Source organism: Lethenteron reissneri, chromosome 64 (genome assembly GCF_015708825.2).
Source record: "Lethenteron reissneri isolate LAM-NWPU_2019-01 chromosome 64, ASM1570882v1, whole genome shotgun sequence".
Classification (NCBI taxonomy): domain Eukaryota; kingdom Metazoa; phylum Chordata; class Hyperoartia; order Petromyzontiformes; family Petromyzontidae; genus Lethenteron; species Lethenteron reissneri.
This window is the reverse complement of record NC_083842.1, coordinates 703,739-835,601: the sequence shown is the minus strand read 5'-3', so window position 1 is coordinate 835,601 and position 131,863 is coordinate 703,739. Positions and strand designations below refer to the sequence as shown.

Sequence of the window (131,863 nt, the reverse complement as noted above, 5' to 3'; positions counted from 1 at the left end):
TAATTTGATTCTGAATTTAAAAAATAAAACGAATGCATTTCAATATGCATTGAGCACATCCTTAAAAGACAATGAAAATAATTTGACTAAGTACAAGTACAAATTGATGGAATAAATTAATGCTTAAATAAAAATATGTATATACACATCATAAACATTAAAAAAAAACGTATGTGTACCTGGGACAGCCATTGAAGGCACAATGAAATCAATCAGATGAAATAAAGAGGGAGACGAGAGCATATTGGAGTGCTAATGGAAATAATGAAACTTAATCATGAAAAGTCACACACTAATATGCCTAACAAAATAGCATGTTTAATTGGTGTGTATTAACTGCTATGCCATATGGGTCAAAATGGAGGTCATTGACAAAACAGATAGAACAATAACTGAAAAGTGCACAGGGAAGCACGGATAGACGCATGCTTGGAATTGCACTGAGACTTAGGCAAAATAGGAAAATTTGGATTGAGAACATATGCATCTCAATGACATCATTCATACTGTTAACAATAGTCGGCTTGAGCAGGACACGTAACTATAAGGGTAATGACCGATGGTCACTAATAATGAAGGAGTGGCAGCAAAATAATGAAACAATTCCAGTGGGCACCGTGCACATGGAGAAATAAAATCAACTCCAGTGTAGGTGCTAGGTGGATGATTACATCACAGGGTTGGGAAAGATGGTGGCAACTTCATTCAGCAGCCGATTATCATGACATGATGATCAGGAGATCATTTTTACTACTTTATGAGGCCCCACCCTAACAATTTACAAAAGTAAAATTTGCAAATGTGAATTTTCAAAAATCCTTAATTTCAGCATTTGTTTTGCACCTATTTACATTCTAGATTTGAAGTTTTCGTGACTGCGAGGATCAATACTCTTTGTTTTTTTCGGTAAAGTCACGTAGGTAAATAATAAAATAAATTAAAAATGAAAACCACTAAATTAAATCACGACGTTTCGGGCGCAACACAAGCGTCCGTCTTCAGGTGGGGACAACGCAGCGAAAGTACAACCGCTTAAGTGTGTCTAAGAGATGGCTGTGACGAGGAATTATATAGTTGTGGGGGAAGGAGTGGGGGAGGAGGCATGGTGAGTGTGGGGGCGGGGTGTGGGCTGGGAGGTAATGCATGGAGTTCATGGAGTTCAAACTGAAGCTTTGTGATGCACGGGCATAAATAGATAAGAAAGCTAAGTTAAGCCATCCTTTGTTATGCTGCAGGGGTGGGTAAATTAGAGTTAAAACTTGCATGCTCGAAACAACATGTGGAAAAAAAATTTCAAGTGATGGGAATAAGCCGGGCTTGGAGTCAAATTTCATAGAGATGGTAGTGTGTAAAGCTGGAAGTAAAAGACTGAGAATATGGATATGAATATGAAAATAAATATAAACTGTCTACCTTGCAAGTAAACTGCACGGCAGCTAAAGTTTAACTTGGTACATTTTTCAAGTGATGGGAATAAGCCGGGCTTGGAGTCAAATTTCATAGAGATGGTAGTGTGTAAAGCTGGGATTAAAAGACTGGGAATATGGATATGAAAATAAATATAAATTGGCTGCCTTGCAGTAAACTGCATGGCAGCTAAAGTTTAACTTGGTTAATTACATCCTTGCATTTATATCTCAATTTGAATCCATCCTCTCGGTTGAAGTTATGTCTATGTTTGTGTATCTGGATGGTTTCATGGACAAATCTTTGGTAGTATCCAGGAGGCTTGCACAGTACTTTGGTATCGGAGAACACAATATTATGAGAGCCCGCAGTATTATAACAGTGGTCAGCTACAGTGAGAGACAGAATAACAACAAAATTCTGAAATACGCATGTCAAAAATTTTATAAATTGATTTGCATTTTAATGAGGGAAATAAGTATTTGACCCCCTCTCAATCAGAAAGATTTCTGGCTCCCAGGTGTCTTTTATACAGGTAACGAGCTGAGATTAGGAGTACACTCTTAAAGGGAGTGCTCCTAATCTCAGCTTGTTACCTGTATAAAAGACACCTGTTCACAGAAGCAATCAATCAGAATCCAAACTCTCCACCATGGCCAAGACCAAAGAGCCCTCCAAGGATGTCAGGGACAAGATTGTAGACCTACACAAGGCTGGAATGGGCTACAAGACCATCGCCAAGCAGCTTAGTGAGAAGGTGACAACAGTTGGTGCGATTATTCGCAAATGGAAGAAACAAAAAAGAACTGTCAATCTCCCTCGGCCTGGGGCTCCATGCAAGATCTCACCTCGTGGAGTTGCAATGATCATGAGAACGGTGAGGAATCAGCCCAGAACTACACGGGAGGATCTTGTCAATGATCTCAAGGCAGCTGGGACCATAGTCACCAAGAAAACAGTTGGTAACACACTACGCCGTGAAGGACTGAAATCCTGCAGTGCCCGCAAGGTCCCCCTGCTCAAGAAAGCACATATTCATGCCCGTCTGAAGTTTGCCAATGAACATCTGAATGATTCAGAGGACAACTGGGTGAAAGTGTTGTGGTCAGATGAGACCAAAATGGAGCTCTTTGGCATCAACTCAACTCGCCGTGTTTGGAGGAGGAATGCTGCCTATGACCCCAAGAACACCATCCCCACCGTCAAACATGGAGGTGGAAACATTATGCTTTGGGGGTGTTTTTTCTGCTAAGGGGACAGGACAACTTCACCGCATCAAAGGGACGATGGACGGGGCCATGTACCATCAAATCTTGGGTGAGAACCTCCTTCCCTCAGCCAGGGCATTGAAAATGGGTCGTGGATGGGTATTCCAGCATGACAATGACCCAAAACACACGGCCAAGGCAACAAAGGAGTGGCTCAAGAAGAAGCACATTAAGGTCCTGGAGTGACCTAGCCAGTCTCCAGACCTTAATCCCATAGAAAATCTGTGGAGGGAGCTGAAGGTTCGAGTTGCCAAACGTCAGCCTCGAAACCTTAATGACTTGGAGAAGATCTGCAAAGAGGAGTGGGACAAAATCCCTCCTGAGATGTGTGCAAACCTGGTGGCCAACTACAAGAAACGTCTGACCTCTGTGATTGCCAACAAGGGTTTTGCCACAAAGTACTAAGTCATGTTTTACAGAGGGGTCAAATACTTATTTCCCTCATTAAAATGCAAATCAATTTATAACATTTTTAACATGCGTTTTTCTGGATTTTGTTGTTGTTATTCTGTCTCTCACTGTTCAAATAACCCTACCATTAAAATTATAGACTGATAATTTCTTTGTCAGTGGGCAAACGTACAACATCAGCAGGGGATCAAATACTTTTTTCCCTCACTATACGGCCGAAGAATTCGTTCTACCATGTTTAAAATCTGACTTGTCCTCGCGAATGTGGTCAGAAATATGTCGTTTCGTTTCCCCGATATAACAATCACCACAGGTGCAACTCAGTTTGTAGACACCAGGGTACTGTAAGTCAGGAACGTAATGATTTTGATCATTACGTTGCCATACATAGCAGGCATTACCAAAAGGTTTCCAAAATTCTAAACAAACACAAGATCCAGGTCCGATTCAGTACAGTACACAAAATCCGTGATCTAATCCCATCCGTAAAGGATGTCATTCCTGACTTATTATTATTTTCACGTAGATGAAAATAAAATAAAAATGAAAACACAAGCGTCTGTCATCAGGTGGGGACAACCACAGGGAAAATAGTTGCTGAGGTATGCCAACGAGATGGCTCTGACAAGGGTTTATATAGCTGAGGAGGGTGGGGGGGGGGGAAACTCCTCCCCCCCACCCTCCTCAGCTATATACGCTCGTGTTGCGCCCTTAACGTCGTGATTCAATTTAGTTGTTTTCATTTTTATTTTAAGTTATTATTATTTCACCTACGTGACCTATTTACATATTCATTTATAAGCACAAGTATGTTCCCATAATACAGGGTCTATTTTGGGTGAGATCGAGTAAGTATAAATGTGTCGTTAAACCCGCCACCACCTGACACAGCCAATTAGTAAGGTTTGTCATGTAAACATAACATGCCAATTCGTTACTAGTACAGATTTGAGTACTAAGATCGTAAATGTTGTGGGTTTACCAAAAAAACATAATGGATGATATTGATCACGAAAGCCTACATGTTTCAGTATATGTTTCTCAGCACAATTCAGAATTTAGGGAGGGATTGGACATGGCTCTGGTCAAATACCAGCTATGTTGTTTTCCTTTACATATGTGTGTCGACACATAACAATGTTTAACATGACTATAAACAAAACAATACAAAAATACGACGGGTGCCATGATCTCATTCTGGAATTGAAAGTGTCTTCTTCCGTCACTCAGACCTTTATACATCTCTAAAATAGCATTTATATCCTTAGATTTAAAGCTTTCGTGACTGCAGGGATTCATCTTCTTGGTTCTTTCGGTAAAGTCACGTAAAAGGGAAATAATAAAATAATAAAAATAAAACATAATAAAATATAATTCTCACGACGTTTCGGCCACAACGCAAGCAGCCGTCCTCAGGTGAAGAACAGGGCTGTCGGAAAGACAGCGTCCGAATAAACACCACCAAGCTTGGCAGCGTATATTTAAGCTGGGTTAGAGGAGAGCGCCTTGACATAGGAATTTACATATCAATAGAGAAATTTAGCATATTTATGGAAAATGCAGATATGGAATTAGTCACTACTTGTGGAATGTGTTGGTGGTGGGGGGGTCTCAAAGTCATATTATGCTCGTGTATTATGTAGAATTAGCAGTAATAAAGGGAGGAAGTAGGATTAGCAGTAATAAAGGGAGGGAAATTTTAATAGTAAGGAGCTGCAGCAGCCAAACTACCACGTAAAAAACTAAAATATAAACTATATCAATATCATCAATATACTCAATAAGCTGAGCTACTAACAGTAAGTCATACATTACACTTCTATGTCGCAAAAAATATAATATGCCTCCAGCTAAACTTTTTTCTTACATCACACGGATATACCCCATACTATACACTGCCATAGACAAGCCCAACATTAAACTATACATATGTAATGTGAGGTTACACCTGGATGATAAATGGGTTACACCTGGATGATTAATTGGTTACACCTGGATGATAATGATTGACTCTGCCGGCCTCAGCCCACAACCAATGGGGAGTCGAGCCAGGGGCGCGGCCCTGATGTAATGCGAAGGTTACACCTGGAATAGGATGATTGGCTCTGCTGGCTTCAGCCGCAACCAATGGGGAGGCAAGTTAGGGGCGTGGCCCTGGGGCCAGAGGATGGGCTCTGGAAGGTTCCACGGAGGTGGCCGAGGATTGGCTGCGAGGCACCAGGTGGGCCAGAGATTAAAAGGGGTGGAAACGGACAGCACGTGGTCAGAGCTTGGAGGAACGAAGGCGAAGCCACGCTGGTGCCGTGGTCCGAAGCCTGCCACGTGGCGGGCCACGGCAGTCTCTCTCTCCCTCTCTCTCTCTCCCTCTCACGCTGTCTACCAACAACGTGAAGAAGCCAAAGAGCAAGAGGAACGAGTATAGGGAGAGCTGTGACAGAACTTAATAAAGAATACTGAATTCAAGACGTTGTCTCAACGACCTTTATGACATTGGAGTCAGAAGTAAATTTTGAGACCGTTTGGACCATCATCCAAGATGTCCAAGCACCTCAAAAAAAGGAACCCACCGGACCCGCCATCAGAAGAGGACGACGATGCGGACGAGGACGAGCTGTTGGGCGCAATGGGACCGCTGCCGCTGACTGCCGCTCTCGCCGACGCCACGCAAAAACGACAGGCCGGCGCGGAGGCGTCTCCAGCTGCGGACGAAGGGTGGCGACGAGTGGCGGAACAGATAGAGTCTCTCCGTGCGGTGATGCTCAATCTCGTGACGGTGGTCGCGTCGTCTGCCGCCCTGGGTCTGCCTCGTGGGACGCATCCGAGTCCGGACGACCTTGATCTCCAACGGGGGGCTGCGTCTGCCATTACACCTGCTGCGGAGGAGGAGGCCGCCATCTTGGGCGGGGCCGCTGCCACGCTGCCGGCGGCCTCCATCTTGGCGGAGCCGCGTGCTGCGCGCGTGGTGGGAACAGGCACGCCCAAGGACTCCGACAGTGGCCGCAGCCATCGCCTTCCTCACATTAAAGAATTCGTCGCTGGAGGCGACTGGAGCGCATTTACGTGGAGATTCGAATCTGCCTTCCGATCGGTGCGGTGGACAGAGTCCGAGGTACTGGAGGCTCTACCTACGCTGTTGGACGACGTGTCCTTGGCCGTTTTCCGCTCCATCCTGGCGAGTAGGAAGAAGACGCTAAAGGACGCCTTCGCTGAAATGGCAGAATTTTACGAGCTACCATCGGCTGCTCATAGAAAATGTATGCAGCGACGTCGAGGACCAGAAGAAACACCTTTGGCGTACCGTGGTGCGCTATTAGCGCTTGTTATGGCCGCCTACCCCGAGTCCTCCGCCGATCTCCTGGACCCTCTCATTCTTGCAAGGATGATTGAACTATCGCAGGAGTTAAACATCTCGCTGCCGGTGTGCGGCCATGAGCCGCTGATGTCTCGTTGGGTGGCGTGAGGTTTAGATGCCAAGTACAACTTGCGACATTGGGACCAGATGGCGGCTTGGACGGGGGACCCCAAAAAGGATGGTGAACCGCTGGAATGGGCTCCACGTCGCGTCGTGCACATCCCGGACGAGTCCAGCGACGACGAGTTGGTGGCTGCTGCTCCTCGCTGGACCCCATAACGCCAGCGGGACATGCAGCGGGACAGGGACGGGCGGTCACGAGCGGGGGCCGAGGCGACCGACCGTCGGGCGGCTGCCACATGTTTCAAGTGTGGCCGAATGGGCCACGTCGCCCGCGATTGTCGGCGCCGGTTCCGACCTCCGCGGCTCTCGTCGGGCCTTCCTCCATCTCCTCCACCGGACGCGGATCGACATCATTCTCGGGCAAGTCGGCACGCATCGGGCACCCGGCAGGTCCAAACACTTCACGCATCCACTTGCACCCCTTGTAGGGTTATCTGATGTTAAATGTCGGCATGCTGATTCGGTACCGCACACTGTTACGCAGTGGAAAAAATTGGCTCGAAGGGTGGTTGCAGCCGCATCGGGGTCCTGCACGGTGCTGGGCACGATTCAAGGGGTAGACGTGCGTGTTTTGGTGGATATCGGTGCGTCGGCAACCATCATTTCCGATGTGATTTTTCATCTATTATCCATCCCTGCGTCGCGGGTCCAACCGGCTAACGATGCATGCATTGCTGCTAATGGGGGTGGCATGGGTATCATAGGATGGGTGGATGTCCACATTGCCATTGGGAATGTTGCCGCGTCAGGTTCGGTTCTTATTTCGCGATCGCTGGCGGTTCCATGTTTGTTGGGTACTGATTTTCTTCGTCGGATGCCTGTCAAAATCCTTGTGGATCAGGGTTGTTTAGAGATGCCTGGGGGCGTTAGGATGTCCTTCTTGTCGTCCCTGTGGGGCCGGCTGCCTCCAGGGAACGCCGTTCATGCGCTGGCCGATGTCACTGTGGAGATACCCCCGGGTACACAAATGCTCATCCCGCTGCACTACCGGAAGCGGTTGGAGGCCGCGGATGGGGCAGCGGGTGTGTTACTGTCCCCGTCGAACTCTGTGGCTAAGGCCTTCTCCCTTGTCGCGGCTCAGACTATTGTTCGGGCTGGGCAGGCCCCGTTCTTACAAGTGTAATGCGAGCGTAAACGGCCTCGCGGATGTGACGTAACAGGTGGGAGGAGTTAGGGTCACGTGGGGAGAGGGAGAGCTTTTAAGGGCAGGAACCGGAAGGGCTGGAGGAGAGTGTGGGAATAAAGATAGGAGGAGGCCACGCAGGGCAGGAGGTGGGAAGTGGCGTGATCGCCACAGGTCGGGACTCGGCACCGTTGGCCAGTGGTGTCCGGGCACGGAGGAGACGAAGAGCCAGCAGCGGGGCTGCATAGAGAGCAGCCGTGTTGCTGCAGGTCGGAGGCAGAGAGGCTGAGTGAAAAGCCAGCAGCGGGGCTGCATAGTGAGCCAGCAGCAAATCTGCAGGGGCGACGGCAGCAGTGGGGCTGCCGAGCGGGAGATGGAGGAGACTCTGAGCGAGACGCCGTGCGGGCAAGGTTGTACGAACCACAATAAAGGACAACGGAGACAGAACCAGTGCAAGAGTCCTTTATTACACAAGTGTTGAATGGGGGCCCGGAACGAGTGGTCGTATTGGCCCATGCCACTACCGACTTTACTAGCCTGGATGGGGACCAACCTAGAGTAATGGCTGCCGGCGTATCTCGGGCCACTCATTCGGACAATCGATGGATCGCCGAATTGTGTCGCGAGAATACGTCTTTGTCATCCACGCAGCGGAACGCATTGCGTTCACTATTTTCAAAATACGCCGACGTCTTCAGTAGAGATGCTTTTGATTTGGGCCACACCTCGCTCTTTTCACACCATATTGACACCGGTGCGGCAGGACCGATATGTATGCACCCGCACCGCATGAGCCCAGCGGAAAGGGAGCACATGCGTGGCGCGGTGGACGACATGTTGGCGGCCGACATTATTTCGCCGTCCAACAGTGTTGACTTTCGCCGGTTGAATAAAATATCCGTGGCAGAGGCGTACCCCCTGCCACGGATGGACGATTCGTTGGACGCCTTGTCGGGGGCCATTTTCTTTTCTACTCTCGACCTCTCGTCGGGATTTTGGCAACTCCCCCTCGATGATGCGTCGAAGCCGAAAACGGCGTTTCGCACGCCGCAGGGCTTGTTTGAATTTAACCGCCTACCCATGGGCTTGAATGCCGCGCCGGCAACATTCCAGCACCTGATAGATTTGGTGCTGGCGGGGCTAGAGTAGGAGACGTGCCTCATATATTTGGACGACGTTATTGTATTCAGTCGCACCTTCGAAAAACACCTTCAACGGCTGGAGGCTGTCTTTCAAAGAATGCGATCGGCCGACGTCAAATTTAAACCAAAAAAATGCCGTTTGTTGCAACATTCTGTCCGCTACCTCGGACACATCGTCAGCTCTAGTGGTGTGTCCACTGACCCTCAAAAGACGTCGTGTGTTCGTGAGTGGCTGACGCCCACTTCTGTGGGTGACGTGCAACGGTTCATAGGCTTTGCATCCTATTATCGCCGGTTTGTTAAGAATTTCGCGACGTTGGCAAAAACCTCTGCATGTCCTGACGGGAAAGAATCAGAGATTCAAATGGGGTCCGGAAGAGGAACTGGCTTTCCAGTCTCTCCGGGATCGCTTGGCCACTGCGCCGACACTCGACTACCCCGATTTTTCCCAACCGTTCATCATGGACACGGATGCTAGCGACACCGGCATCGGTGCTGTTTTGTCACAGCGGAAGGATGGTGTTGAACGAGTGGTGGCATATGGCAGCAGGGTTTTGTCTCCCGCCGAAACGCGCTATTGCGTTACTCGTCGGGAGTTGCTGGCGATCGTCCATTTTGTTCGCCAGTACCGGCCGTACCTGTATGGTAGAAAATTCCTTGTGCGCACTGACCACGCTGCCTTGCAATACTCGCTAAAATTGGAACCGTCCGGACAATTGGCTCGATGGTTGAAATTGTTGCAGGAATTTTCTTTTGATATCACATACCGTAAAGGTACCCGCCACGGCAATGCAGACGCTCTTTCCAGATTGTCCTTGAACCCTCCCTGCGCCTGTTTGACGGGTACACATCGCTGCGCAGAGCCGCCCACCCCTCCCTGTCCGGTTATGGGTGCGATGCCAAACGATGACGGCCGGTGTACACCCGTTGGGGCCGATGGCACGCTGCATTTGCCGCACTCTTTGGCTGCGTGATGAAAGGGCGGATGCCTCGTTGGCTCCACTGTGGGATCTGGTCGGAAAGCCAAGATCTCACTTGTCGGCCGGGAAATCGCAGTTATTTACTGACCGGGAAGGGTTGCTAATGTGCACAGACAGTTTGTCGGACCGTTCACACCTTGTTGTGCCATCATCTCTTCGCCATGATCTTATTCACGCGCTGCACGCCGTGATAATGAGCTGGTTGCTCTAGATATCCTCGGCCCGTTTCCCCCATCAGCAAGGGGTAATAAGTATCTCTTGGTCGGGGTCGAATATTTTTCTTGTTGGCCTATGGCCTGGCCTCTACCCGACCAATCGGCTTCGTCTATCACCGAGGCTTTCTTGAATGGATACGTGATGGATAAGCGGACTCCTGAGAAATTACTCACGGATCAAGGACGTAACTTCTCCTCTAAATTGCTCCGGGACGTATGCGCTGCTTTGGGTACGAAGAAAATCTGCACTTCCCCTTACCACCCGCAGACGGATGGAATGGTGGCACGATTTAACCGTACCCTTTTGGCCATGCTCTGTCACACAGTGAGCGAAAAGCAGACCGAATGGGACTTGCACATACCTGGCGTTCTGTCGGCGTACCGCATGGTCCCGCACGCGTCCACGGGGTATTCGCTATTTTTTATTATGTATGGGCGGGAAAACGTGCCTCCGATTGATGTGCAACTCAGTGCAGCGGGAAAGGAACCCTCCCCTTCCTTGCCTGACCACGTCCGTGACTCGCTTCGGCGTGTTACGGAGGCACGGGAAGCCGCCAGGAGTGCAACGGCCCGTACACAGGCACGGAACGAGAGATACGCGCTTCGATCGCGACGTGACATGCCTTCGACGGTGGGCGACGCGGCATGGCTCCATTGCCCTCAGGTGCCTGTGGGCACGTCCCCTAAACTGCACAGGCCTTGGCGTGGGCCTGTGAGACTAATAGAAGTCCGGAATCCCCAAAGTATTCGCATCCAGTACGGACTGCGTCGTTGGTATGTCCACTCATCACGTCTCAAACCTTATTTCGAACCACGCACTGGCCCTTCATCCCCACTTGCTGACCTGCCGGGGTCTGATGTGCCTGATGTGCCACTTGCCTCGCCAATTGATCCCCAGTGGGGACGTGTTCTACCCCCCGCAGACACACAGGCCTTGAAGAGCGTCGAGGCCCCTGACGAGTAACCTCTGACGAGGCCCGTTCCATCCACGGAGGACGCCGAACCCGCTCCTCCTCCACTGCCCCCTCCTACTGACCAGTCGGCGAGACGACCACGCTCTATGGGGGGAGAGGGACCGGCGTCGCGCACGCGATCAAAGTCGCTCCCATTTCGTTAACACCGTTGCCATGTTTTATCTGTAACCCCTTCTGTTATACGCGCTACAGTTGGCGCCCTAATGTCGTATTGCTCCAACATCGCACATTGTTTCGTACCCTAAAATGTTCATTTTCAACTGCGCGTTGTTCGGCGCCCTACTAACCTTACCTCATTACGCGTCATTGGCGCCCTAAATATTAGTCGCAGGGGTTGGCCCATCGCCCTTTTCCCAGCCGAGACGGCTGACTTTTTACACTGGGGGGGGGGGGGGGGGGGGGTGATGTAATGTGAGGTTACACCTGGATGATAAATGGGTTACACCTGGATGATTAATTGGTTACACCTGGATGATAATGATTGACTCTGCCGGCCTCAGCCCACAACCAATGGGGAGTCGAGCCAGGGGCGCGACCCTGATGTAATGCGAAGGTTACACCTGGAAGAGGATGATTGGCTCTGCTGGCTTCAGCCGCAACCAATGGGGAGGCGAGTTAGGGGCATGGCCCTGGGGCCGGAGGATGGGCTCTGGAAGGTTCCAGGGAGGTGGCCGAGGATTGGCTGCGAGGCACCACGTGTGCCAGGGATTAAAAGGGGTGGAGACGAACAGCACGTGGTCAGAGCTTGGAGGAACGAAGGCGAAGCCACGCTGGTGCCGTGGTCCGGAGTCTGCCACGTGGCAGGCCGTGGCAGTCTCTCTCTCTCTCCCTCTCTCTCTCTCCCTCTCACGCTGTCTGCCAACAGAACTTAATAAAGAATACTGAATTCAAGACGTTGTCTCAACGACCTTTATTACACATAGTGTAATATTACAATGTATAGTCTAAGGTGGTGTATAGTAATGCAGTGTATAATTTAATGCTGGGTTTGTCTATGGCAGTGTATAGTACAGGGTATATCCGTGTGATGTAAGAAAAAAGTTTAGCTGGAGGCATATTATATTTTTTGCGACATAGAAGTGTAATGTATGACTTACTGTTAGTAGCTCAGATTATTGGGTATATTGATGATATTGATGTAGTTTATATTTTAGTTTTTTACGTGGTAGTTTGGCTGCTGCAGCCCCTTACTATTAAAATTTCCCTCCCTTTATTACTGCTAATCCTACTTCCTCCCTTTATACTGCTAATCCTACATAATACACGAGCATATGACTTTGAGACCCCCCCACCACCAACACATTCCACAAGTAGTGACTAATCCCACATCTGCATTTTCCATAAATATGCTAAATTCATCTGTCAAGGCACTCTCCTCCTCTAACCCAGCTTAAATATACGCTGCCAAGCTTGGTGGTGGTCATTCGGACGCTGTCTTTCCGACAGCCCTGTTCTTCACCTGATGACGGCTGCTTGCATTGTGGCCGAAACGTCGTGAGAATTTTATTTAATAATGTTTTATTTTAAATTATTTTATTATTTCCCTTTTACGTGACTTTACCGAAAGAACCAAGAAGAACATTTATATCTCTTTTACAATATATATTCCTCTTTCTCTCTTTCAACATGTAATCTTTTCCTTTTTTTTTAAATGCCTCTCTTCCCATCTGGTATAAAATCTGCATCTCCCCTACGCTATTATAATAAAGGTCGTGGAAGCGACTTCTGGAATCCGGTCTTTATTTGTCTTTCGTTCACAACACTCCTATCTTACTCCTTCACGCTGCTGACAGACAGCGTGGGAGGGAGAGAGAGACACGCGCGGCCACGTGGCAGCCTGGACCCCGCTCCAGCGTGGCCTCACCCTCCGTTCATTCCAGATCTGACCATGTGTTGTCCGTCTCCACCCCTTTTAATACCCGGGTCACGTGGTACCTTTCCACCAATCCTGGTTAACCTCTATGGAATCTTCTAGACTCCATCGTACATTCCCAGGACCGCGCCCCTGACTCGTCCCCCCATTGGCTGTGGCTAAAGCCAGCAGATCCAATCCTCTACTTACAGATGTCACCTTCCCATTACGTCAGGACCACGCCCCTAGACTTCCCCCATTGGCTATGGGCCAGGACCGGTAGAGCCAATCATCGTAACGAGGTGTGATCCATCAGCAACCCGGATATATCCTCACATTACACTATCATTAATTCTCTCGTTTAAATTTTGTTTCCTTTCTTCTCATTGTTTGCTGATCTCTCCTTGTATTTCCCCCCACATTTTCTCCAAGTTTCTGTCCAAATTTACCAAAAGTCGTACAACAGTGCTGCTGTTTTCAGTGTCATGCACTGAGGCAAATTCTGCACAAGCCTTTCCACAGCTGCCAGTCGGCTGAGCTTCAACTCATGCGGGGAACGGCCCAACAGCTCCAGATCCACCTAGAGGCACTTCCCTCGGCCCATTCCACAAAGCACTGCACAGTGCTCCTGCACGCTCTGTACAGTCTTGATGCCTTGCCTACCGGGCCTTCAATATACAGTAGTTGTAATTCTGAGACCACAAAGCTGGAATAGGCTAAATTAAGTAAATATAACATGACAGATTGCTGTTTTGTGACATAACTAAGACCACCACATTCACTACACAACAACCTTGTTCCATCACAGATGTCCCAATTTCAGTTTTAAACCTCTACAAGATTTATATTCAATCTCAATTCCAGACTGCATATTATTTTTTTAGCTATTTAACCAGGGAAGCCACACCGAGTCATACGACTCTTTTTCAAGGGGGGTCCTGCATTGCGTTTTTATTTTTAGATGTGTTCAAAAAATGTATAATGAGTGTTTATACAAGTGGGAGGAAAACCCCCCTTCATATGAATTATGAGAACATTTCTTCACTTTTGTTCATCCGCATTCTGCCAATCCCTTTCCGATCCCCAGTTGTACATCACTGTGACATATTCCTGTTCTGGATTTCAACAAATAATTGGGTGATACTGTGTTGGCAGTGGGGCACAAGCACAAACAACAAAAAACTCAACACACGTGACAATAACACTGCCTTAAAATGTAAAGTGAATGATAGGCGATGCTAAGCTCAATGCTCTCTTTTCATAGCACTTGATAGGATCGACAAAGGGCCACTGCCCGAAACGTCACCTTTTATACACGTGTCCTTTGAAGGCAGTGCTATTTCTGAATGTGAGTTTTTGCCCTGTATTTATATTAGTTCAAAGCCCAAGTTGAATTGCTGTCCAGAAAAAATAAAAACATACCTGGACCCCCCTCTTGCATTAATACTTTAAACAGCATCTCCTTCTCTTTCTCAGGGCGGTCTTGAGACAGCATGTCCAGCAGGCTCTGCAGGCGGGGCACTGAGGAGGCGTCATACCTGCCAAGCACACACAGGCGGCACGTCACACAACAGCCATTGACATTCACAGCTGAGCTGCACAGACATCATTACAATCAAGCTCTCTACATTTGACACTAACAAGCCATTTCAAGTTAATAAAACTCACCTTGTGATGTGATGGAGGATGATGGGTAAATAACGAGAACACAATAAGTCGCGTAAAGAAAATTCGTTTATGATCAACAGCCTATGAGTCTTCTGGAGTAATGCTCTCCAGCAGGATCTATTTAAGCAGGCAGACTGATTAATAACTGGGGCCTTTTTTGCCAGAATAAAAAAAATAAGAATAGGTTCTACCCTTTCTGGCAATAAACAGGAGTTGTTAAGATGTTCAACCACCAAATAGAAACCTTTTGCAAGGAATCAAGTTCACATTAACCACACGTACTTTTGGGGAACATGCAAACCAAAAAAAAACATTCTGATTCCTTGCAAAAGGTTTCTATTTGGTGTTTAAACATCTTAAAACCTCCTGTTTTATTGCCAGAAAGGGTAAAACTTATTCTAATTTTTTCATACTTTGATACTGGCAAAAAAGGTCCCATTTTGTAGCTGCTCACCCCAAGCTATACATGCTCTGATAGTGCATTGTCTTTGTACTGTTCACCTGTTGGCATTCTCTGGTCTGACACTGGTGAGACTAGGCCCTAAAGAATACGTCTCTGGTGTAGTCCAATCAGTTTCAAAGACAATCTATTATCAGAGCATGTTTGTTTGCATATTCACCACAAGTATGCGTGGTTAATGCAAACTTGATTCCTTGCAAAAGGTTTCTATTTGGTGTTTCAACATCTTAAAACCTTGATTTGAAGCTTTCGTGACTGCAGAAATTCATACTCTTTGGTTCTTTCGGTAAAGTCACGTAGGTAGAAAAATAAAACAAAACAAAAATAAAATATCACGACGTTTTGATCGCAACACAAGCGGTCATCCTCGGGCGGAAAAAATAATCCAGCAGTGGAACTGCCACTTAACATTCTGGGAGTGCATAATTTTCAGTACAATTGGTTCAACACAAACAAACTCGGGACTGGTTCATTTGCGCAACACAGCCAAATCCCTGCAGACTCCTCGAGAGCGTTGAACTAGAAAACTCGTGTGTGGGAGTGAGTCGGTGCAAACAGCCCAAGAGAGAGAAGCTCCTCACCAGCGGATCTCCATCAGCTCCTTGATGAGGTTCCTAAGTGGGTCCGTTTTCTCCTTCCAATCCAGCCCTGTCAAGGCGAGACGCGGACTCCAGTCACGAGTTGACACAACGAAGGTTCGTCCACTTTACGATGCGTTACGTTCGGTTTGCATGTCACCCTGGTCCAAGCTTAACGGCAGCTACAGGGGGTAATTACTGTACATTTGACCTCAAACACAAAATACACTGCAATGTGGTGCTGGAGTAGCGTCGAGTGCTTTGCTTAGAGTGAGGAGGCGCGAGCGTTCATCACAACGGGGGTCTCCCTGGAGGGGAGCGCAGCCACCAATGCAGCCGGCACTGCGTTGCGCGAGCGTCACGGCAGCCATTACCTCTCTTCTCGGTTTCCTCGTCCACTTCTTCTTTTGTCTTGACAGAGGAAACACAAACACAGCGGTCACATTATTCTGTCAACAGCAGAACTTGTAACCAGCAGTGTACACCAGTTAACGGGAATACATATGTAACGTTATTACTGCAGTCATAATGGTAATTTACTGGACACAAACATAGACCAGTGATTAAAGTGACTTAACAATAGCTACATTCATATTGGACACGTTCTTAACAGCACGACTATAGCCGGTCAACTTTACAACCTGGCATACGAATGGGGTCTTGGGGAAGGTATTGCTCCACTTTATATCCGCTCCTCCAGTGAAAATGTCTTGAATGTTTATAGTGTAATGTGGAATTTTAAATATTTACTGTAATTAAAATACTGAAAATTAGAAAATACGGAAACAAACATGCATCACTCCAATATAATGAGTAAATATAATATCCAGTAGATTTTTTAATTACCTAAAATTTAGCATGTCACTATCTTCCAAATAAAAAAAAACACTAAAGTATATAACACATGACTAAGCATATAGCGAGTGTGTGTTTTACGAAAGCATGTGCCTATTTTATATGTTTTTGTTATTTATGATTGTTTATATTTATTTAAGCCTAGATTGGTAAAAGCTCCATTGTCTGCATTAAATCCCACCGAATCAAATGCCTTTTCATTGTCCCACACCTACAATTCGCACGGTTGGCTATGTACAGTGTGAAAGGAGTTCAACATATAAATATACAGGTATGAAGGTAGAGGGAATTCTTGAGCATTTTCCAGAATATGACCTATGGCATGTATCACAGCAACATAATACATTTTTCAAAAATTTTATTTGAGAAAAAAAATATTGTTATTATCTATGGGACGTTTTTGCCAGTATCAAAAATGATGAAAAATAATAATAGGTTTTACCCTTTTTGTTAATAAAACAGGTGTTGAGATGATCAAATACCAAATAACTTTTGCAAGGCATCAAGTTTGCATTAACCACACATACTTGTGGCAAAACATGCAAACACACATGCATTGTCTTTGAAACTGATTGGCCTTCACCAGAGACAGCCTTCTGTATGGCCTTGCCTTTCATCATTGCTTTGGACATAACCAGTTTGTATGGGGTTTTTAAGCTATTGGAGGAAACTGGAGAACCCAGAGGAACGTATATAAACTCCACGTGGAAAGTTGGGAATCAAGCCCAGGGCCTTCTTGCTGTGAGGTATAATTGTAACTACTGCACCACACTGTAGAAAATATTTTCAATCCCAGATTTGCTGATGACATTGTGATGATGACAACCATTGGAAGTGATGTACAGGGAATGATATAATAATCTGATGAGGAAGGCTGTGAGTGGTCAAGAAAAATGTGAGCAAACCAAATGTAACGTGCAACAAGTTCCCTAAACAACTGGAAACAGCTGTTGGAAGAAAACAGGTCAAAGTAGGAATACCTAGCGCAGTTACTGAAGGTGAATCTGGATCAACACGATCTAACAAAGTGGCAGACAACAGAAGGTTGCAGTGTTTCTAAAAGCATTAATTGGATAACGAAAAGGACCATGCAACTCCAATGTGCCCAAAGAAGAATGGTGTTAATCAGTGGGTATTATCTGCTATGACTTGTGAACAAGAAAAGTGGACATTGACAGACAAAATGTAACAACATGGAGAGGTGCATGCTTGCAACTCTATTCCGATACAGGAAGAGGAACAGGGATTGCAAAATACACGTGGACTGTTAGGAAGAGTGGGTGCGTTGAGGTGATGGCTGGTGGTCGAGACGAACGGTGGAGTGGCATCCGGTGGAGCGAGTGCGCCCAAAAGAACGTCAAACAGAGAGATGGAGCGGTAGAGTCAGCTGGTGTGCAGCTGTGAGATGGATTGTAGCATCGCGAAACCGAGAGAGACTGCGGCAGCTTGGCAAGGCCTTCACACAGCAGTGGATAGATGATGGCTGCTGATGGTGACTGAGTATCACACAACGCTTTGCCTCCAGTTGGCATGAGACTGACAAGCGCTTATCATCACATGTTTTTAAGTTGTTAAAACCTTGCATTACATTACAAAATGTTTACTGTTCACGATGTTGTCTTTACTGCACTGTAAAAGTACAGAGCTGCATAGGGAGCCACAGAGTTGAATGTGGGAGCAACATCTGTGTTTGGGAGCAGAGCGTGGGGACCTCTGCTGCACCGCGTGGCTGCGACGCTGTCTCGACGATGCCATAACCAAATAGGAAACGTTCAGATTCTCTCTGTTTATTTATTCCTCTGTTTTTTTCCAATTCAGGTTTTTGGAATAAAACATCTTTAATGTTTAACACGTGCGCTTTCATGACCAATGTCATCCAGAATACTGTAGAGGTTTTTTGGGTTAGATAGCGTAAATATATAAATGTGTCGTTAAACCCGCCATCACCTGACACAGCCAATTAGTAAGGCTTGTCACGTAAACGTAACATGCCAATTCGTTGCTAGTGTAGAGGTGATCGCCACTCACCATTCGGTAACCTGCAGTACCATTGAGTGTCAATGGGTTGCAGCAGCGTTACCGCCCTGGGGAAATGCCCGGGGTCAAGCAGAGGTGAGAGCAGATCAGAACGCAAATTCCCCCATTTGGGAAGGACCAATCAGAAGGTGCCAAGCCGATTGGGAAGGACCAATCAGAGGGTTCCACGAGAGAGCGTGGCTTGGACGGAGCCAGCCACGAACCTGTGTAAATGGGAGAGCGCTGAGAACTCGAGGCAGTTCTCTCCACACGAAGACCAAAGCCCGGGCTGAAGATAGCTAGGACCCTGGACCAAGCCTTGTAGCCCTTCTAATGACTGGGGCTTAGTGTACCCAGTGGTCAGGGGAGAATAGATCCTGGATAGACAGGACCCTGGAACCAAGCCTTGCAGCCCTTCTAAGGGCTGAAGCTCCGTGTGACCAGTGGTCGGGGACCCACCGAGCCAGCGGTCGGGTCAGTTAGCCTCCCCTAGGTCCCAGCCAGAGGACGCTAGGTTAGCGGGTAACTCGTGACTAGGTCCCACCAAGTCCGGAGGCCATGCCTCCCTAGGTATCGGGTAAGGGGACCGTATACCCCTTGTGTGTTAGGGACCGTGTCGAAGAAAGACAATAAACAGTGTATGCCTCATAAAGAAGTTTATTCGTCCGTAATTACAACACTATACTAGTGTAATGTGAGGATATATCCGGGTCGCTGACGGATCACAACTCGTCACGATGATTGGCTCTGCTGGTCCTGGTCCATAGCCAATGGGGGGGGGGGGAAGCCTAGGGGCGTGGCCCTGACGTAATGGGAAGGTGACAGCTGTAAGTAGAGGATTGGTTCTGCTGGCTTTAGCCACAGCCAATGGGGAGACGAGTCAGGGGCGTGGTCCCGGGAGCCTACGATGGAGTCTGGAAGATTCCAGAGGCTAACCAGGATTGGTGGAAAGGTACCACGTGACCCGGGTATTAAATAGGGGTGGAGACGAACCACACGTGGTCAGAACTGGAACGAACGGAGGGAGAGGCCACGCGGGAGCGGGGGTCCAGGCTGCCACGTGGCCGCGCGTGTCTCGCTCTCTCTATCCCTCTCACGCTGTCTGTCAGCAGCGTGAAGGAGTGTTGTAAAGAAAGACAAATAAAGACCGGATTCCAGAAGTCGCTTCCACGACCTTTATTACACTAGTACAGCATGCCGGTGTATTGGAGAGCAAAGTCACAACATTTATAATCTGAGTACGACGTTTTATTAGTAATTACAACTAGCATCATCAGGCGATAGCTAGATTTGAGGAGAAATCCTCCTGTTTCGTTTCTTAAATAAACATCTTCAATGTTGCTGCAAAGAACTGTGTTGAAAGCCTCTCGTCTGACTTCCCTTCTCGTGTGTGTTTGAGTAAAACCTCTCTAATCTGGACTCAAGTCAGCCACTATTCAGGTCGAGCTACAGGGGCTCTATGAACATAAATAAATAACCCCCCCAAAGCTGTGACTGCAGCACTGTCCATGCGCTTGTGAACCTGCACGCAGCAAGATGCGGCATTTTGCAGCAAGATGCGGCATTTTGAAGCAAGATGCGGCATTTTGCAGTGACCTGCAACTTGAAATCACCCAACGAGTAGGAGTTAGTGACGTGAGGAATCACCCGGTAAGACCAGGGTGCAGTCTTGATTTCATAGTTAATGTAACTCACAAAGGGAACATCCATGTGATACATTTGGTAGAGTAAAACCCCGGCTAGTCGGACTCATAAGGGACCCCTGGTCTGGCTGGCTGACAAGTCTGGTTAGCTGCACATACAACCATGTTTAGCAATTAAATCTATGAAACATGTGTTTTCAATGCTAGATATAAATCCATAAAAAATCTGTACTGTATTGATGGTGCATTGTGCTGCACTGACCGCACCATTGAGTTGTTGTGAAGCCCTCTGAGAATGATACAGAGGACACACCAGAGAGACAACGAAGAAGAAGAAGGGAGCCGGAGGCAGGGCTTTAAAGAGCTAAACTCAGCGCCACGCAGAGAGCGGGCGTGCGAGAGCGTGCACTGTGGCCATGTGCTGAGGTGGCGCAGGATGCAGCGCAGGTTTATTCTATTTCCTGCACTGGTCTGGCTAAGTGCAATTTACATTATTTTCATTGTGTTTACATATGTATCGTGTTTATCCATGGTGCAGCAATGGATTAAACATATTTAATTCCATCCCCATGCTTCGCTACAATAGACAAAGTGAGCTTCCGTGTTACCTTCGCCTTCCAAACGCCGACACGGCTGTCCAGTGGCGCCTCCTCATCAGCTGAGGTTCTGCTCCTCTGGACCACCGCTGCCGACACAGAGACAGGGCCAGGTGAGTGCCGATACAGACAGGGCCAGGTGAGCGCACACAGTGGGGGGGGGGGGGGGGGAAACAACTCCATGGCACCACGCACGGCCACGGAGCGACGTCTGAAGTTCACACAGCTTGAATTCCTCACGCCACTGAGAAGCTTCCATAGCAATATCCAACACACGCCCAATAATGGATTCCCTTCTCAGCAGAGCTCTTACAAACAGCCTGGAGAAGTCGAGGTATATAACGTGTCTGTAATCAGAATCGCCACAGTAAACTCACAACATAATTTACATGGAGAGTGTTGCTAAATACTTCGAGCTTTTTTGGGTTTTAGTCACTTATGTCAATCCTATTATGGTGGGTGTGCCACAATATCCAAGACAGGATCATATTTAAAAAACATTCATATTTGGTTTAAACCAATGGCAAAAGTGAAAAACGTAACTTCTTCTCAAAGTTTGGGTATGGCTGTGGAAGAGACTGTTGCATTGATTCAGGGTTGGAGTCACCATGGAACCAGAGAGAATGCTACAGAGGGATGGACGCACAGCTCATCACGAGACCAACCGGTCCTCACTAAAATCCAACACAGAGGCCAACAGTTCTCACTAAAACCCAACACGGCCCAACCTGCAGGAGCAGCATGCACCTCCGCCTCGTAGCCGTACAGCTTCTGCACCTTGACCACGTCGCAGGAACTCAGCGTGTTGCTCTCTCCCATGTGCAGCATGGACAGAACGTCCCTGGGGATGATCGTTGGATTGCGCTCATCCACAGAGCCTGCCAACCTGCAAGATACACGTGCTCAGCCTGCATTCATAGTGCAGAGGTGTAGTGGGTGACATCACGTCACGCGCGCCTCGGAGAGAGTGGCGTCGTGGGACGTGACGTCAGGCGGGCCGTGGGGGACGGTGACGTCATGCCCCCAGGGGGATATTTAAAGGGGGACCCGGGATGTAACCGGGGTTGGTTGGGGGTAGGAGTGGGGACTCGGGGAGTTGGTCCTCACACGAGGCTAGGGGAGGCTACTCCGCCCGACCGGCCGAGGTTGGGGGTAGTCCCGGGCCGGGGCAGGGTGGAGAGCCGGGTTAGCCGGGGTGTAGGGATCCCAGTACCCTGTCCCCTGGGGAGTTATTGGCTAGGGGGGTGTTGGTTCGGCGTGTGCCCTTAACAACCTGGCGTAAGCCCTTAATAAACGTGGCGTGATCCCCTAACAGCAACTTGCCTCGGAGTCATAGATTGCGTTACAACAATAGCAACAACCACAGCTAAATACCCACTCATACACACAGCCTACATAAACACAGCCTAAAATACCCACTAATACACACAGCCTACATAGCACACTCATATGTTTGTCCACTTCACAAAGGGGGCCCTAAAGATGATCCAAATAACTACCGACCTATCTCAATTTTGTCCCCGTTGATGAAAATTTTGGAAAAATTATTGAACTACCAAATTATCAGTTTCCTGTCCGACAACAATCTATTAAATCGAAAACAATCTGGGTTCCGAAAAAAATACAGCACCACATCTGCTGCATTAGACTCTGAATCACATTTACAGTAGCCTTGATAATAAGCAATACTGCGCCAGTCTTTTTCTTGACTTGTCCAAAGCCTTTGATACAGTCGACCACAACACCCTGCTTAGTAAACTAAGTTGCCTCCGTTTCTCCAAACACGCAGTAGAATGGTTAAAAATTTACCTCTTCTCGCACCCAAACTGTATTCACAGATGGTTGGAGGTCAAACAGTGTTAAGATAAAAAAGGGGTTCCACAGGGTTCCATCCTCGGCCCCCTCTTGTTCTCTCTTTATGTCAATGACTTGGGCACTGACCTGGATCATTCCAGGGTAAATCTTTTTGCAGATGACACGATACTGATTACTGCTGGCCGCTCTCCAGATGACGTGATTGCTAAGCTCCAGGTTGATTTCAACAAACTACAACATCAGCTAGTTGCTATTAAACTAGTCCTGAATACCTCTAAAACTAAGGTGCTATGCTTCTCACCAGGACTAAAGCAGGAAGTTATTTTTCCCCAATTACATTGCTCAAATAATTATCAAATAGAGCAAGTCAAAGATCTATAAGTATATTGAGGTCATCCTTGATTGAAAACTTAATTTTGAAGATCACATTGATTATATTGGTAAAAAGACAAAAATAAAAATTGGTTTTCTGTATCGACACAAGCACTACTTGATTACTGTGACATCGTATATAAATCAGCCCCCAGTACTGTACTGAATAAGCTTGACGCAATGTATCACTCGGCCTTAAGATTTGCATTGAACTGCCCATATAGGACCCACACTGTGATCTCTACATTGGGTCAAACTTAACATCTCTTAATGGTCGACGGTTTGTGCATCAGATCTTATTTATTCGCGATGTACTCCGCAGACTACCTGCTGGATCTCCGCACTGTTTCGAAGAACAAATGTGACCTAATGTCTTCGCTCATTTACCAGCTTCAACTTTCCTTATTGCCGTACAAATACTGGAGGAAGAGCCTTTGCTATTGATGCCCCAGGGTCTGGAATGCTGCAACTTGGATCACTAACTGTGAGATCTTCCCTCAAAACTGCTCTAGAGGAGTTGTACACCCCTAGCTGCCACTGCTATTCGGTGGCCTGAAATCAAATGTTTCACTTCGGATGACTGCTGCAAAGTATGATCTTGTGTATTGATTATAGTGAGCTGATCTTTGATGGAGTGACTCATGCAGCCAGTTATAGCTTGCAAAGTTTGGTAGTACATGTTATGTATATCGTTTATTGTAAAATTTCAATCACAGTTCCTATGATCACTGTTACATTGCTTTTATAGCTTTATTTTGGTGATTTCGAAAAGGGATTTGGTTTAGCCATTTTTGTTTGTTGTAGTACAGAGTTAAACTGATTATCTTTAAATCTAAATTTTATTATGGTTGTTATTGTTTGACTTGCATCCCACTGAAATTTTTGCACACAGCATTGATATCCGGTGCCTTTTCTGGAAGATTTTGGCAGGTTTTTCCTGGATATTTCTGTTTGCACGTAGTCACTTCCAAATGTTTCTCATTCCTGTTTTTTGTATGTTGTGGTTGCACCCGATTCAAGAGCCGAATGGCTCACAGGGCTAAACCAAATAAATGAAACTGAAATATACAGCCTACATACACACAGCCTACATAAACACAGCTTAATAAACCCACTAATACACACAGCCTACATAGAACACTCATATACAGCCTACATACACACAGCCTACATAAACATAGCCTAATAAACCCACTGATACACACAGCATACATAGCACACTCATATACAGCCTACATAAACACAGCCTAATAAACCCACTGATACACACAGCATACATAGCACACTCATATACAGCCTACATACACAGACCACATAAACCCAATCATACACACAGATGACATAGAACACTCATGCACATAGCCTATATAAACACAACACCCGCCATTCATCACGAAGTGGTGATGACGTCACAATGGCGCTTGTGCCAGGCCAGGTGCACTTTGAGGCCATGTAAAGTGTCAAAGGCTCGCTGACAGGAGGTCACGGGACAGACCCATGTGCCATGGGTTGGCTGACTGAGATGACTGGCAGATGCACCACCTGTGCCCCCTACTGTGCCAACTTGCTGCATTTTAGCTGCTCGTTGTTGTGAGCGACGCTCCTCTGCCCTCCGTTGTTGTTGGAGGGCCACTGCCTCAAACTGACCAATAAAGTTATTCACAAACCTCCTCCATAGAGGCCGATCTTGACACTGCTGGTGAACTTGACAGTCTTCGGCAAGTTCAATCAGCTTCACATCCTTCTGTGATGCATCAGTCCATCTTTTTTCCAACCTGTGTCGCACCCGTTTAGCCCCCTCTATCCAGCCAAACAGCAGCGACATGCGGTGGCTGGTCATGCGGGCTACATGACCCAGCCAACGCAGCCTCGCCTGCCGGAGGAGCTCACTGATGGGACTGTGTCCAGATGTGGAGTAATGTTACAACAACCGCCATTCGCCACTAAGTGGTGGTGACGTCACCACAACGCTTGTGCCAGGCCATGTGCACCTTGAGGTCATGTGAAGTGTCGAACGCCCGCTGGCAGGAGGTCACGGGGCAGACCCAGGTGCCACGGGTCGACTAACTGAGATGGCTGGCTGATGCACCACCTGTGCCCCCTACTGTGCCAACTTGCTGTGCTTTAGCCACCCGGCGCTCCGCTCGTTGTTGTGAGCATCGCTCCTCCGCCCTCCGTTGTTGTTGGAGGGCAACTGCCTCAAACTGCCCAGTAGCGTCCTTCACGAGCCTCCTCCACTGAGGCCGATCTTGACACCGCTGGTACCAGTCATTGGCAAGTCCACTCAGCTCCACATCCTCCTGTACCACATCAATCCATCTCTTCTCTAGCCTGTGCTGCGCCCGTTTATCCCTCTCGATCCGGCCGAACAAAATCTGTTTAGGCATGCGGTGGCTGGGCATGCGGGCTACATGACCCAGCCAACGCAGCCTTGCCTGCCGAAGGAGCTCACCGATGGGACTTTGCCCAGATCTTTGTGAACTCCTCACACAATCCAGCCTGGTTAAACCCAGGATGGATCGTAGGCAGGCCAGCCTAAATGTTTCTAACCGGTGAATATACTCCATTAGGGGGGGTTCACGTTTCGCAAGCATAAAGAAGGGAGGGAATGACCGTGTCCGAGAAGACCTGAAGCTTCGTACGGAGTGACAGACCAGGCAGCTTCCACACAGCATTATGCAACCGATGAAAAGATATTGTCACTCGACTGATTCGGAGTGAGACCTCCGCTGCCAAACCAGAGACGGTCAGTAATGTTACACACACACACACACGTACATGCTGTAGTGCATGACGGAGCTGCAGTCGTAGGGCGCTGCCAAATCCTGTTCGTTTGATTTGATGTCCACAATCTGATCTCTCCATTCTGTAAACAATAAGACAAGCACGTGGTGTGCAGCATCACCATTGCTAATACTAATACCACAGCACAACATCTGTGAATGGTCCTCTAGCATTACTCAGAATCTTGGTTTCACTACCACAGTACAGCACCTGAATGTTCCTTCAGCATTATTCAGCATTATTGTAATTGAAAAAATATTTCTACATTCAGACTGCAGGGTGTGTTTATTCCAGCTGCGCTTTATTTAACCTGGTTACCAAATCGACACAGTGTGCCCACTCCCATCAGCTCTCAGAAGCTAAGTTAGGGTCAGGCCTGGATAGTGCTTGGGATGTGTGACAACCACGCATCCAAAATGTGCAGTAGGTGCTGTAGGCAGAAGTGGAAAGCACAATCCACTGTAGTTCTGTACTCCATCTCCGTCACTCACCTGCTAGGCCAGCGTCGTGAAGTTTGGTGAAATAACCTTCATGGCCAATAGGACACAGGGAGACCCTCATCTTTATGTGGACTGTCTCATGTATAACATCATAGATCCATTATTTATTTATTAACATACTTTATTTAACCATCAGAGTGTATCAGATGGATTATTTCTGCCTGTCCTATATGTAGCCATGAGAGATCACAGAGACTCGAGACAACATCTGAGTGGTCTCTATGTAAGGCAGCACCACGATTTGTCATCTCTTGCTGTGTTCTCTCTTTAGCCACATAATTGCCCAATGAGATTCATGTAACTATGAAACTAGGATGTATTTAAACTGTAGTGGGTTAAATTCAGGCGCACACTGGAACTTTGGTGGCAACACTATTTATTATCTAAATACAACGGGCAACTCTTAATATTAACAGGTTAACGACATAAGGTGGTAACCACCATTCCTAACTTATCTAACACACGGGGATATTACATTTCTGGACCGGAGACCGAGGATCGTAGATGGTGGCTTCATCCCAGACTTGATAGCAGAACAGCCCAGCTCTCCGTCCACGCCCCGTTTATAACCACCCCGGCGTGGCTGGCTCCGCCCCAGGCCACGCCCCCCTTCCCGATCCTTCAAGAAGGCCCTAGCCCTCAACCACGTGACCCCCCTGGGGCCCCTGGCCCTCCTCTATCCGGTCACGTGTCCAGTCGGGATCGCGCAGAGTGTTACGGCCTGACACGACCCCCGTGACACCTGCTTACAGCCCCAATACCGAGCCAATACAGTAGTGTTGTTCTTCTACACTACATCACCCCCCCCCCTCCCCGTGTAACACCCAGCCGTCCCGCCTGTAACGCAATCGTGAAAATATTGAAAGGTGTGCCTCCGAACAAGCAAAGTCAATAAATAACCGACGACCTATTATAAATACCGCGAGAAACATATGTACACATACCGAGAAGGGGGGAAGGGAAGAACGTATGGAACGAGGGGAACCAACAACAACACATGCACATCAAGAAGAACTGGTCAACCTGCTTACCCCTCAGCACAGCCCACTCGTGTGAAAATTACACACGCACCGACATATGAATGTGACTATTTGAACAACGATGTAGGCAATCAAGGTGTGAGATTCATGTACAGCGGCCAGTCTTCGAGCGCGTTCGCATGGCCGAGCCCCCAGGGGAGGAGAGCACGCTCTCCCCGGAGGTCCTGGGGGAACTTGAAAAAGGCCCAAAATGGGCATGGCCCCTCCCCAGGAGTTGAGCAACAGGAAGAGCAGGAGAGACAGACGGGCGCTCCACACCCCCATTCAAGTCCACATCCAGTCAGCACAACCGGCGACTCCAAGGGTGGCAGGTGCTGGAATCCTGTGACGAGAATAAACCCAAACCTGCTGAGGCACAGCACCACGAACACGCACCTCAGCTCGTCAGACACAACAGCCACCCGGCCCCAGGGTAGTGGAGATGATTGTATTCTGCCCGGCGGGAGAAAAGAAAAAAAAATACACTGGTACCTCGGTATACGTCGTTAATTCGTTCCAGAAGTTTGGATTTATACCGAAAATGACGTATACCAAACAAATTTTTCCCATAAGAAATAAAGGGAAAGGAAACAATCCGTTCCAGAGTATAAGAAATTATATTTTATATGGCATCTTATACATTAATGGGGTTGTATATATAATTTAGATACTACTTATTACTTAAATGCATACATAAATAAAAATAAATGCATAAATAAATTTAAATCAAAATAAAATTTAACATCACTTTACCTTGCTGAGAGGAGTTGATAGCCTACAAGGATGGTGGTGAGGAAGGGGAGGAGGAGATGTTATTTTTTGGAAGATTCCAGGAACACAGGATGAGATGTTACTATCCTTTGTGCAAGCACTTCCAAGAGTTCATGAACAGTGAGCCTGGTGAAATTTGGGGAGCGCATCGTCAGTAGAGTACCTTTGGTTCCTAGGGTGTTTCGGCCTTTCACACTATACACCCTCCCCAAAGGCGGCCAGCGACAGGGTGATCAATCCTACGCTTGCGTCCCATTCCCAATTAGTCATAGGAGTTGCCTTGTTGTTGATAGCCAACATCCCATGGGACTATGCATGGCAGGGGCGTCCTCCTCCCCGAGTCAAGCATTGTTGACCGCATACCTCCTGGCCCTCTCACTTCGGGGCCCAGCTGGGGTCTTTCCTCTTCATCCACAGCCACTGACTGCTGCCTTCTGCCGCCTCCGATACAGCTCTGATTGCCGAATGCTGGCTCTGGCCCTTAATTCCCAGGTCTCTAAGCAGTCTGGTTGTAGATGTTGCCACAAAACCTCTGCAGCCCACCTCCACTGGTCGGACTTCTGTGTTCCTCTTCCATTAAAACTTCAGGAAGCAGAAATTATGTGGTTTTTTCTCTTTCTATTTTCTGTCTTTTTTCTTGACTTGGACCTGGTTGAGGCTCATCAGGTTTGAGTTTTACTAAAAACCTATCCATTGAAGTTTGTTTTTTCCTTCTTCTAAGAATGTTCCTGAAGTGTGATATTGTCTGATCATTCCACACAATACTGTTACGGCTTGTTAGAGCTTTATTGGGGTGGTATTTTTCTGCAAAATGTTGCACTGCCATCCATTTTCCACATATTTCTTTAATAAGTGAAGTAGGGGCTTCCTCTATCTCCTCCTCCTCGCCTGAAGAGAGTGCGCATCCATCTTCACCTGGTGTTCCTTCCTCTTAAGCTGCCGCAGCTCCTCAATGGTCAGCTCTTCTTTGTGCCCCTCCACTAACTCCTCCACATCATTATCATTGACCTTCAGGCCCATGGACCTGCCCAGGGAGACAATATCCTCAACAATAGGCACAGCCTCAAAGCCCTCAAAGTCCCTTGCAGTTACGGCTTCTGGCCACAAATTCCTCCAGGCAGAGAGTATGGTCTTGTAGGAAACTTCCTGCCAGGCTTTGTGTATAAGAGTTATACAGTGCACAATTTAAAAAATACTCTTTCCAGAACTCTCTGAGGGTTAATTCTGTGTCAGAGGTCACTTCAAAGCACCTCTGAAAGAGGGCTTTGGTATACAGTTTATTAAAATTTGAAATGACCTGCTGGTCCATGGGCTGAATCAGAGGAGTCGTATTAGGGGGCAAAAACTTCACAGTGATGAAGTCGAACTCTGGCAGCACATCGTCCTGCAAGCTTGGAGGGTGTGCAGGAGCATTGTCCATTAGAAGGAGGGCCTTTAGAGGCAGTTGTTTCTCCTATAAATATTGTTTTACACTTGGCCCAAACACGACATTGAACCAAATTTCGATTTAAAGCTTTCGTGACTGCAGGGATTCATATTCTTGGTTCTTTCGGTAAAGTTACGTATAAAGAAATTAATAAAATAATAAAAATAAAACATAATAAAATAATTCTCACGACGTTTCGGCCACAACGCAAGTAGCCGTCTTCAGGTGAAGAACAGGTCTGTCAAGGAGACAGAATCTGAATGGAACGCTCCAGGTTTGGAGCGACTATTTATGTTGGGATGGAGGAACGAAGAGCGTCTTGACAAAATAATTTGCATATCAAGAGGAATTTAGCATATTTATGGGAAATGCAGAAATGCGATTAGTGCTACTTGTGAAATGCGTAGGGGGTCTGGCGAGGGGTTTAAAGTCACTATGCCCATGCATTATGCAGGATTAGCAGCATCAAAGGGAGGAAGTGAGGTCAGAATTAATAAAGGGAAGGAATGTTAATAATATGGCGCAATGGGAGACTAGGGGTAGGAGGCTTGCAGTGGAGCAAAGAATCCATTCCTTGCGGAGAATACAAGATATATAGTCAATGTCAGTGAGTGGACTGCGGTCTGAAAGTCACCATAAACGTGAACACGATCAGTTAAGATCCGAAATGGTTTATTACGTCCTTCCAATGATTGCTGAGCCAGAATTCATCTTCTCGGTTGAAATTGTCTCTGTGTTTGTATATGTGGATCGCCTCATGGACGAATCTCTCATGGTAGCCGGATGGCTTGCAGAGAACTTCTGTCTTGGAGAAGTCAATATCATGTGAGCCCACTGAATTGTAACAGTGATCTGCCACGGCTGAGGTGTTTGTCCTAACGTGTTTCAAATCTGCTTTATGTTCACGGATGCGGTCCGAGACATGCCGTTTGGTTTCTCCAATGTAACTGCTACCACAGAGGCAACTTAGTTTGTAAACGCCAGGGTACTGTATGTCTGGAACTACGTCTCTTACAGACGGGACCAGATCACGGATTTTGTGTACCGTGTTGAATCGGACCCGGATCTTGTGTTTTACCAGGATTTTGGAGATCTTTTTTGTGACCCCAGCAATGTAGGGTAAGGTGATGGTTTTGAAAGGCTCCTCAACAGGATCCTTCTTGATGGTTGGAGTGATGGCTTTGCGGATTGTGTAGTCGGAGTATCCATTAGCCTTAAGAGCTTGGCGTACGTGTTTGAGTTCACTGGCAATGTGTTCTTGGTCGGAGATGCATTGGGCTTCAATGATTGCGATGGTGTCAGGTACAGGAAATTTGGTGAATAAAGAAACCACATCAAAACTGACAACAGGTCGTCTGGGGACAGGGAAATTCCCTTGATTGTCGATACCAGATCAGTGGAGTTTAGTACCGCAGAGGTGGTTTTTCCAGTGAACGGCTGCAGGATTTCAGACAAAAAACAAGCCAGTTTGTAAGTGGGGGAGTTGATAGTGGAGACAATGGGACTAAGAGGTGTATCTTCTTTATGTATCTTTGGCAAGCCATATAATCTATACCATACAGCCCAATGCATCTCCGACCAGGAACACATTGCCAGTGAACTCAAACACGTACGCCAAGCTCTTAAGGCTAATGGTTACTCTGACTACACAATCCGCAAAGCCATCACTCCAACCATCAAGAAGGATCCTGTTGAGGAGCCTTTCAAACCATCACCTTACCCTACATTGCTGGGGTCACAAAAAAGATCTCCAAAATCCTGGTAAAACACAAGATCCGGGTCCGATTCAACACAGTACACAAAATCTGTGATCTGGTCCCGTCTGTAAAAGACGTAGTTCCAGACATACAGTACCCTGGCGTTTACAAACTAAGTTTCCTCTGTGGTAGCAGTTACATTGGAGAAACCAAACGGCATGTCTCGGACCGCATCCGTGAACATAAAGCAGATTTGAAACACGGTAGGACAAACACCTCAGCCATGGCAGATCACTCTTACAATTCAGTGGGCTCACATGATATTGCTTCTCCAAGACAGAAAGCCATCCGGCTACCATGAGAGATTCGTCCATGAGGCGATCCACATATACAAACACAGAGACAATTTCAACCGAGAAGATGAATTCTGGTTCAGCAATCATTGGAAGGACGTAATAAACCATTTCGGATATTAACTCATTGTGTTCACGTTTATGGTGACTTTCAGACCGCAGTCCACTCACTGACATTGACTATATATCTTGTATTCTCCGCAAGGAATGGATTCTTTGCTCCACTGCAAGCCTCCTACCACTAGTTCCCATTGCGCCATATTATTAACATTCCTTCCCTTTATTAATTCTGACCTCACTTCCTCCCTTTGATGCTAATCCTGCATAATGCATGGGCAAAGTGACTTTAAACCCCTCGCCAGACCCCCTACGCATTTCACAAGTAGCACTAATCGCATTTCTGCATTTTCCATAAATTTGCTAAATTCCTCTTGATATGCAAATTATATTGTCAAGACGCTCTTCGCTCCTCCATCCCAACATAAATAGTCGCTCCAAACCTGGAGCGTTCCATTCAGATTCTGTCTCCTTGACAGACCTGTTCTTCACCTGAAGACGGCTACTTGCGTTGTGGCCGAAACGTCGTGAGAATTATTTTATTATGTTTTATTTTTATTATTTTATTAATTTCTTTCTACGTGACTTTACCGAAAGAACCAAGAAGACATTGAACCGCTCACTGAAGAATTGTCTCGTCACCCAAGCCTTTGAGTTTGACCTCCACATGACTGGTAACTGGGTTTTTTGTACATTATGTTTTAAAAAAACCCTCGGGTTCTCCGAATGGTAGATTAGTAGAGGCTTGAGTTTAAAATCCCCACCTGCATTGCCACACAACAAGAGACTTAGCCTGTCCTTCATTGGTTTGTGCCCTGTCAATGTCTTCCCCTCCTGTGTGATATAGGTCCTGTTTGGCATTTTCTTCCAAAACAGGCCTGTCTCGTCCCAATTAAAAACTTGTTGGGGAACAAAACCCTCAGCCTCTACAAACTCCCCAAACTCAGTAACAAATTCCTTTGCAGCGTCTTTGTTGGCACTGGCCGCCTTCTCATGCCTCACAACACTATGTATGCAAGTTCTCTTCTTAAAATTATCAAACCAGCCATTGCTGGATTCAAACACTTCACTAATATCTTCACTCGTTCCTGGTATGTCTTTTAAAAGATCAGCATGCAACATTTTTGCCTTCTCGCAAATTATAACCTCTGAAACACTATCGCCGGCTAACTGTTTTTCGTTTATCCATATTAATAACAATTTTTCTTCTTGCTTGTTTTGAAAAAATTTCACCCCCTTTGCAACGTTAGCTGATTTGATGGCTTCTTTTTTTCACAATCGTCGAAATTGTTGTTCTCGGCATACGGTATGTCACCGCAAGATCAGTGACGCGCATGTCGCTTTGGTGACTCATCCCGACCCATACAAGTTCTAGCAAGCGCGGCATATCCCAAGCAAGACGTGGTATCCCAATACATTTTTACTCGTCAAAACACGACGTATACCAAATTCGACGTATTCCAAAGCGGTCCTATACCGAGGTACCACTGTACACAGATTCCGATGCGTTGGATGCACAACCAACACCAGTAATCGAACCGAAATCACACACCAACACCACATAGATGGCAGGGTCCCACACCACCCTGCCACCGTCCCATCCCTTAGGTGGTGAGAAGGCGAAGACCCACATGTCTAGCACCCATCTACACACACCACGTAACATTCTGGACGTCTTTCTACGTCCCGGGTCGACCCATGTACTGGCTCAAGGAAGTCACGCTACAAGGTCGAGCCAGTATGCTGCACCCCAAGGTAATTTTGGACGTTTTACAACATCCCGGGTCAAGGAAGTCATGCTTCAAGGTTGACCCATGTATTGGGCAAAGAAGTCGCACTTCAGGGTTGCCCCAGTATCTACATATAAAAAAAAAATCAACGTGACAAATAAAACCTGCCTGCTCTTGCCCAGAAATGGCGGCCACATGCGCGAACCGTATCTCCGAGGCTACCCGTGCTCGTACAAAATGGCGGCCGCATGCACGAACCGCATCTTCGTGGTTTCCCGTGCTCGCCCAAAATGGCGGCCGCATGCGCGAACCGCATCTTCGCGGTTTCCCGCGCTCGCCCAAAATGGCGGCTGCATGCGCGAACCGCATCTTCACGATTTCCCACGCTCGCCCAAAATGGCGGCCGCATGCGCGAACCGCATCTCCGCGATTTCCCGCGCTGCCCAAAATGGCGGCCGCATGCGTGAACCGCATCACCGCGGTTTTCCCGCGCTTACATCTCAGCAGCCCTCCCTTGGGGACCACAACGGACATCATGTCACATACTTGCCCTGCCTTTCCGACGCGTCGCCACAGTCAGTTGCATGTGTCGGCCATATCGGGGGAAATTTAAACCAGTCTCTCTCCAAGGATCGCATTGCAGCAATCAGCTGTCCCAACCGAGCTGATAGGACACACCAACCCCTCTCTCCAAGACTCACATTGCAGCATTTAACTGTACCAACTGAGCTGAGAAGTCACAACAACACCTCTCCAAAGCTCACACTGTAGCAATCAGCTGTACCAACCGAGCTGAGAGGACGTTCGCTCACTCGACAACATGCACCCTGAACAACTTAGGGTAACTGCCACAACTTAACGGGACCACTACTCCTGAACTCTGGGAGCCTCTGGCCCACTGTTCCAGACGCGCCTCGGAGTGTCTCGATCTCCGGGCTGTCAGATCGAGCCTACAGCTCCAGACGCGCAATGGAGGGTCTCGACCTCCGGGCCGTAAGGTCAAGCCATCAGTCGCAACATGATGGGACCACCACTCCCCAGTAATGTGAGCCCACAGCCCACTAAGCTAGACACGCCTCGGAGTGTCTCGATCTCCGGGCTGTCAGATCGAGCCTACAGCTCTAGACGTGCCACGGAGGGTCTCAACCTCCGCGCCCTCAGGTCAAGACGTCTGCCACAGCAATACAGGACCACTACTCTCTGAACCATGTGAGCACACAGCCCACTAAGCTAGACACGCCACAGAGTGTCTCGCCTCCGGGCTGTCAGGTCAAACTGTCTGCCACAGCACGACGGGACCACAACTCTCGTGTCAGACATGCGACAATCACAGGGGCATCCTGGTCAGGATCTGTGCCCCAGGATAGGCCACAGCCAGCATCCCAATTCGAAATCACTGGCACAATATGTCACACTCACAAGCAATGTTCCATACAGTCCGTACATAATTAACAATCACGAGCAAAGCTCAAAACAGTCGACCCATCGTCAATAATCACGAGCAAAGCTCCATACAGTCCCTACATCCTCTATATCGTAACAGAAATACCGAGCATGGTGGATGTCAAACAACGCTCAGACCTGCCACTAACTCGCTAATTAAGGTTCACAACCCTTGGATCGTTCCATACTGCCCTCTCCTGTGCAAGATCTTCCAGGCCCACTTCAATGTTAAATTCTGCTATTTTAAAAAAAGCCATCAAATATGTTTGCCAATACATCAACAAAGGCTCTTACATGGCTGTCTTTGCCTTACAATACAGAGGGGCAAAGTGTGCATGAGCTCAAACTTTTTTTCCAACGAACATACATCAGCAACAATGAGGCCATTTGCTGAATTATTGGATTCCCCATCCATGACCGTTCCCCCACAGTCGTCCATTTGGCACTTCACCTCCAAAATGGTCAACGCATCTACGTCACCAAAGGAAATGCCCAACAACAGGCCCTGGCTCCACAACATACCACCCTTATGGCGTTCTTTGTTTTGTGCCCAACTGATCCATTTGATGCCAACCTGCTCTACCATTAAGTTCCCTCCTACTATACATGTGTTGAGGAGTTCCCAGGACGCACTCGGAGATGAAGGAAAGTTGAGGGGCTTCCGCCAAAGGTTTATTAAAGATATTACAAATACACAAGGGTAGACAACTCCCAGGAGTTAGGGGTCCTACTCTGAGTCCGCGTCCCTGCCGGCTAGCTCCGTTCTCTCTCTCTTGTGTCGGATCGGGGACTCTGCTAACTCCACCGACCGGAGAGAGAGCACCTCTATCGGCTACCACCGGCTTCTCTTCCAGACTCACAACTTCGTCCCTCTACACCCTAGTTCCCTCTCTACCCTTCTAACTCTACCTGTTCCCACAGTGACCCCACTTTCGTCACGGAGTCTCCCTTAAATACTCTAGAAGACGTGACGTCATCGCACTGGATGGCACACATGATGTCACGTCCCCATATTACTCCTCTACACATGGGCTGCTAAAAATACATTGAAGCAACGTGCTGCTGACTGTGAATCGGATGCCTTAGGGCGAGTCTATACAGTTTATCCCAACAATCACCAGTGCTACTTTCTCCCAATGCTTCTCCATGTTGCCAAAGGGCACAAATCTTTCCAAGACATCTAAACAGTACAAGGAGTTGTCCGTCAAACATACAAGGAAGCTTGCAATCTTCGTGCAATTCTTGCGCATGATCACCATTTTCATTAAGCTATGACAGAAGCTTCTGTTGGTCAGTCCCCTTTCCAACTGACATTGCTCTTCTGCATAAATCTTCAAGTTTCCAGCCCATCTAACCCCATGGGACTGGCAAAAATAAAAAAAGGCCATGAGTGAGGACATCTTCCACGGAGCTCAATGACTAAATACAAACCTCGCCGTCAACTTTTCTGATGTCATCTTCAAACAGGCCCTCATCCTCCTCCAGGACAAACTGCACTTCATTGGTGGAAAATACCTCACGTCAATGGGGCTACCAACGCCCTACAGGGACAACCTGCATGCCCTTGCTCAAGAGATCCTACGTTAAATATGCTATTATGTTCTTGGTTCTTTCGGTAGACAGACCTGTTCTCCACCTGAGGACGGCTACTTGCGTTGTGGCCGAAACGTCGTGAGAATTATTTTATTATGTTTTATTTTTATTATTTTATTATTTCCATTCTACGTGACTTTACCGAAAGAACCAAGAAGATGAATCCCTGCAGTCACGAAAGCTTTAAATCGAAATTTATGCTATTATGCTTTACAGCTTCTTAAATTTATTTAGTAAAATTAACCAAAGCTCATGGATATGTAGTGGTGATACGCGCTGGAAGGGATAGTGTGGCAGCGCGTGGTGATTGGCTGTGTGTCGGTGACGCGCGCTGACGGTGAGGGATCATAGGGCAGCGCGGGGTCATGGGTTATGTGGTGGTGATTGGCTGTATGTTGGTGACGCGCGCTGACAGGGAGTGATCGTGTGGCAGCGCGGCGTGATTGGTTGTGTGGTGGTAACACGCACTGGGGGAAACGGATCGTATGGCAGCGCGTCGTGATTGGTCGACTAAGGTGGGTGCTCACATCGCGGTCCGCATAGTCTCCGTCTCCTCGGGAGCGGAGGGCTATATAAGGCGGTGCGCGCGGGCGCTCAGGGAGTTGGTGACCAGTGAAGACGTAAGACGGAGGAGGAAGAGATAGGGCCCTGAGACCCCTAGTCCCGCCAGTCCTTGTAAGGACCGGGACTCTGTGTGGCTCAGAGGCAGGACCTTGGGATCCGGGGCCGGACATCCGTGTGAGGGCCGGGCCACGGGACCCAGTGGTCGTGACCCATACCCAAGCTGGGGTGGGTCTGTAGGTTCCCCTGGAAGCTACGGGGCTGGAGAGCCCGTGTGTGTGTAGCCGGGTGGAACGGGGGAACAGTGAGCTGTAGTGACTACACGTGTTAGTGTGGCAGGAACAGTGAGCTGTAGTGACCACACGTGTGAGTGTGGCAGGAACAGTGAGCTGTAGTGAGCACACGTGTTATTGTGGCAGGAACAGTGAGCTGTAGTGACCACACGTGTTATTGTGGAAAGAACAAGTTATAATAAAGTGTGCTACCCATCAAGTGGTCTCCCGCCGTAGTTTATTATACTACAGATGCACAAATAGAAGCCTACACGAAAATCTTGGAAGACATTGAGACTACAAATCGAGTCTCTTTTTTCCTTGATGCACCTGCTAGTACTGGGAAGGCCTTTGTTTTCAAACTGCTCCTTGCTAAGGCTCGTCAGAGAGAGAAAATTGCTCTATCTGTGGCAGAATCGGGGATTTCTGTGTAAGTCGATGTGTGTGTGTCAGTCGATGTGTCTGCGTGTTTGAGTCCATATGTGTGTGCGTTTAGGTCCATATGTGTAAGTCGATATGTGTCTGTGCCTTTTTTGCCCGGGAAACGCCAGATGTGTGTGTCTGTGTACGTCAAAGTGTGTGTGTAAGTCCAAGTGTGCATGTCAGTCCATGTGTGTGTGTGTCTATGTGTGTCAGTCGATGTGTGTGTGTACGTCGATGTGTATGTGTGTGTGTCCATATGTATGTGTGTTCATAGTCCGGCAAAAACAACCCCCTACCTCCTCGCGGTGCCGGACAGGCAACTCTGTCGTGGACAGTGCTGAGGGGGGGAGGGCCAATTCCGTTAAGCCTTTCCCCTCATGGCGTCTGTGACCACCACAGTGGCTAAATGGGGGCTCTGGACGGGTGCAAGGGGCTGGTAACCCCTCCACCTTCAATAAATTACCACTAAACCACGACTAAAATATGTACTAATAAGCTTGTGCCGGAGGCCCCGGAAGGACAGGTGTCTATGACGTCTCCTGGCCATACCCCATTTGGCAGAGCCAGGAGATTGAATCTTTACCCTCGGGGCTCCTCCAGAAAGAACGAAAAGCCACTACGGATGGCCACGTGGAATGGTCGAATGCTCACTGTGGAGGAGAGGCTGCCACTTCTCTGTCGGGAGCTGGACCGGTACCGCCTGGATCTCTGTGGCATTCAGGAGGTCCGGTGGACCGGCTCTGGCTCCTGCCACCATGAGGGGTGGACAGTCTTCTACTCGGGGCAGGAGACTGCCAAACAACATGGTGTGGCTCTTCTTCTGAACAAAAGAATGAAGGGCGCATGGGAGCGTGGCGGTGAGGTGTGGGAAGCTGTAAGCCCCAGGCTACTTTGGGCTCGACTTCCCATTAACCGGAGGCGAGGAGTGGTGGTCGTGGTTACGTATGCCCCCACCGAAGACGAACATCCGTGGAGGGATGCAGGAAAAGTCGATGAGTCAGATGCCTTCTATGACCTCCTGTCACAGGTGCTGGCTAAAGTGGGCCCTCGGGATAATAATAATGCAATTTATAACGCGCGCAAATTTGCGGACGTAACGGCTGCAACTCAGAGGTGTGGAGCCAAGCTCAGACTTGCTCGAAAGCATGGTTATAGAGGTGAGTTTTTAAGTGTCGCTTGAAGGAGGCGATTGAGGTGATGCTGCGAATGTGCAAAGGGATAGCGTTCCAGACTGTTGGGGCTGCCATCGAGAAGCGGCGCATAGACATGACCATCCTGGATCTTGGTATCAAGAGGAGGTCGTGAGTCGCGTTGCGCAGGCATCTGCCGTGTGCTGAGCTGCAATTTGTCAATAATGAAGAAAGGTACGGCAGGCAGGCGGATGTGAGGGCATGGTGGCAGAGGCAGGCGATCTTGTATATGACCCTACTGGCGATGGGTAGCCAGTTGAGGGCACGAAGACAGGCAAGTGAGTCGAGACGGGGATGAGTGTGGCCAATGACGACGCGTGCTAGGTTGGTTTGTAGTCTCTGAAGTTTTTTGAGGTTGCCAGTGGAGGTCCGGACTAGGACGGAGTTGCAATAGTCAAAGCGAGACCCAACTATGCAACATGCCAATGTGTTGGCAATTTCAGTGGAGATGAGAGGACGTAGGTGTCTGAGAGCCTTCAGGTGAAAGCTACATGAACTGATTATATGATTGGTTTGACGGTCGAAGGATAAAGTTGAATCTAGGATGACACCGAGGTAGCTGAAGTGATCAGTGAACCTGATGCTGTGACCAAAGATGATGAGTTGAGACGTTGCTTGGTACATAACATGATGGCCACTGACTTTTTCGGATTAAGGGCTAGGTTGTGTGCAGTGAACCACTGTTGCAAGGCGGTGGTACATTCCGAGAGCTTCTCAAATCCAGATGAATTGCTAGAATCGATGCCGGTGAATAGAATAGTGTCATCCGCGTATGAGTGGTGCTTAACACCGAAGCTTGCGATGAGCCGACCGCTCGGGGAAGTGTAGGCTGTGAAGAGCAGGGGACCTAGGACGGAGCCCTGGGGAACCCCGCATAATGCTTTTATTTCAGGCGATGTGGACGTGCCCATCCTGACTGAAAATTGCCGGTCAGAAAGGTATTAAACTATCCACTTGAGTGCTGAGCCACATATACCGAAGTCGGATTTCAGGAGGGAAGTTAAGGAGCGAGTGGTTGATGGTGTCGAAGGCTGATGAAATGTCAAGACTTACAAGTGCAACAATGGAGTCGGAATCAATGATCATTAAAATGTCATCGAGCACTCTACTGAGTGCTGTTTCTGTGGAGTAGTTTTGATGGTAAGCTGACTGGAAGCAGCAGTAGTTTGTGGAGGAGGTGATGTGTGGTTTTAGCTGGACGAGGGCTAGTCATTCAAGGAGTTTAGAGAGGTTCGAGAGATTAGTGATGGGACGATAACTAGATGGGTCATCCGGGTCGAGACTTGGTTTCTTTAACAAGGGAGAAACCAGGCCATATTTGAGGTTAGATGGAAAACACCCCATAGCGAATGAGGCATTTGCGATGTTCCTGATCATGATGGCGAGTTCCGGAGCACATTGCTTGAACAAGGAACCTGGGAGCACGTCGAGTGGAGATTACTTCAATTGAAGTGATTCAATTAAAGAGAAAACGTCTTTTGTAGACACCGGCTTGAGCGTAGTTAGAAAGGTGTCTGGGTGAGTGCTTACAATTTCAGGTAACTTGAGCGGGGTACAATGGTGCGATGTGTGGATAGACGTGCAAGAGTTTGCGATGGTGATCAGCTTGTTGGTGAAGTAAGTATTAAAAGAGGCGTCAAGTTTCAGTGAGGCCAGGGGATCGCTAAGGTGAGGGATCATGGTGCTACCAGGATGTAGAAGATCTTTGAGGGTTTTCCATAGAATGCGCGGTTTTCCGGTTGCTGTTTTGATGCCTTCTTCAATGTAGGAGGAACATGAGACAAGGATAATTTTGTTAGTTTTCCTGCAGGCAACTCTGTAGACAAGTCGATCAGCAGGTAGACCACTGCAGGATGCGATACTTTCAAGGCGCCTCCTGGTTCGCTTAGCAACGATGGCGTCTCTTGAGAGCCAGTGAGTGTCGTGGGAAGACTGCCTAGCGGTTCGTGATTTTAATGAAGCCAGTTTGTTCAGTGCCGCCCTCATGTCAGCTTCTAGTTGGAGAGTGCAGACGGTTGGATCCGATTATGGGGATAACATTAAAGGCAAATTTGCAAGGAGGTGGTGTAAAGCAGAAAACTCGATACCCTTGAAATTACGCGAGTTGCGGGTGAATTTGATGGTGATTGGCTTGGGAATTTGGAGAGAAAAAAGTATGAGGCGGTGGTCGGAGTAACCAGTTTGGAAAACTCCCAGTGCAGTGATGCGTCGATGCTGGTGAGGTTCCAGAACCAGGTCGAGCATGCTCTCAGCATTTGTTGAGGAAGCTCTGGTGGGGCCTGAGTTTGTGATGACCAGGTTATGGCAGGCCAAGGTTGACTCAAGGTGACTATCGATGAAGACTGGGGTATTGCCGGGGCAATTAAAGTCACCTGTAAGCACGAGCCTGTGAGATGGGTTAGGAATGAGGTAAAGGAATTCCGAAAGCTCGTTTAAGAATATATTGATGCTGCCATCTGGAAGGCGATAGATGGAAATTATGGAAAAGCACTCGTTGTTAGTAGTAAGGGATACGGACTGGATCTCGAAGGCGGCGGGAGCCATCGGTAGATAGAGCTCTTTAATTTTCAAGTGTGCATTGTAAACGACCGCTAAGCCACCACCCTGCTGATTAGTTGCGCGAGGTTTATGAAGAACCTTTTATCCCATGGGTGCAACTTCCAGAGATATGGCTGGTGGTGATTATTGCCTGCACCAGGTCTCAGTAATGAGCAAAAGGTCGATGTGGTGGTCCGAGATGGTATCGTGAATCAGGGCTGATTTATTGGTAATGGAGCATGAGTTGAGTAGGCCGAGGCGGATGTGTGAAGGTGGATGTGAAGAGGCATTGAGGGATTAGAGGAGATCGCTGGTTGAAGGTTGACCTGTGAACGGCGGCCCCTACCACCTCTGCAACCACGGTGCCGATGCAGTCTCTGACGTTGACCTCGAAGAAGCCCAAGGCCAGAGAGCGTCCTCAGGAGCGCGGGTTCCAGGTGCAAGTGATGAAGAGTAGGTGCATGTCGAAGCCCTATTATATCAGCCCATGCTGTACCGATGGTGGTGATGAGGGGGCCAAGATTCGGGTGGACTCCAATCAGCGGCTCTGCTGCCCGGAGCAGCAAGTCGAGGTAGCATTGTCCAAGCTCCGCGCCATCAGCAAGCACTTCCCCGTACGTAGCGGATGCGTACACGCCTGTGTAAACACTCGTTGAGCGCATACACGGGCATACAGAACCATGCAGGTGGGGCGTACAATGGAGCAGCCAGAAGAACACGAGGTCCAGTGGATTAGCTGACCACGCGCTGTGCTCCAGCTCGCAGGTGATGCAGCAGGGTGGACGAACCTCGCAGAGCTCCCGTTCACTGGTGGTGCAGGGGCAGCAGCAAGCCAATTTTCTCGTGTTGAGGAGATGACGTTCCCACTCGCTGATGGTGTTGAACAGTGGATGGAGCACGTCGAACTCCCACTTGCTGGCGATGCTGGGGCACGCCAAGCTCCCACTCACCGATAGTGCCGGAAGAGGTGCCTTCTGAGGACGTTGCTGGCAGGAACTGTACCCAGGGCGGCTGTTAAGCCGCACTGCATGAACAATGCAGCCAGCATCCTCCAGCCTCGTGAGTCAGAGCAGCAGGCCTCGTTTACCCGCACTGCCCCTCAGCTGTGCGATGTGGCAGGTAAGCCGGGTTGTGTGACACTGCAGCAGCCGGCATTTTTCAGCTGTTGTAGCGCAGCGGGGCGTGTGCAGTGAACGCGAGGCAGGCAGGGTTGGGTGCAGGGATCTGCCACCATCCAAAACTCGGGTGACGCCAAAGTAATAATGAAAATAATAAAACAAAATAAATTATTAGAAAAATGTAGTGGAAGGTGAAAGTAAGAAGAGCAGTGGTGAGTGAAGAAGGACGTGGGTAAGGTACGAGGTTTGGTTACAGTTGATAAACTGTGAGTGTGACCCGGGACTGCAGCCAGCTACAGCTCTGTCGCCATCTTGTTGGGTGACTTCAATGCCCGAGTTGGTCATGATGCTGGCACCTGGTCTGGAGTGATTGGAAGGCATGGGCCAGATCAGCTCAATAACAATGGTAGGAGGTTGCTAGATTTTTGTGCAGCCCATGGGCTTGTAATTACCGACACGCTGTTCTGGCATTAGCGCATCCACACAACATAATGGATGGATGCCGGGTCCAAGCAAGAGCATCTGCTGGACTACATAGTGACGGACCAGCGAATGCGAGCCCATGTCCTTAACACCAGGACCTACCGTTGAGCTGATCTGCCTTCTGACCATCGACTAGTCATCTGTAAGATGCGCCTGCTATTCTTTCACTCCGGTGGTGGGTGTACACCCAGGACCCCATTCCAACCTAAGGTGGCCTGGTCTCAATTAGCTGATGAGAGTTGCAAGCGAGAATTCCATCATCGCTTGCGGCTGGGATTGGCATCGTCCCCCACTCCTCCTGATGTCGAGGGTAAATGGGCGAGGTTTAGGACTGTGACTCATGCAGCTGCAATGGCTGCTTTGAGGACGCGGTCCAGACCTCCCCAGAGACCCTGGCTGACAGAGGAGGTGTTCAGGATGATTGAGAAAAAGCGACAGGCCCACTCTAATCGTCTACAGCATCCCACGTCAGAGAATGAGGAGGCTAACCGCAACCTTCGCTCGGAGGTTCGGAGAGCCGTGAGGCGCTGCAAGGATGGGTGGTGGTCGCGAGTTGCTGAGGAGATGGAGTCTGCCTCAGTGGCCCGCGATCACAAATCCCTATTTATCTCCATCAAAAAAGTAACCTGCAGTGCCACACCTATTACCATCATTAGGGGAAAAAATGGTGATCCAATCTCGGACCCCCAGGAACAGGTTTGCATATTTACTGAGCATTTATGTGAGGTCCTGGGGGAGGGGAAATCCCTCAGCCAGGAAAACATCGTGGCACAAAGTGGGGATGACCCTGCTGAGGCTGCGGTGCCTCAAATATTGGAAGAAGTCACCCCCTGTGAGCGGCTGGCTGAGGTGCCATCTGTTGAGGAAGTACTGAAGGCGATCCAGAGTCTGAGACCAGGAAAGGCACCAGGCAGATATGATCTCCCAAGCGAAATGCTGAGGGAGGGTGGCGTTTGTGCACAGACTGCCCTACATGACATCATAACAACAGTCTGGACCACTGGACAGGTTCCACAGGACTGGAAGAATTCCCTGGTAGTCCCCCTCTTTAAGAAGGGGGACCGCACAGACTGTAACAACTACAGGGGCATCTCACTCCTCAGTGTGCCGGGAAAGGTCCTGGCAAGGATTATTCAACATCAGCTTGCTAGGCACGCTGAGGAAAGGCTTGCGGAGCTCCAATGTGGTTTCAGGAAAGGGCGGTCCTGCACAGATGCCATATTTTCTGTCCGTCTGCTACAGCAGAGGTGTATGGAATTCCAACAAGACCGACATCTCTGCTTTATTGACCTGGTCAAGGCCTATGATACCATCAGTAGGCCTGGGCTCTGGGCTGTTCTTCGTGCTTTCGGAGTCCCTGACCCTCTGCTCACGATCATTAAGGACCTTCATGATGGTGAGCAGGCCCGGGTAAAACCAGGCTGGATTGTGTGAGGAGCTCACAAAGATCTGGGCAAAGTCCCATCGGTGAGCTCCTCCGGCAGGCAAGGCTGCGTTGGCTGGGCCATGTAGCCCGCATGCCCAATCACCGCATGCCCAAACAGATTTTGTTCGGCCGGATCGAGGGGGCTAAATGGGTGTGGCACTGGCTAGAGAAGAGATGGAGTGACGTGGTACAAAAGGATGTCGAGCTGTGTGGACTTGCCGATGACTGGTACCAGCGGTGTCAAGATCGGCCTCAGTGAATAAGGCTCGTGAACGACGCTACTGGGAAGTTGGAGGCAGTTGCCTTCCAACAACAACAGAGGGCGGAGGAACGACGCTCACAACAACGAGCGGAGCGCTGGGTGGCTAAAGCACAGCAAGTTGGCACAGTAGGGGGCACAGGTGGTGCATCAGCCAGTCATCTCGGTCATCTCAGTCAGTCGACCCCTGGCACCTGGGTCTGCCCCGTGACCTCCTGCCTGCGGGCGTTCAACACTTCACGTGGCCTCAAGGTGCACATGGCCTGGCACAAGCGTCGTGGTGACATCACTGCCACTTAGTGGCGAGTGGCGGTTTTTGTATTCATATCTGTGTGTAAGTCCATATGTGTGTGTGGAAGTCGATGTGTGTGTGTAACTCCATGTGTGTGTATCTAAAGTCTATGTCTGTGTGTGTGAGTCCATATGTGTATGTGTGTTTAGGCCAATGTGTGTGTGAGTCTATGTATGTGTGTTTGTGAGTCGATGTGTGTGTGTAAGTCCATGTGTGTGCGTGGCTCCATATGTGTGTTCCTTAGTCGATATATGCGTATGTAAGTCCATATGTGTGCTTTGGTCGATGTGTGTGTGAGAGTCTACGTACACGTGTGTGTGAGTCGCTGTATATGTGTACGTCGATTTGTGTAACTCCATGTGTGTGTATCTCAACTCGATTAGAGGCCGACCAAAATTCGGTTTCGGTTTCAGCGCCGAAAGTTGGCAAATGGCCTCTTTCGGCACAGTTTCGGTTATGGCCGAAAGTCAATTTGTGACTTTCGGCTTCGGCCGAAAGTAAATTTTTTACTTTCAGTTTCGGCCGAAAGTCAATTTTTTACTTTCGGTTGACTTTCGGTTTCGGCCTAAAGTAATTTTTTACTTTCGGTCTGGTTTCGTTTTTGGCCGAAACCAGAAATTCAGCTTCGGTCGGCCTCTAAACTACACGCGCGCGCATGCGACTCCGGGCAGCAGAGGCGACGGCGGTGGTTGATGGCAGACGCTCCTCACTCTCTCCGGCGATCGCAAGCAGCGCACACACGCACACTCAAGCAAGGATGGGGGTGAGAGGGGTGTGGTGGTGGTGGTGGGGTGGGATAAGACAGACGACGGAGAAGAATAAGAAAAAAATTACTTTCCCCCCAAAACCACCAAACTAGTGAGCAGCAGCAAGCAGCACACGCACAGCCTGCACTCGCAGCAGCAGCAGTCCACCAGGAGCACTTTTGATTGAGCGGCTCACAGGCAGCTCGAGGCACACACAACACAAACACATGCGGGCGCACGCACAGCACACAGACGCGCGCACGCACAGCACACTCAGCAGATTATAGCAGCATGCTGATGACAACAGTGTGCATACACGCGTGCGCACACTCACTCACTCATCCACCCAACAGCCACACACACACCAACCCACCCACCCCCTCCAATGATCCAATTCAACCCTCCCACCACCCCATCCCAACCCACCTCCTCCTCCTCCACATGGGTTCCACACCGCAGGAGGGGGCTTGGGTGTGCGTGCGTGCGAGTCTGTGATGCGTCTAGAGGCCGACCGAAATTCGGTTTCGGTTTCGGCGCCGAAAGTTGGCAAATGGCCTCTTTCGGCATAGTTTCTGTTTCGGCCGAAGCCAAAAAGTTTACTTTCGGTTTACTTTCGATTTCGGCCGAAAGTAATTTTTTAACTTTCGGTTTACTTTCAGTTTCGGCCGAAAGTAAATTTTTAACTTTCGGTTTACTTTCAGTTTCGGCCGAAACCAGAAATTCAGTTTCGATCGGCCTCTAAAGTCGATGTCTATGTGTGTATGAGTACATACGTGTGTGTGTGTGTGTGTAAGTCGATGTCTCTCTGTGTGTGGCTCAATGTCTGTGTGTGTAGGTCGATGTGTGTGTCTGTCTTTTTCGCCCGGGCAACGCCGGTCACTTACCGCTAGTAGTCAATAATCACGAGCAAAGCTCCATACAGTCTACATATCACCAGCAATCGCGAGCAAAGCTCCATACAGTCTACATATTGCCAGCAATCGCGAGCAAAGCTCCATACAGTCAACACATCGTCAACAATCGCGATTAAAGTTTCCTACAGTCCTCACATCGTCAACAATCGCGATCAAAGTTTCCTACAGTCCACACTTCGTTAACAATCGCGAGCGAAGCTGCATACAGTCAACACATCGTCAACAATCGCGAATAAAGTTTCCTACAGCCCACACATTGTTAACAATCGCGAGCGAACACAGTCGCAGTCCATACATTGTCAACAAACGCTACTCCGCAACAACAACAAAAAGATGTCACAACGCGATTCATTAACACGGCAACCCACGGGATATTAACGGAGCTCGGGACCCCCGACATAACCGAATTAATCATTAACTGCCCCCTCAAGATAACGGTCGACGCCGCAACTGCACAAAAAAATGTCACGGCACAACACCAGCACTGACGCCGCGTTCATCCTCCACTCACACAGCCAGAAAAACATGTTCCGCAACCCAGCGAGCAGAAAAAACAACACACAATCGCAACCTGGCGCACGCAAGATGGGTGAAGTGTGTTTTAGGGCCGGGTGCATATCGTGTCACAACTCGCCTTAGAGGCTGTGAAGAACGGAGGATGGCAGGGTGGAAACTTGAGACGCCCTGAAGAATCTTGGATGGTGAGCACGGCATCCTCTTGCGAACAAATCCGGCCTCCCGCACTCGAACAGGAGACAGGGCGCCACCGAGACGGCCGAAGATCTCTTCTCCGCAGGTGTTGAAAATGGCAGGAATTGCATTTTGGCGGGAACCACGTCCTGATGGGCCACCAAAATGGCGGTCGCGCGCGCTTTTTTTCCGCCCGGACACCAGCAGCAGCGGCGGCGTCCTCTCCCCGCGGCTCCGGCGCTCTCTCTTTGGACGGCGGCGAAGCAGCGGCGTGATGTTCGTCCCGCCGCCCCGTCTGCAGGGCCATCTCTCCTTCACTGGGGCTGCAGTCCCCGGGGCTATTTGGGAGGATGATTTTCCCGCTGTCCCCGTCGTATGAAGGCATCCAGGTGAGTCGTTGTCTTCGTGCGCACATTTTACTATACTAGAATAACACCTAACAATTAATTTCCGCAACTTCTGACACCAAATGTAGTGGGTTAAATTCAGGCGCACACTGGAACTTTGGAGGCAACACTATTTAATATCTAAAGACAACGGGTAACTCTTAACATTAACAGGTTAACGACATAGGGTGGTAACCACCATTCCTAACTTAGCTAACACACGGGGATATTACATTTCTGGATCGGAGACCGAGGATCGTAGATGGTGGCTTCATCCCAAACTTGACACATCAGAACAGCCCAGCTCTCCGTCCATGCCCCGCTTGTAACCACTCAGGCATGGCCGGCTCCGCCCCAGGCCACGTCCCCCTTCCCGATCCTTCGGGAAGGCCCGAGCCCCCAACCACGTGACCCCCTGGGGCCCCTGGCACGCCTCTATCCGGTCACGTGTCCCGTCGGGTTCACGCAGAGTGTCACGGCCCGACACGACCCCCGTGACACCTGCCTACAGCCCCCATACCGATCCAATACAGTAGTGTCGTTCTACTACACTACACTTGTATTATATCATTGTGTTTAATCGTCTATAACTCTGTTTCCATTATTTACCATGAGATAAACCAATTCCATTTTTATTTCTTGATTAATGTCATTTATTTGACCACATGAGGGCCTATTCAGGGTGCATATTTCTCATCATTATTGCCCCAGTGAGACGTTCGTTTGCTCGTAACCATTAGGGGAGCTCCACCGAGCCGGGTGGCCACGGTGCCGCATTCACGTGGTCGAGCAAGGCTGGTGAGCCGCTCGTTGAACAACGGCAGGGAGCATGATGCTCATGTTCGCTCGCACGAGCCTCCATCGTCCCCGGTCTAGCAGCGCAGAGGCACAAGCAAGGCAGAGGGTGCATTCCCGACACCTCTCATATGCACCATCTTCAACTGGGCGTTCATTGGAAGTGGACTGAGGTGCATCGCTTGCGTGCTGCTGCCTGTAAGGGTGTGCAGGTTACACAGATGTTTGCTTGTTTGCGATGTTGAGGCGCGTTTCGACTTCCGTTGGTTCATCTGATGTCCAGAGGCTGTGAGATGCTGCAGAGTATTGCCAATATCTGCTGTGAGGTGGGACTGGAAACTTATTTGCACCACCTTCCCTTGGATCATTAATTAGTCTATATGTTGAACGTCTTTCGCATGGTACGTAGTCCACCGTGCTAATCGGAGGTGTGGAAATTGGAGGTGCAGTCTAGTTTAATCTAAAATGAGACATTTTCCACCCTTCATTACCCCAACATTATTCACAGTATGTTTTGTGTTGATTATATATCTCTCTCCATAAAATATCTTTACCAGACAGACCGTGGCTGCTGAGGGTGATGCTACTGCTGATGCCTATTACCTTTCTTGATGTTCTCTGGCACCACCCAGACGTGCTTGTCGCGGTCACTGCGGCAGTGCTCGTGCTGGAAGCCGAGCGCGTGCATCAATTCGTGCAGAACTGTGCCCTTGGTCACCTTGCCAGGCTCCAGGGACAGCGGCTGCTCCCCCCCCTGCTTCCCCAGCAGTGACCAGCTCTTGCTGAGAGGTCTGGAGGAAACGAGGCATGAGATGTTTCATCATAGATAACAAATGCTATCTTATCCAAAGTGAACACATGAATCTCTTTGGCATAACAAGCTCACGTGACCTGTCACGTAATGGCTGCTCTGGCTAAGGATGTGTTGACAAATCTTCGTTTTCTTTTCTCTGCCAAGGTCTTATTTAAACCCTGAGCAATTATTATTGCTGTACAAAGCACACGTGGTGCACAAGTTGGAGAAAACTGTTGTCATATCTGGGGTGCAGCACTCAGTTCCTACCTCGCTGCTCTTGGACACATTCAACGTAAAGCTGTCAGGGTAATTGGTCAGTCACCTCCTTATCACTCTTCTATCACTACGACCATGATGACCAATCTCATGAACTTCATGCGAAGTTCACCCACCGCACTGCGGCTCACCACGCTTCTCTTCCCGATTCTTCCCTCACGCTGCTCCTCCTTGGATTTTGCTCCCACAGTCACTTTCCCCAGCTCTTACAACCAAGCTCAATTCAACAAACGTGTGAACGCTTTCTGTTACCACTTTGAGAGCGCCGTTTGTTGTTGACTGCTTGGCGTTTTGGGCCTGTGCTCAACAACCGTGTTAAACATAAATATGTTGAAGTTCCCATTATCTTCATTACCTCATCGTGCTACCACCCATCAGTCCCAGCATAGGGCAGTGAGTGGCTATAGCAAGCACAGAAAATGCATTGGCTCCAATAAATCCAAACGAGTCAAGTAAGGGGACACGGTGCACCAACAAGATCACAACGATGAAACACAACGCAAGGAGAGTTTGGGAAGGGAATTGTGCCATGAGGAACAAAATGCTGTTTATGAATGGGGAGGGCTTCATTCAGTCCACGCCACTGGGCACAAACACATTCACAAATGATACCCAACACAGCCATTCACAAATGCGACTGCAACATAAACACAGCATGGCACAGAGGAGAGTGTAACTAAGCGCACCCTGCTGAAAGCTCAAAAATCAGTGCAAGCGTTGTCTATTTTACAGGAGTACCACGAGAGAGAGAATGATGGGATTGAATGATGGGATTGAATGATGGGAGTGAATTATGGGAGTGAATGTTGGGAGTGAATGATGGGAGTGAATGATGGGAGTGAATTATGAGTGAATGATGCGAGTGAATGTTGGGAGTTAACGATGGGAGTGAATGATGGGAGTGAATATTTGGAGTGAATGATGGGAGTGAACGCTGGGAGTTAATAATGGTAGTGAATGTTGGAAGTTAATTAATGGTGGGAGTGAACTCTGGGAATGAATGATGGGAGTGAATGATAGGAGTGAATGATGGTAGTTAATGCTGTGAGTAAATGATGGGAGTGAATGATGATAGTTAATGCTGGGAGTTAATGATGGGAGTGAATGACGGGAGTGAATGATAGGAGTTAATGATGGTAGTTAATGCTTGGAGTTGTATATATTGGCCTTTTTCCAAAAATGTATATTAAGAATAATTCTGCTAATATTTTTTAAAATAATAATCAATCGGGGTGTAGCATGGGGCACAAAAAAAGGTGTAACAAAACACCCTCACCCCTCACCCCACTGCCCTCACAAGCCATACAAGAACGCAGCTGGAGATAAACCATGAAATGTAATCAAACCCCGGTGCAAGGGGGGGGGGGCATAAAACGCAGACACAGAAGAGGGCAAAGGACGTTACAACTGGCGTTTTTTTTACTTCGGTAAAAGTTCGAAACTTAGCAACAAGAACAAATCGACATTATAGACTGCAGTCTACATTAGTGGCTTTTATTATTACTTACCTTATTTTACTCTTATTCACCATATATATTTCTAGATTTGAAGCTTTCGTGACTGCAAGGATTCATATTCTTAGGTTTTTTCGGTAAAGTCACGTAGGTAAAACATCAAAATTAATAAAAATAAAATAAAACAAAAATCACGACGTTTCGGAGGCAACACAAGTCTCCGTCATCAGGTGGGACCGTCACAGCCGAATTAGCTTGATGCAGCTAATCCGGCTGTGACGGTTTGTTACTGTATCTTTCTATCTACGTGACTTTACCGAAGAACCAGGGAGTATGGATTCCTGCAGTCACGAAAGCTTCAAATCTAAATAGACCAAATAATACTTGGGAAGTATTAGACTGAGGGTCATCCAGAAGAGATAGAAGGCGAAATAGGTCAATCACACATGACCAAGATAAAATGTATCCAATAGAGCCTCCCAACCGCCTTTGTCTTCCAGAAGCACGTGGTAGCAATAAATCACAACTGCAGGGAGGGCGCCTCCACTTGAGAGATCAGACACCGTGAAAAGTCCAAACCATGACGGACATACTGCAAACACTGCGCAAAACATACCTTGAGTCACTTACAGAGTCAACACCGCAAAAAGTAATACATACTAAGATAAGGGGTGGAAAATAATGTTTCTTTCTCTCTCAACATAAAACCAATAAGAGTGAACGAGAAACATGGTACATGAGGTCACACTTCAAGAGACGGCGCCCCTCTTTGAGAGAGACAAAAATGTAACACCCCGACCGTGAAGGAAAAGGGTGGAGAATGCAACCGAACAGGGGGAACCTCTCCCTCCTTCCAGATTAATTATTGCAGAAGTTGAAGGCCTGGAAGGACGCACTTGGAGGACATTTGGAGCACCTGTTTCCATTGATGGTGGGGTGGCTTGAGGAGGGGGACAGAAACAACGCCATGGGGAGACTTAACAGGGGAAAATTTTTCAGATCCCCAAAAAATAGTTGACAATTTTAACCTTCATTTTTCTGAAGCTGGTACCCTATTTGATAATGTATTGGGAGTCACCCCTGCTCTTGCAAATTCCTACACCCCTATCCAAACATTAAGCGAATTTAGTTTTCAGCCGATCCACGAAAGTAATGTTCTGAAACAACTGTCCTACCTCAAAGGGTCCTCCTCTACCGGAGCAGATAGTATTCCCGTCTTTGCTCTACTAACTGTTGGTCACCTAATATACAAACCTATAGCCCATATTTTCAACCTGTCCATCAAAGAAGCATCATTGTCCAAAGATTTTGATACAGTAGACCACAACATCCTGCTTAGTAAAATAAGTTGCCTCGGTTTTTCCGAAAACACAGTAAAATGGTTAAAAAATTACCTCTTTTCTCGCACCCAAACTGTATTCACAGATGGTTGGAGGTCAAACAGTGTTAAGATAACAAAAGGGGTTCCACAGGGTTCCATTCTCGGCCCCCTCTTGTTCTCTCTTTATGTAAATGACTTGGGCACTGAACTGGATTATTCCAGGGTAAATCTTTTTGCAGATGACACGGTACTGATTACTGCTGGCCGCTCTCCGGATGACGTGATTGCTAAGCTCCAGAGTGATTTCAACAAACTACAACATCAGCTAGTTGCTCTTAAACTAGTCCTAAATCTTGCCAAAACCAAGGTGCTATGCTTCTCACCAGGACTAAAGCGGGAAGTTATTTTCCCCCAATTACATTCCTTAAATAATGATAAAATAGAGCAAGTCAAGATCTATAAGTATATTGGGGTCATCCTGGATTCAAAACTGAATTTTGAAGATCACATTGATTATATTGGGAAAAAGACAAACATTTTAATTGGTTTTCTATATCGACACAAGCACTGCTTCCCCCCTATGTTCCGTTTGGAATTGATAAAAGCTACCATACTGCCTCTGCTTGATTACTGTGACATTGTGTATAAATCAGCCCCAAGTACTGTACTGAAGAAGCTTGACTCAATGTATCACTCAGCCTTAAGATTTGCATTGAACTGCCCATATAGGACTCACCACTGTGATCTCTACATTGGGTCAAACTTAACATCTCTGAATGTTCGACGGCTTGTGCACCAGATCTTATTTATTCATGATGTACTTACAAAAAAATCCGCAGATTACCTGCTGGATCTCATCTCTGTTTCAAAGAACAAATTAGACCTAAGGTCTACACTCATTTACCAGCTTAATATTCCCTATTGCGGTACATATACTGGAGGAAGGGCCTTTGCTATTGATGCCCCCAGGGTCTGGAATGCTGTTGCCAATAAATTGAAACTTGAGTCACTACCTATGAGATCTTCACTCAAAACTGCTCTAGAGGAGTTGTACACCCCTAGCTGCCAGTGCTATTCAGTGGCCTAAAATAAAATGTTTCGCTCCAGATGATCGCTGCAAAGTATGACCTGTGTTTTGATTTAGTGTGCTGATCTTAAAGGTGCATTAAAAAATTATAATACTCCGATTGATGCTCCTGCTGTTGTGGAGTGACTCATGCAGCCAGCCATGGCTGCAGGGTTTTGGTAGTACATGTTGTTTATGCCATTTATTGTGAAAATTCCGTCACAGTTCCTATGATTGCTTTTCATTGCTTTCATGGCTTTATTTTGGTGATTGAGAAAAGTGTATTGGTTTAGCCATGTTTGTTTGTTGTAGTACAGAGTTAGACTGATGGCCTTAATCTAAGTTGTCTTGTGGTTGTTGTTGTTGTTGTTTGACTTGCATCCCACTGGGATTTTTGCACACAGCGTTGGTGTACGGTGTTTTTTCTGCAATATTTTGCTGTCTTTTCTTGGATTTTCTGTTTGCAATTAGTCACATGTTTACTTTAAGATGTTATTTGTTCATGTTTTTGTTTTTTGTTTGTTGCGGTTGCACCCAATTCAAGAGCAGAATGGCTCACAGGGCTATACCTAATAAATGAACTTGAACTTGAACAGATTGCTTAATAAATCAGAACATACACACACACACGGACACTGGATGAACAACTGCCCCCCACAAGCAAAGAGCGAAATCAAAGGAATTCCGGTCCTTTGTGAGAAGGTGGGCAGAGGGGAGAGAATTTTACATATAAGCAAGGACACAGATAATGCAAACTTAGTTCTGCAAGCGGCAGACTCTGGGAATCTGCCCCCGTGACAGGCACATCGATAGGGAGCTGCATCAGCAGCAGCCACAAGTCGCGGAGTTCGTCTTTTGTTTTTCGTTTTTTTTATTGTTTCTTTCACCATTGAGAGTGAAACCAGCGCAACCGAGCAAAAGGGTCGGCACCGCTGCGAGCGCAATCGTGCATCGCCAGAGAGCACCGAGCAAGAGTGCCAGCCCCGGCGACCTGCGGACGAGCTGCGAGCGTGATCGAGCACCTTCAAAGTCAAGGGTCGCGCCGCCTCAGCTCATCCAGCAGTGGAGGGGCCTGCAGCTGCCGCCGAGCGAGAGAGACAGAGCCGTGTGTATGATACAAAGACAAAGATCCCCCGTATAGCCTTAACATACTGTAGGGGAAAGTGCTGTTAGCGAGCACCTATGAAGGCCGGCACGGCACATGAGGGGGTGGGTGGCCAACACCACGCCCAGCCGCATTTGTCTCCCTAGTGGCGATGTTACACATCGCACCAGGTACTCATTTGAGACTGAGTCGACCTAGGGGAGGCCCAGGACCGGTTCAGATAATCGTCACTGATGTTGGCCGTGAGCGGGAATCGAACCAGGGTCGCCAGGTTTGTAGCGCAGCGCGTTAACCGCTACACTACCGCTCCCCACTGTGTATGACACGCCCACACTCACACACCCACAACCTATCACCCAGCAGGGGACCAAGGCATAATTGGTACAAGAAACGCCCCACCTCGGCGTCTGCTTAACGGAAAGAGTTGAGCAAGGAGACAATACACCAACACACACATAACGCACATATTGGGACTAATAAAAGTACTCCAAAAGTTATCCTTGTGTTTTGCCCATTGAGTTACATGGATATTGTCGTGAGAAGTATTTTAGTCATTCTTTTTGTTAATTGCATAACTGTACCAATTAATTAATTGATGAAACTAAACATTTAGAACATCTATGTTACAAATCTACACATTCACAGGGAGACTATTGTGATGAAATATTTATTTTGATCACAATATCTTTCCCGCGAATTTACTGAAGCCTTAGCCAATTCATAACATTTGCTAGACAAGCAGGCACACTGCCTCATACCATTGTTCCAAGACATTTCGTTAATTGCATAATCTTACCAATGGATTGATTGAGGTCTACTTTTGCCTTAGGCACATGTTTCTTTATTGCTGTTTGTATGAATATTGTCACATTGAATTTTAAGGACTCTTTCCTGTCGCCGTGTATGCTCGCTTTACTCTGAGGAATTAACCGATTGTCCTGTGACCCAGTTTAACAAACGTAATCATTGAGGGTTAAATGTACGGATCAATGAGGACATCTCCAGGAGAACTGTGTTGATATTCCTAGCATAATAATTCGCATATTAGAGTGTTATGTTTTTGTTTAGAAATTAAAGTTGCTTAACACAGAAGAGTCTGAATGGTGCCTTCCTAAGTTCATGCATAATAATCTTAATTATAAGAACTGTATCCTGCGGTGAGATCTTAATTTTGAGACCTGGCATAAATACACTAAGACATAATCAGTAAAAGTTAAAGTGAGAATCATTGTATTATCCTGATTCATAATACAACCCTAGATAACGAAGCTGAGCTTAATCAGCATACTTACATCACACTTGCATAACTTCATGCAATTCATTGTATTATCCCGATTGATAATATAACTCTAGACAACAAGGCAGGGCCTAATTATCATAATTACATTAGCATAATTAGCATACACTAGCATAACTTAATACAATTACACTTTCCTGCATAATTACACAAATTAGCATAATTTCAGATAATTACACATTTTTTTATTTTATTTGTTATTATTTGTATACATTTTACAAGACCCAATATATACAACAGAGTGAATGCTGGGAGTGAATTATGGTAGTTAATACTGGGAGTGAATGCTGGGAGTTAATGCTGGGAGTTAACGATGGGAGTGAATACTGGTAGCGAATGCTTGGAGTGATTTCTTGGTGTGAATCTGGGGTGTGAAACCCTCACCCGCCCAAGTCCTGGATGTGAATGAAGTCCGTTTCGCCTGCGTGTGGTTTGAACCAGACGCAGGTTTTCTTCTCAAACTCTTGTGTCGCCCTTGTGATCGTTTCCACGTCATAGTCGTCTGACAAAAGCAGAACGCCCAAGTATATTTATTACTGGCAAACGAGTTATTTGTACACTTACACAGTGTCAGAGTCACTCATATGCAGAGCCGTACCCTTAGAGCCCCACTCTCACACGAAGGGACTTGAGTGAGAAGCAACAGCTCGCTCTCTTGGCTTTGACATCGCCATGAAGAGCCTGAAGGTGGCTCGGTGGCTCAGGGGTGATGTCTCTTTACAGACACTGAGCCAGCACCACTGAGATCCTGGGATCCACACCGGGTTTTAGCCAACCAGATAAAACTGGGCTCTCAAGCGTAGTGAGCTCATGGTCTCTGCCTGATCGCCAATGACTGTCATCAAATTGCATCACATTGTATTGGGGATTTGACCTACACGGGCATACAGTACATAGGTATAGAACCGCAGTGATGAATGTAGGCACTACTGTGATGTCATGAGATGAACAGGACAGGAGCAAGTGCCGTGCAGTGTGAGGTGTAGGAGGCCGGCTGAAGGGGCCTCGGCTGCCTAGCAGCGACCCCCCCCCCCCCCAGCGCTCCGTGCCACGCCGTTCCATGTCACACCGTGCACCGCGTTGTGCCGCTCTCTACGACCACTCCACACAGTCGCTTTGTCTATCAACGCAACACGCCAATGGCCCCTTCGCTATGCTCCTGGGATCTACACGGCCGGGTGGCCCTGTGGTCTAAGCGCATTGCACGCAATAGGAAGCTTGGCTCTCAACCACAATCTGGTTGATAATCAACTCAGCCCATTATTAGTCTTGGGTTAATAAAATAAGTCGCGCCAACACTGGAGGGAATGTGGAATTTCCACCACTGCTCATTTCAACAGCGATGCACCACTGGTCCTTAGAAGAGAAAGCACTCTCATTGACTTGGAATGATGGGGAGTCCTGCCTGCCTTACTGCTTGAGACCCAGCCGTGCCCCTGACCACGCCGGTGTCTTTGTAAAGAGCATCACAGGGAGCGCACTGCAGGATGGGGTTTCTGTGCCACTGTAATGTGCACAGTCGCTGCACGTGACTGTACGGGGCTGGTTCCCCAGACACGTGACTTCCACTGAGTAACACTCGTAACCGCGTCATTGCCAATCACGTGACCGAAGCCGAGTGAATCTCTCCTGGTACTCGGCTGGCATGGTGAGAATCGGCACAATTACAATGGGCATCGCGGCCTAGCGGAACTCTGGTGACGCTGGCCACGATGCGGAGCGGTCGTGTCTCCATCTGGCGCGAGAACCGTGACTCCCTCTGGCGCGGGAGCCGTGAGTGGTCGTGTGATGTCGTGAGATGGATTAACACACGAGCCATGGGACACACGGTCGCCTCACTCGCGCCTCGCTCGCTCTTCACGAGCGTCTCACACCTCGCTCACACCTCGCTGGCGTATCACTCACGCTTCAGTGGTGCCTCAAAAGCATCTCGCTCGCACGTTACACAATCCTCACTAGCACCTCGCTCACACCTCACATGCATCTTAATAACACCTCACTGGCGAATGAATGCCTTACAAACACCTCACTCACGCTTCACTCACGTATCAATAACGCCTCACTCGCATATCAATAACGCTTGGGCCAGTATCAACAGTGAACTGGATTCAAATCGATATTGTAGTGATTACACTGAACTATAAAATAGATGAGTACATTGTGAACCCTGCAGCATGGAGCAGCATGAGTGCACTGTGGTGCAGGAGGCACTCACAGAAGGCAGCGGAGAGCTTGTACGGGACGCACACCTGGCCACCCGGGCCCTGGGGCCAGCGTCCCACTCTGCCTGTGGAGACGCCGTCCTTGACTCCACAAGGCGAAGGTGCTCCTGCCGAGACACGGCATACGGGGAGGGCTCCCGCACGCGCTCCAGAGCGCCGCTCTCTCCACAGCGGCAGAAACGGCACGGCGAGCATCTCCGCGTAACGGCGACCTTCACCACAACCACAGCCCTGCAGCGCCCTCAACCAGCACAGAAAGTCTGCTCTCCCAGCCAGCGACGAGGAACAAACCTGGGAGCGTGGTTCAAGGGTCACTGCACTCTGTGCTCCAAGTAACAGTAACGGAGGGGCAGATTTCTGACAGCCTGTAGGGTGGTAGTGGCCACGTGGTAGCTGCGCGTAGCAGTCTGTGTACTTCTAACGTGTAATGGAGCTTCTAGTGCAGGAAAACTTGAGAGCAGCTGGCATGCACAATCGGCTGGTGTGTCTCTCTCTTTTTCATCACTCAAGTGCTTGAGTGATGTAAAAGGTTTAAAAATGTAGTCAGAAAAATATTGTGTGTTTAAATGTCTGCATAGGTGTCCTGAACAATGCTTCTGGTATTGAGGAGTTTTAATACCAAGGGAAGAATGTGTTCTTGTAGGCAGGGGATAGCGCTTCAGCGAGTGTTGCAATCAATTTACTTTCACATTTTTCCACAACAGTGCAGGTTAACCTGGAGCCACACTTGTGTACTACAGGGAATCACTGCCTACACCTGAGGTCGTTTATTGCAGACATGACTATCGCCTAAGTCAGCTGCTTAAAACTACAGAATAGCCAGGTTTGTGAGTACCTCTCATGCTGCTTCCCTTCACCTCCTGGCGCAGCTGCAAAACAAAGACAGACATCTGAGTCAACACAAACGCACGTGACGGCTGCTCTTGCTCAGAGCCACTGCAAGCGCTGCTGCAGGTTGTAGAAAAGAGGTGGCAGGCTGTGAGGGTTATTGGACCAGACTCCACCACGCTGGTCGGTGCGGGTATGTGAAGCATACACGTGGACACGTAGAAGTACAGTACAACAATGTGTTTTGCTGCACTGCCTGTTGCTGCCCATGATGTAGCCCCACAATGCGGCACAGCGGCTACTTATGGACGCAGCCCTGGCGACACCACCCGTGCGTTGCTTAGGGTACCTTGGTAAACAATCTCATCGCGTCTTCCTTCGTGCAGGCACCAGCATCTCTGTGTGTGGTGCTGGCTCCTGCTCGAGCTCCTGCACACACACAATAGAGACAAAGCTCCCCCATATAGCCTTAACAGACTGTTGGGGTAAGTGCCGTTAGTGAGCACCTATGGAGGCCAGAACGGCACGAGGGGGTGGATGGCCAGCACCACGCCTGGCCGCCTTTGACTCCCTAGTGGTGATGTTTACACACCGTACCAGGTAATAATTTGAGGCTGAGGCGACCTAGGGGAGGCCCAGGACCGGTTCAGATAATCATCACTGGTGTTGGCCGTAAGCGGGTATCGAACTCTGGTCACCGGGTTTGTAGTGCAGCGCGCTAACCACTATACTAACGCTCATGGAGCAAGTAGACTCTGTGAGCTGTTGCTGTCTCGCAGGGCAGCCACGGTGGAGCTGTTCCTTGGGCTCACTGACGCTGCAGTGGCTGCTGTAGTGGCTGTGGGTGCAGCAGCTGCTACTGTGGTTGTGCGTGCAGTGGCTGATACTGCTGCTGCTGCTATGGCTGCTGCTGTTGTAGCTGCTGCTGCTGTGGCAGCTGCTGCTGTGGCTGCAGTGGTTGTTTTAGCTGCAGTGGCTGTTGCTGCTGATATGGCTGCTGCTGTTGCTGTTGTGGCTGTTGCTGTAGTGGCTGCTGCTGCTGTGGCTGCTGCTGCTGCAATGGCTGCTGCTGCTGTGGATGCTGCTGCTGCTATGGCGGCTGCTACCCCTGCCGGGCACCTGTAGAGGAGCCAGGCTGTGATGTGGCTATGCTGGGCGTCGCTGTTGCCGGCTCTCGCTCGAACATCTCCTTGATCTTCTCAACGTCCCCGTCGCTGAGGCTGTGGCCGCCCCCAAAGCGGCGCGTGCTGCTCTTGTGCTTGGGGAGCATGGTCGCGCTCTTCCCGTCTTTGGAGCCGGCCGTCCTGTGGGCACACAGTGGCACCGTCGGTACGCGCCGCCATGGTGCGCATGGCACTGCTCTAAACGGGACAGCGGTCACACGGCACAGACGCAGCTCCCGTACGCGCAGCCGCGCTGCTGTGTGCGGAGAGCTGCGCTTGGCGGCTGTCAAGGGCACAGCCGTCTCCACACACGGTGGCCGTGTGGTGCCTCCTATAAGGAGCAATGTGTACTTCCTCCAGACTTCAGCACTCAGCTCGTGCACCCTGCAGGCAGAGGGGGCTGTGCTGTGAGACGGTTGCACTGCACCAATCGACCCTGGTAATCAGCTGGGTGATGCTGTGGTTATGGAGATCCAGTCATCGCAAGGGCAGAGTTCTAATCCTGGTTGGGGTCACTTGGCCCCATCAAACCTCCTGGCTCAATACAAAAACACCACATTGCAAACATTGAACAGTGATCGCACTCTGGGCCGACTGGCCCTGCCATGGGAATGTAGAATGTCACCATTGGCTCAGGGCATCCAATGGAGATAAGTGCCGCCCCGTGTCTCATTCGAGTTCGTGTGAGCAGGGAGAGGCCTGGCTGAGCCAGCTCTGCTTTGCGAGCGGCGTTGTTGTCGCCAGCTCCGAGAGGCCACCCGGAGGCGTTCCCAGGCTGTGCCCTTCTTGCTGGTGAGCGCGGTCATTCAGGCAGAGGGCACGGAGTGCCAAGAGACTTTGACTCTCGCGCCTCGCCGCTCCCCTGCACTCACCACAGCGAGGTTACTACGCCCCACCGCATGGGGGAAGGAGATCAAATATCCACAGCTGTAGAAAAATTAATGAGATTAAAGCTATTAATTAGAGTATATTCTACTCTATGGGGACCTCATTTGCCAGTAAAAATATGATAATTGATTCTTTACCCTTCTATCTGGCAACAAAAAAAAGGTGTCAGTTTTGTTGCCAGATAGAAGGGTAAAGAACCAATTATCATAGAGTATATTCGTGTCGACTGGTGGCTCACTGTTACTTGTCCTTCAGTTACCCTCTAAGGTACCCACTCTATTCTCCAATGCATTGTATTATGTTGGAATGATTAAATGAAGCCAGTTGCACACTAACTTGAGAAGGGCTGGAGTAGAACCACTGTGACCACACAGAGGCAAACCTTGATCACGTGACCGGCGTCAGGATAGTGCGATGCTGGCAGTGCAGTAAGCGCCAGGGGCTCAGCTAATCGCATTGCAAGAAAATGAAGCAGACAATGCATCCGCTTAATGTATCTGTATCTACATAGAAAATTTAAGTAGAGGCAGTGCTCGCTTAATGTCGGTCCGTTTAACGTTGTTTCACTACAAAGTCGCCGATGAATGACTACCCATGGATGCGTTTAACGTCGCGTGGCGTTGATATCACGTGGCTGCCAGCGGGCCACTACTTTCCCAGCCATGGTTGACATCAGTGGCGAGTGATAATTGAAGTGGTATTGGGACACCCCTGCACTCACCCATGATAGCCAATATGGTGAAGTATGGTCAGACAAGCCAAGATGGCTAAAAATGGAGGCCTTCATTGACAAACAATGCAAACGTGAGAGTAAACATCGAAGTGCTTAGGTGGGGGGAGTTGGGGGGGGGGGGGTAATCATTACAGTTGAATTGCTATCAGTAATGAACAAAAACCCCACCTCCCCACGACTATCAGCCAAGGGGTTAGTGCCGACACAGCCTGGCCACATGGTCTGGTGAGGCTGAACGGATGTCTACGGCACAGGAACGCACCTTCTAGAAACCGTACCCACAGGGTGGAGGGATTCTCTAGACAAAGGTAGTCGTAGGCGGAGGAAAGAAGGAAGGCCTTGAGTCTGGACTTACACAGGGGCAGGGAGTCGACAGCATGGATGGCAGGTGAAGGGAGTTCCAGACCCCGAAGGGAACACACGGGAATGAGCAACCTCCCACTCAGCAAATGTTGCCTGGGGGCTTCAACAAAAGCCACGGCTGCTGAGAGTGCTTGGAGGGAAATTAGATGAGGGGGGAGAGATGAGGGTTGGAATCATGGAGGATCTTGAAGGCGGACAAGAATGGTGATGGAATTGCAGCTAAAGGAGGGAACATGCCCGAGAGGACAACCTCTTAGGAGATGGAGACAGTGAGATAAGTTCACTGCAGCAGTGAGATGGTTTAAAGCATGATAAGGGCATGGGGACGATGTGGGGAGGCCTGCAGACAGTAGAGGATAGATAATGGCCGATGACGATGATGTAAGCGCAGGCTTACATCCCCCTGCATGGAGCCTGGGCCACATGACTCACGTGCTGTAGTGGGTGATGGAGCTGTAGTCGTAGGGGGTCGTGTGAACTTGTGATGTCTTCTTCTCAATCGCGTCCTTCCACTCTGAAACACAACACACCGAGTGTACAGACTCACATAAACAACCGTGTTCATGGGAAATATTCAATCACGTACCTCCCCCACGCATACAAAAAGCACTCCTCTGTCACTTCACAACAGTAGCGGTGCCTCCACAGCGCCTGTGCCAGGCATGGTGCACTCTGATGGGTAACAGGGCAGACTCCGGTGATATGGGTTTGCAGCGTGCAGGTATTCTAATGAACCCCCACCACACAGCAAATGCATCCCAAACAATATGCATGCCTACAACTCGTGCCATCCACACGGGGACGAGTCCCACAGCTCGCTGCAGCACGGCACTCACTGAGGCCAGTGAGAGCCTCATGTGACACCAGAGGCAGCTTCTCAGCATCAACAACAGAGGCCGCCCCTTACACCATTGGGAGCGACAACGCACAGCTGGCTCTGAGCACACAGCGCAGATACAAACACCAACATCTCCAAAGCCCAGGGCAGGGGAACTGGAGGGCTCTTTGATGTCAGAAAGCACAGGGCGGGTGTTTGTCACCACAGGGTGAAGCAGGCCACACAGCGTCATGGCAACCTCCAATGTCAGACTCACAGCCCCTGACTAATCACAAATCCACTACTCAGAATGTGTAAACGGAAGTTCAGTAGGTCCTGGCCTGAGGCAGCTTCACTCTCCACGACCTTTATCTCTCCACGAGTGATGTAGGCAGACTCTAGAAGATACTTGTTTTGAGTTAAACTCACTGTGAGGAGGCTCGGATCAGGTGTAGAACTAACTACCGGAGGTGTGCATCCATTAGCTCTCCCCGCACCCCACCTGGATCAATGTTGTCGCTCAGCACCCAGACGTGGTCGTCGCGGTCGCTGCGGCAGTGCTCGTGGTGGAAGCCGAGCGCGTGCATGAACTCGTGCAGAACGACGCCCTTGGTCACCTTGCCGGGCTCCAGGGACAGCGCCTGGTCCCCGCCCTGATGGCCCAGGAATGACCAATTCCTGTAGAAACAACCACAGCCTGACCACCGAGCCCCATTCACTCACCACTAATCACACAGAGACAACCCCAGCCTGAGCACCGAGCCCCATTCACTCACCACTCACCACACAGAGACAACCCCAGCCTGAGCACCGAGCCCCATTCATTCGCCACTCATCACACAGAGACAACTCCAGCCTGAGCACCGAACCCCATTCACTCACCACTCATCACACAGAGACAACCGCAGCCTGAGCACCGAGCCCCATTCACTCACCACTCATCACAGAGACAACCCCAGCCTGAGCACCGAGCCCCATTCACTCATCACACAGAGACAACCCCAGCCTGAGCACAGAGCCCCATTCACTGACCACTCATCACAGAGAAATGTAGTGTCCGTGTCTCTGTAGTGTACGTGTCTTTGTCGTGTCCATGTCTCTGTAGTGTCCGTGTCTCCGTATCTCACCCCTCCCATGCGTGTATGTAGATATAGTCGGCCTCGTTGCAGCGAGGGATGAACCGGACGCACGTTTTCCCCTCAAACTCCAGTGCCGCCTCCTCGATCTTCTTGACATCCCCATCGTCTGCAGGTCACATGCCGGGAGTGAGCGGCAGGGCCGGCGTGAGCGGGAAGAGCCTAGGACGAGCAGCGAGCGCCAAGCACAGCCAACGGCGTGGGGCACGGCATGGGGTGGAGCGTGGGGCACGGAGAGGGGCACGGTGTGGAGTGGAACGTGGGGCACAGTGGGTGGCATGGCGTGGGGTGGAGCGTGGGGCACAGTGGGTGGCACGGCGTGGGGTGGAGTGTGGGGCACAGCAGGTGGCACGGCGTGGGGTGGAGCGTGGGGCACAGTGGGTGGCACGGCGTGGGGTGGAGCGTTAGGCACAGTGGGTGGCATGGCGTGGGGTGGAGCGTGGGGCACAGTGGGGGGCATGGCGTGGGGTGGAGCGAGGGGCACAGTGGGTGGCATCACGTCGGGTAGAGTGTGGAGCACAGTGGGTGGCACGGCGTGGGGTGGAGTGGGGGGCACAGTGGGTGGCATCACGTGGGGTAGAGCGTGGAGCACAGTGGGTGGCACGGAGTGGGGTGAAATGGGGGGCACAGTGGGTGGCACGACGTTGAGTGCTTTTCCCAGACCCACTACCACCTGCTGGAGCCTTGCGCCAACCGTGAGATTGACACTCGGCAGGTGAACGTGCGAGCGGCTGCCGCCGAGGAGGAGCAGAGTCTGCGGACGCTGCAGGAGCAGACGGAGCGGGAAGGCGAGGTTGCGCGGGTCGCATGCCCTGCGCATGGTGCTGCTGCAGCAGGACCGAGACCGGCTAATGCAGGAGCTGAAGGTGAAGCAGCAGGGAAACTGGAGGCGCAGGAGGCAAACGGTGTCCCAACTGCCCACAGGCCTGTTTGACCCACCCCACCGGCGCATTGAGATCCGCCAGGAGCAGCAGAGGGATATGGAGTAAGCCTTCGAGGACCTCTACGCCGGCAGCGCGAGGTTGCGTGCCGATCCGTGCATGTGCCCAGACCCTCTACCCACACCGTCGGTTTGCAACCAGGACGAGGAGGTCGAGAAGGTTGAGATTGCAGGACACCCGGATCACGGCGGGCTGCTCATGCGTGGAACTGAGCTAGAATCGGAGGTGGCGCTAGCAGGGGAAGCAGAGAAAAAGGAGGAACCCACGGCCGGGCCCTCTACTGCTCATCCTGAGACCAACAAGGCTGCAGGAGGAGAGGGCGTCGAAGGGCCCCATCGGCCTACTCAAAACGCCCTGAGCCACCTGCTGGGCCGCATCAACAGCCAGCGCGAGCAGTGGCTCTCTCGGGCCCAGGCAGGGCCCACGCGGCCCGTGGATCTGTCGAAGGGGCCCTCGTGGATGGAAGCAGGACACGAGAGAGTTGTGGCCTGGGCGGCCTCCATCGTCCGCCCACGTGAGCTGCTCGAAACTAGGCAGACGCCCGCCACGCAGTGCCACCAGCAGGCGTCGTTGCTGGAGGAGCAGAAGAGGCAACAGCTGCTGCTGCTCGAGCAGCTGGAGCAGCAGAAGAGAGAGCTGGAGGCTCATCTTGAGCAACAGCGAAGTGAGCTGGAGGCTCCGGGAGTGCACACGCACATGTGGCTTTCTGGTCGCATCTCGCCTGCCTCCAGGGTGGAAGTCAAGGCACCCAAGCCTGGTCGGCTGGACAGAAAAGCACGGGGCAGGATGATTTGGCGCAGGGAGAGCAGGCAGCGACTCTTCCTCGTGCACTTCGCTCCCTGGACATGACACCAAGGGGGGTATTGGAGCCTGCGCTGTCCAGGCCAGATGAGCACACTCTCGCGTTTCGGCTTCACCAGTAGTGGCTCCTGCAACAGAACAGGATGCATCAGCAGTCTGTGGAGGATGCCCGTGAGAGGCTCAAGGAATACCAGGAGGTGCTCACCCCCGGTCGGTGCAGCTGCTGCCCCACCATGACTTCCTGTCAGCGGCCCGCACCAGGTGGCAGCGCCTTCTGCTGGCACCTCACCACTTGCGCCTGACAGAACCGTTTGCGCGTCGCTCTCGGGCGCGGAGGCGTCGCGAGCGGCGATGTTTTTGGATCGGCGGTTGACGGGATCCGATCTACCGTGCGTGGACACCTCGCTCCTGCTGTCCCCACGACCAGCCGCTCCTTTGCTTCCGTTGAGCACGGCGGCCTCGCCTGTGGAGCTCGCTTTCGAAGGCCGCGTCCCGGCCTCGCCCTCTCAGCCACAACAAGCCCAGTTTAAGTCCGTCATGCCCGCTGCGTTCCCGCTGGGCAAACCGCGGCAGCAGAGCAGGGTGACGGTCCCGAGTGCCGAACCGCCGCGACAGAAAACGCAGTCTGACGCTCGAGCACAGGTAGCATGTGGCGCCACGGCCTTGTGGCGGGGACTCCTGGAACCCCCCACCGCAGTGCAATTGACAAATTCCAAACAACTTGTCTCGTTCAAGGGAAAGTGCTTGACGGTGCCGTTATCCACGTCACGAGGAATGCTCGACTTCGAGCTGGACGAGGGAGAGGCAGCCGCCCCCAGTGTGGGACCGCGGAGCCGAGCGGTTCCCTCGTGGCTCGCCGGGAAAGTGGCGTTGCCAACCGAGCTCGAGGCGCCATCGCAGGCGGACTCCGATCCCCCGTGGCCGGTGGAATCTGCACCTCGGCCATGGGATGCCCGGTAATTTCCAGCGATGCCGACGCACAGGTGGGAGGGCCAGGGCGAAGTGCAGAGGTGGAAGGAGGAGTGTGGAGCAGCGATGAGGAAGTGCAGCAGCAGCATAACCTATCCGGCTCCACAGAGGATATTGGCGTCGGGGGCGGTGAGAGGCCGGCGGCCGCGTGGGAAAACTCCGAGCTGGCTCAGCGGTACGACCTAATGTCTTCCCTGTTCCGAGCCCTGGAGGGGCCCGGCAGCGCCAAAATCCCAGAGCGGAGCCATCCACAGGAGCTGGACCACATTGGTGAGGATGCAACGGAGCACGGTGCCTTCAACTTGTTGTCTGAGGATGAACCGCTGCCGGCCGTCGGACTTCTCTCTGGAGCTGGCGGGATCGTGGTGGGCATGGTTTCTGTGTTTCACCTGGGGCAGCCCGTCCGCGAACGGCCCACTGTGGCCCGCTCACGCCTCTGCCGTCTGGGACTCATCGAGCAACACGAGCTGAGTGCCATCCAGGAGGTGGACACGCCGTGCAGCGACAAGCAATGCTCTGCCCTCGGCCTGGGCGGCTCGCTGCTGGAAGCGACCACAGGCAGCGAGTTTGGGGCCTCGTGCCGGGAGCGTCTGCGTTTCTACGGCGCCGTCGATGAGAATGAGGGTGAGGAGCTGGGCGAGGACGACTCATACAGGGACGGGCAATTGGAGGCGTCATCTCACGTCTCGTCCGAGGGACGTCCGCGCTCGTACTCCCCGGGCGACTCCGTCGACGGTGGCGGCGGTGGCAATTGGAGGGACGTACTGCTTGCTCCGTCCAGCAGCACGCGGGGCGGTTCAACTCAGTCACCTGCAGTGCCGCCTGGCATTTCCGCTGACGTGAGCCTGGGAATGCCATCTTTCTTCGACGGAAGCCGTCTCCCACACAGCGAGGCATCTCCCAGCTATGTGGAATGGCAGACCCCCCAGAGGCCCGGGCCTCCCTGGGGAAACATGCAGCCTCTTCTCCCTCGGCCTCTCCTCTCTCGGCCGAGTCCCCCGCAAGCAGCGAGTCTCTGGCCATCACCTCCCCAGCCTCGGGTGCCATCTCCAGCGGCAGCCTCGTCTTGCTCTCCAGCGGCCGGCTGAGCCAGGAAACGCTTGGGGAGGACGGGACGTGGGAGGTCTGGGCGAGGCCGGCTGCCACTGCGGGCGGGCCGCGGGGACCTCCAGCCCCACCAGGCGGTAGCCAACAGGGAGACCCTGACTGGATGCTCTTGCCACACGGCCCACACTGTGCCGCCCCAACGGAGCCGACGAAGCGGAGGGAGCCGATGGAGCCGAGGGAGCTAACGGAGCCGAGGGAGCCGGGGGGATGAGGCCGTGATGGCAGGAAGGAGGCCGTGATGGCAGGAAGGAGGCCGTGATGGTGGGAGGAGGCCGTGATACACTCACTTATCTTACACCGACTCACGCACACATCATACACTGACTCAATCACTCATCATACGCTGACTCACTCACACATCATACAGGCACTCACACTACCACTGACTCACTCACACATCATACACTGACCCACTCATCATACGCTGACTCACACATCATACACTCACTCAACTACCACTGACTCACTCACACATCAGTCACTGACTCACTCATCATACGCTGACTCACACATCATACACTCACTCACACTACCACTGACTCATTCACACATCATACACTGACTCACTCATACGCTTACTCACACATCATACACTCACTCACACTACCACTGACTCACTCACACATCACACACTGGGAGTGTCATGCTGCCAGCTATGGCTGCAAGTTTGGTACATGTTATGTATATCGTTTATTGTTAAATTTGAATCACAGTTCCTACGATTACTGTTGTTATATTGTTTTTATAGCTTTATTTTGGTGATTTTGAAAACATATGGTTAATCTAAATTGTCTTATGGTTGTTGTTGTTTGACTTGCATCACACTGGGATTTTTGCACACAGCGTTGTAATACGTTTTTTTTCTGGAAGATTTGCTGGTTTATCCAGGATGTTTCTGTTGCGCCGCGTCGCTTTGAGATGTTCTCTGTTTATATTTTGTTTGTTGCGGTTGCACCCGACTTAAGAGCCGCATGGCTCACAGGGCTATACCAAATAAATGAAAATTGAATCTTGAAACGGCGTGGGGTGGAGCGTGGGGCACAGTGGCTGGCACGGCGTGGGGTGGAGCGGGGGGCACAGCGGGTGGCACGGTGTGGGGTGGAGCGGGGGGCACAGCGGGTGGCACGGCGTGGGGTGGAGCGGGGGGCACAGAGAGGAGCACAGTGTGGGGTGGAGCAAGAGTGGCGGTAGCGCTGGGCTCCCTGGGGAGGGCCCGGGGGCCGCTCCGCCGCCTCGGCCCCACGGCCGCCACCGCCACCTCTCCCTGCGCTTCCGCTCGGCAGCAGGAGGCATCGCTCCTTCAAACCATGGTGCTGCTTTATTTGAGTTGACAGAGTTATGCGAGAGCTGCTTCTCTTTCATGGCCACTGCGGGTACTGCGATCTACTCGTTGTTCTAGAGTAGCGTCATGGTTACCGCTGCTTTTGATTGGATAGCATCTGTCACGTGTGGCTTATTGATTAACACTCATTCACTGGGTCCCCACTACACGTACTAGACAGCGGATAAAGAACTAACACAGCAGATGAAGAACAAACATCGTTATCTGTCCTTTCTAATTGGTATCCGTTCTTTTTAATGTCTAATCAAGCTGTGTTGAGTGAGCGGCAATGCTTCAGATAAAGTCTGGAGCGGGGTTCCTGCACGAGTGAAATCTCCGCCCCGCAGTCCCCCGCCCGGCGATGCGAGGAATCTCCATGATCTGCGGTGGTGACGCGAGCCTCCCTAACGCCGCTCTGCGCTCTCCGTGTCGTGTGCACCGCTTCCTCCACTCCATTGGCCCCAATAAGGCATTTCCATCACAGTCACACACACTGAGTATGCACTGCATGTCACTGGGTCCTACATGCACGGTGTTATGCGTGTATCACGAGTCACGACTAATTCAAGTCATTGACTCGAGGCCTGGTTACAGACCTCCATGTGTGATGATGCCGTGTTTATATAGACACTTAGATTTATCTTCTTGGTTCTTTCGGTAAAGTCACGTAGAAGGGAAGTAATAAAATAATAAAAATAAAACATAATAAAATAATTCTCCCGACGTCTCGGCTACAACACAAGCAGCCGTCTTCAGGTGAAGAATGAGACACTACCAAGCTAGGAGCTTATATATACGCTGGGTTGGAGGTGCAAGAAGAGCGCCTTAACAAAAATAATGTGCATATGAAGAGGAATTTAGCATATTCATGGGAAATGCGTAGGAGGTGGGCGGGGGGTTTTCAAAGTCATATTATGCCCATGCATTATGCAGGATCAGCAGCACCAAGGGAGGGTGTACGGAGTAGCATTAACAAAGGAAAGGAATGTTAATAGTATGTAGCTGCAGTTACTAAACAACCACGTAGAAAACTAAAGTATAAACTACATAAAAAACTAAAGTATAAACTGCATAGCACCATCAGTGTACTTACTATACTCTACAATAAGCTGAGTTACTCACAGCAAGTAATACATTACAATTCTACGTCGTAAAAATTATATAATATGCTTCCATCTAAACTTTGTTCTCTTACATCACACGAGCATACACCGTACTATATACTGCCATAGATAAACCCAACATTAAATTATATACTGTATTGCTATAAACCACCCTATACCTTATACATTTTAATATAACACTATGTATTATTCTACCCACCTTAATGTGTATCACACTGCTATATGTTTACTATACAATTACGATACTATATATTACTTTGTACATTGTATTAAGCATATAAATGTTATACTATTTGTTATTATACACTGTACAATTGACCGTCGTGTCAATGGGTGAGTCGTGGTGGGAAAACTTGCAGCGGAGCAAAGAATCCATTCCCTGCGGAGAATGCAATGCCAGTGAGTGGAAACGCGGTCTGAAAGTCACCGTAAACGTGAACACAATCAGTTAAGATCCGAAATGGTTTATTACGTCCTTCCAATGATTGCTAAGCCAGAATCCATCTTCTCGGTTAAAATTGTCTCTGTTTGTATATGTGGATCGCCTCATGAACGAATCTCTCATGATAGCCAGATGGCTTGCAGAGAACCTCTGTCTTGGAGAAGTCAATGTCATGTGAGCCCACTGAGTTGTAACAGTGATCTGCCACGGCTGAGGAGTTTGTCCTACCGTGTTTCAGGTCTGCTTTATGTTCACGGATGCGGTCCGAGACATGTCGTTTGGTTTCCCCAATGTAACTGCTACCACAGAGGCAACTTAGTTTGTAGACGCCAGGGTACTGTATGTCTGGAACCACATCTTTTACAGGCGGTACCAGATCACGGATTTTGTGTACTGTGTTGAATCGGACCTGGATCTTGTGTTTAATCAGGATTTTGGAGATCTTTTTTGTGACCCCAGCAATGTAGGGTAAGGTGATGGTCTTGAAAGGCTCCTCAACAGGATCCTTCTTGATGGTTGGAGTGATGGCTTTGCGGATTGTGTAGTCGGAGTAACCATTAGCCTTAAGAGCTTGGCGTACGTGTTTGAGTTCACTGGAAATGTGTTCCTGGTCGGAGATGCATTGGGCTCTATGATATAGAGCAGGGGTCCTCAAACTACGGCCCGCGGGCCACATGCGGCCCGCTGAGGACATTTATCCGGCCCATGGTCACTAATTGGGCTGCGCTTGTGAGCACTAATTGGGCTGCGCTGGTGAGCACTAATTGGGCTGCGCTGGTAAGTACTCATTGGGCTGCGCTGGTGAGCACTGATTGGGCTGCGGTGGCGAGCACTGATTTGGCTGCGCTGATGAGCACTGATTGAGCTGCGCTGGTGGGCACTGATTGGGCTGCGCTGGTGAGCACTGATTGAGCTGCGGCGGTGGGCACTCATTGGGCCCACCGCACTGCGATCTGTGAACAAAACTGCAGATGTAATTAACTTTTTAATGGCATCCGCACCAGTGTGAGCCTGGGGTAAAAGCAGAGTTCCCCCAATCAGACTACATTGATGGGCAGTGCAGTTTGTATGTCTCTGTGTGGGCAAAGTTATTGCAGGTATATTGTTTTTGTAGCGCTGTATATATATTGGTATTTTACTAATAGCAATTTTGACTCCCTAGGAAACAATGATGTCAAGAAAGAGAAAAATTGACTCGGAGTGTAGGATATTCAAAGAACAGTGGACTTATGATTACTTTTTCATGCAGTACAAGGAAAGAGCTGTGTGTCTGATATGCCAGAATATAGTGTCTGTGTTCAAAGAATACAATTTACATCGACACTATGAAACTCAACATAAAGATAAATATGATTGATTGGTCGGAGAAGTGAGAAAAGATAAAATATTAAAACTGAAAAATACATTAACAACTCAGCAAAATACTTTTGTGAAGCAGAAGCAGCTAAATATTTCATCACTGCGAGCAAGTTTTCAAGTTGCCAAGCTAATAGCGTGCACTGGCAGACCATTCGTGGAGGGAGAATTTGTTAAAGAATGCCTTCTTTCTGTTGCCAAAGAGATGTGTCCAGAGAAGGCCGATTTGTTTAGTACAGTGAGTCTTTCAGGACCTACAATTACACGGAGGATTGAAGAAATGGGAGACAATTTGCATCAGCATTTGCAAAACTCCACAAAAAAACTTTCCTATTTTTCCTTGGCACTCGACGAAAGCAATGATGTTCGTGATTCTGCACAACTTTCAATTTTTAATCGTGGGACGAATGACTATTTCGAAGTCACAGAAGAGCTTGCTGCACTGCAAAGCATCAAAGGAACAACTACAGGAGAGGATATCTATGAAAAGGTTTGCCAAACTGTGAATGGTTTGGAGCTGAACTGGGCTAAACTAGCCAGTGTGACAACTGATGGTGCTCCTAGCATGGTGGGGTCTAAGAAATGAGTAATTGCTCGCATTAACCAAGAGATGGACAAACATAACCATTCTCATCCAATAGCCATATACTGCCTCATCCACCAACAAGCGCTGTGTAGTAAATCACTGAAGTGGGACTCTGTTATGAAAATTGTGGTATCTTGTGTTAACTTCATTAGAGGTCATGCACTAAACCACAGACAAGTTCAGGAATTTCTGTCGGAGCTAAATGTTGACTATGAAGATGTTCTGTACCACACACAAGTCCGTTGGCTGAGTCGAGGGAGAGTTTTGAAACGTTTCTATGACTTACTTCCACAGATTACAGCTTTTCTGCTTTCAAAAAACAAAGAAGTACCAGAGCTCAATGATGCAGAATGGAAATGGCACCTTGCCTTTCTGACAGATGTAACAGAGCTACTCAACAGTTTCAATGTGCAACTTCAAGGAAAGGGGAAGCTCATCTGTGATATGCAATCACATGTCCAAGCATTTTAAGTAAAATTGGGCCTCCTCATCAAACAAGTGAAGGAGGAAAACTTCTGCCATCTCCCCACAACTCAAAATCTGTTAGCGGAAAAACCATTGGTTGCATTCCCAAACAAAACATGTGTGGATTCACTGTAAAAATTGCAAAAGGAGTTCCAATTTAGATTTAAAGAGCTTCATCTCCATGAACAGGACATACAGCTTTTCCGTAACCCATTTTCTATTGACATTGAAAATGTGGATACAATTTACCAAATGGAACTGGCTGAACTGCAGAATTGTGACTCTCTGAAAGACGCATTCAAGTCAAGCAGCCTTCATAATTTCTATGCATCTCTCTCCTCTGAGACATATCCTCATCTCAGGAACCATGCACTCAAAATGGCAACCATCTTTGGCAGCACAAGTCTGTGAACAGACTTTTTCCAGAATGAAACATTTGAAATCTCCAACCAGATCTAGACTAACGGATGCACACTTGCATCACTTGTTACGACTAGCAGTGACAAATATGGAACCGGACATTGACCATCTCATTAGCCAAAAGCAGGCCCATAGTTCCCATTGAAATACTGGAAAGTTTGTTGATTTAACTTTACTTGTTCTTCATTTTAAATATTGTATTTTTCCCGTTTTGTTTCTTCACTTCAAAATAAGATATATGCAGTGTGCATAGGAATTTGTTCATAGTTTGTTTTAACTATAGTCCGGCCCTCCAACGGTCTGAGGGACAGTGAACTGGCCCCCTGTTTAAAAAGTTTGAGGACCCCTGATATAGAGTCTTGATGAGGGAATTCTTCTGGGATGGATGGTGGTGGGAATCCGGTTTTAGGTAAGCATCCGTATGGGTGGCTTTCCTGTAGACAGAGTGGCTCATTGAACCATCAGGTCTCTTTTGATTAGGACATCCAAAAAGGGTAGCTTGCCATCTTTATCGACTTCCATGGTGAATCTGATAGCTGGGTGTATGGAATTGATGTGGTCGAGAAATTGGTCTAGAGCAGGCCGGCCATGTGGCCAGATGACAAAAGTGTCATCTACGTACCTCTTCCATAAGGTCGGAATTTTACACTTAGATTTGTGTGTGCTCTTCATCTGAGAGTCAGTCTGGTTCCGGGGCTATGTGAATCTATTTACAAAGAGTGCTGCAGTGAATTCCTCCAATAATCTTCAGATTCTATCTTAATCATGAGTTCTGGTTCTATATTTCTCCCTTAGGATGACCATTAGTGAAATGTCAATCAACAACTCATTTTTCTGCAGCTATTTCAATGGAGCATCAATCATTCAGCATTCGGGGAATATGGCTTAATTCTCACGCGCATTCAAGTAACAAGGCGACATCTCACAGACAATGAGACACCGAGTTGGGTTTCTTCTTCAAGGACAAACCGTGTCCCTGACTCTCCGCTCACCACCAGCTTGCCACAGCCACCCTTACGCCCAGTCACGTGATTATCAATCCACACAGAGCACAGCTCTGAATAATTTACATCCTGATTTACATTGGACCCTGCGCTTTATTCTAGACAAGGGCCACTCTGTGGATGTGAATTCTGACCTCAATCTCACATTCCAGTCACAGGATGAACAAGGCACAGGATGAACAAGGCACAGGATGAACAAGGTACAGGATGGACAAGGTACAGGTGTAGGGGGAGGAGGAGGCGAGGCCACTCACAGAAGGCGAGGGACACTTTGTAGGGGACGTAGATTCGGCCATCCCCGGCCTTGGGCCACTGCTGCATGGAGCGACGCGTGGGGTGGACGGCGATGTCTCCCCACTCGAGCGTGTAGTCTGGGTGAGACGGGACAGCGTCACTCACTCTCACTCACTGGCACTCACTCACACTTACTCACTGAGACACTCACTGTGACAGTGAGATTCACAGCAATGTCTCCTCACTGGAGCGTGTAGTCTGGGTGAGACGGGACAGTGTCACTCACTCACTGGCATTCTCACACACTCACAATCACTTTCTGTGAGACACTGTCATTCACTCACACTCACTGTAAGACACTCAACGTTTGACACTATAATCACTATCATACTCACTGTGACGCACTCACTTTTACTGACTTGAAAGGCACACTCACTGTGAGACATTTACTAGTTGCGTGACAGTGCCTGATTGTGACACACACCAAGTGCTCTGTGACAGTTGTGACAATACCTGAGTGTAAGTGTGACACACGCAGAGTGTAAGTGACACACGTGGAGTGTAAGTAAGTGACACACGGAGTGTAAGTGACACACGGAGTGTAAGTGACACATACACACTGAGTGTGACACACAGAATGTAAGTGACACACACTGAGTGTAAGTGACACACACACTGAATGTGACACACACACACTGAATGTAAGGGACACACACACTGAGTGTAAGTGACACCACACGGAGTGCTCCTCACCTCGTCTCTCAGTCTCCAACTTCAGCTTCTCTCTCAGCTGCGCTCACAGGGAGAGACAGGGAGACAGAGTGGAGGGGTAGAGATGCACGCACGCCGCCTGCTACACTCGTCTTCACGTCACTGTCGTGATGATCATCGTCAATGTCACTGCCCGTGTCCCACTGCGTGTGCCAAGCCGTGCTCATGGCCAGGGCCCCTGCATCATTCATCCTCAAGAGCTACGTTAAAATCGCCATCTGACTACCTCCATGCCTTTTGGCTATGTCCGGATGTTGCAAATCTCCATCACGATATTCTGGTGCTTTCCAATGACACGTGGCACCAACCTCTCCCCGTCGGTCGAAGAGACTCTGTGGGGCCTGAAACCCGCTACCATGACGAGACAGCAGCACGTCCCTACTCCAACCCTTTAGCAACGCAGCCAGGAAGACGAATGGGCAAGTGGAAGGAGCACAAACCCCCTTCATGGAAACAGTGACACAACACCCCCCTGGCACGACACTCCCCTGGCACGACACCCCCCTGGAACGACACCCCACTGGCACGACACCCCCCTGGCACGACACCCCACTGGCATGACACCCCCCTGACACGACACCCCCCTATCACGACACCCCCCTGACACGACACCCCCCTGACACGACACCCCCCTGACACGACACCCCCTGTCACGACACCCCCCTGACACGACACCCCCCTGACACGACACCCCCCTGGCACGACATCCCCCTGACACGACACCCCCCAGACACAACACCCCCCTGAAACTACACCCCCCTGGTACAACACCCCCCAGACACAACACCCCCCTGAAACTACACCCCCCCTGGCACAGAGGAGCATGGAGCACTTGAGCCACAAGATTAAAGGGAGGGACTGGGAGCTCGAAGTCACGTGGTCTCCCTTCCCACAGAGTCTACAATAAGCGAAGTGCACGCGGAGGTGGGGAGTTAGGGGACGAGAAAGAGAGGGGCAGACACCCTCGGTGGTCAAGCGGCAGCGGAATGAGGAGTGGTGGAAGGCCGCCTGGTAAGCACACCAGCCGCGTGTGGGTCAACTCGTTTATTGGGGGGTCAGCTGTCCCTCCTCCCCCCTCTCCCTGGCTTCTCAGCATGCTGCTTCTTCTTCCCTCTCCTCCCTAACGCGAGCTCCCCACTTGGCTGGGGCAAGGGCCTCTTCCCCTTCCCCCCTCCCCCTGCCGTGTGGTAACGTGACGTCACAATGGATTACCGCCGATGTTCTGTAGCCCGTTACTGGAACGTCTCGGCATGTTGCATCGCAGTCGCGTTTTGTTGTCATTAAGAAAATTCGTCAGCTGAGAATTGTAGCTGGCAGTTTGTACATGGACGTGTGTGTCGTCAATCTACTGCTGCATGAGGGCCTCCTCACATCGTGCAGGTTGAGGGGTAATTTGACCATACTTCACCACACTGGTCATTGTGGGTTCATAAAAGTAAGGAGTATAGACATGGGCGTATTTATAGCACGATAAGAATTCTGCATTCCTCTCTCTTCCCACAATACAGCTCCAAGAATGTTTTATTATTATTTAATTTGTCGACGTTTAGCTCCACGGCGGTTTATCAATACAAGGAGCGTGGGATCCCACTGACCACGTCCGGGTGTAACGAGGCACGACTGCCGTGTAAAGAGCGCAGCGTGGACGCGTGGAGCGCAGCGCTGCAGCGAGCGCAGTGTCGCGTCGCTCTACGAGCCGTAGGCCGGGCGTCGCGCTCGTTGCGTCGCCCCCTGTGCGCCGCGCGCCACCCCCAACGCCGTGCGCGGTGCCACGCAGGAGCCGAGGGAGCCCTGGGAACCACCTCACCTCGGGGAGGATTTCCTGCAGTGCCTCTTCCCCCAGCTTGGCTCCCGGCTGCAGCGTCTGGGGGCAAAGCAGCAACGAGTCATCCTCTCACTCAGAAAGATGCGTGTGTGGTGTGAACGTAGGCTCTCCCGCGCCGGGAGAAAGCCTACTTTTAACACGTAGCCTTTTGCGACCAATATCATCCATAAGAGGTTTTTTGGGTTAGATCGCGTAAATAAAGTGACAAAGTGGGGGGGGGGGGGGGGGGGGGGATTAATGAGCCCTTTGAGGCTCGCATAATGCACATGCATAATGTACATTGACTAATTAATCCCCCCCTCCCCCCACTTTGCGTAAGAGTACAGAAGCGTGGTCACCACATCTACGCCTCTATATAAGGAACGAAACAGGTGGACTTCTCTACAAATCTGGCTGTCGCCTGATGAAGCTAGTTGTAATTACTGGAGAAACATCATACTCATATTGTAAATGTTGTGGCATGGCTCTCCAACACACCAGTGTGCTGTACTAGTGACGAATTGGCACGTTCTTTTTACGTGACAACCCTCACTAGTTGGCTGTGTCGGGTGGTGGCAGGTTTTAACGACACATTTATATATTTACGCGATCTAACCAAAAAAACCTCAATTATGAGAGCCTACGTGTTAAATGTATCTGTGCTGATAATCACAGCCTCTACACACATGAGGTGTCTGTGGGAATGTTAGGTATAAACATTAGAACTGTAATGGACTGGCTAAGTATCATAACTCACCCTCCAAGATGCTTAATGTTGTATATATGCCTTTTTCCAAAATTCATATTAAGAATAATTCGGCCTATTTTTTAAAAACAAACAAATAAATAAATAAACCCAAAACTTGACCCGCTACCCGGCACAAGCCACACCAAGCATCTGGAGGTCGTAAATTGCCATTAAATAATAAACTCCGGGGCAAAAGAAGGAGCCAGTCATAAAATCAGAACAACCCACACGTCCCCCCCGGACGAAGGATAACGAAACAGACGTTTTTTTCGTTTGTTAACTGTCTTTTTTTCATGTTTCTTCTAACAACGGTAAAAGTTCAAAACTTAGCGACAAAGATTAAGTGAACATTATCAATCCTCACACTCACTCCAATTAAGAACCAGGCTACAATCTACATGAGTGGATTATTATTTCTCATTCATTATTTTAATACTAATGTCATTTATTTTTATCTTTATCTACGCGATGTTGTGTCTATACCCCTTTTTTATATATTAAGAACAATTCCAAAATTTTTTTTTATATATTTTTAAATGGAATAATGAAAACAACCCACTACTCCTCACAAGCACACAAGGAATCTGTGAAACGAGGAGGGCCATTAAACGGTAAGAATCCGGGCACAAAGAGGTCAGAGACATCCAGATGGACAAAAGGTCGATGGCCTCACCTCCCAAGACATCTGGAGTTGCACGGATAAGGTGCAGAGCATAGAAAAACAACTGTTGCAACTCGCGTTTTCTTTAACGTTTTCCTTACCGAAAAGTAGAAACTTAACAAAAAGAATTAACCAACAAACAATAGGGGCTTTTTATTAGTAATTCCCTTATATTACTCGTATTCACCGCATATATTATTTAGTATTGTATGTTTTCTATCTACATGACCTTCCTAAAAACTAAAGAATACGATTTCCAGAAAGCTTAAGTGGAAACTTAGTTACACTTAACCTCAGGACATTAAAATATAACTCAAAATAAAACACCAATCCCTGGAGACAAACGCATAACTAAACTTGGCGAAGCCCTCAAAATAATGATGTAACGAGGATCATTACGAATATTCATTAAACATAGACGAATAATAACCACGATATACTAAGACTGAGGGAACTCATAAGAAATATCAAGAATAAATGTAACACACAGGACCACATAAGGTATTGCATAAATCTCCTCGACCACCTTTGTCTTCCAGCGGGTTGACACAACACACGCGTACTATGGCGGGGTCTGGCCTCGGGATGACCCACGCAGGGCAAGCAAGGAGGGAGTCAAAGGGTCGCGAGGGGGGAGTCTGTGCCTGACATTCCGAGGGCATCTGTTTTTCTTGTTTGTTTTTCTCTCGCAAGAGACGCGGAGAGAGGAGAGGGTGTTCACGTTTTTGAGTTAAACACACGCGCAGGGTGCTCCGACGACGGAGCACAGCCGTCTGTGTCTTCCCGCAGAACGGACAGCAAGATTTGCACACGCGAGCAAATAACATTTCCCATAGGGAGATCAAACCACGATGAAACACTGTGAACACGTTTACGGCATACCTTGAGTCGCTTGCAATCAAATCACAATGATACTAAGCAGCCAAATGAGTCATTTTAACTTCCAAACCAAAAACAACTTAAGCTGTGTGAGACAAGGATATAACGCCCAGAGCGAGGGAGGGGATCATTAAGCTCACTTAACGCGTAGGTTTTCGCGACAAATTATTCATAATCAAAAACATGTATTGTGTAACCTCGGTGCGAACGCGAATCGTCGGTCTGGTTTAATGGATAAATCATGTGTGCCGCCAGTTCGCGAAGAAGCCCCGCCCCTCCTTCCAGAATGATTACACAGCTGTGTCTTTAAAGCTAATAAACACACACGCGACATACGGACGGACACGCACACGACACACACGGACGCAGATGTGTTCACCCCCACACAAAGATATCTTGCCCCGGCCTTTGAACAACTCGGAAAACCGAGTGGATTTTCCCAATATAAGCCGAGGCAAAATCCATTCAACTCAGATCTTCAGGGCTCCGGCCCCACCAGAGATCTTCAGGGCTCTGGCCCCACATCTCGTCTCCGGGCTACGGCCCCCACCAGAGATCTCCAGGGCTGCGGCCCCCACCTCTCACCAGGGCTCCGGCCCCATCTCATCTCGTCGCCGCCAACGAAGAAGCTCTTTCGTCATCCAGAAGGACGATGTTCGCGGGGTAGCGACGTGCATCGACAAGCTGAGGTCTGCACCACCTAAGAAGAATCGCTACCCTGAGTCGCCGAGCTGCGAGTGAAGCCGACGGAGATTCCAGCTATCACTCTCGAGCCAACAAAGACACCCAACGTCCAACCTGCAACGAACGAAGCATCGCTCATCGTCAGAGTGACGACCAGCGAACAACCTGCAGGAAGGGCGGAAATCGCCAAGCGTCGACCAAGCGAGCAAAGCAGAGAGCGCGAAGCAGTGGAGAAAGCCTGATCAAACGGCTGTGAGGAAGAGGACAGCGCCAACGCATGCGCCGTGTGTTTGATGCACACACCGACCAACACCCAGTGAGAACAGACAAGATGTCTAGCAGCGACGACGATATCATCGCACACCGCCGAAGGCGAGCATCGTGCCGACTCAACAATCATCCAGCAGTGGAGAAAGAGAGCCAAAGCCTTCCGCCAAGCGCCGCCAAGCGCCGCCACTCACCTCGCAGCGGAGAAAGTCTCGCTGCAGCCACGCCCAAGCGAGAGGAACTTCTCTAGCCGCGGGTTGTATCCTCTCACACCACACAAGCTAACGACACAACTCCCTGCTCTAAGGAAATTTAATTAATATTACAAGGGGACAACGCACACACAACACGCACACGAATAATATTTTCAAAAAGTAATCTTTGCGTTTCAAAAAGGGTTGCCATTTCAAGGTGGTGCGTTCAAATCAACTGATCGTGCAAAGCAGTTTCTGCCGTCGAGTTACATGAATAAGAGTTTTAGTCATTCATTTTCGTTAATTGCATAATCTTGCTCATGAATTTATTGACGTATGCTTTCGCCTTTGCATATTAGAGTGTCATGTGTTTGTTTAGAATTAAAATTGCTTAACACAGAAGTATCTCGAGTGTTTCTTTCCAAATCCATGCAAAACTGTCTTATTCCTAAGAACTGTATCCTGCGATGAGATATGAAAATAGAGACCTAACATAACATAAACACACACTAAGATAATCAGTAAATGTTTAATCAATGATAATCGTGTTATCCTGATCGATACAACTCTGGATAAACGAAACTAAACCTAATTATCATAACGGCTCACATTAACATAATCGCGAGCATTCGCATACATTACTACGATTATCTCCGTGATTATCATAATGTATGCATTTAATTACATACATTAACATAATTAATGCGATATACGCATTTTTTAAAATTTCATTAAATATTATTATTTTTATCAAAATTTCATAATCCAACACATACAACATAATGGGGTAGCGTCGTCCGGGATCTCTCGCAGACTGTTTTTCATGGATGAAGGAATGAATCACTACGTGTTAACCAGAATATCGTGATCAAACATTGCATTGTGATTGTAAACGGGCGTAAAAAAAAAAAAAACGCCCTCTGAGGTTAAACTCCAGAATAGCAGGTTGGAACAAAGACAGTGGAATTAAGATAGTATCATATCGAACCGATTGCATCCTGTGATAAACTGTGTTAGAGATACGCGCTCTGAATCAGAAAATAACAGAATAGCTCGAGTCAAACTGACTACACTCTGTGAGATAATTGTTTTATATGCACTCCGAAAGGGAATGTCAAAGTAGCTCCTGCCACACTGGAGATGCTAGGATTAAGAATAATATTTGAATGGATTACGGGATACTGGGAACTCGTATTAAAACGTACCGACCGATCTGTTACAAAGCAGGACAATCAGAGAGACATATGGGAAGGGAGCCGTATCGATAGCACGAACACACCCCGAGGGAAACTAATTGACTGGATAAAATGTAACGAAGGCGAACACGATGCAAAAACTGCAGAGAAGGCAGGACAGGACTCATGCCTTCCCATACAGGCATATAGACAGGGATTGTGGAATGAGGAAAAATTCGTAAAGGAAACGGGAGAAAAATCGTCTCTAATAAACGAGGAAAAATGTCCCCACACCCTCGTAAGGGAGGAGGAATCAGTGCTCGCGACACCAGCGACACTCACAGACGTTGAGCCACAGAATAAATATGAAAGTAACAGTAAATCACACTCTTGGGTACGTGGACATAGTCCAGGGACAGATCGCACAAAATTTATGGGTATCGAACAAAATATCCTTGACAAAGAAAATCCCTCAAGTCGAGAGAAGGGATGGAGAGATACAGATGAAAATAAAACATGTGGGACTGATAACCCCGAAGCTAGGGGGAGGCAAAATCGTAGAATAAAGTTGACAGAATATACTCCACTAAGGGCAGAGGCAAAAAATGCAGGAAAATGGCAACACGCCCGACACAGCACAGATCAAAGTGACAGCTTGTCTGATGATAATTTGTCTGCCGATGACTCTGACGACGACCAACTTTATGAATACTCGTTCAACAGTAAAACCCTTAAATTGATGGACAAAGCTCTCGTCAGAATTCCCGATTTTGACCCACACAATAAGTCCATGGATATACACACACATATCGCAACAGTAAAAGAGGAGGCAATGATTAGAGGGCTGATGAGACGGGATGAGAAAGCGAGTCTGTTGAAAAGGAGTTTACATGGGGAATCTATACCATGGGTAAAGTCGCTACCATACAAGGTTAGAAATGATTTCAAACAACTGAGCCTGGCAGTGATTCGGAAGTTTGGAGAATATTCTACACTCACTGAGGGGTTTTAAGCTGTAAAATCGATGACCCAGGGCATGGATCAAGACCCACGTGACTACCTTTTACAATTTAAAAGAGCGTATTACGCAGGCGATGTGAATCGGTACCACGAAGGGGACCATATGTTCAAAATTATGTTTTTTGAATCCTTGAGCCCAGAGATTACAGAAAGTGTGAGAATGGTTTTGAACACAGAAACAGCTTTCTTACACCGCATAGAGAGCATGGCGTACATGGCATGGTTATACAGAGCTAAGAATCATAATTCGGATCCAGAACACAGGGAGAGGGATAATGAACCCAGCCTCTCAGAGAGAAATAAAAATCACCAAGCAGTCCCACAATGCAGAGAGGAGCGAGCACGCACGCACATATGGCAAAATAACCCAGAGAGAGGTTGGCACACGAATGAGAGCGGCACAAAGCCGAACATTCAGGAGAATCGCAGAATGTGGAGGCCAAGGGCAGAATCATATTAGCACCCCATGCCCCGACATACGCAAGGTCAAAATTACCCACAAAGATGGCAAAGTAACAATCCAGGAAAAATTTGGCACCCAAATGGGAGAAGCACTGGGCCAAAAATGTACGAGAATCGCAGGAGGGGGAGGTTCAGAGCAGAACCATATCAACACCCCATGCCACGACACAAGCAAGGTCAAAGTTACACACAAAGATGGCGAGATAACCATCTAGCGAGAAGGTGGTACACAGACTGCAGAGGTACGGAGGCGAACATTCAGGAGAATCGCAGGATGGGAGGTCAAACACAATCGGTCCAATTCCGACCGATTTCTCCACCGGCTATACCAGGAGGGAATATAGAAACAACACAAAATGCGGACCAAATATGTGATGAACTACCCACAGGGATTGAGAGCGAGCGGCCCATACGCGCCCCACCCGCTGAGGTTTTGTTAAACCCTGGGCTCATTCGAAAAGGCAAGCAGGCTGCAAGTGACAGGGCGGACAAATACCGCCATGATCGGGAAACGTTAAATGCATACGATGCGGTAGGAAACGCGAACAGTGTTCCCGTAAATGACGCGCAGATCGAATACAAGGACAGGGCTACATTGAAGCGTGATCAGACGGTAGATAACAGACAAATAGGAAAACTGGATCGCCCGGAAAAAGGTAAAGCCACCCAGCACAATGCAGGAGCGCGCGATAATGGTGCAGGGAGATGGGACACAGAGACACGCCCTGAGAAGTGCAGGCGTGAGCCTCTGAATAGAAAATATCCAAATGAAACACAAATTTATGTGGATCGGAATGCTGAAACTGACTCGGCAAATGTGCAGGATGTCGCAGAGGGAGCGAGGGCCACTGATAACGGAGTACAGAAGTTGGTTGTGTGCGCAAATTCTGATTATGTGCAGCACAACTTTACACCACACAATCCCACGACGCGAGAGAGTAAGAGAGGAAATTACAAAAACGAACCTGAAAACCGTGATCGAAAGATCAAAGCGATAAGCACTACGAACCAAGTTAATGATGTTGGGAGATTGCATGAAAGAGTCAAGGGTTACTCTAAAATATCTGGCCATGAGAATATTGTTAATGGACAGGAAAAGGCTATGAACGGACCAAGTCTGAAGGACAGTGCATAGGGAGCAGCGTTGCCACCTAAAATTAAAAGTGGCAAACCAGATGATAATAACTTGGTAAAAAGATTGCAAGGAGGTAACAGGAGGAAAATAACGCAGAAATGCGTTCAAAACCGCTACCTAGCGTTTCCCAGGATTTAACAAAAACAAAATTAATATTCGTCATAGGTATGATGGATAAGAACTGATGTAACATGTGGTATCGATGTTTAACGTTTGTTTTATTTTCTTTGCTTATTTCAAATGTAACCATGTTAAGATTGTGATACGTACGCGCGCGTTGTAAGGAATAACCGCCGAGAGTGAGGGCGGCTGATGGATTCATAACGAAAAAAAAGGGGCATTTACTTTGTTTGAAAATTCGCCAGTGGCCAAATCGACCCCTGATAATTTTAAAAAGGGCGGATTGTTGTGTCTATACCCCTTATTTTTTAATATTAAGAACAATTAAAAAAGAAAATATTAGTTTTTTTAATAAATATTTTTTAATTAAATAATTAAAACAACCCACTACTCCTCACACGCACACCAGGAATCTGTGAAACGGGGAGGGCCATTAAACGGTAAGAATCCGGGCACAGAGAGGTCAGAGACATCCAGATGGACAAAAGGTCGATGGCCTCACCTCCCAAGACATCTGGAGATGCACGGATAAGGTGCAGAGCAGAGAAAAACAACTGTTGCAACTCGCATTTTCTTTAACGTTTTCCTTACCGAAAAGTAGAAACTTAACAAAAAGAATTAACCAACAAACAATAGGGGCTTTTTATTAGTAATTCCCTTATATTACTCGTATTCACCGCATATATATTATTTAGTATTGTATGTTTTCTATCTACATGACCTTCCTAAAAACTAAAGAATACGAATTCCAGAAAGCTTAAGTGGAAACTTAGTTGCACTTAACCTCAGGACATTAAAATATAACTCAGAATAAAACACCAATCCCTGGAGACAAACGCATAACTAAACTTGGCGAAGCCCTCAAAATAATGATGTAACGAGGATCATTACGAATATTCATTAAACATCGACGAATAATAACCACGATATACTAAGACCGAGGGAACTCATAAGAAATATCAAGAATAAATGTAACACACAGGACCACATAAGGTATTGCATAAATCTCCTCGACCACCTTTGTCTTCCAGCGGGTTGGCACAACACACGCGTACTATGGCGGGGTCTGGCCTCGGGATGACCCACGCAGGGCAAGCAAGGAGGGAGTCAAAGGGTCGCGAGGGGGGAGTCTGTGCCTGACATTCCGAGGGCATCTGTTTTTCTTAATAAATCTGATAATGTGCACTGTCCTTGAAGTTGATTGGTCCACAACCGAGACAGCTTTCCTTAGAGCATAGTCTCACATGGGTTGGACCAGATGACAGTGCACATTATCAGAGTTATGTTTTTTGTTTGCATTATGACTGCAGGTATTGTGGTCTTTGTAAACATGACTCCTTGTAAAAAAAGGTGTCAATTTTGTTGCCAGATAGAAGGGTAAAAAACCAATTATCATATGTTTTACTGGCAAATGAGGTTCCAATGGTGTAAATGCTTACCCCGAGCTCTCATACTCTGATGGTGCATTGTCTTTGAGTTGTGTGCCTTTTGGCATCATCTGGTCCAACCCATGTGAGACTAGGCTCTAAGGAAAGCTGTCTCGGGTGTGGACCAATCAACTTCAAGGACAGTGCACATTATCAGAGTTATGTTTTTTGTTTGCATTATGACTGCAGGTATTGTGGTCTATGTAAACATTACTCCTTGTAAAAAAAGGTGTCCGTTTTGTTTCCAGATAGAAGGGTATAAAACCAATTATCAAATAATAGTTATGAAGGATTAGACCAAGGGTCATCCAGAAGAATAAAAGGCAAAATAAGTCAATCATACCTAACCAAGATGTAATGTACTCCATAGGAAAAGAGCCCCCCAACCGCCTTTATCTTCCCGCAGCACGTGATAGCAAGATTTGTACACACAGGCAAAGAACATCTCCCCATAAAAGAAATCAAACCACGATGGAAATACTGTGAACACAGCTACAACATACAGTGAGGGAAAAAAGTATTTGATCCCCTGCTGATTTTGTACGTTTGCCCACTGACAAAGAAATTATCAGTCTATAATTTTAATGGTAGGTTTATTTGAACAGTGAGAGACAGAATAACAACAACAAAATCCAGAAAAACGCATGTCAAAAATGTTATAAATTGATTTGCATTTTAATGAGGGAAATAAGCTGCAGCTGGAGTTGAGCTAACTAGCAATCAAACGGGAGAAAGGGCGGAAAGCGCCAAGCATCGACCAAGCGAGCATCGCACAGGACCAGCTCCATCAGACATTGGTGCCTGCCACCAGCGAACGAGAGCATTGTGCATCGCCAGAGAGAACGGAGCAGTGAGCAGCGCCACCGAGCGCCACCGAGCAAGGGTGTCCGCTGCCAGCGGACAAATGGCGAGTGTCGTGCCGACCCGCAGGGGAAAGAGCCTGACCAGCCACCCGTGAGGAAGAGGACAGCGCCATCAAGAGTGCCATGTTTTTGACACACACACCGACCAGCACCAGCTGGGAACCAAGAAATCCAGCAGTGGACAAGCAAAATTGCTGCTGCTGCTGCCTCAAAGAGAATGATCAAGAGTGAGGAACGGCGGCCCAGCGGACAAGCTGTGCGCGCTATCTGACGACGGAATCATCGCGCACCGCCGACGGCGAGCGTCGTGCCGACTCGTCATCCAGAGCGAGAGAGCGAGAGAGCCAGCCGCTGTTCGTATGCCCCTGTATGCCCCTCCCCCACCCTCACAAGCTCGCAACGCAGCGCCCGGCCTCTGCTTAAAACAAATAATTTATCAAGGGGACAATACACACACATGTAGTGCCATAGATGGGCCACACTTACCGGCAGTGGTGGACAGGGCCCATCTGCAGGTACCTCGGACCCCCAGGGGAGGGGCCACTGTGCCAGCCCAAGAGGGGGGGGGGAGGGCTGCTGGGGGCTCTAGGATCCTAGGCAGCTAAGCCCTCGGTGCCGGGCTCCAGGATCCCAGACAACCCAGACAGCTAAGCCCCTTGGCGCCACCAACGGGGGGCTGTGGGCTTTCTGGGACCCCACACAACCCCACCCCTCGATGGGCAAGAGGGATAAAAGGGCCGCTCCCTAGCCGATCGGGGCAGTCGCAGCTCAAGACCCAAGACCAGCCAGCTTAGGACCCTGGACCCCCTCGTCCCGCTTGTCCTGGTAAGGGCTGGGACGCTGTGCGGGCCAGTGGTGGAACTCTGGAACTCCCGGCTCTACGCCCATGTAAGGGCGAGTTCCGAGAAAGCCAGAGTCTAGACCCGCACATTGGCTGGGTTGGGTCAGGTAGCCTCCCCTAGGGTAATTGTAGCCGTAGGACCCCAGAGCATAGCCGGAGTCAGGTACGATAGGAGGAGGCTGTGTCCCTAGGCTGTGTCCCTAGGCTGTAACAGAGTATCAGGACTGTTGGAGTGTTGTATTGTAATAAAGAAGTTACCTCTACAAGTGTCTCCGGAACCCATTACACACACATAAACCATTAACTGGTCGTGAAGGCATCGCTGCTCATCGAGTGATATGAACACAGTCGTTATAAGTACATTAGTCAGTATATAATTTTTTTTTATTTTAATCACATAAAAATTACCAATAGATTCATCGATGTAAACTAAGCTTTTGCAACCTTCGTTACGAATCTACACGCTCACTAGGGAGAATATTGTGTTAAACCCTTCTTTTGATCACAGAATCTTGCCCACGAATTAATTGAAACTTAGCCAACAAAACCATTAACAACGCAATCATTGATGGTTACATGTGTAGTGGGTTCCAATCAGACGGAGACGATGTAGTCGGAGGCACACTTATTTATTTAACACCCGGGCAATAATACAATACTGGAAGGGGTAGCGGCCCCGTCACCCGTGCTACAGGGATATCCCAGTCACTATCCCCAGCTATCCTCGGCCCAGTTCCTCCACTAGGTCCTAGGGGAGGCTAACCGATCCGGCCCTGGTTCGGCACGGATCCCGGCACCTTTAACCATCAGACCGGCTCTTACAAGAGCGTCGGCTCTGAGGCTCTTTGGGCCGCACCGCTGGCTTTCCCTGCTCGGCCCTGACAAGGACGGCAAGCCAGGGGATTTCCAGGGCCTATCTGCTGGTCTTCTTTCTTCACTGGTTGAAGCTTACCCACTGGGACCTCGAGCCCTCTGGCTCCCTGCCTTTTATAGCAATCGCCCCCCGAGGGGTGGGGCTGTGGGGGATCCCAGCGTAAACCATTTGCGGACGTGGGTGTAGACACCAGTGTAGCGTGTGGGAGCAGACACCCGTGTGTTTGTCAGCTCGCCCTTAACACCCCTACACATGTACTGATCAGTGAGGGGTGATTCCCTGGTGGTACCGTGGATAATTCCAAGCATGAGAGTTCGCATATTAGAGTGTCATGTTTTTGTTTAGAATTAAAATTGCTTAAAGAGTCTGAGTGCTTCCTTCCTGAGTTCATGCATAATAATCTTATTTTTAAGAACTGTATCCTGCGTTGAGATTTGAATTCAAGACCTGACATAAACACACTAAGACATAATCAGTAAATGTTTAAGCAAGAATAATTGCATTATCCCGATTGATAACACGACCTTAGACAACGAAGCTAAGCCAAATTATCATAACTGCCCACATTAGCACAATTACATACATTCGCATACATACATTCGACTAGGTCCCTAATTAGCATAATGTATGTGCATACTTACATTAATTAGCACAATTTTCGATAATGACGCACTTTTACAATCTTCCTTAAATTTGTATTATTTTTATTATAACGTTCAATACCCGATATATACAACATTAGAACAAGACACAATCAACGAATTCTACAAGACAGAAATTATTGCAGATGTAGAAAATATTAAATGGGAAAAATTATTGGAGGCTACTGATGGGGAATCTTCCTGGTTGTATTTAAAATATATTTTCTTGAGTACAGCATACGCAGAGACCCGACCAAATTACACCGACTAATAAACATTCCACCTGGACTTGTAACATTGAACAGGATCGTATATGCCAACGGCTTGTGTAGAAAGAGCAGGCAGAGATAAAAGCAGCGAAGATATGAAATGTGCAATATCATGAACCACGTTGTGTGTTTGAAAAAGGCAAACCCTACAACTCTCCAGGTAATTGGCTTCATTCATCTGCACGTTGGCGCACGAGTACACCCCCTGTAGACAACACTCACCTACACGGGGGTCTTGTACCGAAGCAGTAAGTAGAGGTGCAGCCCTACAAGTGCCTGCTCACGCCACTGCTGGCAGAAGGGTCTCTTGTAGAGGAAGTTATAGAGAGCCCCTCTAGGGGGTACTTGGTCTTGTATTCCACACTGCCCAGACATATTGAAAGATGTGGGAGTACCCACACTTTACCCCACCACACACGACCTCCTTATCAACTCACTGTAGTGAGCAATCTACTGCCGGGTGGACAGAGGTGGGGGTTTAAGAAGCTTGCCCCGCTGTTTCAGCTGCTGTGCCGGGAGATCGAATCTAACCGGCGACCCGTGCATAGCGAGTCCAGCGCCCTCCTCACCACGACCCCACGGCAGCTTCCCTCTCACAGAGCGAAAGACGCCCATCACGAACTGCTCCCTAGCGGCGCGCCACTGCCCCCTGTGACTGCGTCACCGATCACGGCCACACGGCACGTGGACGCACTGCGGCGGTGTGCGGATCAGCTCACGCCGCGGCCTAGCCGAGCCCGGGCCGGGTTTCCCTCCCGCACTTCCCTCTGTGCGAGGACCGTTCCACCCACCGGCGTGACTGCTACCGCGTGCCCGGCTGCCTCCTGCCGGTGCTACGGGGAGACGGGCACCGCCGGAGAGAGTTTATTTCCTGGGCGGTCGCCCCTGAGGCTCTCCGCCGCACAAACTCCGCGCGCGAGTCCCTGTGGTTCGAGCCTCGGCACCCCCTGCCGTGTCCCAGAGGGGGCACCCAGCGTCTGGACTCCACTAGCGGTGGCCTTGTACGTGGGCAGCGTCGCCTCTCTCCTGCGATTCAACGCGGCCCCTGCACGCGGATCCCTTGCAGCATCTGATGAGTTGAGTTGTTTCAAGTTTCATTTATTTGGTATAGCCCTGTGAGCCATGCGGCTCTTAAGTCGGGTAAAACCGCAACACAGAACATCTTAAAGCGATGACATGTAACAGAAACATCCAAGAATAAACCAGCAAGTATTAAAAAAAAACCCGTATTAAAACGCTGTGTGCAAAAATCCCAATGTGGTGCAAGTCAACAATAACAACCATGAGACAATTTAGATTAACCATATGTTTTCGAATCACCAAAATAAAGCTATAAAACAATATAACAGTAATCATAAGAAGTGTGATTCAAATTTAACAATAAACGATATACATAACACATACGACCAAACTTGCAGCCATAGCTGGCAGCATGACACTCCCAGTGTATGTGTGAGTGAGTCAGTGGCAGTGTGAGTGAGTGTATGATGTGTGAGTCAGCGTATGATGTGTGAGTCAGCGTATGATGAGTGAGTGAGTGTATGATGTGTGAGTGAGTCAGGGTATGTGATGAGGGAGTGAGTGTATGATGTGTGAGTGAGTCAGCGTATGATGTGTGAGTAAGTCAGTGTTAGTGTGAGTGAGTGTATGTGTGAGTGAGTCAGTGTATGATGAGTGAGTGTATGATGAGTGAATTTGTTATGATGAGTGAATGGGTCAGTGGTTGTTTGAGTGAGTGTATGATGTGTGAGTGAGCGTATGATGTGTGAGTAAGCGTATGATGAGTGAGTCAGTGTATGATGTGTGAGTGAGTCAGTGTATGATGTGTGAGTAAGTCAGTGTCGGCCCCCTCTGCTCGCACCTCTAGCCCACCACAAACGGCCCCGCCAGTCGCTGGGAGCGCGCGCCGAAGGCGGCCATATTTTTTTTTCATCACGGCCTCCCCCCCCCCGGCTCCGTCGGCTCCCCAATCCCTCCAGGCCCCCCTGCCCCTTCGTCCCCCCCGGCCCCTTCGTCCCCCCCGGCCCCTTCGTCCCCCCCGGCCCCTTCGCCCCCCCCGGCCCCGCCGGCCCACCCGGCCCCGCCGGCCCACCCGGCTTTGTCGGCCCCGTTGGCCCCGTCAGCCCACCCGGCTCCGCCGGCCCACCCGGCTCCGTCGGCCCCGTTGGCCCACCCGGCTCCGTCGGCCCCGTTGGCCCACCCAGCTCCGTCGGCTCCGTCAGCCCACCCGGCTCCTTCATCCCACCTAGCCCCGCCGGCCCACCCGGCTCCGTCGGCCCCGTTAGCCTACCCGGCCAACCCGGCTCCGTCGGCCCCGTTGGCCCACCCAGCTCCATCGGCTCCGTCAGCCCACCCGGCTCCTTCGTCCCACCTGGCCCCGCCGGCCCACCCGGCTCCGTCGGCCCTGTTGGCCCACCTGGCCCACCCGGCCCCGTCGGCTCCCGCGGCCCCTTCTTTCCCCCTGGCCCCGCCGGCCCACCCGGCTCAGTGGGCCCCGTTGGCCCACCCGGCTCCGACAAGAATAAGTGAACACCATAGATCCACACACTCACTCCGATTAACAACCAGGCTACGATCTACATTAGTGGATTATTATTTCTCATTTACTATTTTAATACTAATGATTCACCTTTTTGTATTATTATTCTACCTACGCGACCTTACCAAATCACCGAAGAGTGAATTCTGGCAGTCACTGATGTTTTTAAGCCAAAGCATAATTCTCCAACCTCGGGATATAAAAAAAATAATAACTCGAGAATAAACAGCACAAATCCCGGAATACAGACGGGGGAACGAAGGTTAATAAAACCCTAGGAATATACGTGGTAAAACAATGCTAAATCACAAATCTTGGATAAACATAAACCAACTAATAATTATGAAAAATTGGACCGAGGGTCATCCAGAAGAATAAAAGGCGAAATAAGTCAACCACACATAACCAAGATGAAATGCATCTCATAGAGAGAAAGCCTCCCAACCGCCTTTGTCTCCCAGCAGCTGCTCGCATTTATGGTGGGATCGCCCGAGGAAGGCGACAGAAACCAGGCTTTGATGAAACTTATATTACCTCAATAAAATCAGAACACACACACACGGACACACGTACAGCTGTTCTCACAGACTGAGAGCGAAATCAAAGGAAGCTCCGGTCCTTTGTGAGAAGGCGAGCCGAGGGGAGAGATTTCACATAAAAACAGCGACGCGACCCATATAACTCAGAAGACTCCAGCCAGCTACTGCAAGGACTCCAGCCAGCGACAGAAGATCACCACCAGCTACAGAAGACAACACAACACAGAAGGGCCCTGCAATCAACAAGGATGGCGAGGCTTGCCGAGTAGCGATGTGGCACCCAGTGCAAGTTCAGCGCTGACAGAAGAAGTATCGCTCGAAAGTGAATCTACACTGAGTGCCTGCTCCCACGGGCAGCTGCAGCTCTAGTTGAACTGACGAGCCACGTCAAGCAATCAACCTCGAGAAAGGGAGGAAAGCGCCAAGTATCGACCAGACCAGCATCGCAGAGAACCAGCTGCACGCGCAACCGAGCACAGGTGTCAGCTTGCCAGCGGACAAGCGGCAAGAGCGATCGAGCATCTTCAAGGACAAGCATCGTGCCGACACAGCTCATCCAGCAGTGGAGGGAGCCGGCAGCTGCCAGCAGACACGCCCCGAGTGAGAGAGAGCGCGTGCAACCAGCTCATCCAGCAGTGAAGGGAGCCGGCAGCTAACAGCAGACACACCCCGAGCGAGAGGGAGCAACGAATCTGTTCGCATGACATGCCCACACCCACAAGCTACCAAGCATCGCCCGGCGTCTGTTTGATGCAAATAATTGATCCAGGGAACCAAACCACACACACACATAAAACATACCCGGACTGATAAGAAGACTAATGATAGGGGTGCGTCAACTATTAGTGATAACGAAGAACCTCGCTGCCCATTGAGTTACGTGATACGGTCGTTTAGAAGTATCTTTCGATTTAAAGCTTTCGTGACTGCAGGGATTCATCTTCTTGGTTCTTTCGGTAAAGTCACGTAGAAGGGAAGTAATAAAATAATAAAAAATAATAAAATAATTCTCACGACGTTTCGGCCACAACGCAAGCAGCCGTCCTCAGGTGAAGACCAGGTCTGTCGGGGAGACAGCGTCTGAATGAAACACCACCACGCTTGGAGCGTATATTTAAGCTGGGTTGGAATGGGGGGAAGGGCGCCTTGACAAAAGAATTTGCATATCAAGAGGAATTTAGCATATTTATGGGAAATGCAGGTATGTGATTAGTACTACTTGTGAAATGCGTAGGAGGTGTGCGGGGGGTTTCAAAGTCATATTATGCCCGTGCATTATGCAGGATTAGCAGCATCAAAGGGAGGGGATAGGGGTAGCATAATAAAGGGAAGGAATGTTAATAGTATGTAGCTGCAGTAACAAAACAACCACGTAAAAAACTAAAGTATAAACTACATAGTATCATCAGTATACTAAATATACTCTCCAATAAGCTGAGCTACTAACAGTAAGTAATACATTACTTACTGTTAGTAGTATCTTAGTCGTTATTCCTTAAGTGCATAAACATTAACGGTGAATTCATCGACGAACCTATACACTCGCAGGAAGAATATTGTGTAAAATATTTATTTTGATCACAAGATCTTGCCAGCGAATATAATGAAGCCTTAGCATCTGCTCAAGCATACATACTGCCGCACACTATTGTTCCAAGACAAGTCGTTAAATACATAATCTTACCGATTAATTCATTGACGCATACTTTGCCTTCGGGATATGTTTCTTTGTTGTTGTTCGTATGAATATCGTCGCATGCATGTTTAAGCACTTCTTCCTATCGCCGTATATGCTCGTGTTACTTCGAGGAATTCATTGATTTTTCTGATTACCCAGTTTGACAACGTAACCAATGAGGGTTAAATGTACGGATCAATGAGGAGAACATCTCCAGGAGTACTGTGTTGACAATTCCAAGCATAAGAGTTTGCATATGAGAATGTCATGTTTTGGTTAAAAATTAACATTGCTTAACACAAAAGAGTCTGAGTGGTGCCTTCCTGAGTTCATGCATAATAATCTTAATTATAAGAACTGTATCCTGCGGTGAGATTTGAATTTGGAGACCTGACAAAAACACACTAAGACATAATCTTCTTCTTCTTTAGTACTGCCTAACGGCGTGTGCGACTTCACGATGATATTGGTCCCGGTCTAGCACGGCGTGTAGAGTTTGTGCTGTTGTTAATTGTAGCCATGTTTTGATGTTACTGAGCCATGTCGTTTTTGGCCGTCCTGGTCGTTTTTTCCCTTCGATTTTTCCTTCCAGGATTTGCTTTAATAGCTGGTATTTGTGGTCGTTTCGGGCAATGTGGCCTAGGTAGTAACACTTCCTGCTAATGATGGTCTTCAGCAGTTGCCTGTCAGTGCCCATATCTTGCAGAACTTGTGTATTGGTGGTTTTGGCTGTCCATGGGATTTTCAGCATTCTTCGATACAGCCACATTTCGAAAGCTTCGAGCCTTTTTGTTGCTGTTGTCAGTGTCCACGTCTCTACTCCGTACAGCAAAATTGACCAGATGTAGCATTTCAGTGTGCGCAGTTTCAGTGATGTACTCAAGTTGCGGTCTGCAAGGAGTGTTTTCCATTTAATAAATGCTTGCCTTGCTTGTTCAATTCTGCTCTTGATTTAGACTTCATGGTTCAACTGATCGTTAATGATTACACCAAGGTATTTAAATCGGTGTACTTGTTCCAATTTTTCGCTGCCCAGCTTGATTGTTATTTCGCTTGTAGTTCGGCTGACCATCATAACCTTTGTTTTCTTTTGTTAATTCGTAAGCCCCATATTTTACTCTCTGCGGCAACCTCGTCCAAGATTTGTTGTAGGTCTTGTTCCGAATCGGCCAGCAGTGCAGTGTCGTCGGCATACCTGATGTTGTTGATGTATTATCCATTGACTTTAATACCAATGTTTTTATCTGCTAGTGTTCGATCAAAAATCTGCTCCGAGTAGATGTTGAAAAGACTCGGTGACAGTGGGCAGCCTTGTCGTACACCTTTTTGTATTGGTGTTGGGTCTGTCAATTCGTTGTCATATCGGAGTTGAGCTGTTTGCTTCCAATAAAGAGCAATGATGAAGTTGATGTCGTTTTAATCTAGTCCCAGTTGTTTTAATAGAGCTGCTAGTCGGTCGTGGTCTACTGAGTCAAAGGCTTTCTCGTAATCTATGAAGCAGATGTACACTTCTTTCTGATGTTCGTAGCATCGCTGTAGTAGTATCTGTAGACAGAAGATTGTTTCTCTTGTGCCTAGTTCTTTGCAGAAGCCAAACTGTGTGTTCTTCAATGCATTTTCGCATGTGGAGCGTATGCGCTGTTGGATCACCTTCAGGAAGACTTTCAGCACGTGGCTCATCAAGCTTATCAGTCTGTAGTCGTCGCATTTCCGGCTTGTTGCTTTGTTTGGTATGGCCACAAAGATGGATTGTAGCCAGTCGGATGGAATTTTATTGCCATTGTATATTTGATTGTACCAATTAGTCAGTTGTCGTATGTTGTTGCTGTCTAATAATTTGAGCAATTCTACATGGATTGTGTCGGGCCCGCACGCTTTGCCTGGCTTAGCTGTTTAGATTGCATGTTCTACTTCTGATGTTAAAATGTGTAGAGCGTCTTTCGACTTCTGTTGGTCTTTTTCTGCAGGTGTTCTCGCGGCGCCAAAGAGCTTGTGTATATAGTTTGTCCAGGTGTCCATTTTTTCTTGTTTATTTAGGATTGGTTGGTTGTTGTCCGCATACAAGGTAGCTGTTGGGGCTGGTCTGTAGATGTTACCAGCTTCTTTGAGCTTCTTGTGCAGAGTAAAATTGTAATGTTTTTTAATTAGTTCTTCAATCTCGGCGCATTGTTCTTCCATCCACTTTTCTTTTGCCTGTCGGATTGCTTCTCTGATCTTCTGTTGCATTTGTTTGTACTTCTCCAAGTTGTTATTTTTGTACATTCTTCGTTTAATCATTAGATCGAGAATATATTGTGTCATCCATCGTTGTTTCTTTTTCGGTGACTGGTGTCCCAGCATGACTTGTTGTTTCTGTGATGCATTGTTTGAACGAGCGCCAGTACTCCTGAACATCTGCTGTTTCTGTTGTTATTGAGCGGATACTATCGTTGAGATGTTGCTGTACTTGTCTTTTATCGGCGCTGTTCTTCAGTTTCTCCAGGTCTGCTCGTCTCGTCTTTGTACATTGTATTGATCGCAATTTGAGTCTTATTGTAGCTGTTACTGGGTTATGATCTGACGATATATCGGCTCCAGGGTAGGTTTTTGCTGTAATCACACTGGACTTAAACCTGATGTTAATTAGGATATACTCGATTTGGTTCCTGACGATGTTGTTGTCAGGGTCTTGCGGCGAGGTCCACGTGTACAGTCGTCGAGGTGGTAATTGGAACCACGTGTTAGCAATACTGAAACGTTCTTCTTGGCAGAATTGAACCAATCTGTCGCCTCGTCCATTCCTTGTTCCTAGTCCGTGTTCTCCGACAACGTTCTGCATTCGACCGTGGCCAACCTTGGCGTTGAAGTCGCCGAGGATTATAGTGATGTCTTGTTTCTTCAGCGCCTTCAGTGTGTTGGTTAGTTGCTCATAGAACGATTCGATTTCATGATCTTGTTTGTCTGCTGTTTGAGCATAAACCTGTAGAATGTTCACGTTGACTTTGTTGCCTGCTAATTGTAGTAGTGCTATTCGTTCTGATACTGGGGTAAAGTTGATGACTTTATTCGCTAATTTCTTGTGTACTATAAAGGCGACACCGTATGTTTGTTTGGTGTTTTCTTCTCCTCCGGAGCAGAAGATGTGGTGTTCGCTCGATATAATCTTTTTTGTTCCAGGCCATTTAGTTTCACTTAGACCAATTATGTTGATTTTAAGTCGATCCATTTCTTGTATGACATTGGCTAGGTTTCCTGCTTGAAGTAAACTTCTAACGTTCCAAGTTGCTACTTTGAAAGGGTTCTTTGACACAAGCTCGGAGATTCTTAGCACCCCTGTCCTATTTAAAGGACGCCGATACTCAGGGCCTTTGTTGATTTTGCTTGTCATCATTGAAGTTTTCGAGGGAGAATAATCCAAGTAGTTTCCCGTTGCTTTCTTGGATCACAATTTATTTGAAAAGGTCATGTGGGGACCCTTCGAAACGGGTTTTGTCTGACGTCTCCACTGAAGTCTTCCCGCCTTGGGTGACCCTTCTGAGAGCACTAGGCTCTCGACGGTATAGCGATCAGCTTCTCAGACGTACACAAACTCTCTCGCCACATTAAGGCACCGTTTCTCGAGAGAGAAGACATAATCAGTAAATGTTAAAGCGAGAATAATTGTATTATCCCGATTGATAATACAACCCTAGACAACGAAGCTGAGCATAATTATCATAACTGCATACATCATCAGGATGGCATACATTTGCATAACACAACATGATCACCTCCTCAATTAGCATATTATATGCGCATTATTGCACAAATTAGCATAATTTCTGAGAATTACGCTTTTTTTTTTCAAACTTCCTTTAATTTTTTTACAAATTTTCAAAACCCAACATATACACCATAATGGGTGACTTGCCCGGGATCTCTCGCAGACAGTTTATGCATGAATTAAGGAATGAATCACTGTTGTGTTAACCAGAGTATTGGGAACTAACATTGCCTTGTGATTGTAAACGGGCGTAAAACAAACAAAAAACGCACTCTGAGGCGAAATACCAGAGTAGCAGAGTATAACGAAGACAGTGGGATTAAGATGATTTTCTCGAGTCGAACTGACTACATTCTGTGATACAATTGTTTTTATATGCACTCTGAAGTGAAATACCAGAGTAGCTTATGCCACACATGAGATGCTAGGATTAAGAGGAATTTTTGAATGGATTGCGGAATATTGGGAACTCGTATTAAAACGTACAGGCAGGTCTGCTACAGAACAGACAAATCAGAGAGACACATGTGAGGGGAGCCGTATCGATGACACTAAGACACATCGAGGGGAACTACTTAAGGACTGGATAAAATGTGCCACAGGCGAACACGATGTAAAAATTGCAGAAATAGCAAGACAGGACTCATACCTTCTCACACAGGCAGACAGACAGAGATTGTGGAATGAGGAAAAATTCGAAAAGGAAACAGGCGAGAAACTGTCTCTGATAGACGAGGTAATATGTCTTCACACCCTCGTAAGGGAAAAGGAATCAGTGCTCGCGACACCAGCAAAACTCACAAACGTTGATTCACAGAACAAATACGAAGGTAGTAGTACACCACATTCTTGGGTATGTGACCGTAGTCCAGGAACAGACTACACAAAAAGTATGGTTATCGATCAAAATAACTTTGACAAATAAACCCCCTCGCAACTCGAGAGAAGGGATGGAGAAATACAGATGCAGCAGGAGACAAGTGGGACTGACAACCCCGAAGTCAGAGGGAGACAAAATCTTAAAACAAAGTTGCCAGAATATGCTGTACTGATAGCGGAGGCAAAAAGGGCAGAACCTTGGCAACACGAGCAGCACAGCAGAGACAGCTCACTAGAAAGACGCACGCCACTCAAACACGACCGACACAGCAGAGATCGCAGGGACTGGCAGGAATTACCAAGCAAATTTTACCCACGTTACAGGCGCAAAATACACTACAGAAGTGATGTTAAGAAGCACCACAGTTGGAGTGATAGCTCATCTGACACTGACTCCTCTGACGACGACCAACTTTCCGAATACTCATTCAGTAGTAAGACTCTGAAATTGATGGACAAAGCTCTTGTCAGAATTCCCTAATGATCCACACAATAGGAACCGAGACATACAAACTCATATCGCAACAGTAGAAGCGGAGGCAATGATCAGAGGTCTGAGGAAAAAGGACGAGAAAGCGAGTCTGCTGAAAAGATATTTACATGAACATTCTATACTATGGGTAAAGTCATTACCATACAAGGTTAGGAATGATTTCAAACAATTGAGCCTGGCAGTGATTCGGAAGTTTGGACAATATTCAACACTGTCTGAGGGGTTTAATGCTGCCAAATCTTTGACCCAGTGAGTAGACGAGGATCCGCGAGATTACCTCCTACGATTTAAAAGAGCGTACTACGCAGGTGATGTGGATCAGTATCACGAAGGTGACAAAATGTTCAAGATTACGTTTTTTGAATCCTTGAGTTCAGAGATGGTATTGGACCCAGGTTCGGCACGGATCCCGGCACCTTTAACCATCAGACCGGCTCTTACAAGAGCGTCGGCTCTGAGGCTCTTTGGGCCGCACCGCTGGCTTTCCCTGCTCGGCCCTGACAAGGACGGCAAGCCAGGGGATTTCCAGGGCCTATCTGCTGGTCTTCTTTCTTCACTGGTTGAAGCTTACCCACTGGGACCTCGAGCCCTCTGGCTCCCTGCCTTTTATAGCAATCGCCCCCCGAGGGGTGGGGCTGTGGGGGATCCCAGCGTAAACCATTTGCGGACGTGGGTGTAGACACCAGTGTAGCGTGTGGGAGCAGACACCCGTGTGTTTGTCAGCTCGCCCTTAACACCCCTACACATGTACTGATCAGTGAGGGGTGATTCCCTGGTGGTACCGTGGATAATTCCAAGCATGAGAGTTCGCATATTAGAGTGTCATGTTTTTGTTTAGAATTAAAATTGCTTAAAGAGTCTGAGTGCTTCCTTCCTGAGTTCATGCATAATAATCTTATTTTTAAGAACTGTATCCTGCGTTGAGATTTGAATTCAAGACCTGACATAAACACACTAAGACATAATCAGTAAATGTTTAAGCAAGAATAATTGCATTATCCCGATTGATAACACGACCTTAGACAACGAAGCTAAGCCAAATTATCATAACTGCCCACATTAGCACAATTACATACATTCGCATACATACATTCGACTAGGTCCCTAATTAGCATAATGTATGTGCATACTTACATTAATTAGCACAATTTTCGATAATGACGCACTTTTACAATCTTCCTTAAATTTGTATTATTTTTATTATAACGTTCAATACCCGATATATACAACATTAGAACAAGACACAATCAACGAATTCTACAAGACAGAAATTATTGCAGATGTAGAAAATATTAAATGGGAAAAATTATTGGAGGCTACTGATGGGGAATCTTCCTGGTTGTATTTAAAATATATTTTCTTGAGTACAGCATACGCAGAGACCCGACCAAATTACACCGACTAATAAACATTCCACCTGGACTTGTAACATTGAACAGGATCGTATATGCCAACGGCTTGTGTAGAAAGAGCAGGCAGAGATAAAAGCAGCGAAGATATGAAATGTGCAATATCATGAACCACGTTGTGTGTTTGAAAAAGGCAAACCCTACAACTCTCCAGGTAATTGGCTTCATTCATCTGCACGTTGGCGCACGAGTACACCCCCTGTAGACAACACTCACCTACACGGGGGTCTTGTACCGAAGCAGTAAGTAGAGGTGCAGCCCTACAAGTGCCTGCTCACGCCACTGCTGGCAGAAGGGTCTCTTGTAGAGGAAGTTATAGAGAGCCCCTCTAGGGGGTACTTGGTCTTGTATTCCACACTGCCCAGACATATTGAAAGATGTGGGAGTACCCACACTTTACCCCACCACACACGACCTCCTTATCAACTCACTGTAGTGAGCAATCTACTGCCGGGTGGACAGAGGTGGGGGTTTAAGAAGCTTGCCCCGCTGTTTCAGCTGCTGTGCCGGGAGATCGAATCTAACCGGCGACCCGTGCATAGCGAGTCCAGCGCCCTCCTCACCACGACCCCACGGCAGCTTCCCTCTCACAGAGCGAAAGACGCCCATCACGAACTGCTCCCTAGCGGCGCGCCACTGCCCCCTGTGACTGCGTCACCGATCACGGCCACACGGCACGTGGACGCACTGCGGCGGTGTGCGGATCAGCTCACGCCGCGGCCTAGCCGAGCCCGGGCCGGGTTTCCCTCCCGCACTTCCCTCTGTGCGAGGACCGTTCCACCCACCGGCGTGACTGCTACCGCGTGCCCGGCTGCCTCCTGCCGGTGCTACGGGGAGACGGGCACCGCCGGAGAGAGTTTATTTCCTGGGCGGTCGCCCCTGAGGCTCTCCGCCGCACAAACTCCGCGCGCGAGTCCCTGTGGTTCGAGCCTCGGCACCCCCTGCCGTGTCCCAGAGGGGGCACCCAGCGTCTGGACTCCACTAGCGGTGGCCTTGTACGTGGGCAGCGTCGCCTCTCTCCTGCGATTCAACGCGGCCCCTGCACGCGGATCCCTTGCAGCATCTGATGAGTTGAGTTGTTTCAAGTTTCATTTATTTGGTATAGCCCTGTGAGCCATGCGGCTCTTAAGTCGGGTAAAACCGCAACACAGAACATCTTAAAGCGATGACATGTAACAGAAACATCCAAGAATAAACCAGCAAGTATTAAAAAAAAACCCGTATTAAAACGCTGTGTGCAAAAATCCCAATGTGGTGCAAGTCAACAATAACAACCATGAGACAATTTAGATTAACCATATGTTTTCGAATCACCAAAATAAAGCTATAAAACAATATAACAGTAATCATAAGAAGTGTGATTCAAATTTAACAATAAACGATATACATAACACATACGACCAAACTTGCAGCCATAGCTGGCAGCATGACACTCCCAGTGTATGTGTGAGTGAGTCAGTGGCAGTGTGAGTGAGTGTATGATGTGTGAGTCAGCGTATGATGTGTGAGTCAGCGTATGATGAGTGAGTGAGTGTATGATGTGTGAGTGAGTCAGGGTATGTGATGAGGGAGTGAGTGTATGATGTGTGAGTGAGTCAGCGTATGATGTGTGAGTAAGTCAGTGTTAGTGTGAGTGAGTGTATGTGTGAGTGAGTCAGTGTATGATGAGTGAGTGTATGATGAGTGAATTTGTTATGATGAGTGAATGGGTCAGTGGTTGTTTGAGTGAGTGTATGATGTGTGAGTGAGCGTATGATGTGTGAGTAAGCGTATGATGAGTGAGTCAGTGTATGATGTGTGAGTGAGTCAGTGTATGATGTGTGAGTAAGTCAGTGTCGGCCCCCTCTGCTCGCACCTCTAGCCCACCACAAACGGCCCCGCCAGTCGCTGGGAGCGCGCGCCAAAGGCGGCCATATTTTTTTTTCATCACGGCCTCCCCCCCCCGGCTCCGTCGGCTCCCCAATCCCTCCAGGCCCCCCTGCCCCTTCGTCCCCCCCGGCCCCTTCGTCCCCCCCGGCCCCTTCGTCCCCCCCGGCCCCTTCGCCCCCCCCGGCCCCGCCGGCCCACCCGGCCCCGCCGGCCCACCCGGCTTTGTCGGCCCCGTTGGCCCCGTCAGCCCACCCGGCTCCGCCGGCCCACCCGGCTCCGTCGGCCCCGTTGGCCCACCCGGCTCCGTCGGCCCCGTTGGCCCACCCAGCTCCGTCGGCTCCGTCAGCCCACCCGGCTCCTTCATCCCACCTAGCCCCGCCGGCCCACCCGGCTCCGTCGGCCCCGTTAGCCTACCCAGCCAACCCGGCTCCGTCGGCCCCGTTGGCCCACCCAGCTCCATCGGCTCCGTCAGCCCACCCGGCTCCTTCGTCCCACCTGGCCCCGCCGGCCCACCCGGCTCCGTCGGCCCTGTTGGCCCACCTGGCCCACCCGGCCCCGTCGGCTCCCGCGGCCCCTTCTTTCCCCCTGGCCCCGCCGGCCCACCCGGCTCAGTGGGCCCCGTTGGCCCACCCGGCTCCGACAAGAATAAGTGAACACCATAGATCCACACACTCACTCCGATTAACAACCAGGCTACGATCTACATTAGTGGATTATTATTTCTCATTTACTATTTTAATACTAATGATTCACCTTTTTTTATTATTATTCTACCTACGCGACCTTACCAAATCACCGAAGAGTGAATTCTGACAGTCACTGATGTTTTTAAGCCAAAGCATAATTCTCCAACCTCGGGATATAAAAAAAATAATAACTCGAGAATAAACAGCACAAATCCCGGAATACAGACGGGGGAACGAAGGTTAATAAAACCCTAGGAATATACGTGGTAAAACAATGCTAAATCACAAATCTTGGATAAACATAAACCAACTAATAATTATGAAAAATTGGACCGAGGGTCATCCAGAAGAATAAAAGGCGAAATAAGTCAACCACACATAACCAAGATGAAATGCATCTCATAGAGAGAAAGCCTCCCAACCGCCTTTGTCTCCCAGCAGCTGCTCGCATTTATGGTGGGATCGCCCGAGGAAGGCGACAGAAACCAGGCTTTGATGAAACTTATATTACCTCAATAAAATCAGAACACACACACACGGACACACGTACAGCTGTTCTCACAGACTGAGAGCGAAATCAAAGGAAGCTCCGGTCCTTTGTGAGAAGGCGAGCCGAGGGGAGAGATTTCACATAAAAACAGCGACGCGACCCATATAACTCAGAAGACTCCAGCCAGCTACTGCAAGGACTCCAGCCAGCGACAGAAGATCACCACCAGCTACAGAAGACAACACAACACAGAAGGGCCCTGCAATCAACAAGGATGGCGAGGCTTGCCGAGTAGCGATGTGGCACCCAGTGCAAGTTCAGCGCTGACAGAAGAAGTATCGCTCGAAAGTGAATCTACACTGAGTGCCTGCTCCCACGGGCAGCTGCAGCTCTAGTTGAACTGACGAGCCACGTCAAGCAATCAACCTCGAGAAAGGGAGGAAAGCGCCAAGTATCGACCAGACCAGCATCGCAGAGAACCAGCTGCACGCGCAACCGAGCACAGGTGTCAGCTTGCCAGCGGACAAGCGGCAAGAGCGATCGAGCATCTTCAAGGACAAGCATCGTGCCGACACAGCTCATCCAGCAGTGGAGGGAGCCGGCAGCTGCCAGCAGACACGCCCCGAGTGAGAGAGAGCGCGTGCAACCAGCTCATCCAGCAGTGAAGGGAGCCGGCAGCTAACAGCAGACACACCCCGAGCGAGAGGGAGCAACGAATCTGTTCGCATGACACGCCCACACCCACAAGCTACCAAGCATCGCCCGGCGTCTGTTTGATGCAAATAATTGATCCAGGGAACCAAACCACACACACACATAAAACATACCCGGACTGATAAGAAGACTAATGATAGGGGTGCGTCAACTATTAGTGATAACGAAGAACCTCGCTGCCCATTGAGTTACGTGATACGGTCGTTTAGAAGTATCTTTCGATTTAAAGCTTTCGTGACTGCAGGGATTCATCTTCTTGGTTCTTTCGGTAAAGTCACGTAGAAGGGAAGTAATAAAATAATAAAAAATAATAAAATAATTCTCACGACGTTTCGGCCACAACGCAAGCAGCCGTCCTCAGGTGAAGACCAGGTCTGTCGGGGAGACAGCGTCTGAATGAAACACCACCACGCTTGGAGCGTATATTTAAGCTGGGTTGGAATGGGGGGAAGGGCGCCTTGACAAAAGAATTTGCATATCAAGAGGAATTTAGCATATTTATGGGAAATGCAGGTATGTGATTAGTACTACTTGTGAAATGCGTAGGAGGTGTGCGGGGGGTTTCAAAGTCATATTATGCCCGTGCATTATGCAGGATTAGCAGCATCAAAGGGAGGGGATAGGGGTAGCATAATAAAGGGAAGGAATGTTAATAGTATGTAGCTGCAGTAACAAAACAACCACGTAAAAAACTAAAGTATAAACTACATAGTATCATCAGTATACTAAATATACTCTCCAATAAGCTGAGCTACTAACAGTAAGTAATACATTACTTACTGTTAGTAGTATCTTAGTCGTTATTCCTTAAGTGCATAAACATTAACGGTGAATTCATCGACGAACCTATACACTCGCAGGAAGAATATTGTGTAAAATATTTATTTTGATCACAAGATCTTGCCAGCGAATATAATGAAGCCTTAGCATCTGCTCAAGCATACATACTGCCGCACACTATTGTTCCAAGACAAGTCGTTAAATACATAATCTTACCGATTAATTCATTGACGCATACTTTGCCTTCGGGATATGTTTCTTTGTTGTTGTTCGTATGAATATCGTCGCATGCATGTTTAAGCACTTCTTCCTATCGCCGTATATGCTCGTGTTACTTCGAGGAATTCATTGATTTTTCTGATTACCCAGTTTGACAACGTAACCAATGAGGGTTAAATGTACGGATCAATGAGGAGAACATCTCCAGGAGTACTGTGTTGACAATTCCAAGCATAAGAGTTTGCATATGAGAATGTCATGTTTTGGTTAAAAATTAACATTGCTTAACACAAAAGAGTCTGAGTGGTGCCTTCCTGAGTTCATGCATAATAATCTTAATTATAAGAACTGTATCCTGCGGTGAGATTTGAATTTGGAGACCTGACAAAAACACACTAAGACATAATCTTCTTCTTCTTTAGTACTGCCTAACGGCGTGTGCGACTTCACGATGATATTGGTCCCGGTCTAGCACGGCGTGTAGAGTTTGTGCTGTTGTTAATTGTAGCCATGTTTTGATGTTACTGAGCCATGTCGTTTTTGGCCGTCCTGGTCGTTTTTTCCCTTCGATTTTTCCTTCCAGGATTTGCTTTAATAGCTGGTATTTGTGGTCGTTTCGGGCAATGTGGCCTAGGTAGTAACACTTCCTGCTAATGATGGTCTTCAGCAGTTGCCTGTCAGTGCCCATATCTTGCAGAACTTGTGTATTGGTGGTTTTGGCTGTCCATGGGATTTTCAGCATTCTTCGATACAGCCACATTTCGAAAGCTTCGAGCCTTTTTGTTGCTGTTGTCAGTGTCCACGTCTCTACTCCGTACAGCAAAATTGACCAGATGTAGCATTTCAGTGTGCGCAGTTTCAGTGATGTACTCAAGTTGCGGTCTGCAAGGAGTGTTTTCCATTTAATAAATGCTTGCCTTGCTTGTTCAATTCTGCTCTTGATTTAGACTTCATGGTTCAACTGATCGTTAATGATTACACCAAGGTATTTAAATCGGTGTACTTGTTCCAATTTTTCGCTGCCCAGCTTGATTGTTATTTCGCTTGTAGTTCGGCTGACCATCATAACCTTTGTTTTCTTTTGTTAATTCGTAAGCCCCATATTTTACTCTCTGCGGCAACCTCGTCCAAGATTTGTTGTAGGTCTTGTTCCGAATCGGCCAGCAGTGCAGTGTCGTCGGCATACCTGATGTTGTTGATGTATTATCCATTGACTTTAATACCAATGTTTTTATCTGCTAGTGTTCGATCAAAAATCTGCTCCGAGTAGATGTTGAAAAGACTCGGTGACAGTGGGCAGCCTTGTCGTACACCTTTTTGTATTGGTGTTGGGTCTGTCAATTCGTTGTCATATCGGAGTTGAGCTGTTTGCTTCCAATAAAGAGCAATGATGAAGTTGATGTCGTTTTAATCTAGTCCCAGTTGTTTTAATAGAGCTGCTAGTCGGTCTTGGTCTACTGAGTCAAAGGCTTTCTCGTAATCTATGAAGCAGATGTACACTTCTTTCTGATGTTCGTAGCATCGCTGTAGTAGTATCTGTAGACAGAAGATTGTTTCTCTTGTGCCTAGTCCTTTGCAGAAGCCAAACTGTGTGTTCTTCAATGCATTTTCGCATGTGGAGCGTATGCGCTGTTGGATCACCTTCAGGAAGACTTTCAGCACGTGGCTCATCAAGCTTATCAGTCTGTAGTCGTCGCATTTCCGGCTTGTTGCTTTGTTTGGTATGGCCACAAAGATGGATTGTAGCCAGTCGGATGGAATTTTATTGCCATTGTATATTTGATTGTACCAATTAGTCAGTTGTCGTATGTTGTTGCTGTCTAATAATTTGAGCAATTCTACATGGATTGTGTCGGGCCCGCACGCTTTGCCTGGCTTAGCTGTTTAGATTGCATGTTCTACTTCTGATGTTAAAATGTGTAGAGCGTCTTTCGACTTCTGTTGGTCTTTTTCTGCAGGTGTTCTCGCGGCGCCAAAGAGCTTGTGTATATAGTTTGTCCAGGTGTCCATTTTTTCTTGTTTATTTAGGATTGGTTGGTTGTTGTCCGCATACAAGGTAGCTGTTGGGGCTGGTCTGTAGATGTTACCAGCTTCTTTGAGCTTCTTGTGCAGAGTAAAATTGTAATGTTTTTTAATTAGTTCTTCAATCTCGGCGCATTGTTCTTCCATCCACTTTTCTTTTGCCTGTCGGATTGCTTCTCTGATCTTCTGTTGCATTTGTTTGTACTTCTCCAAGTTGTTATTTTTGTACATTCTTCGTTTAATCATTAGATCGAGAATATATTGTGTCATCCATCGTTGTTTCTTTTTCGGTGACTGGTGTCCCAGCATGACTTGTTGTTTCTGTGATGCATTGTTTGAACGAGCGCCAGTACTCCTGAACATCTGCTGTTTCTGTTGTTATTGAGCGGATACTATCGTTGAGATGTTGCTGTACTTGTCTTTTATCGGCGCTGTTCTTCAGTTTCTCCAGGTCTGCTCGTCTCGTCTTTGTACATTGTATTGATCGCAATTTGAGTCTTATTGTAGCTGTTACTGGGTTATGATCTGACGATATATCGGCTCCAGGGTAGGTTTTTGCTGTAATCCCACTGGACTTAAACCTGATGTTAATTAGGATATACTCGATTTGGTTCCTGACGATGTTGTTGTCAGGGTCTTGCGGCGAGGTCCACGTGTACAGTCGTCGAGGTGGTAATTGGAACCACGTGTTAGCAATACTGAAACGTTCTTCTTGGCAGAATTGAACCAATCTGTCGCCTCGTCCATTCCTTGTTCCTAGTCCGTGTTCTCCGACAACGTTCTGCATTCGACCGTGGCCAACCTTGGCGTTGAAGTCGCCGAGGATTATAGTGATGTCTTGTTTCTTCAGCGCCTTCAGTGTGTTGGTTAGTTGCTCATAGAACGATTCGATTTCATGATCTTGTTTGTCTGCTGTTTGAGCATAAACCTGTAGAATGTTCACGTTGACTTTGTTGCCTGCTAATTGTAGTAGTGCTATTCGTTCTGATACTGGGGTAAAGTTGATGACTTTATTCGCTAATTTCTTGTGTACTATAAAGGCGACACCGTATGTTTGTTTGGTGTTTTCTTCTCCTCCGGAGCAGAAGATGTGGTGTTCGCTCGATATAATCTTTTTTGTTCCAGGCCATTTAGTTTCACTTAGACCAATTATGTTGATTTTAAGTCGATCCATTTCTTGTATGACATTGGCTAGGTTTCCTGCTTGAAGTAAACTTCTAACGTTCCAAGTTGCTACTTTGAAAGGGTTCTTTGACACAAGCTCGGAGATTCTTAGCACCCCTGTCCTATTTAAAGGACGCCGATACTCAGGGCCTTTGTTGATTTTGCTTGTCATCATTGAAGTTTTCGAGGGAGAATAATCCAAGTAGTTTCCCGTTGCTTTCTTGGATCACAATTTATTTGAAAAGGTCATGTGGGGACCCTTCGAAACGGGTTTTGTCTGACGTCTCCACTGAAGTCTTCCCGCCTTGGGTGACCCTTCTGAGAGCACTAGGCTCTCGACGGTATAGCGATCAGCTTCTCAGACGTACACAAACTCTCTCGCCACATTAAGGCACCGTTTCTCGAGAGAGAAGACATAATCAGTAAATGTTAAAGCGAGAATAATTGTATTATCCCGATTGATAATACAACCCTAGACAACGAAGCTGAGCATAATTATCATAACTGCATACATCATCAGGATGGCATACATTTGCATAACACAACATGATCACCTCCTCAATTAGCATATTATATGCGCATTATTGCACAAATTAGCATAATTTCTGAGAATTACGCTTTTTTTTTTCAAACTTCCTTTAATTTTTTTACAAATTTTCAAAACCCAACATATACACCATAATGGGTGACTTGCCCGGGATCTCTCGCAGACAGTTTATGCATGAATTAAGGAATGAATCACTGTTGTGTTAACCAGAGTATTGGGAACTAACATTGCCTTGTGATTGTAAACGGGCGTAAAACAAACAAAAAACGCACTCTGAGGCGAAATACCAGAGTAGCAGAGTATAACGAAGACAGTGGGATTAAGATGATTTTCTCGAGTCGAACTGACTACATTCTGTGATACAATTGTTTTTATATGCACTCTGAAGTGAAATACCAGAGTAGCTTATGCCACACATGAGATGCTAGGATTAAGAGGAATTTTTGAATGGATTGCGGAATATTGGGAACTCGTATTAAAACGTACAGGCAGGTCTGCTACAGAACAGACAAATCAGAGAGACACATGTGAGGGGAGCCGTATCGATGACACTAAGACACATCGAGGGGAACTACTTAAGGACTGGATAAAATGTGCCACAGGCGAACACGATGTAAAAATTGCAGAAATAGCAAGACAGGACTCATACCTTCTCACACAGGCAGACAGACAGAGATTGTGGAATGAGGAAAAATTCGAAAAGGAAACAGGCGAGAAACTGTCTCTGATAGACGAGGTAATATGTCTTCACACCCTCGTAAGGGAAAAGGAATCAGTGCTCGCGACACCAGCAAAACTCACAAACGTTGATTCACAGAACAAATACGAAGGTAGTAGTACACCACATTCTTGGGTATGTGACCGTAGTCCAGGAACAGACTACACAAAAAGTATGGTTATCGATCAAAATAACTTTGACAAATAAACCCCCTCGCAACTCGAGAGAAGGGATGGAGAAATACAGATGCAGCAGGAGACAAGTGGGACTGACAACCCCGAAGTCAGAGGGAGACAAAATCTTAAAACAAAGTTGCCAGAATATGCTGTACTGATAGCGGAGGCAAAAAGGGCAGAACCTTGGCAACACGAGCAGCACAGCAGAGACAGCTCACTAGAAAGACGCACGCCACTCAAACACGACCGACACAGCAGAGATCGCAGGGACTGGCAGGAATTACCAAGCAAATTTTACCCACGTTACAGGCGCAAAATACACTACAGAAGTGATGTTAAGAAGCACCACAGTTGGAGTGATAGCTCATCTGACACTGACTCCTCTGACGACGACCAACTTTCCGAATACTCATTCAGTAGTAAGACTCTGAAATTGATGGACAAAGCTCTTGTCAGAATTCCCTAATGATCCACACAATAGGAACCGAGACATACAAACTCATATCGCAACAGTAGAAGCGGAGGCAATGATCAGAGGTCTGAGGAAAAAGGACGAGAAAGCGAGTCTGCTGAAAAGATATTTACATGAACATTCTATACTATGGGTAAAGTCATTACCATACAAGGTTAGGAATGATTTCAAACAATTGAGCCTGGCAGTGATTCGGAAGTTTGGACAATATTCAACACTGTCTGAGGGGTTTAATGCTGCCAAATCTTTGACCCAGTGAGTAGACGAGGATCCGCGAGATTACCTCCTACGATTTAAAAGAGCGTACTACGCAGGTGATGTGGATCAGTATCACGAAGGTGACAAAATGTTCAAGATTACGTTTTTTGAATCCTTGAGTTCAGAGATGGTATTGGACCCAGAGACGGCCTCCTTATACCGCATAGAGAATAGGGCTCACATGGCATGGCTATATAGAACTAGGAGGAGCCATAATTCGGATCCAACACACAGGGAGAGGGATAATGAACCCAGCCTTTCAGCGGGAAGTAAAAGTCACGTGAGCAGCTACAGCACCCCACATGGGAGGCCTTTAATACACCAAGCCCCACAATGCAAAGAGGAGCAAGCACCCACGAACTACCAACATAATTACACACACAGATGGCAAGGTAAAAATTCAGAGAGAGAGTGGCACACAAATTGGAGGCGACCACAACGCACAGAGACAAGTACCTATGGGAATCACAGGGAGTGGAGGCCAAGAGCAGAATCACACCAATATCCTATGCCTCCAGCGAGAGAGTGGCACACAAACTGGAGGCGACCACAGCACACAAAGACCCACTCAGGGGTCGCGAGGGGGGGTCTGGGACCTAGCATTCCTGGGGCGTCTGTTTTTTTTTCTTCCCGTTTTGGGTTTTAAACACAAACGCACATCACGCAGTTCAGTCTGGTTCGAGTCGTGCTCAGTCTTGTGGCTCGGCTTGTGGCTCGGCTTGCGACGCAGCGTTGCGAGGGAGGCTCGCAAGAGAGATGGGACGAGGAGGGGTCGTTAGAGTCGCAGAAGTCTGAGTTCAGTCTGGGTCGAGGCTGGGCTTCAGCCGTGCTCCGGCTGGCGGTGCCGTCGCGAGGGAGCAAACACCGATACCGATGGCCGGTGTCGCTTCTCGCAGAACGAAGTGACGAGGTGTGGTTAAGTGCGAGTGAAGCTTGCGAAATTCCAGCTATCAGACTCGTGAAAGAGCCCGAGCCAACGCAAGGGCGGGTGTCTGTGTGAAGCTGGCAGCTGCACGATTAAGGAGAGAGCACGGAGAAAATGAGAGAGAGTGACGAGCGACAACAAGAAATCAACCTGGAGAAAATGGTGGAAATCGCCAAGGATCGACCAAGCGAGCATCGCAGAGGACCAGCAGTGGCAGATGAGCGACGAGAGCCATCGTGCATCGCCAGAGAGAACGGAGCAGTGGAAAGAGCCTGATTGGCCGCCCGTGAGGAAGAGGAGAGCGCCATCGAATGCGCCGTGTGTTTAATACACACACACATCGACCAGCACCCGCTGAGAACCGACTCGTCATCCAGCAGTAGAGGAGCTGCGCGCTATCCGACGACGGAATCATCGCGCACCACGACGGCGAGCGTCGTGCCGACGCCACTCATCTAGCAGTGGAGAGAGAGAGTGCACGAGCAGCACCAAGCCCCGGGCGTCATCAAGCGCCAAGCGACCAAGCCTCTTCAAAGACCGCATCGTGCCAACGCCGCTCAATCTAGCTGCGGAGTGTTGTATATGTCGGATAAAAAAAAAATGCGTAATTTGCATAAATTGTGTTAATCTATGTAATTATATGCATACATTATGATAATCACGGAGATAATCGTATTAATTTATGCGGATGCTTGCGATTATGTTAATGTGTGCAGTTATGATAATTAGGCTTAGCTTCGTTATCCAGAGTTGTATCAATCAGGATAAAACGATTATCTTTGATTAAACATTTATTGATTATCTTAGTGTGTTTATATTATGTTAGGTCTCCAAATTCATATCTCAACGCAGGATTCAGTTCTTATAAATAAGAGTTTTGCATGGACTTGGAAAGAAACACTTAAACGCTTTTGTTAAGCAATTTTAATTCTAAACAAACATATTACACTCTAATATGCAAAGGCGAAAGCATACGTCAATAGATTCATCGGCAAGATTATGCAGAAGGGAAGTAATAAAATAATAAAAATAAAACATAATAAAACAATTCTCACGACGTTTCGGCTACAACGCAAGCAGCCGTCTTCAGGTGAAGAATGAGACACTACCAAACTAGGAGCTTATATATAAGCTGCATTGGGGGTTGAAGAGCGCCTTAACAAAAAGAATGTGCATGTGAAGAGGAATTTAGCATATTCATGGAAAATGCGTAGGCGTTGGGCGGGGGGGTGTCAAAGTCATATTATGCCCATGCATTATGCAGGATCAGCAGCAACCAAGGGGGGTGCAGGGATTAGCAGTAACAAAGGAAAGGAATGTTAATGATATGTAGCTGCAGTTACTCAACAACCACGTAGAAAACTAAAGTATAAACTACATAAAAAACTAAAGTATAAACTGCATCGCACCATCAGTATACTTACTATACTCTATAATAAGCTGAGTTACTAACAGCAAGTAATACATTACAATTCTACCTCGTAAAAATTCTATAATATGCTTCCATCTAAACCTTATTCTCTTATATCACACGAGCATATACCGTACTATATACTGCCATAGATAAACCCAACATTAAATTATATACTGTATTGCTGTAAACCAACCTATATCTTATACATTTAATATAACACTATGTATTATTCTACACACCCTAATGTGTATCGAAATGGTTTATTACGTCCTTCCAATGATTGCTGAGCCAGAATCCATCTTCTCGGTTAAAATTGTCTCTGTGTTTGTATATGTGGATCGCCTCATGAACGAATCTCTCATGATAGCCAGATGGCTTGCAGAGAACCTCTGTCTTGGAGAAGTCGATATCATGTGAGCCCACTGAGTTGTAACAGTGATCTGCCACGGCTGAGGTGTTTGTCCTACCGTGTTTCAGGTCAGCTTTATGTTCACGGATGCGGTCCGAGACATGTCGTTTGGTTTCCCCAATGTAACTGCTACCACAGAGGCAACTTAGTTTGTAGACGCCAGGGTACTGTATGTCTGGAACCACATCTTTTACAGACGGTACCAGATCACGGATTTTATGTACTGTGTTGAATCGGACCTGGATCTTGTGTTTAATCAGGATTTTGGAGATCTTTTTTTTTTTTTGTGACCCCAGCAATGTAGGTTAAGGTGATGGTCTTGAAAGGCTCCTCAACAGGATCCTTCTTGATGGTTGGAGTGATGGCTTTGCGGATTGTATAGTCGGAGTAACCATTTGCCTTAAGAGCTTGGCGTACGTGTTTGAGTTCACTGGAAATGTGTTCATGGTCGGAGATGCATTGGGCTCTATGATATAGAGTCTTGATGAGGGAATTCTTCTGGGATGGATGGTGGTGGGAATCCGGTTTTAGATAAGCATCCGTGTGGGTGGCTTTCCTGTAGACAGAGTGGCTCATTGAACCATCAGGTCTCCTTTTGATTAGGACATCCAAAAAGGGTAGCTTGCCATCATTTTCGACTTCCATGGTGAATCTGATGGCTGGGTGTATGGAATTGATGTGGTCGAGAAATTGGTCTAGAGCAGGCCGGCCATGTGGCCAGATGACAAAAGTGTCGTCTACGTACCTCTTCCATAAGGTCGGGCGTAGAGTGGCAGTCTGGATAGCGTCCGTCTCAAATTTCTCCATGAAGATGTTGGCTACAACCGGAGATAGGGGGGAGCCCATTGGGGTGCCCTCAATTTGCTTGTAGAAGGTTCCATTCCAGGTGAAGTATGTATTGGTTAAGCAGTGTTTCACCAGGGGGGGTACCCCAGCATTCAGTCCTTGATGAACCAAGTCTTCAATGATTGCGATGGTGTCAGGCACAGGTACCTTGGTGAACAAGGAAACCACATCAAAACTGACAAGCAGGTCGTCTGGGGACAGGGCAATCCCCTTGATTGTCGATACCAGGTCAGTAGAGTTTAGTACTGCAGAGGTGGTTTTTCCAGTGAAAGGCCGTAGGATTTCGGACAAAAAACGAGCCAGTTTGTAAGTGGGGGAGTTGATAGTAGAGACAATGGGACGAAGAGGTGTATCTTCTTTATGTATCTTTGGCAAGCCGTACAATCTTGGTGGTCTGGCTGCAGAAGGTTTCAACGAGAACTGTTTGGTCTGATCAATTAATGCGGTTGAAGCAGAAATGATGTTGTTGGTTTTGGAGACGAGGCTGTTGGTGGGGTCTCTTTTTATTTTTGTATAGCTGCCATCGTTTAATAGTTCTTGAATTTTGTTGTTGTATTCTATTTTGTCCATGATGACAGTGGCATTGCCTTTGTCGGCTGAGAGGATGACAATGTCATCCCTCTTTTTTAATTGAGCTAATTCAAAACGCTCCTCTTTGCTGATGTTGCTAGCTGGCATCTTAGCGTTTTTGAGGGTTACAGAGATTTCAGATCTTGCTACGTCTGCAGCGATGTGACTCAAGCCCTTGAGAGCTACATCTACTCGAGCAATTATATCATTAACTGGTATGTGTCTAGGTGTGACTGCAAAGTTTAGTCCTTTAGCTAAAACGGATTTCAAACCTTCAGAAATAGGACTGTTACTGCGATTAATTACGACTTTGTTAATATCTAGCTTTTCAATGTGTGGGTCCGGTTTCTTGTTTGACAAAAAACAAGAAACCGGACCCACACATTGAAAAGCTAGATATTAACAAAGTCGTAATTAATCGCAGTAACAGTCCTATTTCTGAAGGTTTGAAATCCGTTTTAGCTAAAGGACTAAACTTTGCAGTCACACCTAGACACATACCAGTTAATGATATAATTGCTCGAGTAGATGTAGCTCTCAAGGGCTTGAGTCACATCGCTGCAGACGTAGCAAGATCTGAAATCTCTGTAACCCTCAAAAACGCTAAGATGCCAGCTAGCAACATCAGCAAAGAGGAGCGTTTTGAATTAGCTCAATTAAAAAAGAGGGATGACATTGTCATCCTCTCAGCCGACAAAGGCAATGCCACTGTCATCATGGACAAAATAGAATACAACAACAAAATTCAAGAACTATTAAACGATGGCAGCTATACAAAAATAAAAAGAGACCCCACCAACAGCCTCGTCTCCAAAACCAACAACATCATTTCTGCTTCAACCGCATTAATTGATCAGACCAAACAGTTCTCGTTGAAACCTTCTGCAGCCAGACCACCAAGATTGTACGGCTTGCCAAAGATACATAAAGAAGATACACCTCTTCGTCCCATTGTCTCTACTATCAACTCCCCCACTTACAAACTGGCTCGTTTTTTGTCCGAAATCCTACGGCCTTTCACTGGAAAAACCACCTCTGCAGTACTAAACTCTACTGACCTGGTATCGACAATCAAGGGGATTGCCCTGTCCCCAGACGACCTGCTTGTCAGTTTTGATGTGGTTTCCTTGTTCACCAAGGTACCTGTGCCTGACACCATCGCAATCATTGAAGACTTGGTTCATCAAGGACTGAATGCTGGGGTACCCCCCCTGGTGAAACACTGCTTAACCAATACATACTTCACCTGGAATGGAACCTTCTACAAGCAAATTGAGGGCACCCCAATGGGCTCCCCCCTATCTCCGGTTGTAGCCAACATCTTCATGGAGAAATTTGAGACGGACGCTATCCAGACTGCCACTCTACGCCCGACCTTATGGAAGAGGTACGTAGACGACACTTTTGTCATCTGGCCACATGGCCGGCCTGCTCTAGACCAATTTCTCGACCACATCAATTCCATACACCCAGCCATCAGATTCACCATGGAAGTCGAAAATGATGGCAAGCTACCCTTTTTGGATGTCCTAATCAAAAGGAGACCTGATGGTTCAATGAGCCACTCTGTCTACAGGAAAGCCACCCACACGGATGCTTATCTAAAACCGGATTCCCACCACCATCCATCCCAGAAGAATTCCCTCATCAAGACTCTATATCATAGAGCCCAATGCATCTCCGACCATGAACACATTTCCAGTGAACTCAAACACGTACGCCAAGCTCTTAAGGCAAATGGTTACTCCGACTATACAATCCGCAAAGCCATCACTCCAACCATCAAGAAGGATCCTGTTGAGGAGCCTTTCAAGACCATCACCTTACCCTACATTGCTGGGGTCACAAAAAAAAAAAAGATCTCCAAAATCCTGATTAAACACAAGATCCAGGTCCGATTCAACACAGTACATAAAATCCGTGATCTGGTACCGTCTGTAAAAGATGTGGTTCCAGACATACAGTACCCTGGCGTCTACAAACTAAGTTGCCTCTGTGGTAGCAGTTACATTGGGGAAACCAAACGACATGTCTCGGACCGCATCCGTGAACATAAAGCTGACCTGAAACACGGTAGGACAAACACCTCAGCCGTGGCAGATCACTGTTACAACTCAGTGGGCTCACATGATATCGACTTCTCCAAGACAGAGGTTCTCTGCAAGCCATCTGGCTATCATGAGAGATTCGTTCATGAGGCGATCCACATATACAAACACAGAGACAATTTTAACCGAGAAGATGGATTCTGGCTCAGCAATCATTGGAAGGACGTAATAAACCATTTCGATACACATTAGGGTGTGTAGAATAATACATAGTGTTATATTAAATGTATAAGATATAGGTTGGTTTACAGCAATACAGTATATAATTTAATGTTGGGTTTATCTATGGCAGTATATAGTACGGTATATGCTCGTGTGATATAAGAGAATAAGGTTTAGATGGAAGCATATTATAGAATTTTTACGAGGTAGAATTGTAATGTATTACTTGCTGTTAGTAACTCAGCTTATTATAGAGTATAGTAAGTATACTGATGGTGCGATGCAGTTTATACTTTAGTTTTTTATGTAGTTTATACTTTAGTTTTCTACGTGGTTGTTGAGTAACTGCAGCTACATATCATTAACATTCCTTTCCTTTGTTACTGCTAATCCCTGCACCCCCCTTGGTTGCTGCTGATCCTGCATAATGCATGGGCATAATATGACTTTGACACCCCCCCGCCCAACGCCTACGCATTTTCCATGAATATGCTAAATTCCTCTTCACATGCACATTCTTTTTGTTAAGGCGCTCTTCAACCCCCAATGCAGCTTATATATAAGCTCCTAGTTTGGTAGTGTCTCATTCTTCACCTGAAGACGGCTGCTTGCGTTGTAGCCGAAACGTCGTGAGAATTGTTTTATTATGTTTTATTTTTATTATTTTATTACTTCCCTTCTACGTGACTTTACCGAAAGAAACAAGAAGATGAATCCCTGCAGTCACGAAAGCTTTAAATCGAAAGATTATGCAATTAACGAAAATGAATGACTAAAACACTTCTTATTCATGTAGCTCGACGGTAGCAACTGCTTTGCACGATCAGTTGATATTGAACGCACCACCTTGAAATGGCAACCCTTTTTGAAACACAAAGATAACTTTTTGAAAATCTTATTCGTGTGCGTGTTGTGTGTGCGTTGTCCCCTTGTAAAATTAATTATTTTTTTTAGAACCGGGAGTTGTGTCGTTAGCTTGCGGGGGGTGGGGGAGGGGGTATACCACCAACACTTCAGAGAGGTTCCCTCTCGCTTGGGCGTGGCCGCAGCGAGCCCGTAGTCGGCTTTCTCTCTCCGCTGCTAGATTGAGCGGCGTTGGTACGACGTTCCTTGAAGAAACTTGGTTGCTTGGCGCTTGATGGCACCCGGGGCTTGGTGCTGCTCGTGCGCTCTCTCTCTCTCCGCTGCTAGATTGAGCGGCGTTGGCACGACGTTCCTTGAAGAAACTTGGTTGGTTGGCGCTTGATGGCGCCCGGGGCTTGGTGCTGCTCGTGCGCTCTCTCCCTCCACTGCTAGATGAGTGGCGTCGGCACGACGCTCGCCGTCGTGGTGCGCGATAAATCCGTCGTCGGATAGCGCGCAGCTCCTCCACCGCTGGATGACGAGTCGGTACGACGCTCGCCATCGTGGTGCGATGATTCCGTCGTCCACTGCTGGACGTCTTGTCTGTTTTCAGCGGGTGTTGGTCGATGTGTGTGTGTATTAAACACACGGCGCATTCGATGGCGCTCTCTCTCTCTCTTGGTGGCAGCTCCAGGCTTCTCCATTGCTGGATGATTGTTGAGTCGGCACGACGCTCGCCTTCGGCGGTGCCCAATAGTGCTCGCAGCTCATCCGCAGGTCGCCAGTGCTGACACTCTTTCTCGGTTGCTGGTCACGCTCTCTCCCTTGCTCCGTTCTCTCTCTCTCATTTTCTCCGTGCTCTCTCCTTGATCGCTGCCAGCTTCACACGGACACCCGCTCTTACTTCAGGGATGCGTTGGCTCAGGCTCTGGACGACGCGGCTGTGCGCGCTCACCGGCTTGGAGCGCTCTGGCGATGAACGATGCTCTCGTTCGTTGCTGGGTTGACGTTGGGTTGACGTTGAGTTGACGTTGGGTGTCTTCGTTATTGCTCGAGAATGATAACTGAAATCTCCGTCAGTTTCACTCGCACTTAACCACATCTCGCCACTTCGTTCTGCGAGAAGCGACACCGGCCATCGGTATCGGTGTTTGCTCCGTCACGACGGCACCGCCACCGGAGCACGGCTGAAACCCAGCCTCGACCCAGGCTGAACTCAGACTTCTGCGACTCTAACGACCCCTCCTCCTCCCATCTCTCCTCGAGGCACGATGCGCCCCCACCCTCTTGCGAGCTTCCCTCGCAACGCTGCATCGCAAGCCGAGTTGCAAGACTGAGCGCGGCTCGAACCAGACTGCACTCAGACTTCTGTGCGTTTGTGCTTAAAACTCAAAAATGTGAACCCCTCCCCTCTGCGCATCTCTTGCGAGAGAAACAACAAACCGAAAAAAACACAGACACCCTCCCGACCCCTTCTTGCGACCGCCCTGACCCCCCACTCCCTCTGAGTGGGTCATCCCGAGGCCAGACCCCTCCACGGATTTATTGCGGGCCTGTTTTCGTGCCGAATCGTGGGAAGACAAAGGTGGCCGAAAAAATGTTTGTTCTATGGGATACATATTCTTTTAGTTGTGCGTGGTTGACCTATTTTGACTTCCAATTCTTCTGGATGACCGTTGTTCTAATATTTAATCATTATTATTCGGTTTGTGATTTACCATGGTTATTACCACGTATTTCGTAGAGTTTATTGATGTTTGTTGTCTATCTGTATACAGGGATTGCACTGTTTTACTCGAGTTATATTTTAATGTCCTGAGGTTGTGTAACTAAGTTTCCGCTTAAGCTTTTTTAACTGCTGGAATTCGTATTTTAGTTTTTGGTAAGGTCATGTAGATAGAAACATACAATACAAAATAATATATATGCGGTGAGTACGAGTAAAATAAGGGAATTACTAATAAAAAGCCCCTATTGTAGGCTGCAGTCTTATACCGTTGGTTGATTCTTTTTGTTAGGTTTCTACTTTTCGTTAAGGAAAACGTTAAAGAAAACGCGAGTTGCAACAGTTGTTTTTCTCTGCTCTGCACGTTATCCGTGCATCTCCAGACGTCTTGGGAAGGTTAGGTCATCGACCTTTCGTCCATCTGGATATCTCTAACCTCTCTGTGCTCCAAAGTATGGCCGTTTAATGGCCTTCCACGTTTTTTTTTCTGGTGTGGCATGCGAGGGTTAGCGGGTTGTTTTCATTATTGAATTTAAAATATATATATATATATTTTTGGCCTAATTAGTCTTAATATTAATTTTTGGAAAAAGGGGCATAGATACAACAGGAGAGAGAAAGTCGGCTACGGGCTCGCGGCTGCCACGCCCGAGCGAGAGGGAACCTCTCTGAAGCGCTGGTTGTATACCCCTCCCCCACCCCACAAGCTCCGACACAGCGCCCTCCCTCTGCTTAAAAAAAAAATTTAATTTTACAAGGGGACAACGCACACACAACACGCACACGAATAAGACTATTTAAAAAAGTTATCTTTGTGTGTTGAAAAGGGTTGCCATTTCAAGGTGGTGTGTTCAATATCAACTGATCGTGAAAGACAGTTGCTGCCTTACGAGTTACATGAATAAGATTGTTAGAAGTGTGTTAGTCATTCATTTTCGTTAATTGCATAATCTTGCCGATGAATCTATTGACGTATGCTTTCGCCTTTGCATATTAGAGTGTCATATTTTTCTTCTTGATCTTTCGGTAAAGTCACGTAGAAGGAAAATAATAAAATAATAAAAATAAAACATAATAAAATAATTCTCACGACGTTTCGGCCACAACGCAAGCAGCCGTCTTCAGGTGGAGAACAGGTCTGTCGAGAAGGCAGAGTCTGAATGGTACGCCCCAGGCTTGGAGCGACTATTTATGCTGGGATGGAGGGGCGAAGAGCGTCTTGCCAAAATAATTTGCATATCAAGAGGAATTTAGCATATTTATGGGAAATGCAGATATGCGATTAGTACTACTTGTGAAATGCGTAGGAGGTTTGGCGAGGGGTTTAAAGTCATAATGCCCAAGCATTATGCAGGATTAGCAGTATCAAAGGGAGGGAGTAAGGTTAGAATTAATAAAGAGAAGGAATGTTAATAATATGCTGCGGCGCCATATTTACACCGGGGGTGGGGGGGGGGGGTGATGTAATGTGAGGATATATCCGGCTCACTGACGTATCACAACTCGTCATGATGATTGGCTCTGCCGGTCCTGGTTTATAGCCAATGGGGGGAAGCCGAGGGGCGTGGCCCTGACGTAATGGAAAGGTGACAGCTGTAAGTAGAGGATTGGTTCTGCTGGCTTTGGCCACAGCCAATGGGGAGATCAGTCAGGGGCGTGGTCCCGGGAGCCTACGAGGGAGCCTGGAATATTCCATGGAGGCTAACCAGGATTAGTGGAAACGTACCACGTGACCCGGGTATTAAATAGGGGTGGAGACGAACGACACGTGGTCCAAACGGGAACGAACGGAGGAAGGGGCCACGCGTGAGCGGGGCTCCGGGTTGCCACGTGGCAGTGCGTCTCTGTCTATCCCTCTCACGCTGCCTGTCAGCAGCGTGAAGGAAAGCTGTAATGCAAGTTGAATAAAAGACCGGATTCCAGAAGTCGCCTCAATGACCTTTATTACATTGGTGTCAGAAGTATCTCTTGAGACCGTTTGGACGATTCCTTTAAAATGTCCAAGCACCTCAAGAAGAGAAACCCACCGGACCCTCCATCGGAGGAAGAGGTTGAGGCGGATGAGGACGAGCTACGAGCTGCTTGGAACTGCGGGTCCTCTGCCTCCGGCTGCTGCTCTCCCCGACGCCGCTCATCGCCGACAGGCCGGCGAAGCGACGTCTTCGACTGCGGACGAGGGATGGCGTCGACTGGCGGAGCAGATTGAATCACTCCGTGCGATTTTGCTGAATCTGGTGACGGCGGTCGCATCTTCAGTGGCCCTCGGTCGGCCGCGTGGAATTCAAGGGACGATGAGCAGGATTTTCAGCGGGAATCGACGTCCGCCATTGCTCCTGTCGCGGAGGGAGAGGCCTCCATCTTGGGTGGGGCTGCTGCAATGAAGCCACCGGACGCCATCTTGGGAGGGGCTGCCGACACGCGGCCGCCGGACGCCATCTTGAGCGGGCCTGCTGCCACGCGGGTGCCGGACGCCATTCTGACGGAGCCGCGAAATACGCGGGGAGCGGGATTGGGGACGCTCGGGGCGTCGGACATTCACCGCGGACATCGCCTTCCTCAAATCAAGGAATTTGTCGCCGGGGGCGATTGGAGTGAGTTCACGTGGCGGTTCGAGTCAGCCTTTCGGTCGGTACGATGGACGGAGGCGGAGGCACTGGAGGCGCTGCCGACGCTGCTGGATGATGTCTCATTGGCGGTCTTCCAATCCATCCCGGCGAGCAAGAAGAAGACGCTGCGTGACACTTTCACGGAAATGGCGGAGTTTTACGAACCACCGACGGCGGCTACAAGGAAATTTATGTCACGTCGTCGAGGACCAGAGGAATCGCCCTTGGCGTACCGAGGAGCGCTGTTAGCGCTTGCCATGGTCGCCTACCCCGACTCGTCAGCTGATCTCCTGGATCCTCTCATCCTTTCCAGAATGATTGAGCTGGCCCAGGAACTTAACATCTCGTTGCCGGTGTGCGGCCACGAACCGATTACGTCGCGATGGGCGGCGCGCTGCTTGGACGCCAAGTTCAACCTAAAACGCTGGGATCAGATGGCGGCATGGAGGGGGAATCCCGAAATAGATGGTCCACCGTTGGGGTGGTCTCCACGTCGAGTCGTCCACGGTTCCAATGACTCCAGCGACGACGAGGTGATAGCTGCTGTTCCTCGCTGGGTCCCGAAACGCCGGCCGCACGAGCAGCGTGATGGGGCCGGGCGACCATGTGCAGAGACCGGGACGAGCGACCGCCGGGCGATGGCGGCCACGTGTTTTAAGTGTGGCCAACGAGGCCATTTCGCCCGGGATTGCCGCTGCCGACCTCAGCCTTCTCAGCTCCCGTCGGGCCGGCTTCCATCTCCTCCACCGGACGCACCCTCGGGCAAGTCGGCACACATCGGACACCCGGCAGGTCTTGTCACATCACCCATCCACTCGCACACATATTTGCACTCCGGACGGTAATTGTGGTGTACCTGTGTCGATGCCGCACCCTGCGACACAATGGAAAAAATTGGCCCATAGGGTGGTAGCAGCCGCGTCGGGGTCCTCGACGGTACGGGGTACCATCGATGGCGTCGATGTTCGTATTTTGGTGGACACTGGCGCGTCTGCCACCATCATTTCCGATGTTATTTTTCATCTCCTGTCCACTCCTACGTCACGGATCCGACCGGCTAATGACGTGTGCGTTGCTGCTAATGGGGGTAGCATGGGTATTTTGGGGCGAGTTGATGTGCGCATTGCTATCGGGAATATCACCGCGGAGGGACCAGTTTTGATCTCACGTTTACTGGCCGTCCCATGCCTATTGGGCACCGATTTATTGCGCCGCATGCCAGTTAAAATACTCGTCGACCAAGGTTGCTTGGAAATGCCAGGGGGCCGTAGGATGTCGTTCCTGCCGTCCCTACTGGGCCGTTCGCCCCCAGGTAAAACTGTTAAAGCGATTGCTGCTGCCACGGTGGAGGTGCCGTCGGGCTCGCAAATGCTTATTCCGCTGCGTTACCGAAAGCGTTTGGATGCTGCGGACGGTGCAACGGGTGTGCTGTTGTCCCTGTCAAATTTTGTGGCAAAATCCTATTCCCTAGTAGCTGCTCAAACTATCGTTCGGCCTGGTCAGGCCCCGTTAATACAAGTGTTAAATGGGGGCCCGGACCGGGTCGTCGTCCCGGCTGACTCGGTATTGGCTCACGCCACTACCGATTTCACCAACTTTGAGGGTGAACCACCCACAAAAATGGCCGCTGGCGGGCCACGATACGATCGTTCAGACGATCGATGGATCGCAGATTTGTGCGGGGAAAATACATATTTGTCGGCCACGCAGCGGAGCGCCTTGCATTCGTTATTATCGGAGTACGCTGACGTTTACAGTAAAAACAATTTGGATCTGGGCCATACCTCGCTCTAATCGCACCATATCGACACCGGTGCGGCAGGACCGATTTGTTTGCACCCGCATCGCATGAGCCCTGCTGAAAGGGAACACGTGCGTGGCGCGGTGGACGACATGTTGGCGGCCGATATAATTTCGCCGTCCAACAGTCCTTGGGGCACGCCGGTGGTGCTGGTTAAGAAAAAGGATGGTGGGATGAGGTTTTGTGTGGATTTCCGCCGATTGAATAAGATATCCGTGGCGGACGCATACCCCTTGTCACGGATGGACGACTCGTTGGATGCTTTGTCAGGGGCAAATTTTTTCTCCACCCCCGACCTGTCGTCTGGGTTTTGGCAGCTTCCCCTCGGGGACGCGTCCAAACCAAAAACGGTGTTCCGCAGGCCACAAGGCCTCTGAGTTTAACCGCCTACCTATGGGCTTGAATGCGGCACCGGTAACGTTCCAACGCCTGATGGAACTGGTGCTAGCGGGGCTGCAGTGGGAAACGTGCCTCATATATTTGGACGATATCATCGTTTTCAGCCGCACGTTCGAAGAACACCTCCAATGACTGGAGACTGTCTTTCAGAGGATGCGCTCGGCTAACCTAAAATTTAAACCAAAGAAGTGCCACCTTTTGCAACGGTCCGTCCGATACTTGGGTCACATCGTCAGCTCTAACGGTGTGTCCACGGACCCTCAGAAAACGGCGTGTGTCCGAGAGTGGCCCACGCCCACTTCGGTGGGCGACGTACGGCGGTTTATTGGGTTCGCATCCTACTATCGCCGTTTTGTTAAGAACTTCGCGACGCTGGCTAAGCCACTGCATGTTCTGACGGGGACATTATCAGAGATTTAAATGGGGCCCGGAGGAGGAGCGCTCTTTTCAATCTCTTCGGGATCACCTGGCCACCGCGCCGACGCTCGACTACCCAGACTTTTCCCAGCCGTTCATCCTTGACACGGATGCTAGCGATATCGGCATAGGAGTCGTTTTGTCACAACGGAAAGACGGGGTCGAGTGAGTGGTGGCATACGGGAGCAGGGTTCTGTCCCCTGCCGAGACGCGATATTGCGTGACGCGACAGGAACTGTTAGCAATCGTACATTTTGTTCGCCAGTACCGGCCGTACCTGTATGGAAGGAAATTCCTCGTGCGCACTGACCACGCGGCCTTTCAATATTCTTTGAAATTGGGACAACCATCGGGTCAATTGGCTCGGTGGTTAGAATCATTGCAGGAGTTTTCCTTCAATATCACGTACCGCAAGGGTACTCGCCATGGCAACGCGGACGCTCTCTCCAGGTTGCCCCCGACTCCTCCCTGCGCCTGTCTGACGGGTTCGCACCGCTGTGCAGCGCTGCCTACCTCGCCCTGTCCGGTTATGGGGGCGATGTCGAACGATGAAGGCCAAGATGTACCCGTTGGCGCCGACGATACGCTACATTTGCCGCACTCGGTGTGGCTACGCGAGCAGGAGGCTTATGCCTCTCTGGCTCCGCTGTGGGAACTGATCGGGAAACCGAGATCTCATTTGGCGGGATGGAAATGGCAGATGTTTCAGGGCCAGGCGGGATTACTGATGTGTACGGATGGATTGTCTGACCGTTCACGCCTGGTTGTGCCGATATCCCTTCGCCACGACCTGCTCCGCGCTCTGCACGCCGACAAGCTAATGCACCTCGGCGTGCAGAAAACGTTGGCCGCGAGGCAGCAGGATTTCTTTTGGCCCGGCATGACAGCAGATGTCACTAACTTTATCCGGTCATGCCATGATTGTGCAAAGAGGAAACCGCCTCGTCAAAATGATGTCCCGCCACTACGTTCGATTGAGGTGTCCCATATTAATGAGCTAGTTGCTCTGGACATCCTGGGCCCGTTCCCTCCATCGGCTACGGGAAACAAATACTTTTTGGTTGGGGTCGAATATTTATCTCGCTGGCTTATGGCCTGGCCCTTGCCTGAATAAACGGCCTCGTCCATCACCGAGGCTTTCTTGAATGGATACGTCATGGATAAAGGAGCACCCTAAGGGCTGTTCACGGATCAAGGACGTAACTTCTCCTCCAAATTGCTCAGGGATGTATGCTCTGCGCTGGGTACAAAGAAATTCCGCACTTCCCCTTACCATCCGCAAACGGATGGCATGGTGGAACGATTTAACCGCACCCTTTCGGCCATGCTTTGTCACACGGTGAGTGAAAAACAAACCGATTGGGACTTGTACATACCGGGCGTCCTGGCGGCATACCGCATGGTTCCGCACGCGTCCACAGGATATTCGCCATTGATGTGCAACTGGGTGCAGCGGGGAAACAACCGTCCCCTTCCTTGCCTGATCACGTACGGGACTCGCTTAAACGGGTTACGGAGGCGCGAGAGGCCGCCAGATGTGCGACGGCCCGTACGCAGGCAAGGAATGAGAGGTATGCGCGTCGATCGCGAACTGACATGCCCTGGTCGGTGGGCGATATGGCATGGCTTCATTGCCCTCAGGTGCCAGTGGGTACGTCTCCTAAACTGCACAAGCCTTGGCAGGGGCCTGTGAGGCTGGTGGACATTCGGAATCCCCAGAGTGTTCGCATCCAGTACGGCCAACGTCGTTGGTATGTCCATTCGTCGCGACTCAAGCCCTACGTTGACCCGTGTGCTGGCCCTTCATCTCCACTTGTTGACCTGCCGGGGTCTGGCGTGCCGAATGTGCCACTTGCCTCGCCCGTTGATCCCCAGCGGGGCTGTGTTATGCCCCCCGCAGATGAACAGGTTTTGAGGTCGACGAGACCCCGGACGTCCCTCCTCCAACGGGACCTGTCCCAGATACAACGGAAACCCAACATTCTTCTTCTTCTTCTCCACGGCAACCACCTCCTGCTGAACAGTCGGCGAGGCAACCACGCGCGAAGGAAGGAGAGGGTCCGGCGTCACGCACGCGGTCGAAATCTCTCCCGTTTCGCTAATATTGATTGCCTTGCGGTCTGTCACCCTGTTGTTACTGCGCTACAGGGGCGCCCTAATGTATGTCTGTTGTTAAATGTTTTGAATTCCTCAGTGCGTTGACGCCTACTCCCCCATTACCTTGTTAATGCGTCTTAGACGCCCTAAGATTTATTCTAATAGGATTCGGCCCGTCACCCTTTTCCCAGCCGAGACGGCTGACTTTTTACACCGGGGGAGGGGGGGGGGTGATGTAATGTGAGGATATATCCGGCTCACTGACGTATCACAACTCGTCATGATGATTGGCTCTGCCGGTCCTGGTTTATAGCCAATGGGGGGAAGCCTAGGAGCGTGGCCCTGACGTAATGGAAAGGTGACAGCTGTAAGTAGAGGATTGGTTCTGCTGGCTTTGGCCACAGCCAATGGGGAGATCAGTCAGGGGCGTGGTCCCGGGAGCCTACGAGGGAGCCTGGAATATTCCATGGAGGCTAACCAGGATTGGTGGAAATGTACCACGTGACCCGGGTATTAAATAAGGGTGGAGACGAACGACACGTGGTCAGAACGGGAACGAACGGAGGAAGGGGCCACGCGTGAGCGGGGCTCCGGGTTGCCACGTGGCAGTGCGTCTCTCTCTATTTATCCCTCTCACGCTGCCTGTCAGCAGCGTGAAGGAAAGCTGGAATGCAAGTTGAATAAAAGACTGGATTCCAGAAGTCGCCTCAACGACCTTTATTACACTTCTAACAACGGTAAAAGTTAAAAAACAAAAACTTAGCGACAAGAATAAGTGAACATCATAGATCCACACACTCACTCCGATTAAGAACCAGGCTACAATCTACATTAGTGGGTTATTATTTCTCATTTAATATTTTAATACTAATGTAGTGACATAGGACGTCACTACTGTGTCGGCCCGTACGAGGGCTGGGGGCCCCAAGGGGGTGCCTGGGGGGTCACGTGGTGGAGGGACCCAGACCTCCCGTGAGGTGGGGGAAGGGAGGCGTGGCCTCGGAAGGGAGGCGTGGCCTGAGCGGAGCCGGCCACGCCAGAGCAGATATAAGCGTGGTGTGAACGCAGAGCGAGGCTGTTGTACTCCGAAGTGAAGACGATATCATCGGTCCTCAAGTCCCGGGTCGTCGTCCTGGACCAGGCAGCCCGTTGGCTGCCTGGTCCACACTGTGTCGTGTTCCAGAGTGATTCGTGAGTTGAGGAAGGTGGTCACCACCTCATGTACAGTGTTATATTACTGTAGGACTTGAGTTATAGCGCGCCACGCATTCTCTTCCACTGTTGCTATGCCAGCGAGCAGAGTACAGTGGGGTGTATGTGAGGACACGGTTGTTGTTGTGGCATTAGGTGAGAGGGTCGTTAAGTGTTGAGACAGGTGTTCGGGGTAGCCGGGGGGACACAGGCCAGCGATTGGCTAAGAGGGTAATTGGTTATTAGCTGGCGTCGCTCTGGCGGCAATAACAAGGTCACGTGAGACTGGGGGGCCAGGGGGCGAGTAATAAGCGGGGGATTGAGATAATTAATGGGGATTAATTGGTGTGGGGATATAAGCCACAGCGCGACGGAGAGAGGGTCTTCTTGTCTTGGTCGGCGTCTTGGATGGAGCTGCCGCGACGGTGCCCGGGGAATCGCAGAGCAGGCGGTGACGGTAGTAGAGCAGAGAGAGAGTGGGATAGCGGCGACAGACGGAGTAGAGTATAGAGAGACAGTGATAGCGAGAACGCAGTGTGCGAACAGGGGTAGCCATGCATCTGAAGGATGCAGTGTAGAGTAGCAGTGGAGTCGACAGACCTAGCGAGAGAGAGAGACAGACGCGGAGGAGACGCGGCGCGGCGAGAGAGAGACGCGGAGCGACGCGGAGCGGAGTGAGGGCACGGAGCGACGCGGAGCGGAGTGAGGGCACGGAGGGACGCGGAGCGGTGGCGCGGCGGAGGTGGACTCTTAAGCGGAAAATAAAGAGAACAGAAAGACAGCCGAGTACGAGTCCTACATTACTTACCGTTTAATAAATAGTGTTGCCTCCAAGCTGTGTGTGTGTGTGCACCTAATTCGAACGCACTACACTAATGATTCACCTTTTTTATTATTATTCTACCTACGCGACCTTACCAAAGCACCAAAGAGTGAATTATGGCAGTCAGGGATGTTTTTAAGCCGAAACGTAATTCTCCAACCTCGGGATATCAAATAAAAATAACTCGAGAATAAACAGCACAATCCCGGGATACAGACAGGGGAACGAAGGTTAATAAAACCCTAAAACAATGCTAAATCACAAATCTTTGATAAACATAAACCAACTAATATGAAATATTGGACCGACGGTCATCCAGAAGAATAAGAGGCGAAATAAGTCAACCACACATAACCAAGATAAAATGCATCTCATAGAGAGAGAGCCTCCCAACCGCCTTTGTCTCCCAGCAGCTGCTCCCATTTATGGCGGGATGGCCCAAGGAAGGTGACAGAAACCAGGCTTTGATGAAACTTATATTACCTCAATAAAATCCGAACACACACACACACACACATGGACACACGTACAGCTGTTCTCAGAGGCTGAGAGCGAAATCAAAGGAAGCTCCGGTCCATTGTGAGAAGGCGAGCCGAGCGGAGAGATTTTCACATAAAAACAGAGACGCGACCCATACAACTCAGAAGACTCCAGCCAGCTACTGCAAGGACTCCAGCCAGCGACAGAAGATCGCCACCAGCTACAGAAGACTACACAACACAGAAGGCCTCTGCAATCAATCAAGGATGGCGAGGCTTGCCGAGTAGCGATGTGGCACCCAGTGCAAGCTCAGCGCTGACAGAAGTATCGCTCGAAAGTCATTCTACACTGAGTGCCTGCTCCCATGGGCAGCTGCAGCTCTAGTTGAACTGACGAGCCACGTCAAGCAATCAACCTCGAGAAAGGGAGGAAAGTGCCAAGCATCGATCAGACCAGCATCGCAGAGAACCAGCTGCACGCGCAACCGAGCACAGGTGTCAGCTTGCCAGCGGACACGCGGCAAGAGCGATCGAGCATCTTCAAGGACAGGCATCGTGCCGACACAGCTCATCCAGCAATGCTTAACGAAGCTAAGCATAATTATCATAACTGTATACATTAGCAGGATCTAGTAATAGATTTTTACCCTTTCAACTGGTACAAAAACCTTTATACAAGGCAGTCAAAATGCAAACAAAAAGAAACAACTCTGATGATGATAATGATATGCACTGTCCTTGAAGTTGATTGGACCACACCCGAGACAGCTTTTCTTAGAGCCTAGTCTCCATTGGTGTTGGACCAGATGACGCCAAAAGGTTATTGCAAACATGATGCCTTTTCATGGAGAAATTTGAGACTGACGCCATCCAGACTGCCACTCTACGCCCGACATTATGGAAGAGGTACGTAGATGACACTTTTGTCATCTGGCCACATGACCGACCTGCTCTAGACCAATTCCTCGACCACATCAATTCCATACACCCAGCCATCAGATCCACCATGGAAGTCGAAAAAGATGGCAAGCTACCCTTTTTGGATGTCCTAATTAAAAGGAGACCTGATGGTTCAATGAACCACTCTGTCTACAGGAAAGCCACCCATACGGATGCTTACCTAAAACCGGATTCCCACCACCATCCATCCCAGAAGAATTCCCTCAAGACTCTACACCATAGAGCCCAATGCATCTCCGACCAGGAACACATTGCCAGTGAACTCAAGCACATACGCCAAGCTCTTAAGGCTAATGGTTACTCCGACTACACAATCCGCAAAGCCATCACTCCAACCATCAAGAAGGATCCTGTTGAGACTTTCAAAACCATCACCTTACCCTACATTGCTGGGGTCACAAAAAATATCTCCAAAATCTTGATTAAACACAAGATCCAGGTCCGATTCAACACAGTACATAAAATCCGTGATCTGGTCCCATCTGTAAAAGATGTGGTTCCAGACATACAGTACCCTGGCGTCTACAAATTAAGTTGCCTCTGTGGTAGCAGTTACATTGGAAAAACCAAACGACATATCTCGGACCGCATCCGTGAACATAAAGCAGACCTGAAACATGGTAGAACAAACACCTCAGCCGTGGCAGATCACTGTTACAATTCAGTGGGCTCACATGACATTGACTTCTCCAAGACAGAGGTTCTCTGCAAGCCATCTGGCTACCATGAGAGATTCGTTCATGAGGCGATCCACATATACAAACACAGAGACAATTTCAACCGAGAAGATGGATTCTGGCTCAGCAATCATTGGAAGGACGTAATAAACCATTTCGGATCTTAACTGATTGTGTTCACGTTCACGGTGACTTTCAGACAGCAGTCCACTCACTGGCATTGACTATATATATTTTATTATCCGCAGGGAATGAATTCTTTGCTCCGCTGCAAGTCTCCTACCACCACTCTCCCATTGACATATTTCGTTGCTTCCTCTTAGTACCTTTCACGCGACGGTCAATGGTATAGTGTATAGCAGATTGTATAATAATAAATAGTATAAAAGTGTAATGTTTAATATAATGAAAAGGTAATATATAGTATCGTAATTGCATAGTGAATATACAGCAGTGTGGTATACAGTAGGGTGGGTAGAATAATACAATGTATAGTCTAAGGTATAGGGTGGTGTATAGTAATGCAGTATATAATTTAATGTTGGGTTTGTCTATGGCAGTATATAGTACGGTGAGACCCGTGTGATGTAAGAAAAAAGTTTAGCTGGAGGCATATTATATTTTTTGCGA

General features: G+C 48.6%; 2 protein-coding genes across 2 annotated transcripts; both read right to left on the bottom strand.

The window, feature by feature from the left end:
• Window positions 1-13,791: 13,791 nt before the first annotated feature.
• On the bottom strand, window positions 13,792-58,131 carry LOC133359129 (astacin-like metalloendopeptidase). The gene is made up of 9 exons (XM_061577523.1): window positions 57,847-58,131; window positions 56,016-56,133; window positions 48,920-49,107; window positions 25,629-25,716; window positions 21,392-21,549; window positions 20,676-20,752; window positions 15,928-15,964; window positions 15,557-15,623; window positions 13,792-14,385 (listed from the first exon to the last, which is right to left on the bottom strand). The coding sequence occupies exons 1-9, from the start codon at window positions 58,046-58,048 to the stop codon at window positions 14,220-14,222; spliced, it is 1,101 nt and encodes a 366-aa protein (XP_061433507.1). The 5' UTR covers window positions 58,049-58,131; the 3' UTR covers window positions 13,792-14,219.
• Window positions 58,068-75,488, bottom strand: LOC133358983 (low choriolytic enzyme-like). The gene is made up of 9 exons (XM_061577362.1): window positions 75,305-75,488; window positions 74,572-74,688; window positions 63,773-63,890; window positions 63,148-63,323; window positions 62,261-62,342; window positions 59,801-59,985; window positions 59,031-59,110; window positions 58,689-58,722; window positions 58,068-58,144 (listed from the first exon to the last, which is right to left on the bottom strand). Exons 2-9 carry the CDS (start codon window positions 74,636-74,638, stop codon window positions 58,068-58,070), a joined length of 819 nt encoding a protein of 272 aa, XP_061433346.1. The 5' UTR covers window positions 74,639-74,688; window positions 75,305-75,488.
• Between the last annotated feature and the right edge of the window lie 56,375 nt (window positions 75,489-131,863).

Coding starts and splice junctions, on each gene's coding strand:
- LOC133359129 (XM_061577523.1), bottom strand. CDS start 58,048: ATGCTCGCCGTGCCGTTTCTGCCGCTGTGGAGAGAGCGGCGCTCTGGA. Junction 25,717..48,919: donor GCCAGAGAACATCAAGAAAG/GTAATAGGCATC, acceptor TATTGTTTACAG/AATGGAGAGATCAGATTGTG. Junction 15,965..20,675: donor TCGGCGTTTGGAAGGCGAAG/GTAACACGGAAG, acceptor TCCTCTGTCAAG/ACAAAAGAAGAAGTGGACGA.
- LOC133358983 (XM_061577362.1), bottom strand. CDS start 74,638: ATGCAGCAGTGGCCCAAGGCCGGGGATGGCCGAATCTACGTCCCCTAC. Junction 63,891..74,571: donor CAAAGTGTCCCTCGCCTTCT/GTGAGTGGCCTC, acceptor TGTGACCTGCAG/ACGATGGGGATGTCAAGAAG. Junction 59,986..62,260: donor TCCATCACCCACTACAGCAC/GTGAGTCATGTG, acceptor GTGTGCCCACAG/GACGGCCGGCTCCAAAGACG.